Source organism: Heloderma suspectum, chromosome 12 (genome assembly GCF_057233095.1).
Source record: "Heloderma suspectum isolate Gila_16-S chromosome 12, 16-S_ref, whole genome shotgun sequence".
NCBI lineage: Eukaryota > Metazoa > Chordata > Lepidosauria > Squamata > Helodermatidae > Heloderma > Heloderma suspectum.
In genome coordinates this window covers 31,672,479-31,799,119 of record NC_139469.1, presented here as the reverse complement: position 1 = coordinate 31,799,119, position 126,641 = coordinate 31,672,479, and the positions used below count along the sequence as shown (strand labels likewise).

At 47.2% G+C, this 126,641-nt stretch overlaps 2 protein-coding genes across 2 annotated transcripts; both read right to left on the bottom strand.

The window, feature by feature from the left end:
* Positions 1-55,540: 55,540 nt before the first annotated feature.
* Positions 55,541-78,430, bottom strand: TEKT4 (tektin 4). The gene is made up of 6 exons (XM_084819223.1): positions 77,445-78,430; positions 74,245-74,315; positions 69,862-70,005; positions 66,246-66,468; positions 62,917-63,071; positions 55,541-55,949 (listed from the first exon to the last, which is right to left on the bottom strand). Exons 1-6 carry the CDS (start codon positions 77,976-77,978, stop codon positions 55,733-55,735), a joined length of 1,344 nt encoding a protein of 447 aa, XP_084675349.1. The 5' UTR covers positions 77,979-78,430; the 3' UTR covers positions 55,541-55,732.
* A 14,072-nt stretch (positions 78,431-92,502) lies between these two features.
* HAPSTR1 (HUWE1 associated protein modifying stress responses) lies at positions 92,503-122,608 on the bottom strand. The gene is made up of 4 exons (XM_084818924.1): positions 122,209-122,608; positions 120,973-121,053; positions 108,968-109,243; positions 92,503-96,131 (listed from the first exon to the last, which is right to left on the bottom strand). The coding sequence occupies exons 1-4, from the start codon at positions 122,456-122,458 to the stop codon at positions 95,887-95,889; spliced, it is 852 nt and encodes a 283-aa protein (XP_084675050.1). The 5' UTR covers positions 122,459-122,608; the 3' UTR covers positions 92,503-95,886.
* Positions 122,609-126,641: the final 4,033 nt, after the last annotated feature.

Sequence of the window (126,641 nt, the reverse complement as noted above, 5' to 3'; positions counted from 1 at the left end):
TGGGAGTTGGAGTGAATGTCATCTGACTGGCAGGGGCTGCTCAACCAATGAGAGAGGCTTCCTCCCCTTCCCCCCCTTTCTCCTTCCCCTGAAAGTCCAGCTGCACCTGCATTTCAGGAGCAAGCCTCATTGAGTACAATGGGAGTTACTTCTGAGTAGACACACATATGCTTGTGCTGGGAAGGGGTGGGGAGAACACAGGGGTGGGAAACCAGCCCCCTTTCTAACCCGATGCTGCCCAAGATCTCTATAATGAAGGTGTGAAGTAGTTACTTCCTAAGGCAATAAACCAAACAATGGAGAATCAGGATCGGAGCCTTGAGATCGTGCTTTACAGCACTTAGGGAATTTGGGCTTTGAACTGTGCCATGTCAGTTGTGGGGGATCTCTGCAAGTTCTGGTGTGGGCGTTTAGAGGGCAAGCCTCATTCTGCACAATGAGAGTTACTTTTGAGGGGACACGAATGGGTTTGTGCAGGGATGGGAAACACACAGGAAACACCCCTTGACCAGGGGTCACTGTGAAAGGCACATGTCCTGAGCAGGGCTAGCATACCCGAGGTCAATGCAGGGGTTGGGGCACACAGCAGCTTTACTGGGGAGAACCCAACTTAAGGAAAAGAACCGGACTTTAAGCAGTCTCAGGAAATCTGGTTTTTCCCTGATAAGCTCTGGGGTGGCTGCTGGATGGCCACGACATCATGTATCCCTAACAACCTCCAAACGCAGCCAGCTTGGAGTAAATTGCTGGTGGAAACACCCCTTTGGTCTCCAGCTGGAGCCAGGGGCACAGTAGTAGCTAGGAGTACGGTGAGATTCACTGTTGCCTACCTATCATTCCAAAATGCCTAGCCATCATTCCAAAATGGTGGCCAGAGCGAAATTGGTCCTCCCCCAAGACACCCCCTCCCCCTGCCAGCCCTTGGGCACTGAGTCCAAAAGCAACCATTGCAAAAATACGAAGCTGCAAAAATGTGCGAGAGTGTGATTAAATAAATGAAAACGCCTCTCTGTGCCTCTGTAACTGTGCAGCTGCAAAGGGACAGGGAGAGTAAAGGGGCGTCACAGAGTGACACAAGCACTATGCACGCCTACAACACGCCCACCACAAAATGTGAAGTCAGTTTGGGGAAGGGACAGATGGCTCACAACCACGGGGAAACCCGCAGCAAAGGAAAAACATCACAGCAAAACGCCCCCTTGGAAATCCGTATTTTCCGGGAGAAAACCATGGATGGCTGCGAAGTGGCAATTACGTTGTTTGTCCCAAAGGACCTCAACTCGCAGCCGCCCTGGAGTAAAAGGCTCATGTAGATGGGGCCACAGAATCCAGAGGGAAGATCTGCAAAGACAGTTTCCAACACAGTTTGCTGCTTGTTTGCTACTCCTTCTGTTCAGAAGCCCATAAGTGTGGGGTGGTGCAGTGCTTAAAATATCAGTCTAGGATTGGGAAGGCCCACTCAGTCATGAAGCTTACAAAGACCTTTGGCCATTCACATCTCTCAGCCTAGCCTACCGTCCGGGTTGTTGTAAGGACAAAACTGGGGGAGACATTATATTTCTCCATGAGCTTCTTGGAGGTAGGTGGGATATAAATGTAGCAATTAAATATTACGTTGCCAGAGGCAGGCGGTAAAGAGCTTTTGGTCTTGTTCTCTTTGCTGACCAACTGAACTGTTTCCTTTCTCAGGTATTGAATGGAAACTATATTGAATATATAGTTATTTGTTTTATCGCGTTTGGTGCATTGTATTTATTTTGGGGATACTGTTGTTAGCCTTTTGGAAGAAAAAGTCATGTAGAAATATTGAGATGAAATGAAACGTAATTCTGGTGCTTGTTCTGGGGAATAGACTATTTATGAAAAAAATTGAAATGTATTATTGAGTTTCTGGGGTTTCTCTGAAATGAACAAGATACATAATATTATAATCCTGCATATGAATAAAGCAACCACCTAGCCTAGTCCAAGATTCATAGTTCTAGTGCATGTTGCGCAAACAAATCGAGAAGTCATATAAGATATTCCGATCCCAGTTCCTGACAATGGACAGTCTAGTGAACTTGTCCTTTTGATTTCAGTAGGTTCACCCTAAGCATCGCAAAGTCATGGGATACAACTCTTAGGTTCTGCCTGGGGAGCTAAGGTCGTGGGGCTTGGGGAGGCTGGCAGAGGACTGGGAAGAGCAACTATTGGGAGCTGGAAGGCTGGGCAGACCAGTGTTTCCATGAAAACGGAAAGGTGAAGCAAACAGAGGAATACCGGACTTTTCATGGAATCGGCATGGCTCCTCACAGGGCTCCACTAACGAGTTCCCCACACTATTATAAGTCGGAAACATACTTATGGGTCGGGTGGGGCGACTGGAAGTGAATGTCATCAGACTGGCAGGGGCTGCTCAACCAACCAGAGAGGCTTCCCCCCAGGCTCCCCCCCCCCGACTCTCCTCTCCTTTTCTCCTGCCCCCTGAAGTGATTGAAACTGGCATTAATTACTCCCGAAAAGCCTTGACATCAGAGACGTGCAGCTTTCAAAATAGCACTTCACAGCCATTAGGGGAGTTCGTTTGCCTTTCACCCGATGAATACATGATGTATCCTGGGTCTGCTTAGTGCCCTACTTCCCCAACCTATGCTCGATTCCACCATTTTTTTTCCCTTTTCCTCAAAGCTCACACTACTGCATTAGCAGGAACCTCCGAATAAATGCGCTATCACGCAATAGCGCAAATGTGTGATAGTGCAGTTTGGGGAGCAAGCTTCAGCTGAGTACAACAGAAGTTAGTGAGAATCCCTGAACTAATGCGCTATCGTGCAATAGTGGAAATACGTGATAATGCAGTTTTGCGATAGAGTGATAGCAAAATACTGAGATAGGGGGTATGCATATTGATGGCAAAAATGTGCAGAACTGTTGTAATGAGATAGCAAGAGGGGGTAGAGGTGTTGCTGGAGAACTGGGGCTTTTTTTCACTGTGGAGTGATAGTGATGCCTTCTAAATGTGCAACTGAGGATTCAGCAGTAACTGCCTCTAGCTGTAGAATGGCGATCTGGCTGGGAACTTCGATATGTATGCCTCACCCCATGGCTCTTTTAGTAGTGTAAGCCTTAGTCCCTGATAGAGTAATGACTTTAAATGCCCAACATCGATACAGTTGGTGGCTGGTGAATGGGGAGTGCTTACTTCTCTGGTTCGTGACATAGCACTAAAGCGCTGTTTCCGTTTAATCCTTTACTTTTTGAAAAAGGAACTCTGGTAGCCAGCGGAGAAATGGTGGAAGCATCAGGGAAACGCAGGCGGGGAAAACACTGGGGAAACACCCCTTGACTGGGGTCACGGTGAAAGGCACACCCCTGGGCAGAGCTGGCATACCCGAGGTCAGTGGGGGGGAGCACACAGCAACTATACTGGGGAGAACCCGACTTGAGGAAAAGAACTGGACTTTAAGCAGTCTCAGGAAATCTGGTTTTTCCCTGATAAGCTCCAGGGTGGCTGCTGGATGGCGTGGCGTCGTCTATCCCTAACGACCTCAAAATGCAGCCGGCTCGGAGTAAATTGCTTGTGGAAACAGGCCCCAGCAGGGGAACGCAGAGGACCTGTGGTGGAGGATTGGAAGAGCAGCCAATTTCTGAGGCTAGGGTGCAGGGGAAAGGAGGTGTGACTGTGTGTAGATGTGTGTGTGATGGGTATATGGGGGGGGTTGCTTGTGTTTGAGAAAGAGAGAGAATTGGAAAATGGTGAAAAAAAGTTTGTGTGTATAGGCAGTGATCCAGGGGGAAAGAGGGAAAGAGGCAGTGGTAGGGAATTGCCTGGCAGAAAGAGGGCTGGAGAGAAACAGAAAGAAAGAGTTTGCCACCTGTAAAATGGGTGTGCTGTTGGAGTAGAAAACTGTGGGTTCAAAGGAGTGCTTACGTGTGTTGGAGCTCAAACCCCAGCTCTGCCTTGTAGTCAGGTTTGGGGGCAAGTTACTTGGCTTTTAGCCTCACCAGTTTGCTTTGTGTGAATTGTCTGTCTTAATTACTTTCCAAATAAGACTATGAATTCTTTAGGACAGGAACCTATGGGAGGGATTATCGCTTATTGAATAGAGCACATGAGGTTGATACAGAAGAACCTTTCACTTAAGGAATCTCAGGTAACAAGGGTGGGGGGGAGACCTTAGACAGCTGCTACCAGTCTGAGGGCCACTGAAATGGGGTTATTCTGGACGTTTTCTGGGTAATTACATCCCTCCCATATACTTCTGTGGAACTTGTAAATATGGTTGGTTTGGCTTGCTCGGACGTTGCTGTTCTGGGTTGTTTTGTAGAATGTGGACTTTTGCCAGAATGGCTACTGAAGCATGGTTTCTTTTGAAGTTTTGTAGCTTGTTATATCAATCCCATCTGTCCATGTGCGACTGGTGAGTTTGTTTGACTTGGCTCACTTGGAAGTTGCCATTCTAGGCCATTTTGGAATGGCTACTGAAATGTCGTTTCTGTGGACGTTTTGTAGCTTATTAAATTAACCCCATCGAGTCATGTGTGACGGCTGAATTTGGCTGATTTGGCGCACTTGGCAGTAGCCAAGTGATCTTGGAGTGAGGTTGATTTGGCCATTGCGTTCTGTTCAGATATGTTCTGGGCATTATAGCAATACAATATTGCAATGGTTTTAGTCCTAAAATATTGTTCTCAACTGTCTGTAACATGCGCCACTATTTTGGGCATGGTTTTCTTAAATCAAGGGGCCGTTCTGGCCTGTACCGTTACCCCATCCCAAACAAACTGACTTTTTTCCTTCGTTCTTAGTCCTCCCTCTGAGTAAGGACTCCAGCCCTAAGGAACTAAACCGCCCAGTCTATAGGGGTTACATTAACATCTTAAGACTTTTATTGAATTTTGTTTTTGACTGGGAGGCTAGGAAGGTTGCAAAGTGAAGTCCTGCCCTGCGGCGCCATCTTTATTTGGGTTCAAAAGAGAGATTTTGTGTTTCAGAGCTCAGCCCCCACCTCCACCTTGTACTTAGGGTTTTGTACACATGACTTTTCTTTTAGCCTCACCAGTTTGCCTCCTGAAAAAATGAGTGTTTTGTGACCATGCCCACCATGGCAGCCATTTTATGAATGGGCAGGCCCCCCCATGGTAGCCATTTTGTGAGAGCACCCAAGGCACTCTCAAAATTCCAAATGTGCCCATTGACCCAAAAAGGTTGGGGACCCCTGCTTTAGGGGATGGTGGAAATTGTAGTTCATCTAGAGGGCACCAGATTGGGGAGGGAAGGTGGTGAGGATGCCAAGGCATTGCAACTTGTGGAGACTTCCAGTCCTGTACCCTATAGAATTTATTAATTTTTTTAAAGCAAACAAATGATCTGTAAAGAGACAGTGTGTCTGAACCTGTCGTCCCTGCCACTGTGGCCTCCTCCAAGTGACTTCCAACAGGGGTGAAAGCTGAGCCTCATAAATCAACAGCACAGACTGAAACATTCTCCTTCCTTGAATGCAGTGATTATTTAAAGATTGCAGGTTTCTTTCCCAGCCGGCTGCAGCACGCCAGCACTGTTTAATTTGGAGGGTGAAGGTCTGATGGCAGACGCCAGTTGCTATGGTGTGTGTGTGTGTGTGTTTCTCCCCGTCTATTAGCTTTGGGGGGGGGAGGGGGTTCAAAATGAAACACTCAGTCTAGACAAACAGATGCGATGAGCACAAGTGACATGCACCAGAGACCCAAGGAAGGCAAATCCTGCCAAATGACTGGCTCGTTGGTTGGCTTGCTTACTAAGAGCCAAATCTGAGCAGAGTGCGGATGGAGAGATGGTGGTCACCTGGAATGTCTTCGGCCTCTTCAGCTGGAGCAGCACCTGCTGTACTGCCATTTCAAACCCACTCTCCTCAAGCAGGGCCGGCCAACTTCAGTCACTAGCTTTCTATGTACGGGGAAGTTGTTGTGTTTCCATGAGGACAGTGGAGGCTGGTGGCTTCGCGCCTTGGAGAGCTCCTTCAGAGTCCTGACTGGTTCTGACTGAAACCTGGAGCGGATTCACCGCTCTGACGTCGGAGCCACCAGCTTCCACTGGATGAGGAGGAAGATGCGATTATTATTTATTTATTCAAAGCATTTTTATCCCACTCTCCAGCTAAAAAGGCCCCCAAAGTGGCTCACAAAGATAAGAATTAAGAGAGTCCCTGCCCAGAAGCTTTCAATCTAAAAGGTACCACACCAAAGGAAAGGGGAGGGGGCGAAGCAAATTCAGGCGCTAGATTCTTAGCTGAATCTAGAACTGTTGAATATGCAGTCCCCCGGGTTCAGTTGGTAATGATGGCGCAGTCCCAGGAAATGAGCACAGAGTAATTTATCCGCATGTGTAGATCAGCTCTGTGATAGGAAAGAAACCTCACAAGTCTGCCCTGACCAAGCATGTGCACGCACGCACGCACCCCTCCCAAAAGCATTTGAAATGCCTCTCTGTGAGTCATTGCATAACCCTGCTCTTTAAAAGTGCATCATTATAATTTGGGTGGAAGTTTCCAGCTTTTTGCCAAGGAGCTGATGCTTGTACTGGTTCTTCCAAAACAGCTGGCTAAGCCATCAGTGCAGTATAAATATAGACACCAACCGCTGGACCCGCTGAAATGCCTGTTTTGTGAGCTGTTGACTCCCCATCAGAGCAAAAGAGGGAAACTGTGAGAATGGAGGCTCTGCCTCCCACTGCCCCATTTCAGGAACAGCCCCTCCTTTCTGTTACCTGTCTCAGGTAAATGTTGACCCTCTATTTGCCGTTTGGAGTGCCCTGTGAAAATATTGTCACTGAGATTACTAGAGTGGCCATTCTTCAGGGTAGGGTGACCACTTACACATCACCAGACGAGAGGGTGCAGATATGCATAACATTTATATGTGCTAATCTATATGTAAAGATGCACTTTGGGGAGGGATTAGTGGAGGCTGATAGCTTCACACCTTGGAGAGCTCCGTTAGAGTTCTGACTGGTTCTGACTGAAGCCCAGAGCAGATGGGACATTGGAGCCCCCAGCCTCCGCGGGAAAGAATGACTATACTTCAAATAGAAATTAAAAACTAAATTTAAATAGAAATTACTATGCTTTCAATAGAAATTCTATACGAAGCTCAATAGAAATTACTGTTACTAAGTTTACACATAAGGGGACGGCAGAGGATGAGATGGCTAGATAGCATCACCGATGCAATGCATATGAACTTGAGCACGCTCCGGGAGAGAGCGGAAGACAGGAAGGCCTGGCGTGCTATGGTCCACGGGGTCACGAAGAGTCGGACATGACTTAACGGCTGAACAACAACAAATACTTTAAATAGAAATAAATACTAAATATGAATAGAAATAACTATGCTTTGAATAGAAATTCTATACGAAACTCAATAGAAATTACTGTTACTAAGTTTACACATAAGGGGACGGCAAAGGATGAGATGGCTAGATAGCATCACTGATGCAATGCATATGAACTTGGGCACGCTCCGGGAGAGAGCAGAGGACAGGAAGGCCTGGCGTGCTACGGTCCACGGGGTCATGAAGAGTCAGACACGACTTAACGGCTGAACAACAACAAATACTTTAAATAGAAATAAATACTAAATTTGAATAGAAATTACTATACTTTGAATACAAATGTATATGTATAGATGCACATTTGGAAAGAATTACTGCACTTTAAATAGAAATGCAGTACATCTCACCGTAGTGAGGAAGATGGTGATCTATAGCCCTTCCCTGTCGGCTGTCCAGGGACTATCTGTGGATGAGCAGCTTCAAGGCCCCTGGGATCTCTCTTCTCAGGGGTCTTTATTTAAAAACACACTTTGACCTGACAGTCCTTCAAAGAGAGGACTGTCCTCTGTGGAGCAGGAGGCACAGCCACCCTGCCTCTAGGCTGCTCAGCATTCCTGCAGCTCAGACTCGTGTCAGGCCTGTGCACAGGAACCCTACAGCACAAAGTTGTGCCATTTCATAGCATGCATTTTGAACTCCTGATGAACTGAAAAACAATTGATGTTGCTCTAGAGCAGCGGTTCTCAACCTGTGGGTCACGACCCCTTTGGGGGTCGAACGACCCTTTCACAGGGGTCGCCTAAGACCATCGGAAAACACATATTTCCGATGGTCTTAGGAACCGAGACACCGCTCCTCTATCCGTCTCCAGGCAGGTCCACCCACATGCAGATACACCCGCATACGAGTACCCGGCGTGATGACATCATCACGCCAACCCCATCAAATACACCCCGTACTAGAGCATCTCTGACGAAAGCCCCAGCCACCGCCCCGCCTTTACAATCACCGCTATTGCAACGTAAATGAGGACCATATGCCGCCTTCAGTGCCTCGGGAGAAAAACTGGATGTAAATGTCAACTGTGCGTGAAAATAAATGTCACCGTGACGTACACACGAAACTAAAGTACGTGTGAAAAGGGAAATATGGGGTTCCTACCCTGCATGCTTCCTTTGCAATGGTCAGTCATGGGGGGTGGGGGTGGAGCACTTGCAGGGGAAGGTTGGTGGGATGGGAGGGGGCTGGGTGAACTCAGCTGAGCAAAAAGCAGCCTTGGGGAAAGGGGTCATGTGAAGGGAGGGAGAGCGCTGCCCCATCTCCCAGTAGGGTAGGCAGGGGCAAACAATGACCAAAGCAGGCGGCCCCACCCTTACGTCCACCTCAGCCTGAGCTCAGACCGTATACGACACCCCGGGGGCCAGAAATAAGAGTCCAAACTGGCACCTTTGGTTCAAGCTTTAGGCCTGAAACATTAAACTGTAGCAGTAACCGAACACACAGCGCTGGATTTAGGACAAAGGCGTACTTGGAAGGAAGCACATGTAACCCACTGGCATATTTCCCTTTGAGAATTCTGGAGGGGGGGGGGATATTCCTGCACATGCTCAGTAATGGAGTGAGATAAGGGGCAAGGGAGTGAGATAAGGGGCGGCCACCATTACGGGCAGTTCCCTCGATGCAGTTTGGAAGAAGCTTGCTTTCTCCTCTCTGTAAGGCCCTGAACCCTTGAGACGAGTTAGTACTGAGGTTTCCTTTAGCATTTTTGAAGAGTCATGATTTCCACAAACACGATGAGTTCCTTGTCTGTTTATGTTCTTTTATATTATATAAAGGGAGTCTGTAAAAAAATTGTCTGTAAAATTCGTTCCTGTGTTCCTGGACTCTGATCCACTTTGAGAAGACCACTGTGGAGCTGAGGTGAAATGAGAAGAGACTGTTTCCTGTCTTTGGCCAGCAGAAAAATCAAGCTTCAGGGAGAAGTTTTGGTTATATTTTTGTTGTGGACCCAGCCTGAAAGACAGAACTTTGGGAGGGCTGCGCTCTGTGTTATTGTTTTGTGATATGTGAATTGTTATTTACGTATGTAAAATTCTTATATGTGTATTATTATTGTTGATAATTAAGAAACTAAATGAGATATGTTAATTGTCCCTGTATAAGGCCTTTGCTGTGAGTCCCTTTAGAGACCCTGTAGAAAGTGTTACACGCACACAACTCCTGAGGTAGGTGTTAAGTTTATTTACACATGATTTATTTATTTATTTATTGCATTTATATCCCACCTTTTTTCCTCTTGCAAGGAACCCAAGGCAGCTTACATGATCCTCCTCCTCTCCCTTTTATCCTCACAACAACAACCCTGTGAGGTAGGTTGGGCTGAGAGTCTGTGACTGGCCCAAAGTCACCCAGTGAGCATCCATGGCTGAGTGGGGACTAGAACCCGGATCTCTGGGCTCCCAGTCCAACACTGTAGCCACTACGCCACACTGGCTCTTATCCTTATCCTTATCCACGCCTTATCCTAAGATAAGGCGAAAAGGGAATCAAAAGGCATACAACAACCAGAGTGACATTTGGAAACAATGCTTCAGGCAGAAAACAACAAAAGCTACCTACACCTGTCCTGATGTACCTAGGCACAGGTCTTCAATAGGACAGGGCCCCAAAAGGTGATGTTCCAAGACACAGACCAAAAGCAAGATGCAAGACAAAAGACGGCTTCAGCTCTGCTCTTTTTATACTCAGGCCCCTGACAACTCCAAGAAAACCTCTGTTGGCCAATCACAGGCTGGCTGGAACAGTGTTCCCAAACCAGGGGATGAGGTGGGGGCAACAGTTGCCACAGGACCGCAGCTGAGGTCATTCAGTCCAATTAACAAAGTCTTGCTCTGACCTTGGAGCTAGAGACACCTCGAGATAACCCACATGCAGGTGGTGGTACCATGATGTGCAACTTCAGCCTGGCCAAATGGAATCTTACAGACAGGCAGAACCTAAAAAGAAAATAGGGGCTCTTGACAGGTCATTTGCAGGTTAGAAGCAGCGGGTGCAAGGAGGGTTAAGCAACCTTCCCTCCTGCCTTCTGATTCTCCCACTCTCCCAATGCAGATAACATATCATTTTGCCATATATGTTAGGCCCAGCACTGCAATCCTAACCAAACTGGTGACCTTTCTTATGTGGAGGTGTTGTTACCTTTTTAAATAAATCATGACTAACCCAGGTACGTCTAGTCTGCATATTCCTCTCGCTGTTTTCAAAGCAGCCCTCCAGATGCTGCAAATGTTCCCTGCCTCCTGTAGCAAGGTCCTCTGAGGGCTGTGGGGCAGGTTTCCTCCTGTGGAGGCATTCAGTATTAACCTGTAGCTTTGCTCCTAGATTTTAGCCAAGGTGTGATTTAACATACACACACCCCCTCCCAGCAGGGGCAGCAGCCCTCAGCGTGTGCTCAGGGCAAAGCTGCAATTGTTTGTGATCCTTATATAACAAAACACACTTTGGAAATGTAGAGATACCACCGAGACTGCCATTACAACAACAACAACAACAACAACAAAACCTTGCAGCTAAGCAAATCCCCTTCCGCTATAGAGTTGGAAGGGACCAAAAGACCACGGAATCTAACTGAACTCTTCTCCCCAAGGGCACCCCACAATCCACCCACATGGTTGAGACCACAGCAGCCCACAAGCAGTGAAGGTAGACTTACATACAGAAAAGAGATCCGTAAGTCAGATGGCCAGGTGTCCTCTTTTACACAGGACTGTCTGCTGTTTGAAGGGCTGTCCTCTCCAATTCCAGTTCACAGATGAAGAACCTCAACAACAGTTCCCACCAGCAATTAACACCTGGGCAGCAGGATGAAGAGGCAGGCACAGAGCTCACCTGGCCACAGCCTTCCACACTACATTGAGATGTACTGTATTTCTATTTAAAATATAACAATGTTATGCAAATCACTGCCCTCTGTGTCCTTTTTGTGTGTGATATATTTCCTCTTTTTTTGGTGATTCCTAAGTAGCCACATTGGGCAGAATCCAATGGAGGGCGTCCACCCCCAACAATTCCCTTCTGCTCCACTGATTACCTCCCGCCAGCAGTTTGTTGTTGTTGTTCAGTCGTTCAGTCGTGTCCGACTCTTCGTGACCCCATGGACCATAGCACGCCAGGCCTTCCTGTCCTGCGCTCTCTCCCGGAGTGTGCTGAAGTCCATATTCATTGCATCGGTGATGCTATCTAGCCATCTCATCCTCTGCCGTCCCCTTCTCCTTTTGCCTTCAGTCTTTCCCAGCATCAGGGTCTTTTCCAGGTAGTTTTCTCTTCGCATTAGGTGGCCAAAATATTTCAGCTTCAGCATCTGTCCTTCCAAGGAGCACTCAGGGTTGATTTCCTTTAGGATTGACTGACTTGACCTCCTTGCAGTCCAGGGGACTCGTAAGAGTCTTCTCCAGCACCACAGTTCGAAGGCATCGATTCTTCGGCGCTCAGCCTTCCTTATAGTCCAGCTCTCACAGCCAAATACCTTCCACAAGCAGTGGGTCCCACCAATTCCATGCCACAAGCTGGACCCACCACTTATGCAAGGGAGATTTAGCACTTCCTAGGGAAATGCTCATTTCTGGAAGGAGGCAGGTTGGTGTTTCCATTCATTTTGGGTTGCCCCAGAAGTGCTAAATCGCCATTGGTGGGGGCCACTTGCGATACAGGATTGGCAGGGCGGAAGAGAGTCGGTGAAGTCATAAATGCCTGATTGGATTCTGCCCTCTGTCCATAACAGCATAAGAACTGTTCTGCTGGATCTGACGTTAAAGTCATCTAGTGACTTTAATTCCATTTTAATGTCATTCAGCAACCACCTAGGTGCCTCAGAACCCTCACAGGCAGGACCTAGAACCAATGGGCATCACCCTGTTTCCTTCGCACGGTATCCAGAGAGATACTGCCGCTGAGCATTCCACTTTGCTATCTGGGCTAATCCACGCTGACGGAGCTGTGCTCCATGTTATCACCCTCTGATCCCCCAGACCCATTTCTGCCAATTGCTATATTAAGGTTTGGCAGGGAGATGAGAAGTGGAGCAGGAGATTTTTCCACACCCCACAGTGACTTTCTAGGGGATGAGTCATTTCAAGCTCTTTGCTATGCTACCTTCTTTTCCTGCAATGCACCTGCTCTCTACTGGCTCTGGGTGGCATGCCCATCTGCAGGGGTGGGGGGCTGCCTGCTGGCTTCCTCGCCCATATTTGATTCAGTGGATGTTTCCAGCCTTTAGGGACATCGGGAGCTGCTTCATATCAGGGCGACTATTCGTCCACCTAACCCGGTAATGGCTGCCCTGACTGGCAGTGCCTCTATAGGATCTCAAGCAGAGAGAGATCTCTGCTATCGCTTCCTACCTGTTCCTTTTTTTTTTAAATCTGGAGATGCTGGCAATTGAACCCAGGACTTTCTGCATGCAAAACATGTGCTCTGCCATTGAGCCACAGCACTCCTGCCTTCTATAGCCTGTGGAAATGTGAAGAGCGTGTGGAGATTTTTGTGCAGGAATTCAGATGCGAGAGACTTCTTTGGCGAGGAGGACGAACTTTGGATCAGGTTATATTTTGAAAAGGTTATCTGGACCGACTAGATCTTTGTCTGCATGCTAAATGCTAGCTTCTACACTTGTTGCCTGCATCCTCGCTGGAGAGGCTGTCCCATTAAATTAAGCAGAAGCAAAACATCTATGCTTCCTGCTTTCTCCCTTTTCCCTTTTTTTTTTTTTTTTTTTAGAAGTCTCATTTCTGCTATTTACATTGACCTTTTACACACCCTCTTCATGTGTTTGTTGTTCAGCAGCTGCTTGGCGATTCTCTAATCGCATCAAGCACTATTTCCCATGAAGCAGTCAAGAGCCAGAGCAATTGGGAAAAAAAGCAGGGCGAGGAAGGGAGGCAATTAATAAAACAGACGATAATGCGCTTTTCAGTGTTTGCAGGTAACGTTTCCACAAAGCTGGGCAGCAGAACCAGGAGGCTTGAAGCAGAACCAGGCTGGAAAATGTTCTGTTTGTACTCATCGGTGGCTTGCAGACAAATCCGGTTGCCACAGTCAAAGAGAGATCATGAGTGCTGCCTTTTCCTGGAAGAAAAGGCTATCAATGGCTACCAGTCTTGATGGCTATGCGCTACCTCCAGTATCAGAAGCAGTGAGCCTGTGTACACCAGTTGCTGGGGAACATGGGCGGGAGGGTGCTGTTGCGCTCATGCCCTGCTTGTGGGTTCCCAGTCGACAGCTGGTTGGCCACTGTGTGAACAGAATGCTGGACTAGATGGACCCTCGGTCTGATCCAGCATCAGGGCTCTTGTGATATTCTTATGTTCAGTGCTGACTGCAGTTTTTCGAGGGCCCTTGGATAAGACACCCTTCCACAGGCAGAGAGAGCCACCGAGGAAGCAGGTCGCAGCATCTCCTGCTCCTCCTTCTCACCAGCCCCATTGTCTGGGCCGGAGCGAGAGGCGGGTGAACAAGCAGGCTGCAACAGAAAGGTGGAGGAGCAGCTCCAGGGGCTCTTGTCAGTGGGCCCCTGCTGGGATGTGGGGCCCTTTGCAGGAGTCCAACCACACCCATCCTTGGTGCTGACCTTGTTCATCTGAAGCAGCGGTCCCCAACCATTCTGGTCCCATGAGCACATCTGGAATTTTGAGGAAGTGCCGTGGTCGCTGGCAACCAGAGCTGCAACTCTTCTCCCGCATGCATGCGCACATTTCAGCAATGTGCTGGATCAATCAAAATATTAGCAGACGGCCCAAGCTTATGAATTAGCCTCAGCTGATTGCATGCAGACACTTGCTTTTATTAAAAATAATAGCAACATTATGCACCACTCTTAAAGATTTCCAGAGTGCCCAGTAAGATATTCAGTATCAACAATGAGAGATAAGAGGTTTTCAGGGCCTGGAGGAGAGGGAGAGGGGCCTGGGGGAAATGCTGGCAGGCTGGATCGAGACACCCCAGGCTGCAGGCCCAAGGTTGCCTATCCCTGGCTTAAGGCATAAAAGCATCAGATGAGCCCTGCTGCATCAGACCAAAGATCCATCTAATCCAGCATTCTGCTCCCAACGGTGGACAGCCAAGAGGGCTGCTGCTACACTAAGGGTCAGATCTATGGCACAAGGGCTTGTTTATTATGGTCAGCTGGCAACGTGAGATGATCAACAGCAGCCAAACTGCCATGCAGGGCCGGAGACCTGGAGCCAAGGTGGGAGAGGAACATCTGGTCTGTTGCCTGGCAAAGGAGACCCATGTCCTGGGCTCTTGGGAGACAGCAGTCACACATGAGCTGGGGACAAAGCAGCATTTAAGGCAGGGATGGGCAACGTCAGCAGATCCAGGGGGCAGTTTTGGCACACACACAGCCCATGGGCTGCACTCCTGCTGCCCCCGCCACCAAATTCATTGGGCGGAGGGGGGGCTGCATGTTGCCCACCCCCGATTTAAAGGCTAGAGAAGCCAGCCCAGGAAGGATTGCACTGGAGATCAAGCTGAGCCAGGGAAGAGGAGAAGGAAAGCTGGGTGGCACTTAACTCTCTTCCCTCTGCGTGAATCTGATGGTTCCGGGGGGGGCGGGGTGCCACAACCACAACCCACCACCATCCCACAAACAGAGACAAAATCAGGCTTCTGCTTGGCAATACGTTTCCCACCAGCTGGGGTTCTCGCAACAGAGACAGGAAATTCCAAGTTGCTCGAGGGAATCGATGTCTCTGCCCCCCCAGCTGAGTGCATCACCGCCGGGTGGTTATCCATTGCGTACTTGACAGGATCAGCTCTTGCCCGAGAAACATTGCAGCAGCTCCCTGCAGGGAGGGCCTGCCACGCTCAGCTTGCGTGTGCACGCTCACTGGGAAACATGGTGAACGCCTGAGGCAAGTGCCGAATCAGAGCCGGACAGGAGGCTGGACTCCAAGGGAGAGGAATGGAGGGTCGGAGGGGCCAAGGGCAGAAGCATCTCCCAAGCAATCCAGAAGCAGCAGTCGGAAAAAAGAAGAGGCTGAAGAGCAGACAGAGTCATCACGTTCCAGCCAAGTTGCCCAGACTGATGAGCTGACTCGGCTGCAGGGGCTTTATAGGGCCTGATCTATCCTCATTGGTTTGGCGAATCAGCTGACAGTATTTGAGCTGGGAGGTCAGCTGACCTCTTAAAGGGCACCCGTTCCCCTACGGCGAGGCAAGTCTGCCTGCCACCCTTGGCAACCCAGAGTACGTGTGGCACAGGAGGGGAAGAAAACCTCTGGAGATGACTGGCTAACAGAGGTCTTAGTTCAAGACCCCCCTCAGCACTGGCTTACACCCATGGAGACTGGTGTGGAGACCCGGGGAGGCTGGTGGCTCTGGTTTTGGTGGGGCTTCCATTCCATTCTGGGTTATAGTCAGAACCAGTAAGAACTCTAGAGGAGCATTCCAAGGTGCTGAACCATATCTCCAAAATAGGTTCAGCACCTTGGAGAACTCCTTCAGAGTTCTGGCTGAAGCCCAGAGCAGATTCACTGCCCCACTGACATCAGAGCCACCAGCCTCCAGTAGTCAGTGTTATTATTCCCACTCTGCAGATGGAGTTGACCAAGGATGAGAGATGGGCGGCCTAGGACTACCAAGCAAGGCCACTGCTGAGGCAGGATTTGAACCACAGATGTCCCAAACCCACCAACGCCACATGCTTTATTTATTGCATTAAATAAAATTAATTGCAAACAAGGACACTGAAAAGGGGAAGGGGGTATGGCAGAAGAGAGGAGGCTGCACTTTTAATGGGTGCAATCTTGTGCACACTTAGCTGGGAGTAAGACCCACTGAACATAATGGGACTTACTTCTGAATAAACCTGCACATGATACAGCTATAAGAGTGAGGACTCGATGTTTGAACTTGATTCAGAGGTCATTAGAGTGCTTTGAGCACTTAGGAAGACCATCTCTAGAACACTTTCACCGCATTATTTTACGGGTGTTGACTGCAGAAGTAACATGCTACTGAGTTCAATGGGACTTACTCTCCTGGCGATTGCAGTTTTCCAGCCCAGCCCAGCCCAGACCCCAAGCACACTCACCTCCCAAATGGGGCTGCAGCCTTGATGGGCAAAGAGCTTCAACAATCTCCATTTCAAGCTTCCTCATAGCAAGCGTGGAGGTCACAAGAATGCCCATTTCACAGATGGAGAACTAAGGTGGATAGTCAGTTGCAATGACCCCAAGGCCACCCAGTAAAACCATGATTGAGCTGGGATTTGAAAGTCTAACTCAGGGATTGGGATTCAACCTGTGCTGGATGGGGTCGTGTTCCTCCTGAAAGACCAGGGTCATCATTCAGAAGTGCTCCTGGATCCTATGTTGTCCCTGGATCATCAGGTGGTAGCAGTGGCAAGGAGTGTGTTTGCACAACTATATCTAGTGCAGCAGCTATTTCTGAGTCAATCTAGCATGGCAACAGTATCTGTGCCTTGGTTACATCAGAGTTAAATTACTGCAATGCACTCTACATGAGATGCAGAGATTTTGTACATCCCCCCTACCCTTAGGGATGTGCAGATTTTATAAATTCTGTTCTGCCTGCGTTTCACAGGTTGACCCGTGCCTTTCATTCTGTCATCCGCTCATTGGCAGAATTGGATTTTTTCCCATTTCTCACATTTGTGCAAATTTGCACTTGCAAAAATGCACAAATCCCCCCCAAATGTGCATGTTGTTGTTATTCAGTCGTTAAGTCGTGTCCGACTCTTCGTGACCCCATGGACCATAGCACGCCAGGCCTTTCTGTCCTCCGCTCTCTCCCGGAGCGTGCTCAAGTTCATATTCATTGCATCGGTGATGCTATCTAGCCATCTCATCCTCTGCCATCCCCTTCTCCTTTTGCCTTCAGTCTTTCCCAGCATTTTTCCAGTGAGTTTTCTCTTCACATTAGGTGGCCAAAATATTTGACCTTCAGTTTCAGTATCTGTCCTTCCAATGAGCAGTCAGGGTTGATTTCCTTTAGGATGGACTGATTTGACCTGCTTGCAGTCCAGGGGACTCATAAGAGTCTTCTCCAGCACCACAGTTTGAAAGCATCAATTCTTTGGCACTCAGCCTTCCTTATAGTCCAGCTCTCACAGCCATACATTACTACTGGGAAAACCATAGCTTTGATTAGATGGACCTTTGTCGTCAAGGTGATGTCTCTGCTTCTTACTATGCTGTCTAGGTTTGCCATAGCTTTCCTCCCAAGGAGCAAGCATCTTTTAATTTCATGGCTACAGTCACCATCTGCGGTGATCTTGGAGCCCAAGAAAATAAAATCTGTCACTGCTTCCATTTCTTCCCCTTCTATATGCCAGGAAGTGATGGGGCCAGATGCCGTGATCTTAGTTTTTTTAATGTTGAGTTTCAAACCAGCTTTTGCACTCTCCTCTTTCACCCTCAACAAGAGGCTCTTGAGATCCTCTTCGCTTTCTGCCATTAGGGTGGTATCGTCTGCATATCGGAGGTTGATGAGAATTCTCCTGGCAATCTTAATTCCGACCTGTGATTCATCCAACCCGGTGTTTCTCATGATGTACTCTGCATATAAGTTAAATAAGCAGGGCGGCAATTTGCAGCCTTGTCGTACTCCTTTCCCAATTTGGAACCAATCGGTTGTTCCATGTCTGGTTCTTACTGTTGCTTCTTGACCCTCGTACAGGTTTCTCAGGAGACAGGTAAGGTGGTCTGGTACTCCCATCTCTTTCAGAATTTGCCACAGTTTGTTGTGATCCACACAATCAAAGGCTTTAGCATAGTCAATGAAGCAGAAATAGACGTTTTTCTGGAATTCTCTTGCTTTCTCCATGATCTAGCGATTGTAGTTTCATGCTTTAGCCTATGGGGGAAATAAGCATTTTCAGCTGGTGTTTTTTAATTTTATGTATTTTTCTACTACTAAATTTGCATAAAACACTGGAAAGTAAAGAAACCAGTCCACAAGTCTGTGGAATCTGTGCTACTTGGGAAAAGTTGGTCTGCTGCGAAATCCTTGGGTAGGCTTCACAGAAATCTGAACTCATTTGATTCCATTGTGGATTTCTCTGACATCCCTACTGCTGAGAAGCTACTGGGCCAAGTTCAAGGTGCTTATGCTGAAATATAAAGCCCTATATGGTTTATGATGCAATCGGCTATCTAGGGCTTATTCCTGATGGAATAAGGAATATACACCTGATGGAATGCCTTCTCCCTTTTGTACCTGCCCAGATATTAAGATTGAGTGGAGAAGCCCTCTTGATGGTGCCGTATTTGCCTGGAGTTTAATACATGGCAACCCAAGAGAGGGCATTCTCAACACAGGCACCGCAACTGTGGAACTCTCTCCCACTACATATTTGGTAGTGCCAAGTCTTACGAGCTTTTGGTGCCAGCTATTGTAAACCTATTGGTTTACCTAAGCTTTTTGACTGACTTCTCCTCTCTTCTCTTCTGCTGCATCATCTAAACTGCTGTTTACCTGTTATTATGGCCCAGACCCTTGAAGAGCATCCAGAAGCATCAAGTGATGCGAAATGCAGCAGCAGCTAAACAGTGCGTGGTATCATGATCACATTACCCTGACGCTGTAAGTTCTGCATCAGTTGCAAATTGTTTTCTGGGCTCAATTCAAGGTGTTGGTTTAAGCTTTAAAAGCTCTGAATGGTTTCGGGACTGGCCATCTGAGGGACCACATCTTGGTATGGTTCAATTATTAACATCAACAGGAGAGGCCCTTTGGAAGGCACCATGGCTTTCAGAGGCCTGCTTGTCTCCTGTGATGTTCCCAAACTCTGGAATGCCCTCCCTGTAGGATTGGGACTGGTCCCCACTCTGTCCATGTTTGGGAAGGAAGTGCAAGCACATCTTTTTAACTTGGCTTTGAAACTATTGTTATGGCTTTAAAGGATGTTTTAAATGTTTTACTATGTTTTTATTTGATTATGGTTTGTGTTTTCTGATATTTTTGTAAACTGGCTTGGTTGGTTTCAGAAATATAGAAATGCAATAAATAAAGTTTCTGAGGCCCACCTCTAATATTATCTTTCTAACAATCTTCAGAGAGAGGCTGGCTCTGGCTCCTAGGGATGTCTGTTGCCAGGAAATCCAGTGCCCTTTTGGGGCTCGTCGGACTTCAGAAGTGTGCTGGACTCAGCTTGCTTTTGCAAGCTGTGCCACACGGTTTCCCCAAATTCTGAGGACTTTTTACTCTTCTTTCTTTTCTTTTCTTTTTTGTCTCAGCTGTAATTTGTGTAAATGGAGAGTTGCACAAATTCTGGTCGCAAATTGCCCACATTTGTGTAATTTGCATAAATTATGGCCATGATTTGCACAAACGGTGGCCATTATTTGTGCAAATTATGCAAATTTGCACAAATTGTGGCTGTGATTTATGCAAATTTGAAACCACTGAGAATCCACTAGCTGGCCTGAACTGCTGCAGGGTGAGTTGGGCCAGATAGCGGGAGACGAACAGAGTCCGGGGGGCTGAGGCAACAAAAGCTCATCAAGCTCCACCCCGCCACTGGATGCCTCCTATACCCCTACTGGCCCGCCAGGGTCTGTGGGTGCTCAGGCATCAGTGCCCTCTTCAGGCACAGAAGGGAGCAGCAGTGAGCAACATCCTCTGATTGGCAAGCCATTGAAGCCTCTGGATTAGCCATCAGTATAAGGTGGAGCCTGGGCTTCTTGCTCTTGCCTGTTGAGAAGAATGCTGCCTGGTTCCATTGCAGAGTCCAGCATCCATACTAGTTGTATTGTCCTGGCCATGGTCATTGACCTCTTAGGTTAGAGGTGCCAAGATAGTGATAAATCAGATCCAAGTTTACTGGTAAAGGAGTACTTTATTGGGTAACTTACAGCACACAGGCATACCCAATGATCAGACAGCTTCTCTGAAACCAGACCCATGGGGTACAATGGCTAAGTTATACAATACACATTAGCAATAAGGCAGCACAGCAGCAGCAAGGGCCCCTAGCGTGCATTCCCAGCATAGACTAACAGCACTAGGTTCTCAGCACAGCCAGCTGTATCTCGGCATAAATACATAGCTTCACTTCCCAGACACAGCTTGATAAGGCCTTCTAGCATTCTTTAGTATGGAATGTGCTGGGGCTGTTATCGGCCTTTTGACTCATCTGCACATGTTCAGAGGCTTACTAACAAGGGAACTGCACCAGTAATGAACTTAAGCAAGCATTGTGGATATCTAGGCCCCTCTAACACTATAAATGACTTGGCTATATTCCTGGGGCCAATACACTAGTCAATGACACAAGCAAGGGGACATGGGGTTGGGCAGCTGCAGCAGTCCCAGAGTAGAGCAGGTTCAGAACCATAGACAGAACTTCTGGTGCTGAAGGACTGTGGACTCAAATTCAGAGCCATGGAAAGCAACCCTGCAGCTGAGTAAGACAAGCTCCCCAGCACTGGCTTAGAGCAACTGACCGGGTTTTATAGCCAGGCCAGGAGAGTCCTTGTTTCAAAGGTCTGGTGCCTTTTCCCACAGTCTCTGGCTTTCCCTGGGCAGTGCAGGTCTGGGGAGCAGTGGAAGCTGGTGGCTCTGATGTCAGTGGGGCAGTGAATCCGCTCCAGGTTTCAGTCAGAACCGGTCAGAACTCTGGTTCTGCATCTTGGATAGCTGCGCCTCTGCTTCACATGCTGGATAGCACTTTCAGAGTTCTGGCTGGAGTGGATTCACCACCCCACTGACATTGGAGCCACTCCTCCACTGGCTCCACTGCTGGGGAATGTGGAGCTAGTTGGGGAAAGCTCCCTGGGGCCTCGCCTGTGCGCAGAGGAGGCCAAGGTCCACCCAACGGGTTGCAGCACCTCCTGGAGACTGAATGGAAGGTGCAGCATCGAAGGTGAAGAGCCCCACTGGCAAAGGACCAGGGACAGCTTTTGACCCCCCCCCCCCCTTGGAGCAACTGGAAACCTCAGTCTTGGAGGGCTCTCAGCTCTCAGTCCAGGGCCAGGACCAACGCTACCTTCTGCACTTCTGGCAAAGGCACCTGACCTTGGGGATCCTGGGTTGGAAAACATAATCTCCAGGTGTGCACATTATCTACCCAAGCCAAAGCCTTTGCTTGACAATCTGCTAGAAGAAGTTATGGTATGATTTCTGTATCTGTGAGCTTTATTATCCTGATCAGAATTTGTTTTATGCTCAGTTTGTTTCTCTCCCACTCCCCTCTCTCTGATTAAGGCTAAAAGCCTTTAAAAATATATTTTTTTAATGTTATAGGAAACTAAAGTAAGCCCCTGTCTCTCTAAATTATTTATTTTGAGGGGAAGAAAATAAATGGAGCACTGTATTTCTGCAACAGGATTATGATCATAAACGTCAGCAGAAGTTTACATACGGATTGAAAAATGAGCAAATAATTTCTCTGTCGTTTGCTCCCATTTCTTGACAGTGATTAGATCTGACTCAGCCAGGAGAAGCAGCCTGATACATGAACATCTGTGGAAAGAATGTATTCCACCTCCCTTGCCACTGCAGCTGTTCACCTTGTGCATATATGCCAGCTGGCCATACATTCTGCTTACTGTCCCTGGTACATCACGATCCCAAGTTTCACCTGTATTGGCCTGGAGGGTACACAGGTGTGGCCCTCCTCTCTCTGATCCAGGGATGCAGAACCTTTTTCAGCCCAAGGGTGAAATCCATTTCAGGCCAGCTTTGGGGGGGCCACATTCCAGTAGTGGGGAGGGGAGGGGAGAGGAGAGAGGCAAAAAGGGCAGGGCCAAAGACAGTGGAGGCTGGTGGCTCCGATTTTGGTGGGGCTGCGCTTCCGTTCTGGGTTTCAGTCAGAACCAGGCAGAACTCTAAAGGAGCTATCCAAAGTGCTGAACCGTGTCCCCAAAATGAGTTCAGGACCAGAATGGATTCACAGCCCCACCGAAATTGGAGCTGCCAGCCTCCACTGGACAAAAGTAAAAGGGCTGAGCCAAAAATGCCAGTGTATTTTAGCTGAAAGCTCTTACTGCCACAGTAACTAAGCCTAATGTCACAAAACAGCAAGCAGATATTGTTTCTCTCTCCTCTTTTCTTTCCCTTATTTTGCTGGAAAATGTCCTCTGCCAACCCGCCGATGCAAAGCTCTTTTGCTTCCAATGGCCTAGCACTTCTCCACCTGGTTTCCTGCGTCTTCTACCACTCTTTCCCTGGGCCCTTCCCTCGGATCACAGCAGCTCAGCCAATGGTCCAGAGGCCCCTTTGGAACAGCTAAGCAGCTCAGACAATCAGCATCACCAAATCCCTGTGGGCATTACAGTAGAATGCATCCAACAGCCACATTATAGCAATATTTATATTCAGACCAACCAAAATGTCACAGACTTGTAAGCAAGATGCCTAGACCTCCAGAACTCTTTCTGAAGTGGAGAGGAGGAGGACCACGTAAGCTGCCCTGGGTTCCTTGCCAGAGGAAAAAAGGCAGGATATAAATGTAATCATACATGTAATAACAACAATTTTAGAAATCAGACTGGATGCTAACCAAAACCAGGCAGGGAGAGAAAGCTGGACAGTCTGTGGTATATAACAAGATGGAGTAGAGGAGGCATTTTACACAGATGTAATTGGATTAGCCTCACTAGGTGTAAGACAGATAGCAGAATGCACTCAGGACTACTGGACAACAAAGTAATAATGGTTGTCTCCCCCCATTTAAAAACATATATAAAATCTAGTCGTTGCTTGGTTCTGTCTCCAGCCCTAATTGGGACACATGGGACCCTCGCAAAGCAGAGAGCAGAAATAAAGAGAAACAGGGTTACACTGGCAAACCGGAGATTGATTTTAGGTGGTGCACTTGATACAGACTCAATAGAATATAAATGGCAGACTTTGGGGCAAGAACAGAATATAAATGGTGACTTTGGGGCACCCAGCTTCCCCCTCCCCTCCCCCGCCTGCTTTTGTTTAACATTCGGCCTGATTGAGAAGTTCTGGAGAACTTGAAAGCCTGCTCATGAATCCTCATAAGGGTAGCAAGGAGAACCCACAAATGCACTTGCCAGCCTGCCACTGATGCATACATTTTTTGTTCTGGAGGCAGCCCAGAATCAGGAGAGCGTCTGCCCTTCTTCTGTGCCTGGAGGAGCGTGCGGACTCTCCATGATGCCCGGCTGACTTCAGAACCATGGGATTCTACACTGATCCCCAGAGTCACTTGGAGAGCTGCGAGATGTCTTGCTGCCTACTGAGTATCTGAAGACTGGGGCAATCAGGAAGAGCTCTCATCCTCTCCGTAGCTGTGGAGGGGGGCAGGCACTCAACCCCCACAGTTGTGCTGGGTCTTGAGGTCAGCGTAATGTCAGAAGATGAACTTGAGCACGCTCCGGGAGAGAGCGGAGGACAGGAAGGCCTGGCGTGCTGTGGTCCATGGGGTCACGAAGAGTCGGACACGACTGAATGACTGAACAATGTCAGAAGACCCTGTCTGCTCCCTCTGAAGAGGGGAAGGATCATGGTGAGAAAATATTTTGGCTGGCTACCAAAGCAAGCCAAGATTTGCTGACTCCTGGGACTTTTCTACATGAGACATTTATCATGCACTCATCATTCCCTACTCACAGTGGTTTACGGTTTCTTTAGATGATTCAAGACCCTCCAGTTTTGCTTCTGTGTCTAACCAGCACTTTCAGTGAGGTGTTGTTGTTTTTTTAGAGCAGGAAAAATGCAGTTGTCAGAGTCCCCCTTATGACCCAGACACCATGAGGAAGTCCTTAAGGATCTCTTGCCTCCTTAAGAGTCCCACCTTCCTTCTTTTACCTTCCCCTTTCCGGTAATGTGGCGTTTAGGCCATAGACGAGAGGTGATTGACACTCTAGACACTTTGGGTTTAACTACAACAGTTTACTGGTAAATTAAAGCAAGCAAATCCCAGCTAAAGGTATTTACACAATACAGCTGAGTGACAGAAAAGGCATAAAGAAAAAATAAAAGTTGCAAAACGCAAGTTCCTTCACCCTAGCTGTACTTAGATTTCTCTAGGCTGCTTCTTCAGGCTCTTTCTTCAGGCTCTGGTCTCCCCGACTCTGCTGTTACTGCTCTGATCTTTCTGACTCTCTTTTTCTCCTCCCTTAAAACCAAAGCATTGCTTCAAACCTGAAGAAATGAAACTTAACTGGGAAAATGAAACTACGCTTCTCAAGGATACCCCCCCAACAACAAAAAACTCCAGGCCTCTAGGCCTGACTTTTTCCTTTGCCTCTGTAGGCCTCAAACCTTCGCCTACTGAAAACAAACATTAAAAAAAGCAATTAAAACACCTGTTTGTCTACCCTGATTTTTTTTAATGTGCAGCTGAGTGATACAAAAGGCATTTAAAGAAAATAACAGTTGCAAATCACACATTCCTTTACCCTAGATGGACTTAGACTTCTCCAGGCTGCTTCTTCCTGCTCCCTCTTCAGCCTCTGGTCTCCCTGACTCTGCTCTTACTGTCTCTCTCACTCTCTTTTTATACCCTCCTCCCTCAGAACCAAAAGTACTGTTTCAAACCTGAAGAAAGGAAACTTAACTGAAGAAATGAAAATGAAACTTAACTGGGGAAATGAAACTCCTCCTCACAGGGATAGCCCCTCCCAACAAAAACAAACAAACCCAGGCCTCTAAGCCTGACCCCTTTTCCCCTTTGCCTCTGTAGGCCCCAAATCTTCATTGCATTTCATTTGGAAGTAAAAGAAAGTGTGATTTCCTCTTGTGTATTTACACTATTCTGCTATACCACAGTGCCACCTAGAGGTTATGAACTGGGAAAGCAGGAAAGGAAACACTTATCCTGTAGTGCTCAATTCTGTGACGAAACTGAAAGTCAACACAGTGGATTAACAGCCAGTTAACAACCTTGTGTTGAAAACCTCCTGGGCCTGATGGTACTGTGGCTTTGGGTTTTCTTCCAATGGACCAACATGGCTATCTACAGTTTAAATACAGACTATGAGTGGGTGGCAAAGCCTTCCATTTTGGAGAGAAAAGTGGCACCAGCTTGGTAGAAAGGAAAAACAGGGTTGAACAGAGCTTTCTAAGAGCCTTGTTTGAGTTCATTCTGACCTGGCAACCTGATTGTACTCAGACACTGAAGTTAGCCTGTGTAAGCAAGAGAACATGTGTGATTCTCCATTCATTCCTCCACTCCAGTTTGCTCACCTCCGATTTCAGCTCTTTGGCCTGCTCTCGGTGCAACCCTTTCTTCCGTAACTAAATCCCCCAGCACACAAGAGAGCCTTCTCCCGGTTCTGTCGCCTGTTTTGCATAATCCCCGTACAGCACAGAGTTGGGTGTGTTCTGTAGAGTGTATGTTCCAGCATTCTCGGAGCGTGCTTAACCTTTACCTAGCTGAAGTACAGCTGGGTTTGGTGTTATAATTTGGCAATTAACAACCCCGCATGAATAGCTGTATTAGGATTCTTCTCAGGCCAATCGGCGCTATTCTTGGATTCTGACCAGCTGACCACGCCACATTACGGCAGAGGGCAGACTAGAATCAGATAGTTTCCATCATCCAGGAAAGTTTTGTCACCCACTAGTTTGGCCTTCCCCAAGCTGGCACCCTCCAGATGGGTTGAACTACAACTCCTACAGCCCTCAGCCATGGACTTTCATGGAATTTGGCATGAAATGTCATGCAGCAGTTACAGGAGGTTGCTTTGGTCACCGTAATCACAATTCCCTGGTTTGTTTGTGACTTTGAACACCGAGGATACAATGACTCATCTAGAGTGGCTGGGTGACCAGCCAGATGGGTGATTAGTAAATTTAATAAATAAAAAGTAAATAAAATAAATAGCAACCACACAGCTGCTATAAACCTTTATCCATATAGTGATTCACCCCCAGCAGTCACTTCAGTCCAGAAAGGAGATAGCAATGAGCCAATTAGTCCAAAAGCTTTCCCATCTTTACTGGTGCTGTTAATTCCTGCACTAGTACTGTACCAAGGCAATGGCTTAATACAGGTATCTCATTTATTACCAAAACCAGACTTCGATCAAACTCAGCAAGTAGCTGGAAAGGATTTGGAAAGGATCTCGGATTCTTCTACAGGCAGTACGTTTCAGTTCAATCAAACCTGGCATGAATATACAATGCTCATTAAAGCCAGCAACACGCTGATCAAACATACTTAATCAGAGTTTTAAATGCAATTCATTCTCATTTTTTGAACCAGGCACACAGCAAGTTTAAATGCAGGTCACATTTGGAGGCAATTTACACAACCCACGTCGCATGGCAAGAAATGTGGCGAAGTGGTCCAGATTGCAATTGTGAAGAGCTGGTATTAGGGATGTACGAAAGGCACTTAGCTTTCGCGGATTATGTTTATGGTTGGGGGGGAGGCGTTCCATCCCTTCCCCCGGAATCGTGGCCGCAGGGATTCTGCGGAGCCGCCAGCTGGGTCCGCCAGCAGCTGGACATCCGGCCGCTGGCTAGCAGGGACGCAAATGGCAGTGGCCGTAGCCGCCGCCGTTTGCGTCCCTGCAGTCAGCCGTAATAGGCTACGTAAATGTTTACGTAGCCTATCATGTCTGACTTTAAAAAAAAACAAAAACGTGCGTACGCAAATGGTAGCGGCCATGGCCACCGCCATTTGCATACGCACGTTTTTGTTTTTGTTTTTAAAAGTCAGACATGATAGGCTATGTAAACATTTACATAGCCTATCACGGGTTTTTTTAAAAACCTAGCCGTGATAGGCTACGTAAATCTTTACGTAGCCTATCACGTTTTGTTTGTTTGTTTTTTAAACTGGAAATGGCGGTGGCGGCAGCCGGTCGGAAGACCGGCCGCCGCAGCTGCCGCCGCCGCCAAACCACCGCTGGAGCCGCCGCCGGAGCCGCCACCGCCACCACCAAGAAGATCCGCCCAAGGTAAGTCTTGTCCGGGGGGGGGGGGGGCAGGCCGTTTCGCCACCGATTTCAGGGGGCCGAATGCGCTGGCATTCAGCCTCCCTGAGATCCGTGGCGGAACATCCCTAGCTGGTATAGCACAGAGAGGCTGTGGGACAAATCAGGAAGTCTTCGGTTCAAATACCACCTCTGCTATGAATTCATTTGGCAGCTGTAGGGCAGAGGGGGCAAGCTCTGGCCACAAAGGTCGAACCTGGCCCGTGGGTTTCCCCATCCTGCCTGCTGGTCTGTGCTCCCAGGCACTGCCTCTTCCATGGCTCCCTTTTCTCCACTACTCACCTTTTCCCCACTGAGCAGCTGAGCAGCGTGCAGAGGATTGCAGGGAGGGGAGGTTTAAACCTCCACCTTCCCTCCCCACAATCTTCCCCCTCCCACATTGCTCAGCTGAGCAGCAGGAAGGAGGGCACTTGGCTGTGGAGTCCTACTCCTAAGCAGCAACTCCGCAGCTGCCTTTCTGCCCACCGCTCCTCGCACACGATCTCCCTTCTCATGCTGCTCTGGGCCAAAACAGACATGGCTTGGCTGCAGAGTCCCACTGCTGACACCTGCTAAAAGAAAAAAAGAAAAATCACCCACGTGGGTTTTAATACAGAGGCCAACATGGGGTACAAATAAGGAAACAAATGGGCCTCGGAACAATGCCCTGCTCACACATTTCCTTACGCACGTGCACAGGGGGAATGGGGCTGGAGCATCTGCTTGTTACATTAATGTATGTGCTTACATTATTCAGCACAGGCCAGGGAGGGTTAAAAGGGAGGGTTAAAAGAACGTTTGGGAGTGAGGGACCGGGAGGAGAGGATTGTCTGTGTGTGTGAGAGAGGATCCTGAGGCTATACAGGGAGAGAGCTGAGGAAGCTACATCCAGTGAGTGGGGGCTTGGAACCAGGATGTAGAAGGGCGAGAACAGGTAGAGGGCGAGAGCAGGTAGAGACCAACTCTAGATTCATTAACAATAGTATATATAACTCTTTTTGTGTCTAATAAGTGTTATTTGTTTGTTTTTAATGCAGAATCCCACGTGTTTCTTTGGGGTATTGCTCTACAGTTAGAAAATCTGTTTCCTTGTTCCTTCTCCGGTGTTGGGTAGAGGGAACCGATTAGGCATAATGAGGGTCTCTTTAACTCAGAGAGTAAAAGGGGCTGAAGCTGGGTGTGTCCGTGAGGACAACTGACCAAAGTGGTGGCCGGCGTCCTGAGGGTTGTTGTTTTTCCCCAGTTTCGACAGCTGGACGCTGGAAGAGGGTACAACCTGGGGCAGGAACGTCACAGGGGCCATGCCTGCTGTTCCTTCTTCCAGCAACCTCCATGCGCTGCTCTAAAAGCGTGAGGAAGCCTACGTGTCCATGAGATGCACTGCCTAGGCAGGCCTGATGTCAGAGGTCAGCATGGCTCATTCATTCGCTCATTATATTTCTATGCCACCCCATAACCGAAGCTGTCTGGGCGGGCCACAAAAATTAAGAAACCATTAAAATACATTATATAAAGAACAAAACCATTCATGTAATGATACAGAACAAACAACACACACAACAACAACAACAACATATATCTAAAACAATTTAAAACAATTAGTCATAGAGACTCCTTATTTGCTGCCAAATGCCTGAGAGAAGAGGGCCCTTGTAACCTGGTCCCAAAAAGATGACTATGTTGGCTCTGGGCAAGCTTCATCAGGGAGATTATTCCATAAATGGGGGGCCACCACCGAGAAGGCACCTGATTGGGCACCTGCCAAGGGCCATACCCCAGCAGGGGGCCCCTCGGCCAACTCCTGGTGCCCCCTGTCCCTGCTCCTCCACCTCCTTGATGCCTGATCACCTGTCGCTTCTAAGCAAGTGAGCAGGGATGTTAGCGAGGAGAAAGAGCGGCAGCTTCTACCTGTCTTGCCTTCTCCCTCCACGCAGCTGTGCAGAGGGTAAGCAAAGATCCAGCCCTGATAACAGTGGGGAGGAAGGGGGCCTGCTCTGGAAGGGGGCCCACTCAGGGCCTCTTGCCCAAGGGCCCGCCTCAAAACCTGGAGCTCGCACTACATGCAGGCTCTCTGTTTGTGATCAGAAACGCTTTACAAGGCAGACTCACGGATGCTACAGGAAGAGCCATTCATACCTTTGGCTGACCATGCACAGGATGAGGACAGAGCGTGATTCTGCTTCTCTTCTGCATGGACTCAGTGATTAGCGTCTGAGCAAGATTCATGCAGGCCAGTGTGAGCAGAAGGAAGATCTACTGGTAGATCTCCGGGTGTTTTGCAGTATTTGCAGTAACAAAAGCAATGATATTAGAAGAAGACCAGAATAAAATGTTTTCAAGGTCTTCCTGAAAGCCTGCACTGATAGAGAATGGTGGACCCCCAGTGGGAACTTATTCCAGAGGTGTGGGGCCACTGCAGAGAAGGGTCTGTCACGTGTGGTCACCCACCCAACTGCTCTCGGGGGTGGGCAGATGAGGAGGGCCTCTCTTTCTGCTCTTAAAGTGTGGGCAGGCTGATATGGGTGAAGGTGGGCCTTCAGATAATTTGGTCCCAAACCGTTTAAGGCTTTGAAGGTCAAAACCAGCATTTTAAATTGGTCTCAGAAACTCAGTGGTTCGGGGAGGGTTTCTGACTCTCAATTGTTTAACAGCAGCAGCCGCACCAGAACTGGAGTCTTTTGTGGTTGGGCTGTCGAGCTCCATCCAGTTCTGGCCCAACCCCCCAACCCCTAATTCCTGGGCTCAGAATTCTTTAATTTTACATATCTTTCTTTTGCACCAGACTCCAGGTTGCTGAATCTTGGAGTACTAGTAAAAATCAAAGTAGATCCCTGCAGGCCTAACGTCTGCTCACCCCAGGTTGTAAACTTCTCTGCCTCAGTAGGTTTTGCCCATTTTGCAAATGACACACGCAAAAGATTCAGGTGCTGCTGTAAACAGGCTTTACAAGAAGTTGCTATTCATTACAGTAGCCTGCCACTTCAAACGTTTGTGTTTTCTATTTCTTTGAAGAAATTCTGTCTGAAACCCTGTTACGCAGCAGGATAATTACAGTGTGACAGCATAAAAAAGCCATTCCCTTGTCCATCAACAACCCTCCGCAAATCTGTTCTCAAGGAGAATGTGCCTTTTGAACACTTCGCTGAAATTGTTTTGGGGGGTAAACACTACCGTGTGCAAAAGAATATTACATGGTTGTACACGGCAAAGCAGAGTGGTTTGGGATGCTCATAAGTAGAGCATGACACGGGCACATCTAAACCATTAACAGGCAAGATCCACCTGGCCATTTTGCACAAGCCCCATTGTTTAGAAAAAAGAAAAACTGCAGATGGGTTGGGGAAGATGAAAGTTTTTATGATCCTGGATGGTGTCTCTAGCCCTCAGAACATTAAAACCTGGGATCATGTACCCACGCATGTCGCAACTGTCCCTGTTTGTCCGAGTCAGATCCTTTTTCCTGGTTGGTGTTCCTGGTAAACCACTTTTTGGAGAGCTGTGTAGCCCACTTGGCTGGTGTCTCAGCTCCACTCTCTAAAGTTGGCCTGCCAACCCTCACTCTGCCATTTGGGGATGCTGTGCTAGTTTGAGCCGCTGAAGCTGCCATCCTTCAAGATACAACGCACACTTGAGCTTCTCCAGACAGGAAAGCAGGGGTGGGAAAATGCTGGCACACAGGCAAACTCTGGCCCTCCTGAGGTCTCCATCTGGCCCTTCAAAGTTCCCCAGATGCCCATGCCTCCTTTCCTTGGTCACACTCCTCTTTCCAGAGGCAGCTCTATATTTGGGACGAATGGGGCAGCGACCCTCTACCTCTCCCTGACCCATCTGTGGCAGAGCAATCCCACCACAACCAGGTACATTTGCGCCAATGCATGGCCTTGCCAGGCATGATCTTCTCCGGCCCTCCTCTGACATTCTCAGTAGAATGATGAGTGTCTGCCCTGCATGCCACTGCCTATCCCCTTGACCACCAGTCATTTGGTGGCTTTTCCGCTTTTGCATGGGTTTTTCTAAACGGTTGAAATGCCTTTTCTGAGGCTTAGTTACTGGCAGTAAGTTAATTATGCTGGAATTTTTGGTCCAATCTGTTAACGGACCAGAGTGAAGACATATTAGGGCTGAGCAAAGGCTGGGGTCTGAGGGCCTCCACTGTGGAATTTTCAAATGTGTACATGACCACCCCCACCCTCTCTCTCCGAAAAACGCAAGATTGGCAAGGTTTCAGAAGCAGTTTGCCTAACCAGCAGAAGTTTCTACGTGAGCAAGCCAGATGGGGAACTGCCTGTACGTCACCATGCTCCAGACAGACCAGCCAATGGTTTAAGAACCTGTGGTTACGCTACACTTCCTTTTGAGTCAACGAAGTGTGCTGTGCATGATCCAGTAGCTGTAATCAAGTTCCTAATAAAAAGCGAGTGGTGTCTAGCACGCTTTGAAGAGTTCTTGCACCCCGCAGAGGGTGAGCTCTTTCTGCTCAGCGTCGTTTCTCTCTCTCAATAAAGGGGTGTTGTACCTGAAAGTGTCTTCGAGTGTTGGGGCCAGGACAAACATGGTCAGTGGAACTGAAGTTAAGGAGAACAGACTCCCTGGGGGGAAACACTTCACAAGGGAACGGCTCCCAGACCTTCATTTTCAACAAAGCTTTGCTTGTAGTCCTACCTGTGGCTGCATCTTTCTTTTTGCCATATAAACACAATCCCTTTTGTCTTTGGCCCTGCCCTCGTTTGCCTTCGGCCCCGCCCACCACTGGAACATGGCCCCCAGAGAGCTTCTCCGAAATGGAATCCTGTCCGCAGGCTGAAAAGGTTCCCCACCCCTGAGTTGAACATTGGAGTGGGGAGCGCGGGCATTGCCTCTAGCATCCGGGCATGCACATGAACAGGAAGGCTCTATGGTGCACTGGAGATCCATTGGACTACAACTCCCATCATCACCAGCCATCATGGCCAATGCTCTTTAATGCTGTTTCTAGCTGCTTCTGATGTTTTACTGTTTTGATTAGTGCTGCGCCGAAAATTTCTCCCACATTTTTTTTTTGACCATTCTCGTTCAATTTGATAGAAAGATTGCTTTCAAAAAGAAACTCAAAGGAGGAGAAATTCTCATGGGCTGGGTTTGGGGTTCTTGGGCTTACCTTAGTTGCGAGATGGCTGAGGAGGGTGCATGAGTGTCCTGTCTGTCACTGTACTGTAATCTCTGTGGCAGCCTGCAGTCTCCTCAGCTTCCCACATTTCAGTTAAAGCCATCGTGAGGAAGCCATCATGAGGCAATTCCTCCCATGGGGCTTTTTCAGTTCAGGAGCAATGGAAGGATGTGTAACAGAGGGAGAAAACACACACAGCCCCCTCAGCCCCCTCGCCGTGATTAGGTAAGCTCAAAAATGCCACCAAAAGAAAACCAAATTCTGCCTCAGAATTGTGGAAGCCTCAGCACAGTTGATGCTGTTGCCACTTACAGAAGCAATGCAGTAAACCAAAATCCCTTAGGAAAAAAGAAAGAACCCTGTGCTTCGGCCCCTGCCAATGGGGAGCCCTCAGTGAGAAACTGTCGGAGAATTTCTCCTCCCCTACAGGAAATCCGGCAAAATGGTCACCCCAATTTCTCAGCCCACAAATCAGCTGGAGAATGTTGAGAAGCCATTTGCGCACAGCTCTAGTTCTGATACATTGCAACCCTGGCCAACAACTCGCTGCCTTTCAGGCCACTTTGAGAGGACGGCGTAGCCCACCTGGCTGGTGTCTGAACCCCACCCTCTACAGCTGGCCTGCCAGCAAGTTCGGTTGCTAGGGAAGCCCCTTTCTCCACACCTCTTTTGCCTTATTCATCCTTTACTGCAGACGTTGCCAAGCTGGTGCCCTCTGGATGAGTTGGATGGACTGCAACTCCCATAATGCAAAGGCCATGCTGGCTGGGAATTATGGGAGTTGCACTCCAGTAAGATGTGGGGGGCACCAGCTTGGTGAAGGCTGCTTTACTGTTTGACTGTTGTTTTGGCCTGTTTTTATGGAGCTATTTCTGTTTCTTTCTTTTTTACATTTCTATCCCGTCTTTCTGCCTAGACGCTCAAGTCAGTTCACACAGTTTTACCCATCCCCCCACCATTTTATCCTCACAGCAACCCTCTGAGGTAGGCCAGGCTGAGAGTCAGTGACAGCCCCAAGGTCACTCAATGAGCTTTGTGGCTAAGTGGTGGGATCTGAACCTGGGTCTCCCCTATACTAGACTGAGACTCTAACCACTCAATCACACTGGTTTTCAATATTGGTGATATTTTCTAGCTTTAATTGAATTGTAAGCTGCCTTGATGGTCATTATAGTACTGAAGTACGATAAAAGAAAATTCTTAAAAGATTAGATTGTTGGGTTTTGATTATATTGCACTTGTTCTTGCATTGATATGTACATTCAGAGTATTTTTATATAAATGATACCAATACATTTTTTAATGTAATTCTTCTGACATTTAACCTTCCATTATAACTTGTGCAATTTGCAAATTGTGAATGCAACACCATTTGCCCTAGGGACAGAGAGATCACAGACAATCTGGAGTTTGGTTTGTGGTCTGCTGAGCTTCCTGATCAAAACATTACTATGCACACACTCCATTAATGCTATAAGAGTTTCTGGTTTTTACCGTAAACCTCATTAACTCAATGGGAGAGGGAGATTGGCAACTGCATCCTGCTTCGTTTATTAAAAACAAAACAAATCCACAGACCTTTGCTAAAGGAGGCAATTATATCATTAACGTAGTAGCTCTTGCAACATTTGAAATACAAACCCAGCAAAAGACTAGTAATCACCTAACAGGCACGGTTCAAGGATCAAGCCACATATGGTCTCCGAGCATGAGGAACCCCAGTGATGAAGCGTCAGCCAACAAGCGAGTTAAGCAGCTGTGAGAGTTTAGCAACAGGGCGAGGAAGCCGAGGCAGTCAACTCTTTCCTCCCTATTCCGTACTCACAGTAAGTAACTGTAAATAAATAAGTACAAATAACTTCCTCACCTTCTTGTCGCAAAAGCTAAGTTTCCCAGGGAAAACACACCTACATAAAAAAACAGTTATGAAGGTAAAAAGCCAGCAAGGGGGTGTGTGGGCTATCCAGTGTATTGCACTGAGTGCCACATGTACAACTATCTACTTGCTGGACAGAAGTCGTGGGCGTGTGCTCGGTGTAATGAGCTCCTGGCTCTCAGGGAACAAGTGTGTTCCCTTGAGGCCAAGGTTGCTGACCTGGAGAAGCTCAGAGAGACAGAGGTGTTGGTGGATGAGACCTTCAGGGACCTATTAGTGGTGTCCCACTCCCAGGGTGACAGCTCCTCTGCTGTCACGGAGAATGCGGGTCTCGGGGAAGGAGGGCGTCATTCTGAGGAAGAGGGAAATGATCCCTTAGGAGGGACCCATTCCTCGGAAGATGAACAAATATCCTCTCGCACCGAGGATGTGCCTCTGGGGGGCGGGGGGCTTGTGGTAGTGGGAGATTCAATCATTAGACACATAGACAGCTGAGTTTGTGCTGGGTGTGTAGACCGCATGGTGAATTGCCTGCCTGGTGCAAAGGTTGTGGATATCACGCACCATCTAGATAGGCTGGTAGATGGTGCTGGGGTGGAGTCAGTGGTCATGGTCCATGTTGGTACCAATGATGTGGGGAAATGTAGTCGTGAGGTCCTGGAAGCCAAATTTCGGTTGCCAGGTAGGAGGTTGAAATCCAGGACTACCAAGGTGGCTTTCTCGGAAATGCTATCTTTTCCACACGCAGGGCCAGCTAAACAGGTGAAGCTAGGGAGTCTCCAAGCGTGGATGAGACGGTGATGCCGGGAGGAGGGGTTCAGATTTGTTAGGCACTGGGGAACGTTTTGGGACAAGCTGGGCCTGTACAAGAGGGACAGGCTCCACTTGAACCGAAAGGGAACCAGACTGCTGGCGCTAAACATAAAAAAGGTGGCAGAGCAGCTTTTAAACTAATCCCTGGGGGAAAGCCGACAGGAGCTGGGAAGCATCCGGTTCGGGTTAAATCATCCCAAAGGGATGAAGATGAAAATGCTGCCCAAATGTAGAAGGGGAGGAAATAAGCCAGGAGCACATGGTAGAACATAATAGCCAATCAAAGGGGCCAACGTCCCATAGTAAAAGATGCACACATCTGGGGAAGGATACTGTGTATAGGTGTTTCTATGAAAATGCTAGAAGCCTCCAGGCCAAAGTGGGAGATTTGGAGTGCTTGATTTTGAAGGGAAACCTGGATATAGTGGGCATGACGGAAACCTGGTGGAGCAGCAAGAACCAGTGGGATGCGGTCATCTCTGGATATAAAAACTCTATAGGAAGGATAGGGAAGAGCATACTGTGGGAGGGGCTGCCCCGTACGTCAAAGAGGGCATAGTGTCGAGCGGAATAGAATGCCTAAAAGTAATAGGCTCTTCCACAGAAGCTCTGTGGGTGACAATACCAGGCTCCAAACTAATTTAGTGCTAGGAACATGCTATTGTCCCCCAGACCAGAATGCGCAGAGTGACCTTGAGATGGAAAACGAAATCAGGGAGGCCTCCAAACTAGGAAGTGTTGTAATACTGGGTGAATTCAATTACCCCACATTGATTGGAAAAATGCATGTTCCAGCCACAAGAAAGAGGTTAAATTTCTAGATGCCCTAAATGATTGTGCCCTAGAACAGTTGGTCATGGAAACGACCAGAGGGGAGGCGACCCTGGCTTTAATCCTAAGTGGTGTTGCCCAGGACCTAGTAGGAGATGTAAATGTTGTTGAACCACTTGGAAACAGTGACCACAATGTGATCAGATTTAATATATATTGAAATGGAAAAATGCCCAGGAAGTCCAACACAGTCACATTTGTCTTCAAAAGAGGAAACTTCTCTAGAATGAGAGAACTGGTGAAAAGGAAGTTAAAAGGGGAGACAAGAGGATTAAACCCCTTCAAAATGCTTGGAGATTACTCAAAACCATAATAACAGAAGCCCCACTAAAATGTATACCACAGGTTAGGAAAGGTAGCACAAAGTCCAAGAGGTCATCGGCATGGTTAACAAGCAGCGTCAAGGAAACTATTAGGGAAAAGAGGGCTTCCTTCAGAAAATGGAAGTCTTGCCCAAAAACAAAACACAGCACAAATACAAGCTTGCACAAAGGCAATGCAAACAGGCACTAAGAGATGCAAAAAAGCATCTTGAAAAGCATATCGCTAACAACATCAAGGCCAACAATAAAGAATTCTTTAAATATATCAGAAGCAGGAAACCAGCTAGGGAGGCAGCTGGACCATGAGATGATAATGGGAGTTAAAGGAGGACTGAAGGAGGACAGGGAGATTGCAGAGAAGCTGAATAAATTATTTTCATCCATCTTTACTGCAGAAGATATAGGACAGATACCTGTGCCTGAACTGATGTCTTCAGGAAGGGAGTCTGAGGAACTGAGGCAAATAGTGGTGACAAAAGATGAAGTTCTCAACCTTATTGATAAGTTGAAAGCAAATAAATCACCAGGCCCTGATGGTATCCATCCTAGAGTTCTCAAAGAACTCAAATATGAAATTGCTGATCTTCTAACCAAACTATACAACATGTCCCTAAGATCAGCCTCTATACCAGAGGACTGGAAGATGGCCATTTTAACACCAATTTTTAAAAAGGGATCCAAGGGTGATCTGGGAAATTACAGGCCAGTTGGCTTAACAACTGTTCAGGGTAAATTGGTTGAAGGCATTATTAAAGATAAAATGAGTAAGCATAAAGAAGCCCTGCTGAAAAAGAATCAACATGGCTTCCGCAAAGGTAAGTCCTGTGTCACTAACCTTTTAGAGTTCTTTGAGAGTGTCAATAAACATGTAGACGGGGTGACCTGGTAGACATTGTTTACTTGGACTTCCAAAAGGCTTTTGACAGAGTCCCTCACCAAAGACTCCTGAGCAAACTTAGCAGTCATGGAATAACAGGACAGGTCCTCTTATGGATCAGGAACTGGTTAAAGATCAGAAAGCAGAGAGTAGGAATAAATGGTGAATTCTCCCAATGGAGGGAAGTAAATAGTGGGGTCCCACAGGGATCTGTATTAGGACCAATGCTTTTCAACCTGTTCATAAATGATCTGGAATTAGGAGTGAGCAGTGAAGTGGCCAATGACACCAAATTATTTAGGGTGGTTAAAAAAAAAAAAAAGGATTGTGAGGAGCTCCAAAAGGGTCTCTCCAAACTAGGAGAATGGGCATCTAAATGGCTAATGTGGTTCAATGTAAGCAAGTGTAAAGTGATGCAGACTGGGATCTGAGCTAGCAGTGATTGACCGGAAAAAGATCTTGCGGTTGTGGTGGACAGCTCGATGAACATGTCAACCCGGTGTGGCTGCTGTAAAAAAGGCAAACTCCATGTTAGGCATAATTAGAAAAGGAATTGAGAATAAAACTGCCAATATCATACTGTCCTAGGACAAATCTATGGTGTGGCCACACTTGGAATACTGTGTACAGCTCTGTTCACCACACGTTAAAAAAAGATTGTACAGCTGAAAAAAATGCAGAAAAGGGCAACTAAAATGATAAAAGGGCTGGAACATCTCCCCTTTGAGAGAAGGTTACAACAGCTGGGAGTATTTAACTTGGAAAGAAGGAGGGTAAGGGGAGACATGATAGAGGTCTACAGAATTATGCATGGTGTGGAGAATGTGGATAGGGAGACATTTTTCTTCCTCTCTCAAAATACTAGAAGCCATTGGGGTCATCCTATGAAGCTGATTGGTGGGAGATTTGGGACAGATAAAAGGAAGTACTTCTTGTTTCCCGCCTCCCAGCTGAGCAGAGCAGAGCAGAGCAGAGCAAGCTGCTCCAGCTGGTCCAGGGGCTACAGAAGCAAGCAAGCTCCCAGAGAGCGAGCGACCAGAGCGAGCGGACAGGGGGAGCAAACAGGAGTTGGCCAGGGGAGTTGCAGTGGTAGAAGAGACAAAGGAGACAAAGGAGACAGAGGCTAAGAGGTAAGTGGGCTGCAGGAAGCCCAGGGGGCTGCCCTTTATCCTTCAGAGTGGCTGTGAGCTCACCAGGGGCTTCTGAGAGCTCCAACTGGATTGTGGGGGTGTGGCCTGAGTACTCCCAGCAGCTGAGTGGGCAGGAAGCTTCAGTCTGTTTCCCGCCTCCCAGCTGAGCAGAGCAAGCTGCTCGGCTGGCCCAGGGACTACAGAAGCAAGCAAGCTCCCAGAGAGCGAGCGACCAGAGTGAGCGGACAGGGGGAGCAAACAGGAGTTGGCCAGGGGAGTTTGGCAGGGGAAGTCAAGGGGAAAGCCCCTAACATTTTTTTCATTTTTTCATTTTTTTATTTTATTTCTTAACTAACTTTTTTTCATTTATTTGTCTTATAACACACGCTTCCACACCAGTGGGACTCTGCTTTTAACCTCTACTGAGCAGGCACAGGCTAGTCTAGAACAATCACAAAGCTAGACACAAAAAGGGAAAAGAGGCAATGGAAGGACAGAACTCTCCAGTGGCGGTGACCTGCAAGGTGTGTGCAATGTTTGTTTTCTTTCCTGAGAACAACATGGCCTACACCTGCAACAAGTGCAAGTTGATCACGCTGCTGGAAGAAAAAGTAAGTGGACTGGAGAGGCGGCTGTCGACCCTCTGGGGAATAAGAGAACACGAAGAGTTCTTGGACAGAATTGGGGAACTACAGCAGCAAAGGGAAGAACTAGACGCCACTCTGCACCAGTGGAAGCAGTGGAGCTGTGGAACCGATCCCAGGTACTTGCGGATGAGACTGGAGGACAGCCTGCAGAGGAAGAATCACAGGGGAACCTACATGAGAGTGAGCAAGAGACTGAAGGTCAGTCAAATAGAGGCGATGAAACCCAGACCTACAACAACAACAAGAGAAGAGTGGTAGTAGTGGGAGACTCCTTGCTGCATGGGATTGAGACCCAAGTATGTCGCGAAGACCCATGGACTCGCCAGGTATGTTGTCTCCCAGGAGGACGGATTAGAGACATGACTGAAAGGTTGCCTGCACTCATAAAGCCCACTGACAGGTATCCCTTTCTTCTCATCCATATGGGAATAAATGATACCGCCAAGCAGAGCTACAAAGAAATCACGTCAGACTTTGAAGCTTTGGGAAGGAAACTCAAGAACTTTGAGGCCCAGATAGTTTTCTCATCCATCCTTCCAGTAGTTAAAAGAGGGATAGAAAGGGAACGAAAAATACTCCGGGTGAATGACTGGCTACGAAGGTGGTGCCGACGAGAGAGATTTGGATTCTGGGACCACGGGCTATACTTCCTGGAAGATGGGCTGTTGGCAAGGGACAGGTTGCACCTCACAAAGGCTGGGAAGAATGTGTTTGGCCACAGCATGAAGAACTTCATCAGGAGGGCTTTAAACTGAATCCTATGGGGAAGGGAGATGTAATGTTGGGGGTAACAATGGACGTAGGCGCATGCACTGCAACGGAGAGAACAGCTCTGATAGCGCCCAATAATAGTCTTCAGACATATGTAGGAAGAAAGCCAGACTATGAAGCACATGGTCTTCGATGTCTATATACTAATGCCCAGAGTATGGGAAACAAACAGAACGAACTTGAACTCCTAATACAGGAGGGAAATTATGACTTGATAGGTATAACTGAGACTTGGTGGGATGACTCTCATGACTGGAATACAGCAATGGAAGGATCAAAAACTTGTTCAAAAAGAACCGGAGGAACAGAAAGGGAGGTGGAGTTGCGCTGTATGTGAAAAATACATATCTCTGCACAGAAATACAGGAGGATGAGCTTGGTAGCCCCATCGAGAGCATCTGGATCAAAATAAATGGAGCAAAGAATAAAAGGAACCTGATGGTCGGAGTCTACTACCGGCCACCCAATCAAGGAGAAGACGAGGATGAAACTTTTGAAAAGCAAATAGCCATTGTTTTAAGGAGGCATGATGTAGTAGTAATGGGGGACTTCGATTTCCCTGATATTTGTTGGGAGACAAATTCTGCAAAACATGGCCCCTCCAGGAAATTCCTGACTTGTGTGGTGGATAACTTCCTCCTACAGAAAGTAGAGGAAGGAACTAGAGGATCGGCTATCCTTGACTTGATCCTAACCAACAGAGATGACTTAGTGGATAAAGTAGCAGTTACAGGAACTCTGGGGGAAAGCGACCATGTTGTACTTGAGTTCTTGGTTCTAAGGGAAGCAAAAGCCGAGTGTAGTCAAACGCATACCCTGGATTTTAGGAAAGCTGATTTTAATAAACTCAGAACAATGATCAGTCAGGTCCCATGGCAAGCGACGCTAATGAGAAAAGGAGTCCAAGATGGGTGGGAGCTTTTAAAAAGGAAATTCTCAAGGCACAATTACAAACAATTCCAACAAGAAGAAAAGGTGGGAGACAACAGAAGAAGCCAATGTGGCTTCACAAAAAGCTTAGGGATGACCTGAAAACAAAAAAGGACACATATAGGAAGTGGAGAGAAGGCCAAGTAACAAAGGAAGAGTACAGGCAGGTAGCACAGAATTGCAGGGATAGTGTCAGGAAGGCTAAAGCTGAGAACGAGCTGAGGTTAGCGAGGGATGCTAAAAACAACAAAAAGGCTTTCTTCAGCTACGTGCATAGTAAAAGGCAGAGGAAAGAAATGGTTGTTCAGCTATTAAATAAGGATGACAAAATGATAACAGATGACAAAGAAAAGGCAGAGGTGCTCAATTCCTACTTGGAATTGTTGTCGATCACAAGCTGAATATGAGCCAACAATGTGATGTGGCTGCAAAAAAGGCAAATGCTATTTTGGGCTGCATTAATAGAAGCATAACTTCCAAATTCCCGGAAGTACTAGTTCCCCTCTACTCAGCACTGGTTAGGCCTCATCTGGAGTACTGCGTCCAGTTCTGGGCACCACACTTTAAGAAGGATGCAGACAATCTGGAGAGGGTTCAGATGAGGGCAACAACGATAATCAGGGGACTGGAAACAAAGCCCTATGAAGAAAGACTGAAAGAACTGGGCATGTTTAGCCTTGAGAAGAGAAGACTGGGGGGAGATAGGATAGCGCTCTTTGAGTACTTGAAAGGTTGTCACAGAGAGGAAGGCCAGGATCTCTTCTCGATCATCCCAGAGTGCAGGACACGGAATAATGGGCTCAAGTGACAGGATGCCAGATTCTGGCTGAACATCAGGAAAAACTTCCCGGCTGTTAGAGCAATACGACAATGGAACCAATTCCCTAGGGAGGTGGCGGGCTCTCCCACACTGGAGGCCTTCAAGACGAGGCTGGACAGCCATCTGTCAGGGATGCTCTGACTTGGATTCCTGCATTGAGCAGGGGGTTGGACTCGATGGCCTTGTAGGCCCATTCCAACCCTACTATTCTATGATTCCATGATTCACACAGCACATAGTTAAACTATGGAACTCATTACCACAAGATGTAGTGATGGCCACCAATTCGGGTGGCTTTAAAAGGGGGTTGGACAAATTCCTGGAGGGAAAGGCTATCAATGGCTACTAGTCCTGATGGCTATGTGCTGCCTCCAGTACCAGAGGCAGTGAGCCTATGTACACCAGTTGCTGGGGAACATGGGTGGGAGGGTGCTGTTGTGCTCATGCCCTGCTTGTGGGTTCCCGGTTGACAGCTGGTTGGCCACTGTGTGAACGGAATGCTGGACTAGATGGACCCTTGGTCTGATCCAACATGGCTCTTCTTCTGTTCTTTTGTTACAGAGAAATTATACAGTCAGGGCCAGAAATATTGGAACAAGAATAACTGTTTTGGCAGTTGGCCTCTGTACACCACCACATTGAAGTTGAAAGGAAACACACCCAGATGGGAGTGAAGTCAGGACTTTCAGCTGTAATTCAAGGGGCTTGACAAAAGTGGGGCACTAACCATTCAGGAAGGACAGCCACTGGCATACACACACACCCATCATTGGTGGCCCATAAGTAATGGAACAAATGGCTGACAAGCAGCTGCATGGCCAGGTGTGGCCTGTTTCCTGGGTGCCCCATGACCAATCAAGCAGAGAAAAGGCCTGGAGGTGGTTCTGAGTGTTACATTTGCATTTGGTAGCTGTTCACTGGAACTCCGAACATGAGATCCAGAGAGGTGTCCATGCCAGTGAAGGAGGCCATCATTAGGCTGAGGAAACCACATAGACCCATCAGAGAGATAGCAAAAACATTGGGAGTGGCCAAGACGACAGTTTGGAACATCCTAAAAAAGAAGGAATTAACTGGCAAGCTCAGCAACAGCAAAGGGCCTGGAAGACCACGGAAGACAACTAAAGTGGATGACCGCAGAATTCTGCTCATGGTGAAGAGGAACCCTTTCACAACACCTAGCCAGGTCAAGAACACTCTTGAGGAGGTAGGCATGTCATTGTCAACATCTACAGTCAAGTCACGGCTTTATGAATGTAAATACAGAGGCTTCACAACAAGGTGCAAACCACTAGTAACGCTCAAGAACAGACAGGCCAGATTAGACTTTGCCAGCAAACACCTAAAAAAGCCTGCCCAGTTCTGGAATAAGATTCTTTGGACCGATGAAACCAAGATTAACTTGTGCCAGAATGATGGGAAGAGAAACGTATGGAGAAGGAAAGGAACAGCTCATGATCCAAAGCATACCACATCATCTGTCAAACATGGTGGAGGCAGCATTATGGCATGGGCATGTATGGCTGCCAATGGAACCGGGTCACTGGTGTTTATTGATGACCTGACTGCTGATTAAAGCAGCAGGATGAATTCTGAAGCGTATAGGGCTATACTTTCTGCTCAGATTCAGCTGAATGCCGCCAGACTGATAGGACGCCGCTTCATATTGCAGATGGATAATGACCCAAAACGTACAGCAAAAGCTACCCAAGAGTTTCTCCAGGCAAAGAAGTGGGATGTTCTTCAATGGCCAAGTCCGTCACCTGATCTCCACCCAATAGAGCATGCTTTTCACTTACTGAAGAGAGCACTGAGGGCAGAAAGACCCACAAACAAGCAGCAGCTGAAGGCAGCTGCAGTAAAGGCCCGGCAAAGCATCTCGAGGGAGGAAACTCAGCATTGGGTCATGTCCATGGGTTCCAGACTTCAGGCAGTCATTGACTGCAAAGGATTTTCATCCAGGTATTAAAGGCGACCCTTAAGTTTGAAATGATGTTGGTTTGTTCCATTACTTATGAGCCCCCAATGATGTGTGTGTGTGTATGTGTGTGTGTGTGTGTGCCACTGGCTGTCCTTCCTGAATGGTTAGTGCCCCACTTTTGCCAAACCCCTTGAACTACAGCTGAAAGTCCTGACTTCGCTCCCATCTGGGTGTGTTTCCTTTCAAATTCAATGTGGTGGTGTACAGAGGCCAACTGCCAAAACAGTTATCCTTGTTCCAATATTTCTGGCCCTGACTGTATATAAGCGGCCAGAAAGAAGATCAGACAAATCTTTGAATGATTCACAATGGATTGGGAAGAGTTCTTCCCAATTGCTTAACAATAGCAACAGCAAAATGAGGTTTTTTTCACCGAAATGTCTTCAAATATCAGAAAGCCTGTCGAGTGATCTTGTGAAGGACACAGCTCACATTTCTCTTCTCCTCTCCCCGCTACTCCATGCTTCATAACTGGTTCTACATTCCTGCTACGTTAGAGCAAACAAAACAAAAACTTGTTTGTCAACCCTGATTTAGCAAAAAAAAATAATCCTTTGAGTATGTACAGTTTTGCATTTTAAACTCACTTAGGTCATAGCAGTAAGTCATGGAACGAAAAACTGGACAAGATGCTGACCAGCCAAGGCTTTGTGCAAGGAAAAGCTGACTCCTGCCTCTACACATGGGAGCCTGTGTGATGTAGTGGCTAGAGTGCTGGACTGGGAATTGGGAGATCTGGGTTCTACTCCCCGCTCAGCCATGAAGCTCACGGGGTGACTTTGGGCCAGTCACAGACTCTCAGCCCAACCTACCTCACAGGGTTGTTGTGAGGCTAAAATGGAAAGGAGGATTCTGTACGCCGCCTTGGTTCCTTACAAGAGGAGAAAAGGCAGGATATAAATGTAATAATAATAACAACAACAACAACAACAGCAGCAGTATCATGACTACAGGAATAAAATGGAATTGGCTTCAGCTGCCCTGATCCAAAATACATGTATTTGCAAATTAGCACCATTTTGTTGTAGAAAACAAATTCCTCAGCTTGGAATGTTCTCAGAGGCACCCTGTTCCTTAATTCTATAATTATCCTTTTCTGTAACAAAATGGTACTTACTCCCAAGTAAATGATGAGCTTATTTAGTCATGATATATCCTGTTAGAAAGGGAATTAACAGAGAAAAACAGGCAAAACAGAATGAGCATTTACCAGTCCCACATGCACACAGGCTATCTTAGAAAAATGAAAGGAGACCGCACTTTTCTTTAATGAAGAAAAGTTTTACTCAAAAATATTCTTGCATACGCAATTCAGGTACAGCATAGAGTTTCAGATGAGTTTGTTCAGTCCGTTTTGTGTTCTACTACACCTCCAGGAGCAAGGCAGCGAACACATATGCTGCCAGCAATGGAGCAGGTTGGAGGCGGGGGCGGAAAAGGAAGAAATCACAAGAAACCACACTGTAGGCTAAAGGGATCCAAAGCCTAGCTGTGGTCAAAATTCCCATAAACTAACTGCAACACTGCCCCTTTCCAGTAACTTTCCAGCAGACAAGGTTGCAATATTCCCAACAGTAAATGTGTTTAGCATCAGGGCCACTGAAGCAAACTCCATTTTATTCCTGAAGTCATGACATGACTTCAGTGAGTTTAAAATGCAAAACTGCACATGCTCAGAGTATTTTAAATCAAGGTTGGCAAATAGTTGTCACCCATTTGTTTGTGGGCGGGTGGGAAAAGGAATAAAAGGTGAGTGCGGTGGGCAGGAAGGAAGCCGGGAAGGAGAAGAGAAGTGGCATGGGAAGGAAATCCCAAGCAGGGAGGAAGCCAGGAAAGAGAGAATCTGGGGTGGAGGGCAGATGCACCCCCAGGCCTGGGGAAAATAGACAAATTGATTGATTGATTGATTTGATTTATTAGCCGCCCATCTGGCCAGCTACCCGGCCACTTTAGGCGGCATACAATACTAATAACAAATTTACATAATCAACTGAACAACAAAAAAACATAAAACCACACTGCTCTAAAAAACCCGACCCCACCCAAATGCCCGCGGGAGCAGCAGAGCCCGGCGGAAGCTCATCAAATGCGCTTGCGGGCCCCAACAGGCCGCCTGCTCCTGCTCTGAGGAGGCATCGGCAGCAAGACCGTTCCGTGCTCCCAAGGAGCTTGCAGACTAAAGCAGCCGCGGGGAGCTGGAGGCAGAGCCGAGCCGAGGGAGGGCCGAAAGCCCGCAGATGGTGCAGAGCTGTGCCCAACCCGCCCATCGGCTGCCTGCCTCCCTTCCTCGGGTGCAGATTGGCTGGCTGGCTGGCTGGCTAAGGAGGGGGCCCTTTCGATGTGTAGAAAACCGGTGTGGTGTAGTGGCGACAGTCTTGGACTGGGACTCGGGAGGACCGAGTTTGAGTCCCCCCTCAGCCATGAAGCTCGTTGGGCAACTTTGGGCCAGTCACGGACTCTCAGCCTAACCTACCTCACAGGGTTGTTGTGAGGATAAAGCAGTGTGGTGTCGTGGCGAGAGTGTTGGACTGGGACTCAGGAGGTCCGAGTTCGAGTCTCCCCTAAGCCATGAAGCTCATTGGGCGACTTTGGGCCAGTCACAGACTCTCATCCTAACCTACCTCTCAGGGTTGTTGTGAAGATAAAAATGGAGAGGAGGGGGACCATGTATGCTGCCTTGGAAGAAAAAATGTATGTATGTATGTATGCTCCTTGGAGGAAAAAATAGGATATACATGTAATAAATGTAAATAATAATAATAATAGGAGGAGGAGGAGGAACTAGGTGGAGCCCTTCATACCAATCTTCTCAAACGTAGGCATCCCTAGCTGGGTACCCACTCACGGGAAGGGCTCTTGTGTGCTGCATGAAATACAAGTCTAGAGAACTACCCTGAGGAGGGTCTCGATCCAGCAGCTGCCCATTTCCTTTGGGTCATCATTTGGCTGGGAAGGCTGCAGCCCACCCAAGTCGGGGGGGGGGCGGGGGAGGAGGGGGAGGGAGGGAGAGAATTCTGGGCAAGCCCAGCGTAGCCTCGGCTAAGGGTTTCTCATTAGAAAAATGCTTTCATGCGTTACTATAGAAACCACAGCAGACATCAACCTCTGAATGAACAAATGGAATTTACCAGTTTTGTCATGGAGATGTCACTTCTCCACTCTGGGCACAGGCTGGTGCCAAGGCTGATTGCTTGGATTCAGTGGGGAGGGCATGAAGCTCATTAGCTCATGGAAATTGGTTTCTTGTTCATCAGCAACTGGAATATTCAGTTTTTAGTTTAGTTTACTGCCGCAGGGGTGCGCATCTGTGATTGACGTGCCACGGGCGTTTCGCCACTGGCTTATTGACAGAACGGCTACCAGACGGAAGAGCTGAACTGAGCTGAGCTGAGCTCGGATGTGCGTCATGATGTACTGCCCTTGTTGTTGTAGGGACATCTTCTCCAACCCAGTGCCCTCCAGAAGTGTTGGACTTCAGCTCCCATAATTTCCAGACAATGGCCATGTTGGCTGGGAATTATGGGAGTTACAGTCCAACACTTCTGGAGGACGCCATGTTGGGAAGGCCACCGTAGGGTTTTCAAGGGTGATGCAGCACAGACAGTGTAGCAAATAGTGCATTTGGCCTGGGATGTTGAGATCTGGGGCAATACCCCTGCTCAGACATGAATCTCCCAGGGCTGATAACTCCCTCTCAGTCTAATCTCCCCCTCCTTCAGGGTACCTGTGGGTTGTCCCTCCATGGTGACTTCCAGGGCTGGGGTTGCAGCTCGGGGACCTGCGGTGAATTGCTACCACCAGGGCAACACCAACCGGGGGGGGGGGCTTTCCCCTCAGGGTATCAACATGTTGGGAACAGTCCAAGAGCATTCCTCCATGTGGCCTTTCAGTAGAAGTAGGGAATTGTTCATTGAGGGAGGCACCTCCTGCCCCGGTGGCAGGAGATTATTGTGGGAGGTGCTTGAAGGTTTATTGCAGGGGAGGGACCCAGAGCTAAATCCATCCTGCCTTGGTTCCCCAGAGGACCACTAGAATGTGGCCCTCAACAGCTTCTCCCTTGGTGTATTGGTTTGCCAATGGAGTTTCTCCAGAAACTGCAAGTACCTTACTGGGGTTTGTACTCTGCTTTTTATTTGCTGGGATTGTAAGGCCTCCTTCACATGGAGCCTTTATCCTGCTATTGAGATCACTCACTCATGGAGGTTTATTACGTTGTCAACCTCCAGGCCACATCCAGAGGTATTTCCTGGTTATTCCATCTCAAAAAGATCTGGAACTAATGAATTATTTAAGTCGGAATGTTACGCAATTAAATCAGCCACTAGATGGTGCTGTTTCATTGAGTTCTATGGAACCTTGAATATTAAAAGCTTCCCCTCTCAGCAATCAGGTGGTTGCCATCTGGGGGCCCGCTGTTAATATGGAAAGGCTCCACAACAGGATGACTGCGGGTTTTTACTTTAATGTAAAGGCAGCCTAAGTCTCTCCAACACCACCAGTGAATTGAGAGGACTGTAGATTTCTGTTTGTGCTTCATTCATTCTCCTTTAAGATCTGGCATTTTGGAGGCTGTGCCCATTTTAAGTTGCTTCGATTTTATTGAGAGTACATCATGTGCCTGGAGAATTGGTTTGGTGGGACGGGAGGATGGAGCGCTCTCATTACAGAAGTCATGGGCAGAGGGAGATCGGATGCAGAGGGTTGGATAAGCTGGATGAGGGGCAAGTATTGAGGCAGGTGCTTCCCTCGTGTTAATTCAGTCATCTAATCTGAGTTCGAATCTGCACCTTTGCAAGCCAGTGGGTCAGAAGGTAAAGTATGACCAGTGCAGAGGACCACAGCCTCAAGCTTTTAATTGAAACAACTTTGTTGGTTTATTGATATACGCCGGAAAGTACTGTGATCTTCTTATAGAAGATAATTTGTATTACTGTGAATAGTCAGACAACAGCATAAGGAGGCAATAAGGCAGCAAAGCGATATAAATAATTTGAATGGCACTGAAACTGGAGGGTCATTCACAAAGCCATCAAAGCAATTTGAAGAGTAACTCTAGGCCAACATCTCCCTGCAGCCTGTAACTTGGCTATTTTTAGACTATTCCACTATGATAGGAATTTTTGCCTATCTACCCATCGCGTACAGTGGGTCACAGATCCTTCGAACTTTGAAGGAAATGGGGAACCTCCAAAAGTATCCCAGAGAAGAAGGGAGGAGTAGAAATTGAAGCCCATGTGTGTCCAGAACACCATTTTATATTGATCAGTAACCGGAGCAGAATTGCCCCGCTCCCATCATTTTTGTCCATTTCCTCATTGCATGAACCTATGCAAGGCATAGGGGAAATGTAACTAGAGCCTTGTTTTGCTACAACTTTTTGCACAGGTCAATGTGACATACAACACATTGGCACATATTTTGAGCAAACTTTCCAAATATACCAATGATCTCATGATCCCACTTCCTCTGAGAGCCTGTTGTGGCTTTTGCTGTTAGTATCTTATTAGATATGATGCTCTCTCCTCATCAGGTTGTTGTTGTGAATAGTCAGAAAACAGCATAAGGAAGCAGTAAAGCAAGAAAGCAATGGAAATGGTCTAAGAATGGCACTGAAATTGGAATGTCATTAACAAAGCAACCAAAGCAATGTGAAGAGTAAGCCTAGGCCTTGGATCCAACCCTCACGTGAGTGGAAGTCCATTTCTGCAGTGGGACTTCCCTTTCCTCTCTTCTACCCCGCAGTCCCCCATGCGTGCTGCAAATCTGTTCTGGAATAGGGAACTCTGTTCTGCCTGGGGTTTCTTCCCAACGGTGGAACAACACCATTGGATACAACCCTGAGATGCCAAGCTCTCATATTGACACTTAAGAGTCAGCTGAAGTCCACACAGCTTGCATGGATTTTTCCACATTAAGATGGGCATCCATCTTAATCCATCATGGCTGATCTAGAATCTGCAGAATCCAGTGGGTCCTTGTGCCTAGCAGGGCCAAATCGACACCCTGTTCTGGCTCTTACCCCAGCCAAAGGATTTGGGGTTGCTCCGTCAACTCACCCTCTGGCCCCTCAGTGCTGCAAGCTGAATGCCAGTCGGTCCATAAAAAGACAGCCGTCATCCGCGATTACCAAGAGGGTGGAGCTGCTATGTATAACAGCCCCGCAGGGTGGATGAACTGGGAGGAGCCAATCTGTCCCATCTTTGTCCCCATGGGTATGTGGTCCAGCACCAACATAGGCTAGAGCAGGGTTGGGGAACTTGTGCCCCCAACTCCCACCATCCCCAGTGAACATGGCCAGTGTTCAAGGCTGATGGGAGTTGTAGTCCAACAACATCTGGAGGGCTACATGTTCCCCAGCCCTGGGCAGGAGGGCCACGGAGAGGTGTTGCTGCCACGCATAAAGGATCCATCTCCCGCACCAGGAGATCAGTTCATTCAAGTGCTGGGTTCGAGTATTCGTATGTGGTGTTGGGCCAGAAAGAAAGAGCAGGAATTCTGCTGGTGTACCAGCAACCCCACTGCCTATCAGTCTCCCAGCCTGAGCTGGCTGGAGTCTCTCAAGCATGGTGGCTCTGGAAAACGCCAGGATGCAGAGCGGAGTGTGGTTCACTCTATACATTTTCAGGTCTGATTTTTTTGCCCACATCGTTCAGATACCTTAATAAAAGTAGATATTGAATCCTATGGTACTGGATAGCTCATTATTTCAAAAAGGCATGGCTGACACAGATCTGTCAATACTTTTTTTGTCCTGGATCCAAGTGCACCAGACACGGACAGAATCCACTCTTGATGCCCTCTGTCACCTGTGCTGAATTGCCAAATGTGTGTTTCTGTAGAGCCTCCAAAGGTGCAGAAAAAGGCAACTCAAATTATCCAGGGGCAGGAGCATCTCCCCTATGATGGAAGGTTACAACAGCTGGGATTGTTTAGCTCAGAAAAAAGGAGAGTAAGGGGAGACATGATAGAGGGTACGAAAGTATGCTTGGTGTGGAGAGTGTGGATAGGGAGACATTTTTCTCTTTCTCCCATAGTACTAGGGTGGGGTCATCCCATGAACCAGATTGGTGGGAGATTCAGGACAGATAAAGGGAATACTTCCACACACAGCACAGAGTCAAACTATGGAATTCGCTACTGCAAGACACAGTGATGGCCACCAATTTGGATGGCTTTAAAAGGGAGTTCAATAAATACCTGGAGAGGGCTATCAATGGCTGCTAGTCCTGATGGTTATATGCTCCAGTGTCAGAGGCAGCATGCCTCTGGACATCAGTTGCTGGGGAACATGGGTGGGAGGGTGTTGTTGCATTCATGTCCTACTTGTGGGTTTCCCATCAACAGCTACTGTGTGAAGGGAATGATGGACTAGATGGACCCTTGATCTGATCCAGCAGGGCTCTTCTTATGTTCTTATGACTTAAAAAAAAATAAAAAAATCTTGAACTACCTACTTTTAGAACCCTGCTTTTTTAACTACTTCTACCCTAGTACTGCTGGGGTATGCGTGCGCAGGGTGGGGAACTTTGTCTAATGTTCAGATTCTGCTGAATTTCAAATTCATACACACTTGTTGTGCATTCCTATACATGTAAGCCACATTGAATTCAGTGGGGTTTACTGCAGGTAAGTGTGCATAGGACTGCAGCCATCATTTCAACTCTAGTGCACAATTGTGAGGCACACTCCTTTATACCTTGTTTCAAGACCTGCACGTTTATCATGTTTGTTTCACTCCATCCAGTTTTCCTCATGATGTTGATACTAAGCTTCAGTTATTTCCACACAGATAGGCTTCCTCATCCCAGAACTGCAGTTATATGTTAATTTAAGAGAATTAATACATGCTGAACTGATATGAAGTGATACCCATACACATCTACACACACTGAGACATTTAGAATTCTGAAAAAGAACAGAAAAAAGTCCATTTACAAAGGGGGATGGTATGAGACCATGGATGGAGACGTTGTACGATTTCTGCGCAGACCAAACGTATACAAGGAATTGCATGAAACGATTGAGCTACAGTATAGCAGCATCTGATTCTATTTGTTTAGGATTCAATAAAGACCAGGGTTTCTTCTCCCACTATGCATGATAAATAGAACAGCAAAGCCAGGAAGACGGTGTTCTCACCAGTTACTGCTGCTATGCCTAGTCACTGTACTCATCTTTTATGCATTTGAGCTTTGCATAGAAATGTCAGAGACCAACTGGATCTATTACATTTCATTGCCCTTTGGCCCCATTGTTTACTGAGTGTGGGGGGGTGCTCTTTATAGCTGTATGTGTGCTATACATTTAGAATTCTGATAAAGAACAGGAAAAGTCCATTTACAAAGGGGGATGGTATGAGACCATGGAAGGAGACATCGTACGATTTCTGTGCAGACCAAACGTATACAAGGAATTGCATGAAACGATCGAGCTACACACACACGAACAAGTCACAATGTGTTACTGCATGTCCTCGATCAAAGGTGTACATAAACTTGCACTTGTCTACATGTATTGTGAAGACACAGAAATATTAGGATCTGTTGGAGAGGGGGGGCACGCAAAGGGTGGCCTGCATGCTAAACTTAGACCAAGTGAAGTAATGAGCTCAACACTGACGAAGCTCAAGGGTGAAAAATGCACTTTTTAATTTTACCACGAGGATTTGCAGAAGGGGAAGATTGCTAGAGCAGGTCTATTAATCAGTGACCAGTGAAGCATCCTCTTATGATTCCTAATAGCAGTGATACAGGCAGCATTTGGAGGTCTGACGGGTTCTGACTGAAGCCCGGAACAGATTTACTGCCCCACTGACATTGGAGCCACCAGCCTCCACTGTCCTAGAGGTTGCCCATCCCTGCACTAGGGTGATGGCTGCAAAAATAACGGATCGATGCCATCACGACTGAACCTCTCCATAACACATGCCAAGGGTTGGTCATGGCCAGGGCAAACCAAATCTCCTCATGGGATACTGGGCGGGCTGTGCAAGCTTTCTATAGAGCTTTCTGGAGAGATGGCACCCTCCAGGTCTCTCGCGGAAGGGCAATTTCCCCTCCTCACATGCCTGGGAGTAAGTCCCACTGAACTCAACAGGAGTTACTTTTAAGTCAATATCCATCAGACTGTGCTGCACGATCCATTCTACCTTTTAAAAGACACCCTAGGTGGCTAACGATCCATGTAACCCGCAGCAGTGCAAGACGTCCCACCCCCTGAGGCAAGGGGACACAGGCTGCTATTTCCCCCACTGTTGCTGGCCCCTGCACCCCCTCCCCCAGAGCAAGAGATCAAGTGGGCAAATTCTCTGGAGAGCTGCCCAGGCTCGACTGCTGTGCTTTAACGGATAACTCCTTAAAGCACAGCATTTGGGCCCGGGAAGCTCTCCAAAGAGGTTGCCTACCTGATCTCTCCTTCTGAGAATGAGAAATTGGGGGTGCAAGCTCTCCAGGCATGCTGCCCGCCCGCCCACCCAACCCATCGCTCCGAGAGAGTCCTTAGAATGAGATTTCGGGTGGGTGGCCTCTCCAGAGAGCCTTGTCAGCCACTTTGTGCAGCTGACGCAGCTCTCGAGAGATGCTGCCCCCCTGATCTCTAACTGTGGGGGAGTCCTCAAAGTGAGAGCGGGTAGTGTCTTAGGAGGTAGATAGTGTCTTAAGGAAGAACATATCAGAAGGTCTCAGATGATGACCTGAGCAATCAAGCATTTGTTAGGGGTGGGGGAGATGTAATTACTAGGTATTTATAAACCATGCTAAAGGTTATTTCTTTTGGTGATGATTCACAATATCCTCCAGATAGATATTTCTGGATGCCATTTTATCAACCAAGTGTCAACCGAACTAAGCATCTACCCTGCAATTACTCAGCATTATTTTTTCCACACACAAAAACAAAAAGCAAAGTTTATAAATGCTTTAAACTCCCAGCAGGCTACTTTGGCAATTAAACCAGAAAATGGCCTCCAACGGAATTTCAACGTTTAATTGACATTGCCTTCAGGTCGCACTTGAAATGCAAGAGCCTAAACAGCCTCTGGGCTTACTGTTTCCCTGGCATGGACCAGAAAATAGAAGATCAATACTTGCGAAGATGCTATTTTGAGCTCATTGGGGGGCTACGAAAAGATACAGAGTGGAAACTTCCAATCCAACTCTCTTTGAGCCTGGCCTTTCAATAAAAAAGAGCTAGATCCTGGCATTTGAATTCCCAGCTGTGTCCTTTTTTTTCCTCTCCTGTCTCACAGTGTATTCCACTTCTTCGTAATGACTTGTTTACAAGTATTTATCAAGCCTCTCAGAAAATATTAAAGGACGCAAAACACTGACATCTTATTTACTGTGTGCGGAAAGTGTCTGTACAGGCTTTGGGAAGCCCTGAAATTCGATCTCTGTTCATGAGCAAGTTCTGCCCAACCTCATGACTTCCAGATGGGTGAGACTACAACTCCCAGAATCCCCCAGCCAACATGGGGAGCCTGACAAGCTGAAGTTCCATGACCGACCCTGGGAGCAGAGGTGTCTTTGCTCCCAGACCCCACTGCTCATTGCTACTCATTAGCCTCCAAGACAGGAAGCCAGTCCCATCACAAGAGCCACCAGCTGACGACCCCAACTGTAGGAGGTCTCTTGAATGAGACCGGGGGGCATGGGTGTGGAGGAGACCGTGACAACACTGCTATTTTCCATTTCTGCTCTTTTCAAGTCTTTCTCTTTTGACAGCTTTGAGTCACAGGAAGTGTCTCAAACTCCTTACGGTCAAGAACTCCTTCTAAATTTCCTCTGCCCACCCTGCCCCCCTCGGCACCATCCTTCCCTTGCACAGGTCACTGTGCAGAGATCCTTGTATGCAGCTGTGAAGGTTTCAAGCCTACAGAGGCAAAGGGAAAAAAGGTCAGGCTTAGAGGCCTGGAGTTTTCTGTTGCGAGGGGGTATCCCTGAGAGGGGTACTTTCATTTCCCCGGTTAAGTCTCAGCTTCATTTCCCCAGTTAAGTTTCATTTCTTCAGGTTTGAAACAGTACTTTCAGTTTTGAGAGTGGAGGGTATATAAAGAGAGCAAGAGAGCCAGTAAGAGCAGAGCTGAGGAGACCAGACCTGTAGAGGAAGCAGGAAGAAGCAGCCTGGAGAAGTCTAAGTACAGCTAGGGTAAAGGCACTTGTATTGCAAGGTTTATTTTCTTTTAATGCCTTTTGTATCATTCAGCTCTATTGTGTACATGCCTTTAGTTGTAATTTGTTTGCTTTAAATTTACTAGTCACCAGTTGTGGTTAAACTCTGTGTCTAGACTGTCAGTCACCCCATGTGTACACCCTAAACCCCACATTACTGGGAAGGGGAAGTTTAAAAGAAGGAAGGTGGGACTCTTCCTTAATGGATTGCTCAGGGGGTCCAGGTTATAAGGCGAACCTTGACAACAGGTGTCACCTGCTGCTGCATATAAAGATCTGTGGATTGGGATCATAATCCAGCTCCAAGGATCAGACAGGGCATCCCGGGCCTCACAGAGAAATATCATTGGAATAAAACTGCTGCTCTCCCTGAGCTCAGCCTGTTTCCAGACCCGGAAGGGGTAGGAAGCTTATGGCACTACAGCTCCCATCATCCCTCACCATTGGCTATGCTGGCTAGGGCTGATGAGAGTTGTAGGCCAAAAAAAGTGGGAGGACATCAAGTTGTCCACCTCTGAGATGACAAATCCAAGATGGTTCAGGCAGGGTCATCTGGCAGGGTCTTCAACCCACCCAGGTCTTTGCTGGGGGAAAAGGTCTGGTCTCCATCTGCCTCAGGGTCCTATATCTCCCTGGAACTTAAAAAAAAAATAATTAATTGTTGTTGTCGTCGCTATTTTATTGTTTTCATGTTTTTAGCACTTTTAATATTTTAACTGTTTTTATGTATTTCACTGCTGTCAGCCGCCTTGCGAGGGCTTCTGCCCTGAAAGGTGGCCAAATAATGTTATAAATAAATAAAACTGTGTAAACGTCACACCCATCCACCCACCCTGCCTGCCCCACAAAGAAACCAGTGCTACAGCTTGAGACCCCCAGATTTAAGGCCACCTGGTCATTTGTGGCCGAGGAGAGATTCGAACTCTGGACTTATCAGCTTACACTGCATTTTGAGGACCCCCTGAGCCAGCATTTTTCACACATCACAGGTAAAAGGATGCAGCCTGCAGCAGACAACATCCAACAATGCTTCTGCATTTTATTTCAACCAAAACCAAAGAAATTGTGGTGGAGGGAGGGGACAGGAAGCTTAAATTCCTATGAAAATGCATTCCTCGTTGCACTGGACACAGTGAGGGTTCTCTTGTGTGCTAAGGGTTCTAAGACAAAAGTGAGTTACTTGCTTGCGTGCCTCTCGCTGGGGCAGCATTCCTATTGATAGCCTGCCAGTTTGAGGATAGTTGGGTACCGCGTACGATGGGCCATGCACTTCTGCCGGTCAATAAAAATACTGTTGGCCTTCACGGCAATCTCCTTCTCCAGACCCATCCGCGTGTCTTCCAGGTTCGTGAGCGCCTGTTCCGAGTCCAGAAGCTTCTTCTTGAGAGCCTCAATGGACTCTGTCAGTTCTTCCACTTCGCTGATGAGCCTGGATGCAACGGAACAGAGCAACGGCCATCAGAAGGGAGGGATTTGAAAAATTAAAAACAGATTGGAGGGCCGGGGGGCAGGGACGCAAGATCTCCGTCACCCACACACAGAGCCTTGGAGATGTTAATGCAGACTGGTCACTTAAGGGCGCAATCTTTTGCACGTTTAGACAGAAAAAAAAAGTCCTACAATTCACAGCATGCCCCAGCCAGCAGGGTTGAAGCTTTTGCTAACTTATACAGCAGCCTCCTCCCCACTCTGGTGCCCTCCAGATGTTTTGGACTACAATCCCCAGCATTCCTGACCATGAGCCATGCTGGCTGGGGCTGATAGGAGTTGAAGTCCAAAATATCTGGAGGGCACCAGGTCAGGGAAGGCAGAGCCAGATCATTCATCCATCTAGTCCAGGATGAAAAGACGACCGCTCTCCAAGGTCTCTGGGTGGGGCTCTTTTCCAGCCTTGCTACCTGGTGAGAGACTAAAAGAAATGGCACTTGCCAAGAGTCGAAGTCCAAGGGAAAGGTGGGGTCTGAACTCCAACACACAAAAACTCCCTCTGGAGCCCAAATACTGATGGTGCTGGGGGGCAGCCCTTGACAGCCACCCAGTTTTTTAAAAATAGTAATAGTTTGAAAGATCTGAAGAAATAAAATAAAGACCAGAAGAGGCAAGGAGACTGGCAGGCTCCAAGAAAGACTTCTGCAGGCACATTGGATCTTCTGGGCACCACATTGGAAACCCTGTCTTCAGTAACGTTCAGAATTATCATAGAATCATAAAACAGTAGGGTTGGAAGGGGCCTCTAAGACCATTGAGTCCAACCCCCTGCTCAGTGCAGGAATCCAAGTCGGAGCATCCCTGACAGGTGGCTGTCCAGCCTCGTCTTGAATGCCTCTAGTGCAGGACAGCTCACCACCTCCCTAGTTAATTAGCGGTTACTAATCTGTTTCGAAGCACAGTTCGAAGCGCTAGATTTAAACCTTGAAAGTCTGAAGCGATCTGAGGCCAGGCTATGTTAAGGACCACCTCCACAGCAATCGACCTCGGAGGGGCTTTTTCACGTTCCCCTCCTGTCTGAACTATTCATTCATTCATTCATTCATTCATTCAATTTCTGTACCACCCAATAGCCGAAGCTCTCTGAGTCGTTCACAAGAATAAAAACCACAAGTAGAGCATAAAAACAAAATAAAATATAAAAGCATGAAAACTACAGTATCAAAGCACAACCAGCATAAAACCTAGCAGGAATGCAGAGATTTAAAATACAGTGACAAATTTAAAACAGCAGAACTAAAAGACTAGAATACTAAAAGGATCAAATACCTGGGAAAATAAAAAGGTCTTCACCTGGTGCCAGATAGAGTGGAGTACAATATAGGCGCCAGGCAAACTGCTCTAGGGAGTTTATTCCACAGCCAGGGTGCCACAGCAGAAAAGGCCCTCTTCCTGGTAGCCACCCGCCTCATTTCCTTTTTTTTTTATTATTGCAGTTATATCCCACCTTTCTTCCATCATGGAACTCAAGGTGGCTACATGTGGTTCCCAAGTGGTCTCCCCTCCAAGGACTGACCAGACCCAGACCTGCTTAGCTTCAGCTAGGTCTCCTGTGCCTTCAGACCATGTCCTTCCTTTGCCAGGGGCTCCCGGAGAAGGACACCTGAAGGTGATCTTAGGGTCCAGGCAGGTATATCTGGGAGGAGACAATCCTTCAGATAATCTGGCCCCAAGCTGTTTAGGGCTCTGAATGTTAATACCAGCACTTTGAATTGGGCCTGGACATGGACCGGCACCCAGTGCAGCTGGGAAAGTACTGCCATGATACGATCACAGTCGCCGGTCCCTGTTAACAATCTTACTGCCCTGGTTTGGACCAGCTGAAGTTTCTGAACCGTTTTCAAAGGCAGCCCCACAAATAATGCATTGCAGTATTCCAGGCAAGAGGTTATCAGAGCGGGGATGACTGTAGCTAGGCTATCTCTGTCCAGATAAGGGCATAGTTAACGTATCAGCCTAAGCTGATGAAAGGTGCTCTGTGCCTGAAGTGACAGCTCTGGGTTCAGGAGCACCCCCAGACTACAAACCTGATCCTTTGGGGGAGTGCAACCCCCTCCAGAACAGGTTGAACATCACCTGGCCGAGCAGATGAACCACCCAGTAACAGTACCTCCGTCTTGTCTGGATTGAGTCTCAGCTTACTGGCCCTCATCCAGTCTGTTACCATGCCAAAGCATGGATTCAGAACAGCCACTGCCTCACCCGGGTTTGACGAAAAAGAGAGGTAGAGCTGGGTGTCATCCGCATATTGATGGCACCTCAGCCCACACCTCCGGATAACCTCCCCAAGCGGTTTCATGTGGATGTTGAACAGCATAGGGGATAAAATAGACCCCTGTGGAACCCCATGGCGTAGTTGCCACAGCACAGAGCAATAATCCCCCAGCACCACCTTCTGGAATTGGCGTCCAAGTAGGAGCGGAACCACTGCAAGGCAGTGCCTCCCAGCCCAGACAACCTATCCAGAAGGATACCATGGTTGATGGTATCGAAAGTTGCTGAGAGCTCCGAGAGAACCAATAGGATCACACTCCCCCTCACCCTCAGCCAGCAAAGGTCATCCCACAGGGCGGCCAAGGCAGTTTCCATTCCAAAGCCAGGCCGGAAGCCCGGTTGAAATGGATCTAGATAATCCGTTTCATTCAAGGGTGCCTGGAGTTGTCCTGCAACCACGATGGTAGGCAGGTATGCGGGAGGGGACCTTTGCATATTGGTGATGGCCTTCTGCCATACTATTACAATCTGGCTTTTTTGCAAAGCACTTGGCAGGGGCCTGGTTGGATAATGACGGATCTGTCGTCGTTTTGTCATTGATATGCCTTGTATTGTGTATTGATTTGCTGCAACATTTTACCAGTTTTGTTAGCTGCCTCGGAAGTTGTTCAGAAAGGTGGGTATGGATATCCCTTATTCATGAAGACAACAGAGATACACGACTGTTAGAGAGACCAGGGAAAGTCAGGTTCAAATCCCAGGAGAAGCCAGGATGCTGAAGAATTCCAGTTTAGCGTTTCGTGCAAACACATCTAGCGCCTCTCAGCCCAAGCTACCTCGAGGATTGTTGAGACACTAAAGCAGGGGTGGGGGTGCTGTGGCCAGGGCCGGCCCACCCATGGAGCAAGGTGAGGAACCCACATCAGGCAGCGGAGTAACAAATTGTGCTGCCCCTGCCAGGAAGGCCCACCTCCATCTCCAGCGAGTGCTTTGGAGAACCCCATCAGCTCTCTCAACGTGGCATTTGCTGCAGCGAGAGAGCAGCCAGCGGGGCTCTCTAGAGCAGCCGCCCGCCCGCTCTCTGCCCCATTGTGTGGCCGGAAGAAGCAGCTCATGAGAGCCTCTGTCTCTTCTTTCCACCGCATGGCTGTCTACACAGCTGACACAGCAGCAGCAGCAGCTCAGACGGCGAGAGATCTCATGCGGGACTGCCTGTCACCCTCCAGATGCCTTTGGACTAGAACTCCCATCACCCTTGAGAATTGGCCATGCTGGATGGGGCTGATAGGGCTTGGACTCCAACAACATCTAGTGGGCCGCAGGCTCCCCAGCACTGGGCTAAAGGGAGGACCCCATGTATGTTGCCCTGAGGTTTTTGGAAAGGCTAGATTAAAAAAATCTGACAGGTAGAGAGAAATGGATCAGCTGCTTTATGAAAGATGGAATTGGGAGAGCAAGATAATAACTTTTGAAGCTGTGCACTTCATTGCACTAATAAAATATATCATTGCAGGTGGAATATTAGAAAATGTTGGATATTATTTATTTTATTGATACTACATTTATACCACTTAGTATCCTAAAATCTCTAAGCGGTTCACAATAAATATAGAATATAGTATGAAACTAATGTAAAAACAGCATACAAACACAATGTATTAATTAAGAAAACCAGAGACCTGTGATGATCATGGATCATGGCCCTTCTCTCAGGTGAATTGTTCCACAAAGAATTCCCTTGTCTGGACTTTTAAGAGTAAGAGAACATGCCTGTTTCCGTTTAGGAATATATAGTTTAGTGAGTGGCCCGTTTCACACATACTGACAATTCCTGGGTTGCTTAACCCAAGAATTGTCAGGGCCAAGCAGCAGTGAAGGAGCAGCTGCCTCCTGCGTGCGCATCGCTTCAGTCAACAACCCAGGAACAAACCATGGGCGATCGCTAGGTTAACTCTGGGTTGTTTGACCCTTAAACAACCCAGAGTTTCCGGGTTCAGATGTCGCAATAACGACCCAGGAACAATGAGTCCCTGGGCTGCTGACTGAAAGGGGAATTGATTGGATGATTTGCTCTGCTTACATTCGTTTTGTGCACGTTCCTAATTCCATGGCACTGTGGACGAGTGGCAAGCGATCACGCAGCCAGCCAGCTATTTCAGCCTTTTCTTCTCCTTCGTTTTGTGTTTGTTTGTACAAATATGTTGGTGATGGGAGTTCTGTGCTGACAATTTCCCCCATGTGCGTTTTGCAGAGCACTAGATGTCTGCTTCATTACTTCTGCATCAGTAGAACTCAGAGTTGATAACCTTTTGCTTGTAATGACAGGCAGCAATTTGAAATATCGCACTAAGTAGATCTTCGGGCTTTTGGGGGTACATTTTAAAGGATGGTTTAATAGGATGTTGTGACTTGGAATCAATTTGTTCTGTACCATTTTCTACCCCAGGTGCAGTGTAGAATTTTTCCCGTCCCTTTGCTGCATATTAAAAGAAGCAATCAGAGCTGGCCTGAACTGAACAGGAACAGCTTCAAACACATGTCTAGCCACCCAGAAGGGAACCTCTTTCAGGGCTGAGGGCTGAATTCAGTTTTGGAGCTCTCGGGGGCCACATTCCAGGGGTGGGTAGGGACAAAGACAAACAGGGCAGGGCCAAAAATACCACCAAATATCAGCATTTCTTAGCTTAATGCCCTTACTGCCAGTAAGTAACAAAGCCTTAGGAGAGGCATTGTTCTTAGATCAAACTGCATGAAAACTCGGGAACCATCAAATGATTGGCAGTTGAGGGAAAGAGGGCGGAGCCAGTGGAAGGAGGCGTGACAATCTGGGCACCCCAGAGGCCTGGACTGGGACCCGAGGGGGGGTGAATCAGAACCCCAGGAGGGTCAGATTTGGGCCCCAGGCCTGACGTTCCCCACTCCTGCACTACAGTGAAGTTCTGTGACTGGAACGCCCCACATATCTTCCTTCTCCAAAAAACAGCCGTGGGGTGGCCCAACTTCTATCAGGGCTACAGTGTGAGGGGAAGAGTGTCCAACCCTCCCCTCCTCCCCCGCCATGCCACTGCTCCAATTCAAATCCTCACCCACTTCAGAGCCGTTATGAGTCATGGAGGGGAAAACATACAGACACAGTTTTGAACAGTAAGAGTTGTGGAGGTTGCTATTCCCCTCACTCTACACCTCAGCCTCTATCCAGAACGGGCCTCCACAGTTGTGAAGAAGGAAATTACACTGCAGCCCATCATGGAACTCCAGCATAATGCAGGATTCGGTCCTTAACTTGGACACTGGAGAGTAGAATGCATTTGGCTGCTACATATTTGACTATTATTATCTGCTTGTAGCTTGTTTTGTGCATTCATTATAAGTAACATCAAGACATTATAACGCAAAGTCTTGCATTTATTGCTTGCTTTGCTCACACGTCTGTTTGCTTCTGGGGAGCCCTTGGGACACAAGTCAAACATGTCAAGTCCTATTGATTTGGATGGGGATAAGGACAACCATAATTCTATTCTGTTCCATTTCTGAATTCAACTGCATTTTTAAAAAAAAAAAATCCTCTCAAAATACATATTTAAATGCATGCATTCTTCTTAAGGTGACATCTCCTATCAGAGGTTAGCGATCATGACAGCTATTTTTGTTTTTGACGCTGCTGCTCTGAACAGAATTGGAGCAGTGGCATGGCAGGGGAGGAGGGGAGGGTTGGACACTTGAGAAGTACAGCTGAACCCTTCCCTCAGATTCTTCAACCATGATGTTCATCTTCTTCCCACTGATCTTTTCCCTTGTATAATAAGTAGGACTATGGCATATGTTTTGCCTCGGATAATATGACCAAGGTACTTTCTTCTCTTGATGGTCTTTACCAATTCTGTTTGTTTGCTTACTTTGCAAAGTACGTTCTCATGTGTTACTCGATCAGTCCACGGTATTTTCAGCATGTGTCGGTATATCCACATTTCGAAGGATTCAATGGTGTTATCTTTCCTCAAAATACGTATTGCGTATTTTCTCAACACGTCTTTAAATGCATACCTTGGTACAGCTCAAGTGCCACGAATGCCATTACAAAGTTTGAAGAAGTGTGAAATCCAACTGATAGCTGAGTTCTGATCAGCATATCAGTCCAAGAAATGTGGATTAGGTAGTATCATCTAGGAAGATCTTCCCCAACCTGGAGCCCTCCAGATGTTTTGGGCTACAACTCCCAGGATGCCTGAGCACTGGCCATGATGGTGGGAGCTGATGGAAGCTGAAGTCCAAAACCTCTGAAGAGCACCAGGTTGGGGAAGGCTGATCTATTATTATTTATTACATTTATATCCCACCTTTTTCTCTCCTAAGGAACCCAAGGCAGCGTACACAATCCTCTTCCTCTCCATTTTATCCTCACAACAACAACCCTGTGAGGTAGGTTGGGCTGAGAGTCTGCGACTGGCCCAAAGTCACCCAGTGAGCTTCCATGGCTGAGTGGGGACTAGAACCCAAATCTCCTGACTCCCAGTCCAACACTCAAGCCACTACACCACACTGGCTCTCATCTAGGAATTAGCAACAAATTCCTCAAGCATCCGAGCTCTTGCCTTACTCTCAACTGCATGGGATCCAGGTTTGACTACACGCAACTTGAATCCACCCAGTCCAAGGCTGCACACCTGTCCTTTATTTAAACAACTCTGGCTTACCTGAACTGGGCAGCATCTCTGCAGAGATCTACGTTGGGCCTGAATGAACGATCATACAGCCTCGTCTGAGCTACTTTGAGTGGCGTTTCTTTGTCTTTAATCGCCTGCTTGAGGGCAGCGATGTTGTGCTCTTGTTCTCCAATCTCCTTGAGAGTCTGTTGAAAAAGATTATTGGGGCAGCGGGAGTAGTTTAGAAATACAGCAGAGCTTGGTTGGAAAGGCACAGGGGTGTGTGTATCTTTTGTCTATCAAGTACATCGACTTTCAAGACCTTGTTAAGCAAGGGATGATATCTGTTTGCAAGCAATATAAAAGCTAGTTGCTTTTTTAAAAGACTTAAACATTTCAATTACGAAAGCTATTCTGAAAGCTGTGCTGCAACACTTCAAATGGAAAATAACTTGCAGGTGTAAAGGGCACCGCCTGGGGCTTTGTCAGTGATGCTGATTCCCTGTCCAGGTATTTGATGTAGTGGGCCCCAGTCCATGAAAGCTTGCCTTATGCCGTAATAAATTTGTTAGTCTTTAAGATGCTACAAGGCTGCGGTTTTTGCCGCAACGGGCAGCGAAACAGCTCTGGAAGCTTTTACAGTTTGGAAGTGATCGATTAGAGTAGTAAAATAGACACTTTGCTCATTCCGAGTTTGAAAACAAATGGATCTTGTCTAAATCAATCCTTCCTTTTCCTATTGTGCCACCTGAGCCTTTAGAATGTGCATACTGTATAGAGGTGCTGGGATGGTGCCCAAGTGAGGTGATGATTTCACAGTTTTGTTCAGAACACCTTCCTCACTGCCAAGATGGCCGGGGGGGCGGGGTGGGAGAGACATGGCTAAGCCTTCAAGGGCTGCCATTGATTTGTGGCTTCCACTGAGCCCATCACAGCTGGGAGGCAAGGGCCCGTCCCCATGTCTTACCCCAAAGCACCCAGGATATGGCACCCACAGGCCACCCCTCGCCTATGGTGGGCTGAGCCTTGTTGGGTTCGGCAGCGGCCTAGAGAACAGGACTGTGGGTTTGGATCCAGGAGGAGCCCAGCTCAGAGCCAATGCGCTTGTGTTCCTGGGCCTCTCCTCCATCAAGCTACAAAAGCCTAACTCCCTGACACCAACGGTCATCCTCTGAGGCCCTCCTCCAGGGACCACTTCTGCATCGCCCAAAGACAAGGTCAAAGAAGGTCCCAGATTTGCACGTGTCGATTCATATCTGCGGATGCGAATTTAGAAAAATGGATTGCAGTCGAAATAGAAATACAATACCCCTCACCCTAGTGGGAAGACTGGCCTAATGCCTGCTCAACCCAGGTGCCTACCTGTCGATGGACAACTTCAAGGCCCCACGTTCTCCCTCCTTAGGGTTCTTTATCTTTACAGCAGGCTTATTTATTTCTGTACTGCCCAATAGCCAAAGCTCTCTGGGCGGTTCACAAAAATGAAAACCACGAAGTGCAGCAGCATAGAGCGATGTAAAATATGAGAGCTTAAAACGACAATATAACACTACAGGCAGAATAAAACCTAGCACCAACCAAGAGATTTAAAACGGACCGGACAGCCCTTCAAATAGAGAATTGCCTTCTGAGAAGTAGGACCCGTGGCCTCCTACCAGAGAGGCTCCCCAGGTGCCCACGTTATGGTCTTTCTGGCGCCAGGTGGAGACCTTTGTAGCCTCCCAGGGATTTTAAGGAACCTTTTAGCGCTTTTACATCTTGGCGCTCTTGTTTTGCAGCTGGTTTTCCACCGCTTTTGTGTGCTGTAGTGCTTTTACTCTTTGCTGCTGGCTCTGCCTTGGTCTGACTATGTGCTGTTGTCGTTCATCTTTTGTATTTTATGCTTTTCATGTATTGTATACCGCCCAGAGAACGTGGCTCGTGGGGTGGTTTAAAAGTGCAATAAATAAACGAGAGGAGGGGGATGCGGGAGGCCCTGAGATGAAGGAGCTAAGACAGCCCCCTAAAGCAGGGGCAGGAAGCATGTGCCCACAGACGCCATGTGGCTCCTGCCACTCTTCCAAATTCAGCCCCCCCCCCCCAAAATTGAAATATATCGGGGGGGCAAACAATATAGCATCCAGAACTTCTGGGGAGCACCAAGGGAGTCAACGTCTGCTTGTGTGCCTGCTCGGGGTGCTGTTCCTGTGCTCCCTGTTGATGGGCAACTTCAAGACTCCCGTTGCTCTCCTGTCTTATGGTTCTTTGTCTTTAAACCGGACTCGGACAGGAGTCAGGAAAGCCCTTCAAATAAAGCAGGGGTGGAGAACCAATTTCAATCCGAGGGCCAAATTCAGCTTCGGAAAAGCTTGTGGGGGCTGATGGGAGAGGAGGTGGGGCCAAAACAAGTAATTCCCAGCATACTGTCGCTTAAAACTCTTACTGCCTGCACCAAAGTCTTAGGAGAGGCACTCCAGTCTTTGAGAATGGGGGAAAGGCTGCACAAAAGCTAAAGGGACCTACGGCCCTGTTGGAGTCCACCTAGAGAAGAGCCTTCTGTGTGGTGGCTCCCTTTCTGTGGAACTCCCTGCCTCTGGAAGTCAGGCGGGCACCAACATTGTGGGCTCCTTCGCACAGAACTTTTACCCCGCTACTGGGATTGCTCACTCACGGAGGTTTGCGGCCCCTTTACATGACGTTGTGAACCTCCAGGGCATCTCCTGTGCTAAATGACCTTTATTCCATTTTAAAATAGATCTTGTGTTCTGCTTGAGTTCGTGAGAAAGGAAAAGCTGCAGGAAGAGGAGCTAGACAAATGAAACATATGGAAGACTCGGATAAGGGGGAGAAGGAGCAGGAAAGGGGAGGGGGGAAAGGAAGGGCAGATAAAGGGAGTCCATTGTGATCCTGCATTTAGAACGGAAGCGGAAAGCCCCCTTTTAAATGTGTGATTTTAGGCTGGAGTAGAGATACTCTGTGTTGTTTTCGGTGCCTGCTGAAGATGTCTTCATTTCAACAAGCCTTCCTCAGTTGACAAGCCACGTTTTTTATCGGTATTCTGTTTTTTAAAAAGTTTTAATATGGTGCTTTATTCCTTTTATCTTTTATTGTTCACTGCTCCAGAATTAGTTTAGATGTGGAGTGGGATATAAACATTGTAGGTAGCGATAGGTAGACAGACAGACAGATAAATAAATAAACAATTGCTGGTTGGGGAAAAGGGGGTGAGGCCAGAGGAAGGGGGTCGGTCTGTGTGAGGAACCCTGGAGGGCGGGGTTGGGGCCCCAAGCCTGAGGTTCCTTAGCCATGAAATACAAGATGGTGCCTCTGGCAGCCCTTTGAACAGAGAACTGCCTTGGGTCGAAGAGGCAACATGGCCTCAGGAGATCCGGGGAGCGTACCTTCTGCAAATGGTGTTCCAGCTTGTGCTTGGCGTCTTCCATCTCCTCGCAGCGCTCAGCGAAGGCCTGGTTCACCCGGTCACACTGCATGCGCAGGTCCTCGGTCGTGTCGTGGAGGATGTTGTCGATGAGGGCGCGGAGGTTGATGGAGGCCAGCTTCTCCCGCTCAGCCCGATAGATGTTGTCGTGGCTGTACTTGGCCCAGGTCTCTGGCGTGGACGCACTGTGGCACGGACACGGTCATGGCGGGGGAAGGAGGAAATAAAAGGGTGAGCGTGCATGTGGGACAGTTCTGCTCCCCAGTCTCAGAAGGAACGGGGCCAGTGTGGAAGAGTGGTTACAGCGTTCGACTTTGGGAAGAGCAGGGTTCAAATCCCCACTTTGTCTTGAAGCTCTCTAAGTGATCTTGAGCCAGTGATTCTCTCTCAGCCTAACCTACCTCACAGGGTTGTTGTGATTTTAAAATGAAAGGGGGGGGGGGAGACCTTGTGCACTGCCTAAAGCTCCCTGGAAGAAAGGCAAGCTATTTTTTTTAAGCTAACCTTTATTCTTACAGATTCCAGGGTGCTATACAAAGGGCATGGCTAAACTAATGATACCATCACCACCAGCAACTATTTCAGCAGTAAGTAACAGAGGGAGATGAGAAAGAAATCAGGGCCATTCCAACTACTGAAAGATTTAACTTTTTCCCCTTCTTCCCTCTGCATCCCTTTTTCCTTGTGTGTCGTGTCTTTCTAGATTGTAAGCCTGCAGGCGGGACTGTCTTGGGGGTTTTATCTTCCATTATTGTTGCTGATACTTGTATTATTTTATTTTTTATTCGATAATAAATAATTATTATTTTATTTTTACTCCTCCATTTCAGATTTGGAGGAGGAACACACAGAAACGGGTGTCCAGACTGGAGAACCTGCCCTATGAATAAAGGTTACACGGTCTGGGTCCCTTGCATAGAAAAAAAGATGAGTAAGGTCTGTGTTGGGGAGTGGGGGGGAGGGGGATGAATGCAAATTGTGCAGAAGGAGTAAATTAGGGGGAAAATTACCCTCCAAGACACAATACCAGAACTGGGGGTCACCTGAGGATGTTGATGCAGGAGAGAGAAAAGGGAGTACGTCACACAACACTTGCAATACAGCCCTATGTATGTCTATTCAGAAGAAAGCCTGAATGAGTTCAGTGGGACTTACTTCCAGGTAAGCGTGGATACAATGCTGGATTTAGGAACAAGCCAAGTAAGCTATGGCTTAGGGCCTCATATTATGAGGGGCCTCTAAATACGTTGGCGATAACTAAGAGGTATTATAATTGAAATCGCTTCAGCTTAAATGTGTTGGAAAGTCTTGTGTGACTTACAGCAGAGTTGCCTTATATAGAGAAAGCATGGCAACACAGCATTTAGTATTGGAGGCAATAAGCGCAGACTAGAGCCAGTTTAAAAGAAGTTCAGATCAACTTAGGGCGCTATCCTATGCATGTTTAGCCAGAAAAAAAGTTCTACAACTCCCAGCATGCTGGGAATTGTAGGACCTTTTTCTGTCTAAACATGCATAGGATTGCACCCTTACTTTATTAGTACTCTTATACACATCTTCAGAGAAGCCTATCTTACACTGCTTAACTACAAGGACCCCCTAATTCTGGGTGGCTCCCTTTCATCACCCTTCCTATTATAATGTAATGCACTTTTTTCTCTCTATGTTTACGGTATGGGGCCATCCAGCCCTGTGTGGATAAGATGGGAGTCATACTTAACTTAGGGTTGCAATCCTATGCATGTTTAGCCAGAAAAAAGACCTACAATTCCCAGCACTCCCCAGCCAGCCATGCATAGGATTGCATCCATAAGGATTTCATTACCAGAAAATGTGGTGATGGTCACTAACTTAGATGGCTGGTTTTTAAAACAAAGGGTAGATAAAATCTATGAATGGATACAGGCCATGTCACACCTCCGTGACGAGAGACAGCAGAATACCTCTGGGTGTTGGGAGTTAACAAGATGTGGCTATTCCTTTATATTTCCAGAGGTGTCTGGCTGGCTACTCTCAGAAACAGGGAGCTGAGTCAGATGATCCAGCAAGGCAACTCTAACCTTCTAAGGTCCAATAAGCATAAGAACAATATATCTCAGTGTCAAATCAAATCTGTGAATGGTGTCACTTAAGGGTGGCTGCAACAGATTCATCATATATATCAGGGCTGTTTTTACATGAGGCATTTGTAGTGCACTCATCACGGGCCACCCACGGAAGCTTGCGGGTCCTTTACATGATGCCATCGCCATCCAGGGCCCCTCCTGCGCTAACCCTGGCAAAAAGCATAGTTTAAAAAAAACAGCTGAAATGAGGTATTTAAATACTATGGGATGCACTGCCATTTTTCAGCCACTAGATGGAGCTGTTTTGCACTGAAATATATATAGGGGCTGCTGGGAAAGGACATTTGGTCACGTCTTTCGTCTAATGAGCCAATTCACATTGTGCCACGGAGATGGCAGAAAATGCTCCAGGGGGCTCCCGGATTTTCCGTTAATGTAGAGATGTCCCAGGAATGAGCAACCTGTGAGAGCTTCGGCTATTGGGCACTACAGAAATGCAATAAACCTGCAGCCCTCAGATGCCTTGTAGCCCTCAGACTAATTTCAAAAGCACTCTGTATGTGATCAGTTCAAATCTCTGGCAAGAGCAACCTGTCTGTCAGGCAGGAAGGACGAAGGGGAGAGAGAAAACGGGGTGGCAGAAACATAAAAGGGGAGGAGCCATCCACTTCGAGCCCTGCCCACCATTGGCTTCAGCTCCGCCCACCACCAACATACAGCCCCCGAAAGATTATCCACAAGGGAATGTGACCCTCGACAGAAAAGCGGTTGTCTATCCAATTATAAAAGGTAAAGGTGTCCCCAACCAGTCGTGTCCGACTCTAGGGTGCGGTGCTCATCCCCGTTTCTACGCCGAAGAGCCAGCGCTGTCCGAAGACGCTTCCGTGGTTATGTGGCCGGCATGACTGAACACCGAGGTGCACGGAACGCTGTTACCTTTCCTGCCGAGGCGGTACCTATTTATCTACTTGCAATTTCTTGCTTTTGAGCTGCTAGGTTGGCAGGAGCTGGGACTGAAGACGGGAGCTCACTCCGTCACGCAGCACTCGGGTCTCGAACTGCTGACCTGCCAACCTTCCAGTCTGTAGTTCAGCGTCTTAACCACTAAGCCACCACGGCCCCACTATCCAATTATATATACTACATATCTGCCCCAATTCTCCACATGCTGGTCCTTCTGCAACCCCCACAGCACAAAGCATGCGCAAGAGCATGAATCTGCAGGTGTGGAGGAAACCCAAGATTTGCAGAAGTACAAAGCACCTTCCAAGGGGGAACTCTCAGTCATGGGAGACCTCCAAAACAACCTAGTGAGGACTGAGCATGCTCAGTGAGCATGAATTGCCGACTGACTGTTGTGGGGAGAACAGAAAATCAGGGGCGGAGGGGTGAACGGAGTATCTGGGATTCTGAACAGAAACACGTCACGCTGCAACATTTTGTTGCAGGTTCCAGGTGCCCTTACTGCTCACACCCTTTCTGAACTGGTGCAGGTAATCCAGGGGTGCTCACCTGTCCTCAAACTTCGATGAGCTCGGGTGGAACTGGATGTTGGTGCTCTGATTACTGTACCTCCCGCATTTCTCATCGATGTTGTACGTTTCGATCTTATCCGACCAGTCCATTTCACAGATCTGTTTGTGATCTCGATTTAACCTGAAGAATAAAGGTGCCCCAAACCTCAGAACCAAAAGTCACATTCAAGACACAGTCACTTGCATTGTTCACTTTGATTTCATAGGCAAAGTACAGTCTTACAAACCCAAGTTCCGTCAGCCCAAGAAAACATTCTGAAATCTGATTCCTCAGAGACGTGTCGTTTCAGAGTGAGAATGGGTACAGTTTTTGACCCATCGGAACACACTTTGGGGTAGCGGTTTTTGAACACCGAATAACATGGAAATTAGCAACATGGAAATCCTAAACATCTCTACTCAGATTAGTTCAATGGGTCTTACTCTCAGAAAAGTATGCTTTGGACTGCAGCCTAGGTTTGCCTTCATAGTACAGATTAATTCACAACCAGAAATGTTCAGGATCCAGAAACCCAGTTCCAGGAACCAACCTCTGAGTTAATTTTCATGGGCAAGTTGGATGCCACTGATAGATTTCACTTTTGGAAACCACCCCCCCTTCTCTCCCCCGCCCCTAAGAATTCAAAGAGAGGGAATATACTTTTCTTCCTCCTGACACCTAGTGGCAATTTAAAATAAAGGAATAAGAAAGCCTGAGCGTTATATAATGCAATGCTGAGAACATCTCAGATTTAAATCACTCATCCAAAAGTAGAATCTACCCTTGACACATACTTTAACAAGTGCAATTAAAATCAATTAGAATATAATTTGAGAAAGGTAGCTCTCAAGTAATTCAAAGAACATCAAGATCCCATTTTAAGTAAGAATTGTATTTTGCCAAGAATTTTGGAAATACTAACAAGCATATGGATATAGACAGACTATGTAAAATCAGGCTTGAAAATAGCCATTTGCTTGGTTGCCTAAGGTGAATTTTTATTACGTAGATGTGGAAAGGGCACACGCACACCCAGGGGCACGTGGCTGCGTTATGGGATGCAGGCATCACGGAGTTCAAGATGAACAGGAGGCACTTTTGTGACTCACGCTTCCAGTTCACACTGATCCAGAGCAAGAGAGCTACTCTGTTTGCACGTGGTGTATTTCGGGGCAGCGGGGAACACAGGTTCCACCTGGGGCGTCACGATCAATCATGGACAACAGCAGGTTTCAATCACGTACACATCTGCCCCAGCAGGTCATCTATAAAAGAGGGTGTCTGTCCGTCCACCTGACAGCTCCATAGTGCCAAGACTAAAACCTAGACACCTGAAACTTGGCATGTTTACCAAGTGGACCCTAAAGGCGTGCCCCTCTTGTGTGTGTTCAAAGCATTAATTAATTTTAACGTGTCCATGTGGTCGAAGCCTGCGGTAACATCATCAGCCGCTGGGGGCAGACGTCCCTCACTGGCACATAACTTTCCAGTTTATCCAGTCTGAAGCCAGAGGAGATTGGTGGGCCAAACAGCCGAGTTACATGCCTGCCCCCTCCCTGCTGCTGTGGGGCGGCCCCCCTTGGGGGAATGGAGTGGACAGACCCCTCCCTCAGAGGGCTGTAGGGGTGCACCCAAGCAGGGGCTGTGCCTAGGGAGGCCAGCAGCACTTTGCTTGAAGCCTTCAGGCATCGGACTAAGGGCTACTGCAACCTGTGCAAAGCTGCTTCGCCAGGGTTCAACTTCAATCACATCCGAAGGTGCGCTGAAGCCCCAGGTATTCTGGCTTCTGAGGTAATACCACCACCTGGTGGCGACAACTGGCAAAACCCCGCGGTTTTTTTTGAACGGTATTAATAGAAAAGAAACCTTAAAATAAAGATTCCCCCCCCCCCGTCTCTCCCCAGGACCATTCAAGGCATTACTGAAAACACAGAAGCGTGGGGAGCATTTCCCAAACACGGGAGGAGCGTCAGGTCGCACGGGTCTGTGTACGTCCGCTCTCTGGGAGAACACTGCTCTGCTCGCTGAGTCCACGCTACTGGGTAGACTACAGGAGGAATCAGGGTTGCTTCACACGTCCTGGTTGCTTTTAGGTGTACAGCTAAACATGTAGATGGTGACCGAGACAATCACATCTTTGGAAACAAGCAGATTGTATGGGGCTGTTCATCAGTGCCCTGCAGGAAGAGTGTGAAATGAAGAACCTGTGTGCATGTCTTAGTGATGCTTTTAAAAAAGCTTCCCCAAGAGGCAAAAGGAGAGACCTTTCAGAGACAGGTGCCAGAGAACAGCGTGAGTGTCCCTGGTAAAGACAGGTAATTGGAGATGATAGGAGCAATCCTATGGCTGCTAGCCAGCGGCTAGATGGCCATAGGATACGTCGGTTTCCGGGAACCTACCTTCCCCCCTTCCTGCACTGCCTCGTAGGCAGCGTAGAATGGCCCTACACTCCACACTCAGAAGAGAAGCGCAGAGTGGCGTAAAAGGGGCGTTCCCGGGGACTGGGCAGGGAGGGCGGAAATGCCAGTACGACACATCCTATGTGTCATCCAGCCACTGCCACCCCCGCTCTGACAGCCAAAATCGACTGTCTAGCCGTGAATGCAGGGCAGGAGAAGTGTGGAGGAGACAAGCCCCTCCATGCTTCTCCTGCCCTGCATTGGATAGGCGGTCGCCTCCGAGTTCAGAGACAGCCACCTATCCCCATAGGATTGTGCCCTATATTAATGGACGGGAGGACCGGAATGAACAGTGCATTTTGTGGCCGGGAAAAAGTCCCATGTGCAATCCATTGTTTCAGAATTTGGACAAATTGAGAGAGAAATCTAATGCTAAGGTGGGACACTTCCCCACGCTGTAGCTCTTTGTCCTCCATTCCGATTAACCTCCCACTCGTCATCGTCACTCCATCAAGTCTTGCTACCTACTTGCTTGATGAAATTTCTGGTCCCCCCTTCTTCCAAACGTACCTTTTCCAATGGGGAATTTGGCTTAGGCTGCCAAGCCAAACGGAACTGAAACCTGTTTACCTGCAGGGGCTCAGATTCATCCCCTTTTACCCGTGCCCCTCCCTGTGTCTCCAGCCCACCCCATCAAAGCAGAAATGTTAAGCTTCCTGGGGCGGGGGGGGGGGGTGTGCAGACCTGTATGTGTGGTTGCATCCCTCTGAAAAGCACCATGTCAACTGATGCAACCAAGTCAGCCAGCCGTCTCCTACGACTGGGGGATCCTGTGTAGATCGCTTTGCCCCTTACTGCAATGGGCAACTATATTTGTTGTTACAACCATCATAACCAGTATGGGGCAAAACTACCCACACATTTGTTGCCAGGCTGGGGAACCTCAGGCTCGAGGGCCAAACTCAGCCCCCATGGAGCCCCAGGTCCACAGACAGCCTCCTTCCCCTGGCCTCAGCCCCTTTCCCCAACCACTCATCATTTGGCGGTTTCACGGCTTTTGTGCAGTTTTTTCACCCACTCTAAAAGGTCAAAATGCTTAGTTCCTGGCAGTCAGAGTTTTAGGGTGCAATCCTATGGGGATAGTCAGCCACCTCTGAACTCGGACTATCCAATGCAGGGTGGGCAGACCGCAGAGGGGATCCTCTCCTCCCTGCTCCGGCCGCCCTGCATTTGCAGCTAGGCAGCCAATTTCAGCTGTCTAGCTGGGGCAGCTTGGAGCAGGGTATGGGGAGGCCGGACGGTGCATAGGAAGTCGTGAACGCATTTCCCACCTCCCCGCCCCCAGGAACGCCCCCTTTTCCCCTGCTCCATGCTGCTCTTCCAAGCGCGGAGCTGGGGACAAACCACACTGCCTACAAAGGGACAGGGGAGGGGGCAGGGAGGCAGTTTTCTGGGAACCAACCTCGGAGCACAGGCTCCAAGGTCGGATCCCGGAAAGTGAAAAATCCTATGGCCATCGAGCCGCTGTCTAGCAGAAATCGGATTGTGCCCTTAAGCTACAATAGGCTGGTTTGGGGGGGGGAGGTAATTTGGGGCCTTTGCCTTTGTCCCCACCCATCCTGAGAGCTTCTCCAAAATTGAGTACGTTTCCCCACAGCCACTTTATTGAGTGTACTATCCCAACTTTCTTGTACTGTAGAACTTGGTATGCATGGAGAAGGTGGGTTCCCAAGGGGCCCCCCATCCTGGCACTGACCCAGGCTAGACCTGCGTAGCTTCAGCAACATGGCTGCGTTCTTGCCTCCAAGCCTATGTCCCGGGACACAGGACACCCACGTTGCAGGAGACCATTTCGCGTACAATTCTCTACAGATCTCAGCACTTCACTTAGTTCTAGCGGTCCTGTGTTACACCTGGACCAGGCTTAGTGTTACATAGATCGCTGGTAATGCAACCTGCGAACAGGGAAAAGGGCTCTTACTGCATCTGATTAACAGCTTGCTTCACAGTTCTTTTCAGGAGCTCTTGGATATTTCTGATGAGCTCAGCTTCCTAGATGAGAGCAGGAGAGACATTAGTAGCAGGAACTGCAAGCCAGATGAGGCAGAGGGATGCCTTTTATGACAGCCGATGTGCATACCGTTTCTGGCTCGGCGTGCATGCTGTGATTTTGAGAAAGTAGAGGAAAGCTTCAGAATACGATATGGCCACAGAATTCAAACTTCCTAAGAATATCAGCTTTTAAAAAAATAAGAATAAAAATCAAGTTTCTAGCTCTTATGCTTCATTGCCAGCATTTGAAAGCATGCAGGCAATGAATTCCTGCTAAAATCACAGAAGCTAGATGGGTGACTGAAAAAGATATCCAGTGGTCAGAGGCAGGGAGGCTTCCATGCCTTACATAGCTCCTTGACCCACCCCATGACTGCAAATCTAGAATAATTGATGCAAAAAAGCAAACACTGCAAAATAAAAAATGCAGACCAGATCTACACCTTGTGTCATATCACAGAATCATAGAATAGTAGGCTTGGAAGGGGCCTACAAGGCCATCAAGTCCAACCCCCTGCTGAATGCAGGAATCCAAGTCAGAGCATCCCTGACAGATGGCTGTCCAGCCTCGTCTTGAACGCCTACAGTGTGGGAGAGCCCAGCACCTCTCTAGGCAATTGGTTCCACTGTCATATTGCTCTAACAGCCAGGAAGTTTTTCCTGATGTTCAGCCGGAATCTGGCTTCCTGTCCCTTGAGCTCATGATTCCGTGTCCTGCACTCTGGGATGATCGAGGAGAGATCCTGGCCTTCCTCCCTGTGACAACCTTTCAAGTACTTGAAGAGCGCCATCCTCTCTCCCCTCAGTCTTCTCAAGGCTGAACATGCCCAATAAACATCAATACCATCCCATCATGGTGATGCTATATCCTTCTTGTGCATTTATACCTCATAGCACGCACAGTGACATCTGTTGTGGTATTTTGGATAATATGGAATAAAAATCAGGAAATAACACTAGAAAAGAGGTATATGGAATACATAACGCGCCCCAGTGGTTATCAGCACATGTCAATACCGCTAAAAAGCGCTAGTCTAGATCTAGCCCAAGGGTGATATGCATATTTTGTGCAGATCACAGAATCTGACCTGTTTTGTCACAGCGGGGACCATCTCCATCTCTCCTCACTCCCGGCTGCACCTTCCTTTTGAAAATCTGTCTCCTTCCCATATTGATTAGGCCTCTGTGCTCAACTGACTTTCAGAGGCTTTGCACTGGCATCATAAACATGAGCTGAGCGCATGACAAAAGGCATCGCGTGCGCGGCGATTGAAAGGAAAAGTCCTGCAAAATTTATTGGCCATGGTTTCCATTTTCCTTGTACAATGAACCACATTTGGGGTTTGTGTTGGGAGAGGAAGGGAAAGGAGATTGGAATGTTAACATGAGTGGAAGTGGGAGGGAACATGGAATTACACGTGGGGGGCAGAGGGGGGAAGAGATTTGGCCAATTGACAGTGGGAAGAAGAAATGAACTGGGTGGGAGTTTACTAGTCCTAACTGCACTCAGCCCCAACTTCAGTTTAGTCTGCATGCGTTTTCATTGTTCCTCCAAATAAGCCCTCTGTGGCTTTCCTGGGTAATTGTCAGTGAAACCCATGCTTAAAGGGTTTGAACACCTACAGACACCTACAGCCAACCTGGCGCCCTCCAGGTGTGTTGGACGCCAGCTTAGGGAAGGATGACTTACAATGGAGCTGATAGTACAGTCAGACCGATGGAATTAATTTAGTCCATTTGTGGCAGTTGCGGGGAAGGCACGGAGTTGTGAAGGGCACCCCCTGCACCCCCGGAATGACCACTCCGCTATGCGCCAAATCCTGTACATTTCCAAAAGGACATCAGAAGAGCCCTGCTGGATCAGACCACAGGCTTCCCCAGTCCAGCACTCTGGGTGCACAGCTGCCAGCAAAATGCCCCAAATGGGAAGCCCAAAGCCAAAAGAGTTTATTGTATCTTAGCAATTTGCCGTTATACACAGTTACAGCGGGGGAAAGATCATTATACAATTTTAAACTCTACTAACAGACCCTCAAAAATTGAATAAATTTCCTTATAGCATTTAAGCTTTGTAACACGCATCTGTAAAACATGGACAAGTAAAACATGGACGTATATTTGTCAGCATTAGACCATAGAAAGCAAACATTTACAAGAGATGGCCATCCTTTCAACAATTTTAACAGATGAATATATTTGGCTCTGAGATCATTATAGACAGAGCATTCTAGAAGTACATAAATGATATGTACTTTCCTGCATTGAGCAGGGGGTTGGACTCAATGGCCTTGTAGGCCCCTCCAACCCTACTATTCTATGATTCTATGATATCTTCAACTGATACAGAATTACAACCACACACTCTGTCCTTCTTAGGAACCCCTTTATGCCGCCCCACCCAATCTGCCAAGGAAACCCTCCATAAATTGGTCCAATCCCCTTTTAAAGCCATCCACGTTGGCAGCCATCTCTACATCCTGTGGTAGCAAATTCCGTGGTTGAACTCTGCGCTGTGTGAAGAAGGACTTCATATCTGTCCCGAATCTGCCACCCATCAGCTTCATGGGACGGCCCCACTGGATTCTAGTATTATGGGAGAGGGAGTTCTCTCCCTCTCTCGACGCCATGCATCATTTTGTACACCTCTATCATGTCTCCCCGTGCTCACTTTTCTCCTAAGTTAACTGCCCCATATGTTACCATCTTTCCTCAAACTGCTCCACTCCACCCCACCCACATTGCTAAATTTCCCAATGTGGTGAAGGGCATAATCCTGTGCATGTTTAGACAGAAAAAAAGTCCTGCATCTCCCAGCATTCCCCAGCCAGCCATGCTGGGGAATGCTAGGAAGTGTAGGGCTTTTTTCTGTCTAAACAAGCACAGGATTGAGCCCTAAGTGCACTGGTTCTGAGACAGAAGCAGCCACAGAGAAGTTCAGAAATCAACATGGGAACTTAAGACTGAGACAGACAGACTGTTGGTCCATCTAGTGCGACAACGACACTGACTAGCATCAGCTGTCCACGCAAGGCGTGCTCTCTGCCACTCACCTACAGACCCAACACAAACGAGGCCAGAACAATGTTGCGCCCTGGGAGCACGCAAGCAACCACAAGCCGATCGCCCTACCTTGAGCAATTCTGCCTCCACCTGGTCCCGGACCAGATCGGGGGGCTGCCTGCGCTCGCGGCACTGCAGGTTGTCCGTGGCAATGCTGTAGGGGACCTCGGTGGCGTCCAAGGCCCGCTCCAGCCGCACCTTCTGGGCCGCCAGCCGGTCGGTCTCGGCCGCCAGGTCCTCAATCTCCCTCTGGAGCTCGGACTTCCAGAAGTGGATGTCCTGCAGGCGCTCGCCCACCTTGGCCGTGGAGTCCTCCTGCGTGCGCTGGGCCAGCTCAGCCGTGTAAGCCGCCAGGTTCTTGGACTCGAGGCGGCACCGCTCGGAGTGGTCGCGGTCGGCAAAGGCCTCGTGGTACTGGGTGTAGTTGTGCTGGTGCCATTCCTCGGGCAAGTACTTGGCCGTGCGGAAGCCGGCCGTCGCTAAGCCGCAGGAGGAGTCTGGGCCGGTGTTCAGGGCCGGCTCGTAAACCTTCATGGGCAGCTCCGAAACCGGGATGCTCTGTGGAGCCGGCTCCTTGGTCAGAAGCACCCCGGGGTGAGACATGGTTCCTGCCACTGACGGGCCCGACCGCTGAGCCAAGCAAGCTGCCCGAGGGGTTTTCCTCACCAAGAAAGCCTCAGGCTCACTCAGAGGCCTGCAGGATGCTCCCCGGCCACAGAACCTGCACTGCTCAGCGTCCTCCCGTTGCTACGGGCAACCTCCTGGGCCTATGAGCAAGCAGGTTCAGGCTGTATGGAGCCGGGAACTGTTGCTGGCAGTTAGTGTCCTCCCGTTGCCCCGGGTGATGCCGGAAGCCAGCGGGGCCGGTGTGGAAATGGGCTGGATGCCGGCCCTCCCGTTGCCCGGGGAGATGGAGGTGACACACGGGGCCCAGGGATGGAAGTGTTCGTGCGAAAGGGGGAGAGGAAGGAAGAGGCGTTTCGGGGTCTCGAGGCCTAACAGCAGCTGAGCATTTGTCAACGCCATGAAAAACAGAGGGAGAGCACCGGCACGGAATTAAGCACTGGCCTGCCCAATACGAACATGGTGCCGCAAAGCGAGAGGATGTTACAGTATGCCAACACAGTGACATTTAGATATTTATTTTGCGTTACCTTCCGTTTTATTCCATTTCATTTTATTCCACTCCTGTACCACCCAGTAGCTGAAGCTCTGCGATATTGAGGGTTCTATGATTAAAAGGAACAAAACGCATCTTCTCCTTATCATCATTACGATGTTACGTCTATTAGCATTTTTCCCTAAAAACTCGTGCTGAATATTTTAAATCAGTATTTATTTCAATATCGTATATTGCCTCCTTCATCAGCGATTCCCAGGTTGGTCAAAACTATAAAACTCCACCATAAAACACAATAAATGCCCTGGGAGGCTGCGGCCTCTGCCTCCGAGAAAAAACATTATGGCAAGGGGGAGTCCAACCTGCAGCAGCTTTTTCACCCTTCCCTGCCAGAAAAAGCCCCTATGAGAACATTGAAATGAAGAATTGGTGCTTGAAGTTTGCTTTTTTCCTCCTCCCTCTCAATCCCTTTTCCTTTTGTGCCATGTCTTTTCAATACTAAGCCTGAGGGCAGGGGCTGCCTTACTGTTAATCTTTGTAAGCTGCTCTGGGAGCCTTTTATATGGCTAAAGAATGGGGTAAAAATGCAGTTAATTAATTTATTAAATAGTTAATACAATCATCAGTAGAAAAACAAAGTTACGGTGGAAGAACATGGGAGTCTCAGAAGTACGAAAATACAGAAAAGGTCAGGGAGAATTTTAAAAATGTGCTTGCCTGGAGACTACGAGACAGTGACGTAGGAGCCCTGAAGGCTACCTGGTAGGGCAGGGATTGCCACAGATAGGACAACACAGCCAAAAGTTCTTTTCGCAGTGCGAGCTAATCCTAACCACCCTATTGCCGATGGGCTGGGTGACCACCCCTCCATTAGAGGCCAGTGTCTCCGATGCCAGTGAGGCGGTTCCAGTTAGAACCAGTCTGAACTCTAAAGGAGCTCTCCAACGTGCCACCAGCCTCCACTTCACCCTTCTCTCGCCCTCCTTCACATGGAAGAGGTCTGCCCACACACATCAACAGGCGTGCACAGTCTTTTCTCATGCACACCAGGCTGCAGGAGGGTGGGGAGGGGGCGATAGCCCAAGTAGACCCACCCCCAGAATGCCCTCACTCATTCTTTGAAGCGTGAGGTGGGGGCATCTGATCACCCCCTCCTGAGATATCATTTCAAAAAGTAAACTCAGAATTCTCGCAACTGTATCCTGTACTCATTGCAGTTTCCAGGCGGTCTTCAAGGGCAGCCCCGCATAGAACACACTTGCAGTAGTCTAAATAGGAGCATTCCAGAGCGCAGCTAACCACAGCCAGGCCCCTTCTGTCCAGGAAAGGGTGCAACTGATGCACCAGCCACCAACTCCATGCCACCACAGCCGCTCCTTGGGCTTCCAAAGCTTGAAATCTGGGACATCTGGAAGGGGTCAGCTTGGGGAAAGCTGACAAAGTGTCTAAGGGTGCAATCCTATGCATGTTTAGACAGAAAAAAGCCCTATAACTCCCAGCATTCTCCAGCCAGCTGTGGCTGGCTGGAGAATGCTGGGAGTTATAGGGCTTTTTCCTGTCTAAACATGCATAGGATTGCACCCGAAAGCAGTCTTTGGACCATATGGCCATGTTAGCTGGGGTTGATGGGAGTTGTATTCCAACATATCTTGAAGGAAGGCTGGTACACAGTATTATAAAAATGCTAAGTATTAATAATTGATCGTGTTTTTAATCCTGCCCTTTCTCAAGGGACACCAGGGTGGCATATATATGGTCCTTTCCTTGCTGCCATTTTTTATTCCCACAACAACCCTGTAAGGTAGGTTAGGCTGACAGTGAGGGGAATCTAAGGTCACATGGTAAAATTTTTGGGTGGGTGATAAGAACCAGGGCTTCTCCAGTCCTGTTCCAGTAGTCCAACCCCGCCTTTACCAACCTGGTGCCCTCCAGATGTGCTCCAAAGCTGCCCCAGTCAGCCTGCGGTAGACCAACAAATCTCGAGGGCACCAGGTTGGGGAGGGATGCTCTGACCACTATGTCAGACTGGCTCTTATTCTGTGTGCATTTAAGGTGCATTCTTATTTCATTCATTTCCGCACTGTTGATAGCTGTAACTCCCATCAAGTGCAAGCTAGTTTGGCATTGCTCACCTTCCCACTTGGCCACTTGTATGCAGACATATTCAGTCCCGCTAGCATGATGTTATGCCAGCCTGACTTAAAGATGGCTATTTGAAAAAAAGCTGGGTGTACCCAATGCACGCAGCACTGGAAATTCACATAATCTGTCGAGTGCAGCATTCAGCTTTCATTTTAAAAAGCAAGTTCCTAGCCCTTAAGATGTTTGGCAAAAAAGTGTGCGAGAAGCTGGCCAGAGTGAGACATGGGATGCAATCCTCTGCACGTGTACTGTGATGCGAGTCTTTACATGTGTACTCAGAAACAGAGAGGTTCGCCTGGTGCCTACGTCGTATTCTTTCGGGCACCAGACAAAGACCTTTTTATTTTCCCAGGCATTTGTAGCATTCCAGGTTTTTTTTTAGCTCTGCTGTCTTAAATCTGCTATTACATTTTAAATATCTTCACTGCTACTAGGTTTTACACTGGTTGTGTTTTTATTCTGTAGTTTTAATCTACTATATTTTATATTGTATTTTCTGTGGTTTTTCTGTGGTTTTAATTTTGCAAACCACCCAGAGATCTTCGGCTATTGGGCGGTATAAAAATTAAGCAAGCAACCAACCAACCAAGCAAGCGAGCGAGCGAGCGAGCGAATGAATGAATGAGTCTCCGCTGTGTACAATAGGGCTTAACTCCCCTGGGTGATCAGGACTGGTCCTGGAAGGACGGGGCCTTTGCAGCTCAGAAATAGTCCGTTTTCCTTCCCATGACTATTTGAGGCAGTTATTCAAAACAAGCAAATATATACTAATTTAGCTTTGTTTAATCAAAAAAATGCAGCAACACAGGAAGTTGCATTATACCAGGTTAAGGCCACTGGTCCACCTAATTCAGTACTGTCTACCGAACTGACTGGCAGGGGCTCTCCAGGGTTTCAGTCAGGGGTGTTTCCTAGCCCTACCTGGAAATGCTGGGGATTGAACCTGGCGCCTTCTGCATGCAAAGCAGGGGCTCTACCACCAAGCTATGCCCTTCCCCAAGGAAAAGCCAGTGTGTGTAGTGGCTAGAGTGCTGAACTGGGAGCCAGGAGATCCGGGTTCTAGTCCCCACTCAGCCATGGAAGCTCACTGGGTGACTGGCCAGTCACAGACTCTCAGCCCAACCCACCTCACAGGGTTGTTGTTGTGAGGATAAACTGGAGGAGGAGGCCTATGTACGCCGCCTTGGGTTCCTTAAGGTGGAAAAAAGGTGGGATATAAATGCAATAAATAAAAGGTTTGTTGTTTTGTTTTAACGCAGAGGCTTCTTGCTTGTTTTGTCAACCCGCAGCTCCATCTGATTTGCTGCCCACACAGCGAGGCGATACCTTGCCCTGAACCAACGAATCGGAGCCCCTGGAGAACCGCCAGCTAACACGCACAGAATTTCATCCGGACTCTGATCCGTTCATGCATTCCGGCGGCTTGCCACAAGGAGGCGCTTGCGGAAGAGCAAACCCCGTCAAGGTAAATACTTGCTTGCTTCCTGCGGAGGGGAGTTGCACTCACAGCAGACCTCAGGCATTATTTTAAGCCGCCTGGTGTGCAACTATTGGATGAGCCAATAATCCGTATCGTCCTGTCAAGAAGACCACACTGCTATGTGGCCTATAAGGGGAAAACATACAGGATAGCCACCGTCACAGCTAGTGAGCTGCATCCGTCATTACATGACGCAAACCAGCTTACCATTACAGCATTTCATCTCCTGCAGAAATTTGCTAGTCCTTTAGGGACACAGGCAGCTTCTACCAAATCAGACCACTGCCTACATCAGATTTCCCCAAGCTGCTGCCCTTCAAAGGCAAGGAGCCCAAGGCAGCTTACATGGTCCCCCTCCTCTCCATTTTTTATCCTCACAACAACCCTGTGAGGTAGGTTAGGCCTACCAATGGCTGGCTCAAAGTAATTCAGTGAGCTTTATGGCTGAGTGGGGACTAGAACCCTGGTCCCAGTCCAACACTCTTACCACTACACCACACTGGCTCTTGTTTGGACTGATTGGACTACAACTCACATCATCCCCAGCCAGCATGGCTGGTATACACCAACTGGCAGTAGCTCTCCAGGATTCCAGACGGGCAATTCCCTGACTTACCTGGAGACCGGCCTGTATGCAAAGCAGTGAACTACAGCCCCATCCCATGCTTTGCCACTTCAGGCACAAAAGTTTCTGCTTCTATTTTGGCAAGGTTCCACAGTTATGTTTGGGTCAACTTCTTGAAACCTCACCCTAAGCTTTGGGTTTCATGGTTGGCACAGTGGGAAAAAGGATCGAGGAGGATGGGAAAGGAAAGAAAGTTCATTTCACTTCGTTGAACTTCAAAACGTGCCCCATTCGCATCCCGGAACATGAGTGCATTTGGGGGGCAAACCTCACATATTCCAGAGCTTGTGATTGCATCAGAAAAATGCACACTTCAAAAATGCACTGGGGAAGGAATATGCATTTTCATGCTTTAATCCATCAACTTTTTAAAAATGTGCACCGAAATGCACACTTTTCCTGTTTGAACAAAAGGAGCTCACATTTGGGAACCAGAATGAGGTGGACCAAGCATCGAGGTGGAACTCAGAAAACCTCAGCGACTCCAGCCTCGTTGATTCTCCTGTCCCTAGTTGGGGCCGAGACCCACTGCAAGATTCTGTTGCCATTCCACATTTGTCCACGCTAACCCCAACAGCCCCCAACCCACCCCCCTCAAAGAAAGGTAGCAGTTTCTGCATATGAGGGTCCCATCCGAGAACATGCAGAGGCATATTGTTTTGCAAAGCAAAAAAAGGAAAGAAAATGGACCAGTAAGGACCAACTTTCAGTTGCTTCCAGGATGTTGAGGGTTTCAGTTACACTGAAAAGAGGAAGGGGAATTCCTCATGCTGGCAGCAAGTAGAAGTCCAAAGCATCTGGAGGACCCCCAGTTGGGGAAGGCTGCTCTAAGCATTTATGATACCCAGGGTCAGGAGAAGTTAAAACTCCCTCCCATGCATTATATGGGGATGATTCAGGAGGGAGAAGAAGAGGGCAACCAAAGGACACTTTTTTGCTTCCCACTTTCCAGACACCCCCACCCCTCAAGTACCCAGAGACAGACAGACCAACCATATTTAGAGCTGGAAGCCACTTCCGAGCCAGTCCCTTTAGCATTTCATAGCACTGTGCACATGTATCGGGGTGGCAGGATGGAATGGAGAAAAAAGATGTCCCCCCGAACCTTCCCTGAAAAGCCCTTAACAGCACTAGGAAGTCTCCTGTTGCTGGCAGGCAGGAGCCCAGCAAAAGAACACTCACACAGGCTAGGAATAAACTGCAACATTTTATTGCGGTTTATTCCATTTTATTGCAGACCCACACTTGTATTCCAGTCACTGCAATGTGAAATAGTGTGTATATCTATATCTTTATATCACACACTCACCGGTACCATTAACCTTGGCCTTGCAGCCACCACCCCACCTCCTTTAACCATGCCAGACACCCTCTCCTGTTTTTGGCCATGGCCTCTCTTTAAGGAGATAGATATAACCAAGTGAGCATGTACAAAGTGCCTTCCCCTCTCACCATTATACAACTACAAGCAAGGGACCCCCCGCACCACAGGCCAAGTCCAGAGGTTCCCCAGATGGCCACACACCCTTCTCTTGGCCACACCCCTTTCCCCCAGCTGCCAATCACAACTTTTGCATGTCTTTTCCCATTCCAAAAGGATGAGATGCCTCTCCTAAAGTTTAGTGACAGGCAGTGACTTTAAGCTAAAATACACTGGTATTTTTGGTACTTTGGCCCTAACCTTTTCGCGTTGGGCCTTGCCCACTGCTGGAATGCAACCCCCCTGCCCAGTGCTTCACCAAAATGTAATTCAGCCCTCAAGTTGAAAGAGGTTCAACTCCTCTGAACTCCAGCCTTGCCTCTGCCACACATACAGAATTAAAAGCAGGGATATGGCAGGGCCCCACTAAAGACTGAAGGCCCAGCATGTCCCTTGGTAGAAATTAAACATCATCAACCACACCATCAGCTACAGATTAAAACTCCATCATGAGGAAGAGTACAGTCCCAGGGTGCTGTTAAGGGTGGGACCCGTTGGCAGAGGGCCTGTAACTCAAGAGCAGGGTTGGGGAACAGGTGGCCCCCAGATATCATTGGACTGCAAGTCCCATCATCCCTCACCACTGGCTATGCTGCAGTCCAACATCTAGAGGACCACCCATTCCCCTTTCCTGCTCAAGAGACAGCCTATGGCCCAAGTCACAACCACAGAGTCTGCCCTTTCCCACTGCTGCTGCCACCGCCAGGAATGCCACCCCAAACGGTTCCATTCTGACATTGTATTCCCCCGTTTCTTTCCAACAGTGACCAGGCGGATGCTTCCTGGAACCATCCCAAGCAGTGGATAGAAACAACAGGCCATGGTAGATTGCTTCTGAACATGGAGGTTTCATCCCGCTGTCCTGGCTGAGAGCACTCTCTCTTCCAATTACACCCATGGGCATTAGTATAACTGCTCATTCAGTAGTGATCTAATTTGTACCTTTGCAACCCATTGGGTGAGAGGACAAAGCATGACCAATGTGAAAGCCCATGGATTTTAATTGAATCCAATCAATTGCTTTATTGATACACAATGCCCAAGAATATTATCTTCATAAAGGAAATACTAACTTGAAGACATAGTAATATTAGTATTTAGAAAAGATTATAAATGCACAGAGGTCTTCTTCTGCTTCCCCTTCCTCTTCTGGGATATTTTTGGATATTTCCCATTTCTTCTCCCTCTGCTATGGCTTGACTGGAGACAACTAGAACCTCGTCCTCACTGCACTGACTCAGCTCCGATGGAGTTCGAAGGATCCGTGACCCACTGTACTCATTGGGTAGATAGGCAAAAATTCCTATCATAGTGGAATAGTCTAAAAATAGCCAAGTTACAGGCTGGAGGGAGATGTTGGCCTAGAGTTACTCTTCAAATTGCTTTGATGGCTTTGTGAATGACCCTCCAGTTTCAGTGCCATTCAAATTATTTATATCGCTTTGCTGCTTTACTGCTTCCTTATGCTATTTGCTGACTATTCACAATAACACGCATTTATATTCTTGAGCACACTCCAGGAGAGAGCGGAGGACAGGAAGGCCTGGCGTGCTATGGTCCATGGGGTCACGAAGAGTCGGACATGACTGAACGGCTGAACAACAACAACATATGAAGATCACAGTATTTTCAGGCCATTGCGTATCAATAACCCAACAGAGTAGTTTCAATTAAAAGCTTGAGTCTGTGATCTTCCACACTCTCTTACTTTACCCTCTGACCCACTGGCTTACAAAGGTGCAGATTCAAACTCAGATTAGACCACCGAATTAACAACAAGCGTAACAGCTATGCTCTTGGAGCACCAGAAGGAAACGCCAGTTCGTGGGCCCAATTGATACCACAAGGTAGCAGCCTTTTGAGGCCTAGAGATCCTGCTTTATACGAATCTTATAAACACGAATAAAAACAAAGTTCCAGAATTTAAACGAGTGACTCAGCACGTGAAGTAGACTCCAAAGAGAGTTCCAATTGTTGTTGTTGTTGTTGTTCAGTCGTTCAGTCGTGTCCGACTCTTCATGACCCCATGGACCATAGCACACCAGGCCTTCCTGTCCTGCGCTCTCTCCCGGAGTGTGCTCAAGTTCATATTCATTGCATCGGTGATGCTATCTAGCCATCTCATCCTCTGCCGTCCCCTTCTCCTTTTGCCTTCAGTCTTTCCCAGCATCAGGGTCTTTTCCAGGGAGTTTTCTCTTCGCATTAGGTGGCCAAAATACTGGAGCTTCAGCTTCATTATCTGTCCTTCCAATGAGCACTCAGGGTTGATTTCCTTTAGGATGGACTGATTTGACCTCCTTGCAGTCCAGGGGACTTGTAAGAGTCTTCTCCAGCACCACAGTTTGAAAGCATCAATTCTTCGGCGCTCAGCCTTCCTTATAGTCCAGCTCTCACAGCCATACATTACTACTGGGAAAACCATAGCTTTGATTAGACGGACCTTTGTCGGCAAGGTGATGTCTCTGCTTCTTACTATGCTGTCTAGGTTGGCCATAGCTTTCCTCCCAAGGAGCAAGCGTCTTTTAATTTCATGGCTACAGTCACCGTCTGCGGTGATCTTGGAGCCCAAGAAAGTAAAATCTGTCACTGCTTCCATTTCTTCCCCTTCTATATGCCAGGAAGTGATGGGGCCAGATGCCATGATCTTAGTTTTTTTAATGTTGAGTTTCAAATCAGCTTTTGCACTCTCCTCTTTCACCCTCAACAAGAGGCTCTTTAGATCCAGATGCCTACAAATCACATCAGTATTTATTGATCTTGCATCATGTTCTTCAGTCAAGAGTGCCAGGAAAACATGGTTGGGATGTAATGTCTTAAAGTGAAGATGCATATCCATCTGTCAAATCTGTTTTGAGCTCTTATTATACCCAGACTCCAAGTTCCCTTCCTTCCTAAGGGGGCAACGGACCATGCAGCAATCGAGGCTGACCTTTGCTGAACTCTGCCCACTATTCTGAAGCTGATCAGACCAGTCAATTTCACATGCAAATGCCTATAAATCAGGGGCACGGAGCCACACGCCCACGGGCTAAATCCAGCCAGCCTGGGTTAACCAGATGGGCACCAGTTGGGGAAGGCCGATCTATTGTGTTAGTAGAGCAGCAGGACTCTAGAAAAAATTATGGGGCAAAAAGATCACATTAGGGTATTGAGTCATCACCCAGAGTTTCCAATCTGCCCATCCCAGGGCCCCATCTACACTGGGCTTTTACTCCGGGGTGGGTGCAAGTCGTGGTCCCTTGTGATAGATGACAGTCGCGACTTCGCAGCCATCCGTGGTTTTCGCCTGGAAAATGCAAGGTTCCAAGGAGTCGTTTTACTGCAATTGGGGGGGGGGTTGCGGGTTTCCCCACGGTTGCGGGCCGTCTGCTCCTTCCCCAAACCGACTTCGCATTTTGCAGCGGGTGTGTTGTAGGCATGCATAGTGCCTGCATCACTCTCTGACACCCCTTTACTCCCCTTGTCCCTTCGCAGCTGCGCAGTTACAGACGCAGAGGGGCGTTTTCATATTTAATCACACTATCACACATTTTTGCAGCTTCATATCTTCGCAACGGTTACTTTTGGACTCGGTACCCAAGGGCTGGGGGGAGGTCTGGGGGGAGAACCAGCATTGCTCCGGCCACCATTTCAGAGCAATGGCTAGGCACGTACTGCTCATACTTGTTAGTGCAGTACATCGCGAGTGTATCGCAGGGCATGCTGACTCCAAGCTGCATTGCTGCGCAGTTGTGACGGGGTGGGGGGGTCAAAGCAGTGCCATATCGATGTGGCCCTGGTCAACAGTCTGGGTAGTAACTTGGCTGAGAAGGCCAACTCAACACCCCCTTCTCTCCCCCCACCCCAACCACCAATCATTTGATGGTTTCCTGGCTTTCGCATGGTTTTCCCCCCCATTCTTCTAGGGTTTAGTTACTATCAGCAACAGTGTTACACTGAACTATGTGCTGGCATTTTTAGCATCCCTCCCCCCAAGAATGTCTCCCCCCCCCCCCAGCTTCTCCAAATTTGGATTTGGTCCTCAGGCTGAAAGTTTCACAAGCCCTGCTACAAATGCACAATGCTGACTCCCCTGGCAAGCCTATTCAAAGATTTCCTAGCAATGGCCCCTGACACCCATGCTGTTCACTGGGCAGCTGAGAGAGGTGTTTGATTCCCAGATCAACTATTGCCTCTTACAATTGATCTTCTGTAGCACACGGAATTACCTACCTGTTCTACAAACTAGGGCAAGCTTAGAAGTCTTAGGAAGTTACAAACCATACTTTGTCTTGATGCTCTCCATATTGCAATGAATTAAACCTAATGCTTTGCTTAAAATAATCTGGTGTATTCTGAATAATAGCAATGACTCAATACCCTAATGAGATCTCTTCATCCCATCATCTCTTATGGAGTCCCACTGCTCTACTAACACAGTTGTTACAAAGAGTGAACAGTACCAACTCCATTTTGAGACACAGCCACAAAGCCAGGCGTCTTCATCCCCAGCCTCTGCAAAGGTGGGAGAAAGGCACAGGAATGGGGTTGAGAGCAACATGCAAGACTAGATCAGGCCATTCAGTTTCTAATATACTTCTTAAAATGCTTTCCCCAAAGACAAAGGTGGGGGTCAAAATTCAGGAAAACATGAATGTGCTGGAGAGCTAGAGTGATATCTGGTAAGTTACCTAGTCAACCACCTGCAATATGCTCCTATTGTTGAACTCCAGCCTTGACACCTGTCATTAGGACAGTCATTAAGATGCAAGGCCATCTTTTGTTAAAAGAGTAAAAGATAGCAAGTAGGACTCTTGTGTCCGCAAGTCTGCATCATCCCCAAGCACCCTCTTTTGTGATACGGGATGGGAGGCCAACTCAGTCTTTCTCCCACAGCAAGTAGCACCATTTCCAGGGCCTCTGAGCAGTGTCTGGCTCATCAGAGTGGTGATGCCACTGCCTTTCTCTGAACTGCATAAGACGCCTCAGGTTGGGGCAGTCCCGAGTCCCTCTCTTCCCAGAGGTGGGGGGCCATGCTGCTGAAATCACTAGGTGCCTCACCCCTGCAGGGGTATGGTGCCACACTGCTGCTGAACTCACTCAGTCTCCCCTCCAAGAGGAAAGGCTCCATGCTGAAATCACTGAAATTGCTAAGCTCCTTGCTCGCCAGAGCAAAGTACCAACAGTGGGTGCTTTGCCTCCCCTAGCCAAGGCTCTCTGCTTTCCTTCCTCTTCACGAGAGAGCAGGGATTGCAACACACACTAGTTCCTGTCTGCAGGAAAGGGCTTCAGCCCAAGGAAAGGTGTAATTGTTTTTAGGTCTTACGAGAAATTGTAGCTTCCACCCCCTTTCCCTTCTGTCTCTGCGCGTGCGCGCTTCAAGCCTCAGAAAGACTCCTTCTCACTATCTTGAAAGCTACTTTTAAGCCTGTAGCTCAGCTTCACCAAGAATGCAGCTAATTTCCCCACCACAGCACAACTTGGTGAAGTCTGGCGCATCCCCAGTTGGTCCTAAGCGTTAAATCCATTTGCTCAGCTAATTCCCCCAAGACCAGCTTGCGTATTTGCATCTTGCCTCAATAAATGTGCCATTGTGGCGTTATCTCTGACAGTGTCCGAGTGTGAACCTCTTTGGGGGGGAATTGCCTTCTTAGCCATAGATGCTCTATTGCCAATGTCTAAAGATTCCTTGTAAGCGGGTGCATGAGTCTCGTTAGAACACGTGCAAGTTTGTACACATAGAGCACATCATGTAACACAATAGATCAGCCTTCCCCAACCTGGTGCCCATCATTCGCAGGCACCACGACCATTGACCACGCTGACTAACCACGACGGGAGCTGCAGTCGAAAATATTTGGAAGGCACCAGGTTGAGGAAGGCTACAATAGGTGATAGCAGCAACTAAATCACTTAGATTTCCAGTGGACTGTTGATTTCCAGTGGTAAAACTGGGGCAGCTCAACCATTTGATTTGGCTTTCCTAATGACCCCCTAAGGTATCCAAAACAGAACCCAGGGTACATCACATGCAGGTATCCCACTGTTGCCTTTGTAGGATAGGTGAAGAGTACATGCATTCCATACATGTAGCTAAGACACCTGACATATCATTCACCCCGTGGGTGGGGGGTGGGGAAGGAACTTGGTAGAAAAGGGAGAGTGAGTTGGGACTCTCCACAGGCTTTGAGAAAGGGCTGTAGCTCACTGGTTGAGCACATCCGTTGTATGCAAAAAGGCATGGGTTCAACTCCAGCAACACCAGGTGGGGCTGGGAAAGATGCGCATCTTGAAATCCTAGAGGGTTGCTGCTAGTTAGCATAGGCTAAATGGACCAACCATCTGACTTGGCACAAGGCAGCTTCTTGTTTTACTGCCAAAAAAGGAAAAAGAGGGAGTCAAGCATCATGCATAGGGCTGCATCACAACAGTCACAGGCTGTCGGGACAATCTGTGGGGATCTTCCCTCTTGTATGCACCCACATCGTATCATGAGTCAGTAAGGTTACAACAGGTTGCTGGCCTAGAGCAGCCTCCCCGCAACCTGGGGCCCTCCAGATGTGTTGACAACTCCCCACACATCTGGAGGGTGCCGGGTTGCGGGGAGGCAGGCCTCGAGAGTAATTCCTTTACAGATGTATTTTAAGAGCCACACTTTTGGGCTCTACACAAGGCTGTATGCATTCCATGATTTGCCCAGGAACACAGACTGTGTTATTGAGTGCAGAACCAGCTCCCCAGGAGCCGAAACTCCTTAGAAGGTGTTTCTAGCCTTCAGGTTGCAAAGGTGTGCTTAATTAAGCACATACAGCCAATGGCTGAGTAAGACTGGCAAAGGCTTAGAGGGCATGGCTTGAACACGCTCATCACTGCCAGGGGTAACACAACAGTACCTTCATTCAAAATGCAGAATCCTTTCTACACAGCTTTGCATTTGGTCAGCCCAACGTTAATCTCCACTAGGTGCAATTCTGTGCCAGGACCATTCTGAGTTCTGCACTAATGTACAATGCCATGAGTTGTATAGTGAATGCCGGGTTCAAATTCCCAGCCATGAAGCTTACTCGGTGGCCTTTGGCAAGTCAACACACTCACCCTAATCTCATCGCAGCCACTACATGCCCTGTCCTGGGCTCAGGTAGAACAAGGGACACGAAGATGAGCAAGAATGCCTATAATCAAGAATCTAGTGTTGGGAGGCCTAGAAGTTCAGGTTCTCTGTTCTGTTTTGGAAGCAGTTCTGCCCAGGATAAAATTAACCAAGGTAAGATGACTCTGTCTTTCCCCTCCCTTTCTCTACCACCATCTATGGCTCAGGCAAATGGCACTGCCTTACACTTCATGAATGCACTCTCTCACATACACCTCTTCCACGCAGCATACAGGTCTCAATGACTTCAGATGACCAGTGGAAAATCAATTGTGCCTCCCATAGGTGGGGTGAACAAAATATTTTAGGCCAGGGGTGGGCAAACTTCCAGCTTGCGGGATCTTTGTTTACTAGAACCTCAAGATCCACAAACTGCAGCCTGGTGCAAAAGACATGCACGCGCACACAGAACTAAAAAATTCTGAGCCCAAGGATTTGTTTTACAGAACTGAACGGAGATCACAGTCCTTCTGCATAAGAATCCATTCCCCAAGCGTTCTTCATTTCAGCAATAAAATTGGGGTGAGGGAAGTGAGGAGACATTTTGTTGCGGGTATTAATCAGGGCTAGAAATCCTTGCTAATCTACTGCAAATCCCCCAGAGATCTACCAAGAGATCCAGATCTATTGTCTGCCCACCATTGTATCAGGCCATCTTTCTAGCAGAGTTTTTATTCGTTACGTATGATTTCTGCTACTTCTGCCAACCATGGACAAAGGGCAGTTACACAGCACTTAAACGCTGGTCTCCAAGTGGGCAGCTTCAGGAAAGCTAGAACATTCAGTTTCAATACATCCACTCACCCGCAATAGGCAATACTGCCCTCACCCCCCTAGGATGTTTTAAAGGATGACTGCAGTCACACTTGTGAAGCATTGTTTGAACAGTAATGTTTTACACAAGTCTCAATAATGGAAGTATAGATCTATTAACATATCCCAACACAAATCAGGTCTCCCTGAGACCCAGACTAAGAAATTAATCATTTCCCCATCTTTGCTTAAAAGATGGATCGGTCTACTATGTATGTGAGATTTTAAACAAGCTATGTTTGCCTTTATATGAATGTTCACATACCTTCCCGCTTTTCTGGCTGCATAAAAGAAGCTAGGAAAAAGTAGGGGGGAAAAAACCAAACAAGTAAGCAAGGTTCGTTTATTTTATTTTATTAGGGTTTTAAAAAGGTATCTATTTCTCCAGCAGGGTAAGTCACATTTGAGGATTGCGGGAGTTCAGTTTCAGACAAAGGAAGAAAAAAAAATCAGCTTTGCATTACTTCACTATAGCTCAAGTGTTTTAATATTCAAATTGAATTTTAGTAATATGCAAGCCAAGCTCAGCTTCAATGCAGGATACACTATATGTAAAATCTGCCCCACATTCATGTTAAGTTTGGTTTACATGGGGAAAGAGATGAGACAAATATCACCAGAAGGCATTCAATTGAGTCAGATAAAAAAGCTGAACTGCAATAGACTCCCACCCCATTCCCAAGCATTAAACATGCCCATGTCGGTTTTACAATAGATAGCCTTGTTCTTCCAGAAGTCACAACCCGTGGGTGACCCATCGGAATACTCCACATCTGAGCTTTAAAGAAATCTACTACACATCCATTTCCCAGATGAGGCCATCATGCAATCTAGATGGATTTTGGGAGGAGGATGAACATTTTGACAGCAAATATGGGGGTTTAAAAAAGCAGTAAAATGAAATTTGTTGATGACTTACAAGCACACACTATTAGTGCAGCTAGATTATCAAAGCCTGTTTTCCTCTTTACCGAAACAAAAAAATGGCACCAAAAATATAAAAATGCTTGACAAATTTTGTTCAGAGGAGCTAGACTGAAAGCAAACAGAGGAATTATATTCTGTTTGGGAGGGACTGGGGGAGAAAAACGCCACACATCAAGATCTACATATTTCCTTCTTTTTTGAATTAAGCCATGAAGCAAACTTATCCCAATCCATCTAGCATTATGGGTTGGGCCCCCTTTAACTACTTTGGAGTAAACATACCTTCGATCAAAAAACCCCCAGTGCTTAGTGAATTTCCATAAAACCATATCCTACTAAATCTGTACATCTATGAACTAAATCAAGGAGTGAGGGGTTGGGGGGCACAGCAGAGGCAGAAGTTATTATGCGGCTATTTGTCCATTCCAGGCAGATTTCTACCAAAAAATACAAGCTATTCTGCCCACCATTTCAGTTTCTCAGTTAAGACATCCTCCTGCTATGCTTCTGAAGTACCACCTTTTTGGCAGAATATACTTTTATTTTTTTGCGCTACCGTCTTAGTCACTACTGCACATACCAGCCTTAAGTGCAAGTTCTCAAGAGATAGAAACTAGTTCTAGATCATATGCAAAGAAACTACAATGTCACACAGAAGCCCTATGGTGCTTTTGTTAGGTCAACAGTACTTGGCTAGTTGTACCTACATTGGCAATCTGTAGAAAGTGTGTCTGAGAGACTAAATGACAAGACTTAAGGTTGGGCTTGTTTTAAAAAAATCCCAGAGTTTCATGAACTGTTAACTTCTAGCCACAGCACCACGTGGCTGATTTAGAAACTCCCAAAAGCTGTTTTTAGCCATTACTTTGAAGAGCTCTACAAAGCAAGAAAAGCAGCATGTTTCTTGCAATGCACATTCATGGCCTCCAAAGTTGGATGAGCACCCTGTGTGTCACATCAAATGAGGACATTTATGCTAAGAGGAGAACACACTCAGTTGCGACTCGCGATGCCACACGAGCTAGCCACGCATGCTCTGTATCCCACAATCCAACCTTTTCCCTGCAGCAGCTGCTTTCCAAATGCAGAGCTTCTCTCCCTGCCCCCACCTCTTCAATGAAGTGGAGAAACCATAGTAGTGGTTGATCTGGGTCTGCATCTGAATTCTGGTGTATACAGAGGGTCTGAACATGGGTCCTGGTGTTTAGCTGGTCAGGCCAAGCTGTGTTCAAATTGAATCACCTTCATGTGAAGCCATTTAAAAAGTAGTTAGAAGATTATCTAAAGACACACTAAGAAGTAGGTGAGGTATCAGCCTGTGCACCAGCACTTGATTAAAACAGGACAGATCTCAAGAACCAGGTGGGGCTGAGACCTTCTGCACCAACGACTGTCACCCGTTTCTTTTGATGCAGGCGGAGACGTGTAGCCCTTATGTCCCGGTATTCTCTAAGCCTCCCTCTAACAAACATTCTCCAAGGCTCATTCAAACGATAGCTGTGTCCTCTCCGACTTTGAGAGAATATGGTATGTTCAGAAGACTGCTTTTACCAAGAGCACCATAGGTGGCCAGGCCAGGAGAATTTTGCCATTTCTTCTCATTCTATACCAGGCCAGCTGAACTCCAAGACTTCGGTTATCGACTAGTTTCCCTTTGCAGTACCTTGTATTGAAGCCACCCGAGATGCAACTTCCGGGGTTTCCCCATGAAGCTTCTCTCATGGGACTTCAGTGGTCCCGCTTCTCACCCCAATAGCACAAGAAAACTACACCAGATGCATTAGGTGGTTCAGGTGACGTTTCCTTAAGCAGCTCAGAAATCACACACCATCATGGAAAGACACAACATCCAATATCTTCTTTAAAAACTGCTCCACCCACCCATTTTCCCGCCACTCATTCTGCACAGATTAGTTTCTTCACAGGAAGCGTACAATACATACCTGTAGTACCTAAATCATGTGCTCTCCAGTTACAGAACATGTTCCTCTCTGGCAATTAATGTAAAATTCTTGTGTTTGCTTACAAGGGAATACTCAAATTATAACAAGCAATCAACTGAAAATCTTCCAATTAAAGGACATGGGGGAAGGATTCAGGCAGCTACGTCAGGAGTTCACACACACAAAGCAAACCCAACGAAGAGCCTTTTAGTATTGATTTAGTATCCATTGCATAACCATCATAGAATCTCTTCACATTACCACACAGCCACCATCAACTGCTCTGGAAACTTAAAAAGGGTACAGGCCAATACTTATAACTTGCACACTTACTATATAGAAATTATGTGCCCAGTAGAGCTTTAAAAAGAAAAAAATATATATTCAAAAGGAAGCCTGCAGGTCTTACATGCCAAGTCATGTTTTTGACGCTGTTGTCAAAGTGGCAATACTGTTGAAGCAAATATTTAAACACGGCAAGAAATAAAGGACAAAAGAGCATTTCTATAACCAAATAAACGTCTGATATTTCCTTTTTCCCTTTAAGAATACAAGTAAGGTCACTTTTAGCCTTGGAACGGATGCATGTTCTGCCTGCGATGAGCTTGCTAGCTACTACACAACATTGGAAGTCCTCTGCTAAAGAATCTAATTTGAAGAAAGCTGTAGTTACAAGAAGAATCTACTGTCAGTATGTAAGCTTTCCTTTATGGCAATTATTGATTTTGTATGACTCGGGAGGAGAGAGCCTCAGGTTTGTTTTCCCAGCAGGATGCTGAGCATCAAGTGGCTTTCAAGCAGCATGGCGGGGGGCGGGGATGAGGAGGAGAGAGGGCCAAAAGGTTTTGCCATTTAGATCATACGATTGCGTTTATGGGTCGGGGAGTCCGTAATGCCATCACCACACTGGGCTGAGGTACGCTTTCTAGTTCCACCATTGTCCAAGTGGAGTGCCATTTCTTCGGATATGAAAGTGTTCAAGTCAACATCATGGAGTCCATTTCTCCTTCGACTACCATTGGAGCCACTGCTCACGTGAGTGGGCGAGCCCGGGGTACTTGAGCGAACACTTATACTAGCCATTGCACCACTAAGACCTAGAGGAGGAAAAGAAAGCAACAATTAGAAAAAAGCCATATACAGGAAAGTCACATGCCACTCAAAGGTTACACGATGTGTTCAGAGATGTGAAGGGCGAGAAAACATCTGTCCATTCCACCCCCAGGCCTTTACATCTTTACATGCATCTAAGAACTGTTCTGGACCTTCCTGGGTGCTGATCAGCTCACATTTGAAGTTGCAGGCTCTCTCCTTGCAAAAGACGGGTTGAGCATGACTGGTTGAGTAAGAAAACACAAACCAGACAAGTCAATACACTGACCTGGATCACACACAACGGCAGCAATTCCTGGATTGTTGAACACAGGAACTGCAAAGAATGAGCGCCATGTGTGAACCATTTCCAATTTCAATTAACAGCCCAGAAACACTGTTCCTGGGATTTTCTGTGACATGCAAACCCAGAAACTCTGGGTCGTTTATGGGTTAAACAACCTAGAGTTAACCCCCAAAAATAAAGCACGGGGAATAGATGGTTAACTCTGGATTGTTTCTGGGTTCCATCTTCATGAAACTGGAAGTCACTCACACACAGCACTCATTCTCAGCACTTCCCAGGTTAAACAACCCAGAAATTGCTGCCACTACACGCAAACCGGGTCACTGTGTTTCCATTTATTACTTGAAGCCTTGGGGCTTTCAGGAACTTCATGACTTTTGAGCCTCTCCAGAGGGCAATTAAGGAGAGGAGGATGGTCCACCATACTTTCCACATGCCAGAATTTCAGAATAGAGATAGGAAAAAAAATATGTAAGGCAAGACTATTTCCTCCAAGGCCCATTAAGAAGGGCCCCCTCTCACCACAAGATCAAGGTCCCCTTCTTCCTCGAACCAGTGCAAAGATACCTACGACCAATGCCCTGGGCCTTTAATGCAAACAGGCCATGCATGGGTATGTTTCACTGGAGGTACTTTTTGCATTCCCATTTAGAGAGCCACTCAGGCAACAAGTCAGGCTCTTTGTTGCCTTGGTGACCCATGATGTTATGCAAGGGGCTGGGAATTTAAAATATTTTCCAGCTCTTGTGTTTTGGTCACTTGCTTAAGCCACCTGGACTGTTTTTTTCTTATACAAACTGTGCAAGCATATCTGAAGGGGGGCAGGGGGCATACTGCGATTTTCATGCTAGTTAACTGGGAGAATGCTAGTGGCAGGTACAATGCCCAATGCTTGATAATCTGAATAGGCTTAAGAGGTTCCTGAACATGGATCATGGGCTACAGGAGAGGAGAACTTGTCATCTACACAATAGTTGTGCAGTCCAGAAACTTCAGCTGGTCCAAAATAAGGCAGCAAGACTGTTAACAGGGCCAGGCCAATGAGATCACATTACGCCAATACTTTTCCAGCTGCACTGGCTGCCAGTCCATTTCTGGGCCCAATTCAAAATGCTGGTATTAACATTCAAAACCCTTAACGGCTTGTGGCCAGGTTATCTGAAAGATCCCTGCCTGGACCCTAAGATCATCCTCAGCAGCCCTCCTCCGTGAGCCCCTTCCAAAGGAAGTGAGGCAGGTGGCTACCAGGAAGAGGGCCTTTTCTGCTGTGGCATCCCAGCTGTGGAATGAGCTCCATAGAGAGGTTCACCTGGCACCTACATTGTAGTCCTTCCGGGGCCAGGTGAATACCTTATTATCCCAGTATTTTAGCATTTTAGTTTCCTAGTCTTTTAGCTTTGGTGTTTTAAATCTGTATTTTAAATCTCTGCATTGCTGCTAGGGTTTATTCTGACTGTATTGTTATATTGTGGTTTTAATGCTTTTATATTTTAGATTGTTTTATCCTGCGTTTTTTGGTTTTAATTTCTGTGAATTGCCCAGAGAGCTTCGGCTATTGGGTGGTATAGAAACGAAATGAAAATGAAATAAATAAATATGAATTTAAGTGCATGACAGCTGAAGCATGGCCACCAAGGTTATAAAGGCTGCCTTTCCTGAAGAAATAGAGTTGCCAACTCCTGAGCTGGCCAGAAAAGTTTAGCAAAGATGTACAAATAAAGCCAGATGAACAGATGAACCACTTTTCAAACCGTGGTGTGCATCTCCGAGATGGAAGTCAAACTACCACAGGGAGAGAAGCCAAGAATTCCATTGTCTGACCAGCACAAAAAGACCTCCAACCCTTTTGGGCCGCTGGGCACATCTGGAATTTTGAGTGCTCTGGCCAGTCTGATAAAATGGTTGCTATGGGGGTTAACCATTTACAAAACGGCTGCCATAGCAGGCACAAAACACCTATTTCCCAAAGGCAAACTGGTGAGGCTAAAAGAAAAGTGACATGCCCAAGAAGCTAAGTGCAAGGCAGAGGTGGGTTCTGAGCTCCAAGACACAAAGCCACCATTCTGAGCCCCAGTTTTCTGCTCTTATACCCACTCTAAACCAGGCAAAACACACACCACACCAAAGCAAGCAAACAAGCCAGTTCACTCACACACACACACACACACACACACACTCCACCACCACCACCCCCTGACAAAACACACACAGCACAGGTAAAAATGCCCTTCGCTCCCTGCCATTCCTTCTGACCCTGCCCCCCAGATGCTGCACCCCCCCCAGATGCTACCCATCACCTTCAGCCTACCTTTTCCTTTATGGGTGCTTGGACATGCTCCCCCCAACCCACCAGAGGCATCCCTGGAAATAAACATGATGCTCAACATCAGCACTTTGCTTTGCAATACACCAGTCTCCCAGTTGAAAAAATAATTTCTGAATTGTAAAAAAATCAAAGGGGGCCAAGGAGCCTGTAGGATACCATGAGAGGTCTCCACAGGCAGCAGAACCTAACAGAACCTCTCCACTGATTTTGCAAAAGCAAGAACATAACTGGAATGGGACACCCCTTTTTAAGGAGCACTGAGGCAATCTGTGGACATAGCTTGCATAACTAGCTGGTGGCCTTGCTGCCTAGACAAAGGCTACGTGTCTTCCTAGAGAGTCCTACTGTGCCAAGGCCACTTAGTGCTAAAGCTCCTTCCTCCATAATCTCTAACTTCCTGTAAAGTTTTAGGGATCTGACTGACCTGCTGCAGCGCTGCCTACCTTCCTAGCAAGGTAGCCTGCCAATGTTTACAAACTGAGGACAACAGTTTGAGGAGGGGGAGATGATTCCTCTCTTGCCAAATAGCTGGGAAGGAGGTAGAAGACTGGAGTGGCTCTGGGTGACTAGGAATGGACTGTGTGCCAGTAATACAGAATGCTGTCAAGACACAGGACTCTGCTTTCTCAAGTGACTATAGTACTGAATAGCCCATACAGTCTAAGGCCTGCCCAAGACCTGTCACCTCCATGGTTGTACATTCAGGCAGAAATTATGTGGACTGAGTTCATGTACCGCAGAACAGGTTTAGGGCAAAGTTTTTCTCCTACACTGGCACACAGCTCAAGTCCCATAACCACAGTCACCAGGATCCGTCGAGAGACTGTGGCTCAGCCCTGCACTACGCACTGGGATTTTAATGGATCATCAGCCCAGTGATCCTCAGCAAGCTATTCCAACGTTCTTCCCAAACTGTAAAACTTGGCAAGAGCCATTAGAGAACTATGCCCACCCCTTGCTCAACATACCGTTTCAGAACTTAAGCAGCAAAAATGGAGCTTCATAAAATCAGATTACAGCAATCTTTCAAGATATACATGTGAAGAAAGATTAACATCTACCTTGAATACGTTCAAGATACAATACAGTATTAGCACACTAGCACAGCGGACATAGTCCTAGTCTAAATGTTGCGGTCAAGCTATGGATGGTCCAGATTCATGCAAGCCCTCCAAATTTCCTTCCTGCTTCACAGAACTGGTTTATAGTTTTATCCCAATGCAAACTAGAGCAATTGCAAATCAGAATGGGATGTCATGGCTTAAGGCCAACTATGGTGTACAGCAAATATAAGCATGAAGCAGCAAGCTAGGGAAGGAATTTGAGTACATTAGAGGAAGCAGACTCATCCAAGGCACAGCCCCAACATGGTTTGGCAACAATCTCCGAACCAGGCCAAGCACCCCTTTGATGGCCACACACCCCATAAGAACACATAACCGTGAGAAATGCCATTATAGCCAAGGAGTAGTTTCAAACCCAAGCTAGAGATGCATAAACCTCTGAACCATTTAAATAATTCAGCTGATCAACTGATTAGAAGGCAAGTGATCAATCAGATTTAAATAAGTTTGCATAGTACCAAAGTCTCGGTGCCTGTGGGGTAGCCAAATGATAAGGCCTTGCAATTTAATAAGAGCTATAATGCATGGATAGATGCAATGGCCATCTAATATTTTATTCCTACCAAACCCTAAAGAATAGTGTTCTTAACACCGCCCATTAAAATTGACGCTCGCTTTTAAAAGTTTGATTTACCCCACAAGTTAAAGTCATACCTCTACTTTGGAGTAGCCATTGTGTATCTTTTTCTTACTTACGTGTTAATAAAACGATAGTCGAGTCACACTGAAACAACTTTCCTCCCATTTTAATTTCTGTAAATGGATGGCTCTGAGCATCATAAATATGAGGTCTTACCAAGTAATTGGATCTCATTACTCTGCTTCAAGGTTTTATATTTTGGCATTTTAACTAAGATACCATTCTCCAAAGTTGTACTAAAATGATGGGATTAATCCTGGAGAGCACGAGTTTTGACAACTTTATCTCGAAAAAGTCAACAGTACTCCTCGTCCAAGAACACTGGGCTGAAATTACATTGCGTCAACATATACTGTGGGCCTCGGCAAGGCTTGTTTACTGAGACAGTTGAATTGTTATGGCTAACGGCTAACACAATAAAACTGAACATATGTCAACAGTATCTGGTTTAGACGGCACCTGCAAGCCAGCAATCAAGCCAACAGACTAAGGCAATCGACAACCCACTGAACACCATTGCATCAGAATCCAGAAGGGTAGCAATCTTGTGACAAAGAACTCTGTGCCACTTTTTAAAAAGGTGTACCAGATGCATCTGCATACAGATGCCTTTGCTACAAAGTTAGGAAGGTGCCATGGACTCTTGTGTTTGCGGTTATTCACTTCCAGATCTGACAACTACAGGATATGATTGCACTTACCTGCAACTAGAGATCTAAAGGCATGGGAAAATTTGGAGGAAAATGGCCCCCATAGAGGTTTTTTCAATTTTTCAAACAGAAAAATCAGAAATTTGAAAGAGCAGTGAAACGTTCTTAGGGAATTCGTGAAATGGTTTCCAAGACAAACTTTCACTCCTTCAAAATTTATAATATGCTTTAAGACAAACTACAGCATTAAGAGAAAAGACATGTACAACAAATCCATGATGCATTTTTGTTCCTAGAGTTCAATATTTTCAGTGTTTAACTTATTAGCCAAATATGCTGCTAACCCTTAAGACTGACCATATGAAACTTGTTTCTATCTAAATACACTCTTGTTTATTACAACTTTTGTGGTTTCTGTTATCAACTTCCACCCTGCTTTACTTCTCAGATGGCAAAAAGATACATGTGCTTAGAGGCATATGGGTGCAGCAGTTTGTAGCTCTCTCACTATTCACAATTTTGCTTGTGCTGACATTTATACTTTTGAGATTGCAATCCCATGCGCACTTATCCAACAGTAAGCTCTGCTGAACAATGAGTGTTCTTCTGTGAACATGTACAGGATTGCTCTACAAATTTCATAAATGGCAAATAGTACCATTTTATAAGCTACAAATGATGCATTTTGTGTTGTTAGAGCCATAAAATAAGTTTAGATTTTATAAGAAAGTATTAGGTTTGATGGGGAGGGCAGTTTTCCATGATTTTTTCAAAACTTCCAGAAAATTTGTATTTCTACCAGCAACCCAATAATCAGCCACAATCAAATATGAGAAACATGCCTCTTGGCTCATCTCCTACTCTGGAAATGCTTCTAAGTGGTTTCAATTTAGTCAAGGGACAGTGCCCTTCCCTGCAGGAGTTCTGAAGCACTACCATATGTGCAAGAAATACCAGCCTCTCAACTTCTGTCCTGGGCCTCGACCAGAGCCAACGCACATGCACGCAAATAAGGAATACCTCCCCAATGCAACATTCAGTAATAAGCTCTGCTATATAACAGATTCCTAGAGAAAGAGCGTGCAAACATGTCTCCACGCACAGGAGACTAGCAAACATGTTTCCTTGAAGTTTGCCTCCATTATGTGTTTCATGAATTTACACAAGTACTGGGCAAGTTTGCCTATTCAATTAAACCAATGGCTTAAAATTCCATGGCATCTTCTGAAGACTCTGATCTTGGATGCAATGAAAACACTCCCAGAGGTTCACCATTTCAGTCATCAATGATGATCATTCCTCTCCCTTGAACAGCCACCTTCAACCTAGGATTGCCTAGCAGAATGTTCCCCTCCACTCCTCAAGTTTACAGGAAACTCAAAAAGGGAGGGGATCTTTGTGTTGGACGCAGACCAACCCATCCTCTCCCTTCCAAACCTCAAAAGTTTACAGGAGGGACAAGGTCAGGTTCACACAGTACTGCCTACACCTCAGTGCAGTAAGTCACTTTCCCTCTCTCACGTTCTCTACATAAGAAGACACCTCAGGGAGAAGTGGACCTGTGATCAGAAGAATCATCTCTCTCTACCATGAAAGCTATACTGTCAATACTAAAATGATAGAAGGCTCAAGTCCACAGCTAACGAAACCCAAGTGTAGGTCATAAAGAGTGAAACAGAGACCCTTCCAAAGGAGTGAAACAGGGGTGGGCAACCTGTTGCCCTTGCTTGTTCGTAACAGCTCTCACCCTAGTTATGCAAGTGCACAACAATGAATGGTAAACCAAAGGGAATGCATATACGCATCCTTAAAGAAGCTACATCAACACAGAAGTTAACCTTAGTTTTGATACTATTTCAGGAAACATGATATACAGGACATGCAGAGGTACCTTAAGGATGTGCTCTGAAGGCTCACCCCAAGTTCTCAAATAAGGAACTTGTCATAAGTCAGACACTTGCACCAAATCTGCAACCCCTCCTACTGATTATAGACTGCATAAAGCAGCCAGGACAGAGTCCTGTGCCACACCACTAATCTGAGCTTAAGAAATGTGCAATGTTGGCTGCTGCCAAACTGTCACTAGGAAAACAAGACTCCCAGTTGGTCACAAGAGCACTGGATACAACAGCAGGGATCCGATTACCTGCAGAGCTAGTTCTGTGCACCCGAGGTAGGTTCTTTCCAGCAGCAGTTCCTTCCTGCCCCATAGCAATCCACTCTGAGAAAGGGACGTTCAAGAGCAGATTGCAATACAGGAGGAAGATCTACTGTTCAAAGTCAAGGGCAGAAATGCAACAGGGCATGCCCAAAGCAGCACTTTCCCTTACAGCCACTGTTAACATGCTGAAATACATGCTACACAGTGCACTTTTATTTCATAAGGCAAAGCCAAGAACTTTCAGAGAGTCTGCAATGTTTTCTAAGAGGACTGAATAGCACACAAGGTGTTCTTGGTATAAATAAAAACAGCTGGCCTTTAAGCCAATTTACACATCAACCTGAGTCATAAGGGAACCAATTCTCCAATGATGCTGCCATCAAGAGGCTGCCCTCTCAGCCCAAGTCAAGAGCCATGACCGGGGGGGGGGGGTGTGTGCAGAAAAATGAACTTTTAAACTGAATCACTGTCATTCCTCTACTGACAGAGCACTGAGTTCATCAAGCCAGTATGGTGTAGCAGTTAGACTGCTGAACTGGGAAGAGACTCAGGTTCAAGTCCCCACTCAGCCATGAAGCTCACTGGGTGATTTTGGACCAGTCACGGACTCTCAGCCTAACCAACCTCACATGGTTATTGTGAGAGGAGAGGAGATCACATATGCCACCCTCGGTACCTTGGAGTAAAAGGTAGGATATAAATGTAACAATAAGTATTTTGACAAAAATACTAACCACAGCGGGATGGCCCCAGAAAGATGCAGGCGGTAGTACGGTGGATCCTAGAGGGGGATCTCTGATCGTAACTGTATTGCAATCAAATCAAGAATATAAATTTCCTTGCCATGAGACATTCCTAGGACTCCTCCCACACTAGTGTTAAATACCAGTTGTGAATCCAGATCAGACTCTGAATCCAGCAAGTCTGCTACTGAAGCGGTTTGTCAAACCACTTCAAGCAGAAAGCACGGATTGTCTAGCAATGGGTTTAACAGATTTGCACAACATGAAGCAAAGCAGGGACAGGGTTCACCATGATCAGGAAGGAACTTGAGAAATGTATTTACCAAAGCGGGTCTGCAACACTGAGGTTTTCAACAGAAACTGTACTTTCATTTAGGTTTCCTGACTCAAGCTCAGGAGCACCATTGATGACAAGCTGCCATGACCAACCTGATGTTTGCAGACACCCCCATCACACACACACACACACACACACACACTTACATCCTGGACTACATTATTTAATGGGGGATTCAGACACATCTTGTCCACCCATTCTAAACGTTGACTAGACAAGTTGTGGCCATCTATATGTTCTTGGACAGCAACTGCCACCAGTTCTAGCCAGTATAGCCAATAGTGAGGGATGATGGGAGTTGCAGTCCACCCCGGTCTAAAACTTAACATTTTAAAATAGACTATGAACTGAGCAAAGTATGCCACCTTTGTAACGCATTTAATTCCCCATATAGCTGAAATGTTTGAGTACAGTCCTTAGAAACACATCTCAAGTAGCCTGCACACACCACCTTGCAGTCTCAAAATCGCACCGCTAAATAACCAAACCCCAAGATTCCACAGGCCTCCTTTTCTAGCATTACGTGTGCGAGTGTTATGTTGGGCATTATTTCTAATGGTGTCCCTTTAGCAAAGACTTCGGTGTAGAAACCTGCCAACTACCAAAAATTCAAAGGAAGACATCGATTGTACAGTAGCTGTGACAGAAGTATCCAGGAACGTCACCGTACCGGATGTCAAATTAAAAGCATTAGGCTCACTTATAAGAAGCCTTTCAGATGACTCACTCCCACCTTCTCCAATGAGATAGAGATAAACCTGTTTAGATTGTTAAATTGTGGATATGTAGAATACTGTGAGAATCAACCCAGGGACAAAACTTATCAGATACACACACATTCATGTCTGAAAAATATAACCTGTAGTCAGATTGGCTATTTATTATTTATTTATTTTATTCATAATACTTTTATACTGCTTAATATAGTAAGAGAGCAATAGTATGACTAGACACTGTCTAGAAGGCCCTAGGATTTTTTGGTTTCCTGGCTCCGAGCTCAGAGCCAGGAAATCACGTCTCTGCCTTCCACCCCGCCCCACATAGCCTGTGCAGAGAGAACCGCAGCAGCTGCCACCCGTGCTCATAAAGCAGAACAGGGCGAGGGCGAAAAAGGAGCATTCCTGGGGGGCAAGGTGAGTAGAGTGCGGAAGCCCCTTTACACAGCTTCCTATGGGGTTTCCAAACCTGTCCCCGCCCCCCTCTCCAACGACCCAGCCAGACACGCAAAATCACAAATCTAACCAAGAATACAGAGCACAGAAGAAAGGATCCCCTCAAGCCTCCACCTGACATGCATAGGATAGTCGCCAGCCTATGACTTTGGAGGCTGGCCACTATCTCGATAGGATCGCGCCCTTAAATCTCTATGTGGTTCACATTACTTCTGTGATGTAAACTTACAGCAAATTTCACTAAGTGTAAATCCTTACATAGACAAAATGGCATCATCTATGTAAAAGAGGGAAGCATCAGCAGGCTTGTGGGAATCCCACATTTTGCAGAAGCATACGAATGTTACACACACACTCCCAAGGCAGCAAAAAATCAAGAGTCCAATGAGGAGTGAGCATGCTCTATGGACACAGCTCTATGCTAACTTCTGGAGAGCAAAACATCAGGGTCGAGAGAGAATGGACTATCCTGAAAGAGGAGGGCTGGCTGGCAGCCCCCCTAAACAGGAGGACTTCACATACAATGTTTGTTTCTGGTTCCACTTGTGTCAATCTTGTACACAAACCTACAGTGACCTAAAGTAACATTCTACTCTAAAGCCACAGAAAGGCAGAGATTTCTGTTACAGCCATGCAGGCCTGACATCTCTCTAGTTACTGCCTCCAGTAATGAAGAAAAAAAAACAATACACCCCAAGTAACCTTAAATGGCCTCTGGTTTGTGCCCATTTTAAAGGAAGCACTGCCGCAGGAACAAAGTGATTCATGGGAAACCTGCAGTCACACCCAGAACTCAAAACCAAGAGGACGCAGTTCCACTGCAGGCTTTACTGGCACTTCCAGAATGAAACTGAACTGGCTGCTCCTACAATTGCCCACGTCCCACATATGGGGCTTTCACCCAGATTTTAATGTCTACAGCGATGCCCCTCTCTTCACCCAGATTCTAGCCGATGACAGCTGAGGTTGTTGCTGCAGGCTTATTATTGCTCAAAACCCAAGCAGCAAGACAAACCTGCAAAACATGAAGCCAGAACAGCATGACCTTATTCTGAGTCATGCCACTGCTGTACAACTACCTAGCCCAGTACTGTCTACTCTGACTGGCAGCAGCTTCCTGGAGTCTGAGCCCTGTTCAGAGATCCTTTAACTGGAGGTGCGGGGAGCTGAATTTTATGCATGCCAAGACTGCTCTACTGTTGAGCTACTGGTCACACACTCTCCCCACCCCTACACACACACACACACACGTCCCCCACAATAGAAACAGATGCCCCAACATGTACAGAGCAGAAATCTTGAGGAAGACAATGCCTTCAGCAATTTTGGCTGTTTTAATGGGATGGAAGTATTCATGTTGGTTAGTGGATATTCCTTGCAACCATAACCTATGTTGCTATTGGGCCAGAAGAACAGCCCACCATTGCAGCCAGTGGTAGGGTTCAGCTTTGCAATCCTAAGAAGCAACATTTCCCATTCTCATCATACCAGGAGAAATCTAGCAGGGGAAAAAAAGAGGCTTTGCGACAGATATGCCATTCTAACACTAATTCCAGGCGTACACCAAGCTAGAGGTTTAAATCAATAACAAATGATAAATTGTATTCAACTGCAATTCAGGTTATTCTCTTCTCATTCCATTATTTATTAGGCTACTGAGTTGGGGTTTGAAACCAAGAACACGCTGACAGTTATGAAAGAAACCACTAATGCAGATTTAGAGTCACCACTTCACAAGCAGGTACTGAAAGCTTGATTCTGCTTCACTTTTAGAGGAGGGGGTGGGGGGAAAGAGATGCTAGCTGAAGTGATCTCATCTAAAGTATGCAGCCCAGGTCACACAAAACATAAAACATTCTGCAGTGCTAATTGAACTTTAAAAGCAAGTTTATTAGAACTGTGCCCCTTCATTCCTAAGACTCAAGAGCAGAAAGACTTAAATGTTCATGATTACACCAAATGACTTAAATAAAATCTTGCACTACTGTGTTTGTCCAAGTCTGGACATTTTGTAAAGGTATTCCAGCTCTTGCCTCTTAAGACATTAGATTTGTGCAACTTCTTCTAAACAGAATGGTTCTTTGGCACAATGAACCACTTAATCCTATAGCATCCATAAAGCTAAGGAGATGTAGACTTGATTAGTACCTGGATGGGAAGCCACTTGGAAGCCCCAAGTAAACTACTCTGAACATCCCAGAGAAAGAGCATGACTACTTCTTCCAAAAGAACCACGTGTGCATTCAAATGCACACCTTGAAACACTAGGAACACTCACAAATATGACCTCTACACCCCTCCCAAAAAAATTAAGTTCTGAGGGGTAATTTATAGAAGAAGGTCTGCAATCGTTCTAGATAAGCATTTGACAAAAAAAAAAAAGTATCATTCCCCTTATGCCCAACAAATGCAAGGGACTTTCACTGGTTTTCTATTTCAGTTGCACTTAGCCTGCACTTCCAATTTGGGCATTGGGATCGTTTCATAATGAGCAAGAAAAAAAGTTTAGTATTTAGGAACAAGCAGAGAATGGCATTTCAGAGGGAAGTAGCTTTTTTCTTAAAAATAATGAAACTGAAGAATCCCGGACAAGTTAGTACAGGGTTTCCATTTCTCGATCACCAGAAAGGCTTTCAAGGCATAAGTATGAATTCATTTGACTGCCAGCCAGCTGCAGATTCCAAATTCACGCAACCTTAGCCACAAAGAATCATGCATCACATTAACAGAGCATGGATAAGAGCCTCATCTCATGCTATGCAAGATATCTGCCACTGCAGTCAAGTGAAAAGTCTGGAAGCCGGAGCTATTTGCCTGGAAGTTACACTTAAGAGTTCACCCGAAAATCACATTACTCTTGTGTGAGTACCCTGTGAAAGACAAAGGAAAATGGCTGAAAGCCTGGCTTAAATTAAAGAGTCACCTGAGCAAGGCTGTCATGACAACCTGAATGCCAAATTCTGTATTTTTGGAGATGCCCAGTTTTCTTTCTGGCATGGGTGGTGGTGGTGGTAGAGAAATCATGACAAACTCCTTTTCTTTCCTAGTCTATCATATTTCATAAGCCCTACACAGTTGATAACAAGAAAGTCTGCAGACCAAAGAGGAAGGAACACCAGTTTTGAGCTGCAGCACTCCTTAGGTATCAATGCTGAATCGTAACTGCAGAAAACTAGGTGCATACACAAGCAGCAACACACCCCTGTACAGATAGATGCTGCTGTACACAATACAAATGTAACACCAGCATACTGAGGACCAGTCCATCGACTGCCTTTACTCTTGACATTAGTAGCCATAACATCTCATAGCTATAGTGTACAAGCATGCACTTTTCGACACCCATCCCTACAAAAATATTGAAAAGGGCAGGACTATTACCATGGAGAGCTATGGCTTCTCGGAAGGGCTGCAAGTCTGTCTCTACAGAGGAGCTAGTTTCTGTTGAAGTAGCTCGGTTAGGGGATACTACAGTCAGTCTTGGGGGAGCTCTAGAGTTTCGTGGAGGAGGAGCTTTCCCACACAGGAAGCTGATTAAGTCTTCTCTGCGAATAGTTCTTCTGCGCTTTTTAACCCAAGCCAACACATCCTTATTACGACGCTGATAGCCAATATGGATTCCTACATCGAAACTCCGCTGATGGGCATCCACGCTTTCTGGAAGAAGAGAGACAACAGTATTAGGAGCCAATAATCACATGTATCAAATACAGTCACATTCTAACCTTCCTGTGCTTCCTGTGAAGAGCAGTGCTCTATGTACAATGCATTTTTAGGTTTCCCTTCACCCATTTTTCACCAAGTTGCAAGCATTTGAGAAACATTTTTTAAAAAACCCTCTCCTCCCTGTATGAAGTGCATCTTTTTGCTCACTGGTGCAATTTTAAAGTTAGAAAATTGTGCTACCATGTTCTGGCCTCCCTGCTGCAACAACTCTGGTTTGCAAAGCTGGGGGAGAGGTACAAAAGAAGATATCGCAAATTCAGTCAAGGAAAGTGGGTTCCCTAACATTGGCTTTGCCTTCCTGAAGATGTTATCTCCTGAGGGAGGAGGGCATAAAGGCAAATGGGAACCTTGTTTTCTTTTGTACTTATGATTATGTAACTGGAAACACTTGTCTGCTCCTGAATCCTTCTCCTTCCTGCTTTACTCCACAGTCCAAATCCCTTTAAACTTCAGTCTGCTTAAAAGATTGTATATACACACCACATACTTAATAATTGCATAGTAATTGTGGAATGCAGAGTATTATTTTGATTTTAAAAATGGATAAGGCATTGCCTCAGAAACATTGACAAAGAGTTCTTGCCACATTACAAGGTGACTGCTTTGCATTGTTAGGGCAGGCAATGTGGAAAGGCAGAGTCACACACTACTACTGGGTTGCACCCAAGCCTTGTTGCATAGCAGTATGGGCCAGCTTGTGAAGAAGTGTCTTTTCCCACATTCCCAAGACCTAGTAACATTTAAAGCAAAGAAAGTATAACTTCTGAGTGGTAGTAATGCTCATTAACTTGAAGCAGGGGAAGATTCAGCACTTTAAAATGCACATGATATCAGCCCAAGAGCTCTGTAATATCCCACAGCTGAGCTGGCTCTTGACATGAGATGGAGCCATTCACAAGCTCAAGAGGCAAGTACAAAACTTTATTAAACCACAAAACGGTTACCACCTACATTGGGATCTGGCAGGCTACTCATACAGGAGAAGCAAGTCATTAATTTCTAGGAGGAGTAAAACCTATGAAATCTTGGAAGAGAGGTCATTTATATAGAAATACTCAAGTATCCTACCAAAAACTAGTCTCGGTTTTCCAGCCACTTCTCAAGACACGCCACTCATTTTACAGAAAGGGAAGTCAGGCTGAGAGAAAGGGGAAATCACATGACTTGCCCAGGCCAATGCAGAGAATCTGACACTGGTTGACTCATACAAGCCAAGTATCATCCATGGCACCATTCTAGCTCTTGCATCATTACTGAGCCAGTTCACACATTCACGAGTATCACTTGATGAGAGAAGCACACCCAGATGATTTGCATGTATGAACAAACTACCCTAGATCAAGTTTCCATATCACTTCAGCTCAAACAAGATTATTTTTCAACCAAGTTAGTTCACACATTCAGCTGTGAGAGACACTGAGTGTTGAGTTATCACATAATATAAGAGGATGAACCAGACCTTGAGAAGAAGTCAAGGCTTCCAAACATGATACACTGAAGAATTCCCAGTAGAATGCTATGGGGCTTCAGCACTGCAATTTTGAGTAAAACCAGTAACTGCTGCAGTTTCTCAAATGAATTAGAATAGCCACAAACTACAATAAAATTGTTTCAGCAGTTAACTGTACATGCATCATCCAAATAATTTTAGCAACTGTTCCTTTCTTCCAGTTCAAAAGAAAACCAGATAAGCTGAACGATGTGAAAGTTTTGCAAGAAAAACAGCACCTTTAAGATTGAGGTGTGGTGGTTACTTAAATAAATCCTTTAACGAAGCATGTTTTCCATGTTGGATACCCCTGGAATATCCTTACTTATCAAAACAGCATTTAGCATATTACACCAAGCCACACATACAAAATGCCTAAATCTTGTCATGGAGCTCTAGAATAGCTATTCAATTTTTACAGTGTGACTGTATGAACACTAATATGGCACTTCCACTTGTAAATATCCTTTGGAAAAATCAGCCAGAGCCAGCAGTTCAGGATGTCCAGAGTTATATCAATAGGTTACCAAGATGCGTAGCTGTTTACATGGGGCATACAATGTTCTGTACTTAACTGTACTTTTTCTGCTGCTGACCTAGCAGCTTCTAACAGAGCAGTACAAGCAAATAATACATCTTTGGACAAAGGAGGGAGGAGAGTTGGAAGCAGCGTTTTCAGCCACTCTTGCCAAGCAGCTCCATAGGCGATTGCCATAACCCACACTGGCATGCCAGATGACATGCTAACCCACCATAGGTAAAACAACCACTACTGTAGACCATGGATTGTTTGAGGGAAACAAGCTAGAGTGGGTGGAAAAAACAGCACACAGACACACGAACCCATCGCTGCTTGTTCCAGAAAACAACCCATTGTGGGTTAGCATGTCGTGTGAACCCAGTCGGTGAAAGAATCAAGTGCAATTGGCCAGTCACCTGTATGTTTGGGGAGCAGGATGGAGGATGAAGACTTTTTTTGATCCAAGCAAACACCACACTGTGCCTGCTCTACCAACTATGGGACACCTGAACCTTCATTTTAAACATGTATTTATTTAGTGCCATGTACCTGGTTTATATGTAAGAGCTTAGTCTAAATCAGATGTAGCGAAACAGAAGGGTGAACGGAGGCATGGATGTTCATTAGCGGGGGAAGAATACGCAATTACTTCTTTTATACATACTTTCGCTTAGTTACAATAAGGTCCAGGGGGCAGAACCTCTTTCAGCCTAAGGGTCAAATACCATTTCAGAAAAGCTCTAGGGAACAAAAGGGATAGGGCCAAAATACCAAAAACATCAGCATATTTTAGTTTAAAGCTCTTACTGCTAGTAACTCAGGCTGAAGAGAGGCCTTTCAACATTTCAGAATGGGAAAAAACTGCATGAAAGCCAAGAAACTGAACAATCGGTGGTCGGGGAAGGGAAGGGGTGGGGCCTGGGGAAGAGGCATAGCCCTCTGAGGAATCCCAGACAACCAGACTTGGACTACGGAGGGCTGAATTTGGCCATGGGAGGCAGTTGCAGGGTAAGGGGCAGCAAGGGAAAATGGGCAGAGTCATTTGAGGGAGCAGGAAACCTTTGGAAAGTGGCAGATGGCGAAAATGGACAAGCAAATGTCACATGAAGGGATGAATTGGGATGTAAGTACAGTAAAATAAAGAGGGGCAGGGACATGGAGGATTTTGAAGGTAAGGACAAGAAGATTCTGCAGGATCCAAGAGTGGACAGGAAGCCAATGATAGTCAGAACGATGAGAGGTGAATACCCCTGGCAGCAGAGTGCTAGATGGATGTGAACGGATGAAGGTAAGACAATAGAAGAGCAGACAGAAGATTGCAGTAGTCAAGGTGAGAGATAACCAGGGCATGGACAAGAATTTACGCTAAAGAGACAGATGAAGGGCCACGAAGTGAGAGAATTAGCCATGGACTGAATTTGGGGGACAAAGGAGAAGAACGAAGGAGAAAACCAAAGGTTCATGCCTGATCAACAAGGTGGATGGTGATGCTGTCAATGGGAGTGAACAAGGAGTTGAGGGCTTTGGAGAAGAGGAAAAGTTTGATCTTGGACATACGAATTTGAAACAATGATGAAGCATCCAAACAGAGAGAAGCAGCTGGAGGTATGGGATTGGATGGAAGGCAAAAGATCTGGGGCAGAAAAGCAGAGCTGGGTGTCATACTCATCAATGTATAGGTGGTACTGAAAGCTATAGGAAGTGATAAGGCTACCTGAGGACAAAGTATAGAAAGGGAACAGTAGAGAATCAAGTACAGAACCCTAAGGGGCTTCAACAGACAGCAAAAGCAGAAGACGACACTGAAACAGTAACTGGATGTGTAAGAAGAGAGCCAGCTGAGGATGTAACCACAAAGACCTACGGCATGAAGGGAATCAAGTAGGATAGAGTGATAAACTTATCAAAGGTGGCAAAAAAGTCAAGGAGGATGAAGACCGAGTAGGGGACTTTGGATTCAGCAGTGAAGTCAGTGATTTTCATGACAGCAGTTTCAATGTAGTGAAGGGGGCAAAAACCAGATTGTTTTAACACCCCACCCCACGCCAAGTTAGATGAAAGACCACTGAGAAGCAAGCAGCACACTTCAAGAATCTGGAGATAAAGGGAAGAGGAGAAATTGGGCAGTAAATGGAGAGGGAGAACAGGGAGGGAGATGTTTAAAAATAAATAGGAGAAACAGTGGTATGTTTGAATGCTGAATGAGCCGGAGATCCTGGGTGGGGAGGAAGGTTCATAATATAGTAGAGATGGGATATTGGCTGAGGAGATGGCAACTAGAAGTTGGGAAGGGTTAAATGAGGATAATAATCAAGTCATCAAATGTAAAGGGGAAAAAGAGAGGAGGTGCGGAGGGAGAGGTAGAAGAGCAGGGAAGAAGAGAAAGCTAGAGAGGTCAGAGTGGCCAGACAACATGGAAGGACGTGGCAAACTCTTGAGCAGAAATTGAGGATGAAGGAGGCCTTGGCAAGGCATCCAAGGTAAAGAAGCAACACTTTGAATTCCTCAAGTTGGTGTGGATCACCGAAGTGAAGTAGTGCTATTTAGCCTGGATGATAGCAGAAAAAAGGATGATTTTATAGTGGATGGTTGACTATCCACTATATATGACATTTATGGCTATACCAACTTTATTTTCCAATATTATATTGATATTTATGCCTACCAAGAGGGTCATCTTGCTGAGATCAATGCTTTAGGGCAGGCATCCCCAACCTGTTACCCTCTAGGTGTTTTGGACCACAATTCCCATCAGTCCCAGCCAGCATGGGCAAATGGTCAGTGATAATGACAGTTGTAGTCCAAAACACCTGGAGGGCACCAGGAGAGGGGAGGCTGCTTTAAAGGAATAGTCCATATAGTTACACACATTTGCCTCCAATATGAAGAGAAGCAAAGGAACTGACCCATCAAATCCAACCAAGACAAGGGTCTTCTCACATCTTTACTATGTATATGACTCCATTGTTTATCTTAAAGATGCCCCCACAACACCACCCAGTAATTGGCTGAGAAGTAACAGCCTATTCCTCTGTCATCCTGCCGTTAGCTTTATATTACAGTTATTTGTGTTGGACATCAATACACTAAGCAGCTTTTCAGCAACAGAAACAGCTGCTAAGGATCAGACAAAGCAGGACTTGCAGAAGCTACCCAACTCAATTAACTTGTTGAAGTCATACTTCCTATGACTGCACACCAAAGAATGATCTGTGCTTTATGCACCCACCCACAAAGGAACCTCAGCTGTCTGATGTGAGAGAAAGCTAGCTTCCAGAATAACCACGCTCAAAGAGTCGACACCACATTCCTAATGACAAGGAAAGCTTATGCTCTTTACGCTAGCCAAGTAGTCACATGTCATTTCAAGCTGAAGGCACAAAAAACAAGCCTTCAACGTCATTTTGAACAGGCCCTGTTGGGAGATTTCAACACACGAGCATGCTGCACTACCAAGAAATGAGGTAACAATGTCTTCCTTTGACTGGGCATACTCAGCCACTAGTAAACTAGCTAATTTGACATCTGCTTCAAGCAACACTGGGCCTATATATCAGAAACATTCCTGTAACTGGTCTATTTTGTAGCGTTTCCCAGCAGGTGGAAGTGGGTGCTCATGATTCTGCAAGTTTGGCCAGGTATACTCCGGACTTTTAGCTTTGGATCCATATGTGCATCCCACTTTTTTCCTGTCAAGTTTATAAAGTACAACAGCATTGACTGACAGCAATACATCAAAGAGAGAAGCTACACTGATGTTATTAAACTGACATCTCTTGCATATACACATCTTGCTATTCTGACTGGCGCCGTAATAATGCCAAACATTATGGCTCATGATGCAGACAATTCTCTCAATACAGATTACTAGACCAACCTCTCATTGAGCAACTGGAACTCATTATGGGAGTCATCTCAGCACTTGTGGAACCTAAGCTCATCCAAGAAGCCAATCTGTCTAACTTGAAAGGCTCCAGCCAGTTCAGTTGCTGTCCATTTTCACTGTATAGAGTGCACTGAGCTTATTGTAATACATAAAAGTTGGCAATGTTTGTACACTGACTATGCATTGTGTATACATGCAGTGTATCAGTTATCTGTGTGGTAATTCATGTTTTCAGGCAAGGGGGGCATACAAACCTGGCATTAAAATACTAAGGGCACTTAACTGGAAACTTTTTACTTTAATTCGTACAACATTCAGAACATGGATCGTTACCTGACTGTACCAGTTTTGGTGAAATTAAAATAGATTGATCACCCTGTTCCTAGGCTTTCTTTGAAGTTCCACTGAAATCAAGCGGGAATAAAGCTGCCATTTGAGACAGTAAACACAGATCCAGCCTCTGATACTGACATGACAAACAGCAGATCTGTTTGCAAGTCAATCGCATTCCATAGCAAAAACCAAGCTGTTGCCTCTGCCTTAAGCAAGTAAGCCACATTTATTATCGAGAGTTAGTGTAGTTCAATGGTTACTGCATCATACAAGGACTGGGGAGCCCTGGGTTCAAATCCCCACTGGACGACCTTAGCCTAGTCCCAGGTTGTGCAATCTGTGACCTTCCAGATGCTGTTGGACTCAAACTCCCATCATCTCTCACCATTGGCTATGCTGGCTAGAACAGATGGGAGTTGCAGTCCAACAGCATCTGGAGGGTCACAAGTTGCAATGCCCTGGTCTAGTCACTAATTCTTTCAGAGTTACTGAGAGAATAAAGCTGGGGTGAGGGGGGCTGATGGCATATGCCACCCTGATATCCTTATAGCAAGGGCAGAACAGACACAAATACTTAGAACTTATGTAGCCCTTTTGTTTACATAATGTCATCAATTCTTACAAAAAACAAATGTAAAGAGAGGTCAGTTTTAACTTCAGTTACAGACAGAGGGCTAAGAGAGTGGTTTGCATAAGGCAGCCTTCCCCAATCTGGTGCCCTCAACCGTTTTGCCAGCATTCCTGATCATGGGGCATGCTAGCTGGGGCTGATGGGAGTTAAAGTCCAACAAGATCTGAAGGACAGGGAAGGCTGGTATAAGGCCTCTTAGCAAGTTAATAGCCAGGACAAAATTTGTCCTAGGAACTTCCCAGCTCAACCTCTTTGCCCCCACATGAGCTCCTTTACTTACTCAAGGCAGCACTAGACAAGCCAATGAAACAGGCACAGACTTTAGTAGGATCTTCCATACCAGCCTGACCCTGAAGATGCCTGCTAGAGAACCAACACTGATATCAGCACTTGAACTGGCACAAGAATGCAAGAGCCATGCTAGATCAGACCAAAGGTTTATCTGCTCCAGCATTCTGTTCCCACAATGGCCAACCAGATGCCTGTGGGAAGCCCACAAGCAGGACATCAGCACAAGAGCACCCTCCTCCTCATGCTTCCCAGCAAGTGGGACACTGCCTCTGATACTGGAGGTAATATATAACGTGAGATGAACCATGCTGAATCAGACCAAAGTGCTATCTAGGAGGAGGGCCATACAAGCCACCTTGGGTTGCATGGGAAAAAGGCAGGATATACATGCAAAAAGGGGTGCAATCCTATGGGGATAGGCGACCACCTCTGAATGCGGAGGCGACCACCTATCCAACTCAGGGCAGGAGAAGTACGGAGGGGATCGCAGGCTCCGAGGTCAGTTCCCGGAAAACAAGATATCCTATGGCCGTCTAGCTGCTGACTAGCAGCCACAGGATTGCTCTCTAAATAAATAAAATATAGCCATCATGACAAATAGCCATTAATAGCTTGATCCTCCATGATTTTGTCTAATTCCCATCTAAACCTGTCTAAGTTGGTGGCCATTACTACATCTTGTGTTATCTATCCTGCATCTCCCACCATTCAGTTTCACGCAAGGACTCCGGGTTCTAGTATTATGACAGATGGGAAAAACCCTAGTCTGAGTGGGCTATGAACATTGCTAAACATCTTTCTCCAGTTCCATCTGCAGTGAACTTGTCGACAACTTTGGATGATGTACTTCCACTGTTCAAAGCTGCACTGTAGTATTCAGCAGTGCACCAGGACCAGAGACCATCCATCTGTTCCCACCCACTTTCTGCCTTGCATGGCTGTCGCAGGATGGAGCTGCAAGACTATTCCAGTACAAGGGCATTGTGACCCTGCACGGCTAATCACAAGTTCACGCTTTACAACCCAATTCCATGTTTTTATCAAGAGGCACATACATGAGCTGTTTGCAGCCAAGTCTTTGCTTTTGCACAGTCTTGCCTTGCCAAGCGATAAGCAAGCAAAATGGCAGCTTCACTAATGAGGAAAACAGCACTGACTAATACTATTGGCTGAGCTGGCAAATACCTCCCCTGATGACTAACTGCTTGCTGTTTTCAGTCCTGCATTCCATTCCAACCACTACACACTGGAAGCGACATTCATGTAATTATACTTATAGCTCTACAGTAAGTAACTCACATGACTACATGAAAGGTTAACTCCAACAAAAATATTGTTACCTCAGCTTATTGGTCCTCTTGTTATCACCAAGGTAACCTATGCTCCATTTGTCAGATGACTATGAAGTACAGAATGTTCATGGCCAAGCCAGTAACATGTATTTATGTCTTCAGGTATCCACCATGAGTAGAGGGTACCTCTGAGCATCTCAGCCACTTTTAGGGAACACGAACCAGACATTATCACGCCAACGTGAGTATACTCTTGTGAAGACTCCTCTACCATGATCTCCAGACTATCTAGAGAAAAAAATCTCTTCCTAGCCTACAGAAAACCTTAGAGGGGCATTCCTTCCTCTTTTCTTTAAGTAAAAAGGCAACCACAAAATGATCCATTGAAGTCTAGCAGAACACCACAACACCATAAACTCAAGAACAAGTTCTGATAGACTTATTTACTCTGGTCTGTCTAGCACTGGGTCTGTTGTCATTCCTGCACTTCTAGGAAAAACTAGATGCTTTGTCATCTACATTCTGGATACCAACTGCTTTGTCATTCACTGGGAGTCTCTAAGATCTAAGTTTATTTAGAAGTCAATATAAATAGCACCAGGCTACCACCAGATTCAGTTCTCTCCAATGTCAGCCACTGCATAGCCAAACCATCAAGACCTAGAGACCACTTTGCTCTCTAGGAAACTAAAGCACCCTATTCCCACCGGAAGCTAGGCTAAGATGTCAAGCTAGACGCCATCCTAGAGGGTCAATGTTTCCAATTTTAGGCACCCTGAAATACCCTGTTTCTATCCTAAAAGTTGCAAATGTGTCTACTTCTAGACTACTTCCTTGTAGTCTGGAAATTCCCCTTCCAAGGGCACTAATCAACTTTTTGAAAGTTCCTGGAAAAATGGAAACCCTATGGCAATGAACCACAAAGCAACTTGTTAATAACATCTCAGACCACTTCAGCTGACTCAATTCCCTAGACTCAAAATATTCAGGAATTAACCTGAAGCACATACCTATATTACTTAAATGAACATCACCTGAACTCAATCCCAGACTCAAACACAATAGGAGACAAAGAAGCAAAATGTCAATTTGACAGATGGAGACACAAGTATCTAAGGGCTCTACAACCTATAAAGCTTTTAGTCATCCCCATGAGAGAGGGATTTGAGGAAATAAGGGAAAGACCCTGGGGACATCTTGGGGTAGAACAATGTCCTCCTATTCTGGGGGTGGGTAACGTGGTGCCCTCCACGTTTTGGATTACAGTTCCCATAAGCTCCATCCAGCATTGCCATCGTCATGGATTATGGGAATTGTAACACAAAACAAATGGAGGGCACTAGGTTACCTATGCCCGCTCTATTCTATCACAGTTGGATCTCAAGACATGCACACACCCAACAATTCCATGCACTATTTGAAGTACCCACCAAGAAAAGATCTGTTCAGGTTCCCTGCCTGGCTCACCCACAAGTATTCAGCCAGCATGCAAGACGAAAGTCCTCCAATTTCCCCCCATTCCTCATCCTGTCCCCTCTTAACATCCAAGGGGCATTTGGCAGAACACTACTTGGGAAATCTTTCCATAATAAATGACTCTATTATTTCAGAGCAACAGTTCTTAAACAGTGCTTGGACTTAGGTGGATTTTGCAAACTGCTGGCAATGGAGGTTGCAGCACAAAGATGGCAGGCACTAAAGGCAGAGATTGGGACAGACAGGTAGGTCCTGAACACTGGGGCAGTTTTACTGATTCAGTCCCTCTTCAAGAACTTTGGGAATGCCTATGTCCAGACCCAGTGTTCTTTATTGCTAGAACTTGCACCTGGCACTCTTCAGGTACCATGGAGGAGAGATTAAAGTGCCACCATGCTCCCAGCACCACTCAAGGTTTGCGGTGCATCTCCCAGAATCAGCGAACATATAAATCAGTAACTTATGTCCATATGAAAGCAAAAGGTACCAGATAATTCTGTAAAGGTTATTTAGGTGTATGTACCTGAAGTGTTCACATATGGTAGTGAATATCCTCTTGAAGATAACGATCAGCACCACATTCAGTAAACTCACTGTACCATATTCCAGAACTGTTATTTTCTAAAGCTGAAGTACAGTTCCATGGAAGCCTGGAAAAAGCCTTATGGTACACCACTGGCATCAATTCCCAGACCCTAAAATTATTGATTTGAAGTATTTTTATCCCACTTCCCAGCCAAAAAATTATAATCAATCAGTAAAGTAAGTCAGTCCCTGCCCCTAGACTTCTAATCTAAGAAGACATGACACACAAGAAAAAGGGGATAAAGAGGGAAAAGGGAAAAAAATAAATTTTCAACAGGGCTGCGGGGGGGGGGGGGGAGGCAGTCCGAATGGAGCAGGCCCTGATGTTCCCTCACACTGCTCCTGTCTCCCTTGCTTCTTCTTGCCCACAGGGCAGTTGATGTCAGTTATCTGGGGGGGGGGGGCAGTCCAAATGGAGCAGGCTCTGACATTCCCTCGTTCTGCTCCTGTTTCCCCACTCCTCCTTCAGTTTCTCATTTATGCATCTGTCCTCTCCGCTCAAAGCATGGTCACCAGTCAGATCACAACTCAGCTGTGCACTGTGAACTCTTAAAAGAAGTATAACCCTACTACTACTACCTCCTCACCACACCACACCCACAAGTCCATACCCTCTTATTTACACTAAGCCCTCTGTAAAGACCCTCCACCTAAATCCATAGTTAGCATGAATATATGACTAGATTGCCCAGGTGATTGTAAGAGGGGAGAGTGAGAAGAAGTCGCCAACCTGATTTTGTCAATGACAAGCTACTCTGAAAACTTCTGAAACAGCTGACGAGCATCAAAGATTTATCAAACTGAAGAACTGTGGAACCACTGGTTGTGTAGTATAAAAGAAAAGGAGCTGAGAAGTGCAATAAATGCATAGGTATATTAACACATAACACCCACCCAGGTGACTGCCCAAGGGAAGAACACCTGCCAGAAACCACTAAGCATTTATTACCAGCATGTTAATTTGACTATGGTTTAGAATAGGGGAACTCTTCCCCCATCCCTGGAAACAAAAAAGCACCAGCAAATGGACAGTTCCTCCTCTTCGTTTTGGAAACCCTCTTTCAGAGCTTAATCCTAGGCTGTCTTCTCCCTGACCCATCCAACCCGCTCTCCCCCTCCACCGTTTTGTTTCCACCCGTGGACCCGAAATCTCTCACCTTTGTAAAGGTTGGTGACGGCAGTGGCAGCATTCTGGAATGGAACCCAGAGGGAGAGGCCTGGCTGCTGACACACACGATCTGTGCAAAAAAAAGAAAAAAGGGGGGGAGAAAAAAATTAATTAAAAACGTAAATCTTTCTCTCTCTCTCTCTCTCAGGCTGCTGCTTCGAATCTGTCATTCAGCCCGTCTCCCTCGGCCATGTTGGGCTTCGCCATTTTGTTCAGCCGCCGCCGGGACGGAAGAGGGAGGGGGCAGGAGGAGGAAATGGGAGACTTCATGGGGGGGGGAAGAAGAGGGGGGGAAGCAGGATGTGAAGCAGCCTGGAAGCAACCAAGTCTCAAGGGGGGGGGGCACACAAGAGATTACTGGAAGCACCCACGTGCCCATTCATATAGGGGGGTAGCAAGTACACTGCCTGGCCTCCTAAGGGGGGGGGAGAGGAGAAGACTCGCCATTAAAAAAAAAAAACACATACAAGCCCCTGCTTTTGCGTGCCCCCTCCCTCTGAACACCCCCCTCGCCACCCTGTCGCTCAAACCTGCCCCCCCTCCGCTCTCCCCTCGCCATTTTGTCGGTGGGTAGGGCCGACGGGAAGCCGAAGGGAGGGGCCGAATGGACCGGGACGACCCCACCTTCCAACAACGGGGGGGGGCGTGCGAACGAGAGAGGGCGAAACCAATGCCTGCGCTCCCCCCACCGCGGTTCCCGCCCGCCCGCCCGCTTTTGTGTAATCGGGGGGGGGGGGGCGGGAGGCCGCGCGAGGCGAGGCGAGGCGGAATCCTCCTCACGCCATTTTGTGCGCGCCCGCCGAGCCGCGCGTCTGCGTGCCGCGGAGGCCGGGGCGGGCGGGCCTCGGGGGCGGGCGGCCGGCCGGCCGCACAGCGCCTCCCCGGGGCCGCCACTCGGCCCCTTCCTGCCACGCCCCTCACGCCCCTTCCCTCACACGTCCGCCCCCCGCTGTCCCCTCCGCCGCCCGCCCCCCTTCGAGGCGAGGGGGAGCCGCGGGAGAAGCGCCCCCCGCCACAGGCTCCCCCGAGGGCGCGGAGCGTCGCGCGTCCCCCGGCCCGCACGTCGGGAGCGGCGGCTGCGCGCCCGCCCCGGGCACGCGTGTCACGTACGCAGGCGGCGAGCGCAGGCACGCGGGGCCCGGCCCCCGCCCCGGCGCCCGGCAGGCCCGGCGGCGCCCGCGCTCCCCCGGGGCCGCCCGCCCGCCCGCCCGCCCCGGCCGCTCACCCTTGTAGAGCTGCGCCACGGCCGTGGCCGAGTTCTGGAAGAGGTGCCAGAGCTTCTGCTGCTTGTGCTCGGGCTGCGGCGCGGCGGCGGCGGCGGCCTCGTCGTCGTCCTGCAGCTCCGGCGGCAGCGCCCCGTCGTCCTGCTCGGCCTCGGCCAGGCACTGCCGCTCCCACTTGCTGAACCAGTGCTCGGGCCCGTGCAGCTCCTGGATCTCCGCCTCGCCCTCCTCCTTGGCCGCCTTGTCCTCCATCGCGCCGCCCGGGCGCGCTCGGCTCGGCAGGCCCGGCTACCTCCGCCCGGCGCCTCCCGCCGGGGCCGCCGACGCCGCCGCCGCGAGCCGCCGCATCACAACAATCGGCCCGCCGGAGCGCCCGGCCCCTCCGCCGCCTCCGACCACACTGAGCCGGAGACGCCGCCCCGAGCGCACCAAAGAGGCCTCACCCGAACGTGCTGGCTGGCTGGCCGGCTGGGGCCAAAAGAGGGTGGAGGGGGGGAAGAAAACCAAGCCCCGCCTTCCTTTTCCTCGGCGCGCCACTGCCGATCGCCCCTTCGGACGCTCCCGCGCGCCCATTGGGCCCTTGACGTGCCCATCAATGTCACAAAAGAGGCGGAGACGAGACGCTGCTTTTTTAAAAAAAAAAAAACCTCGGTGACGAAGGTTGGTTGCGCGGTCAAAATGGAAGGGAGGAAGAGGGAGAGAACAGGGGGGAAGGGGAGGGGAAGGGACGGTCTGCGCAAGCGCGCCTCGCGCGGGCGGGGTGTGCGCGTGTATCGGTGCGGTATGCCCGCGCGCATGCGCAGGTGCTTCCCTTCTCTCGCCAGCTGCTGGTTTCTCGTGCCGGAGGGTCCTTGGCGCCCCAGGCGCTGCGGGGAGACGCGGGCGTCGGTGATGTGGGCAGGGTCGTCGCGGGGGGACCTGAGATGATAGCTGCGAGGGAAGGAGACGGAATAGCCTCGTTTTCTTACTCCTTCCTCCCCCCCCGCAACAAAACAGTGACCAACCTAAGATGCCAATTGCTGTATTATTATTATTATTATTATTATTAATAATAATACATAAAATAATACACAACATAGCCATATATAACATAATGCACACACTCAAGTACTGTCGGTCCAAGAAATATTAACTACTCAATATTATTATTGGAGTAAATTTTCCTCCCGCTCCTCAGTATCAGTGGTTTCATAAATCATGGGACGTAGTACTAATGACTAAAAGTTGCATATAATATACAGGTTTGACCAGGACATAGCATGCAAAATAACTTTTGTCTGGAAATGGGCTATGTCTGCAAGGTTCTGAAACGATAAATAGATCATGATGATATTTGGCCCATGCACGAGTCCCCTGGACTGCAAGGAGGTCAAATCAGTCCATCCTAAAGGAAATCAACCCTGAGTGCTCATTGGAAGGACAGAGACTGAAGCTGAAGCTGAAATATTCTGGCCACCAAATGCGAAGAGAAAAGTCACTGGAAAAGACCCTGATGCTGGGAAAGACTGAAGGCAAAAGGAGAAGGGGACGGCAGAGGATGAGATGGCTGGATAGCATCACCGATGCAATGAATACGGACTTGAGCACACTCCGGGAGAGAGCGCAGGACAGGAAGGCCTGGCGTGCTATGGTCCACGGGGTCACGAAGAGTCGGACATGACTTAACGGCTGAACAATAACAACAACATTTGTCATTGATCTGAACTATCTTTCCCTCCCGTGTTGATAATTTTGCATGCCCTTTATCCATCGTATTATATCACTTTTCCCCATGTGTCTTTTTTATGACTATGTCTTTAATACAAAGTTTATGGGACTAGTATTGTATTGGATCTATCTGTAAGTTTAATAAATTCTGAGACTTTCCTGAAAACTCTAGCTGTTGTCCTGATTATGCAACTGTGCATACCATATTTGCACAATTGAGGATAATCCTGATCCTTATTATATACAATATCCGCAAATGCTGTGTGTCCATCGCACTAAAGCAAGGGGCTTCATACGCAGGCAAAGGGTAAACTGGGTAGGTTGCCACATGTCTCTTATTTAGAGGGGACACGTGCAAGAGAGGACCAAGTTCCATTTATTCCTATAAATGGCCACAGGATTGCAACCTTAAAGCATAATCTTAAAATGCACTTTGCTGTTCAGTCGTTAAGTCGTGTCCGACTCTTCGTGACCCCGTGGACCAAAGCACGCCAGGCCTTCCTGACCTCCGCTCTCTCCTGGAGTGTGCTCAAGTTCATGTTCTTTGCATCGGTGATGCTATCCAGCCATCTCATCCTCTGCCGTCCCCTTCTCCTGTTGCCTTCAATCTTTCCCAGCATCAGGGTCTTTTCCAGAGAGTTTTCTCTTCGCATTAGGTGGCCAGAATATTTGAGCTTCAGCTTCAGTATCTGTCCTTCCAATGAGCACTCAGGGTTGATTTCCTTTAGGATGGACTGATTTGACCTCCTTGCAGTCCAGGGGACTCGTAAGAGTCTTCTCCAGCACCACAGTTCTAACGCATCAATTCTTCGGCGCTCAGCCTTCCTTATAGTCCAGCTCTCACAGCCATACGTTGCTACCGGGAAAACCATAGCTTTGATTGTACGAACCTTTGTCGGCAAGGTGATGTCTCTGCTTCTTACTATGAAAACGCACTTACTAGGAAGTAAACTTGATTGAAGAGTTGGAAAGCTGCTTTAGAGTTCTGACTGGTTTTGATTGAAACCTGGAGCGGATTCACCACCCCACTGACATCGGAGCCACCAGCCTCCACAGGATATAGATGGTCTGATCCAGTGCTTGTTTGTTTTTTTGTCTGTTTATATGTGTGTATGTTCTGGGGGGAGGAGAAGAAGAAAGTCCCTCTGAATGGAACTTGCTTTTTTGTAGGAGAGCATCAAACTGCAGCTTTGATGGTTCTATCTGACTGATGGAATGGGTAGGGATGAGGAAAGAGGGCCTCACTGGCTTCTTTCAATGAGTTAAAAGGATGTGAGAAGGAAGGAGAACAATTGCCCAAGACAGGACACTGAAGACAGGGCCCAAATCAATGGTGTTGTAATGAGGAAGGCAGATGGTTGGGCAATTCTATGGTTCTGCTGTCCTGGCCGTAATCCTATGGTGGTGCTATATTGGTTGCCACAACATTGGTGTAAACCCTGCCAGTGTGCCATACGCTCCCAGCAGAAAAGTTGAGACCAACCCCCCCCCCCCCCGAGCTCCACAAAGCACAGAACAGGGCAACACCACCAGCCATGCCCACAACGCAGGGTTGCCATATTGCCTGGGCTTTACCTGAGTTCTAGGAATGCCACCCAGTGTTCATTTGCAATATTAGCTGGCCTGGATTCCCAGCTTTTCTTTTCTTTTTTTAAAGCAGCAATCTCTCTAGCCTTTGCAGAACCAGAGACATGAGGCAAAGTGTGCAAGCACTAACTATGCCCAATTATTTTGTGAGGAACAAGCCCACTTCTGCCGTTTTTAGCCAATAAGTAAAATCACAGTTATGACTGATATTTCAGAGAGCAGTGCTAGCCATAGAGATAAGTGTAGAGTGACACACCCATTGTTTGGAGAAGGACTTGATGCTTCCTTTGAACTCATTTTGTTGTTGTTAGTGGAGAACTGATTGCTGCCCATGGGGGTAGATTGGGAGGTAGAAATGAAGAAATGCCAGAATTTTACAGCTCAGTCCTCTACATGTCTATTGAGAAACAAGTCCCATTGAGACTTGCTTTCAGGTTAGTGTGTAGAGGATTGCAGCCTTAGTACAGAACAAAAGGTAGCAAAGGCAGGAAGGAGTTCATGCAAAAATGTTAATTCCCCTCCCCTGACTTGGGAAACATTAAAAAAATTATCCTGCCATGCAAAAAGAGAAAAGAAAAAGGTTCTCCATTACTATTCCCGTAATTGGGGGGAGGGGGACTGTGACCCACAAAAGTGTGGCTTACGTCACCCTTGCAAAGTAGCCCGTTGTTGGGAGTTGTTGGGAGTGGGGGGGAGGGGGTGGCTAAGAAAGTATGACAGTGTGGCCCAGGCAGTGTTGTTATCCAGTTTGGGCACGTTGGGTTTTTTAGGGAAATTGAGGTGGGGTGTGTGTGAAAATGATTGTAGCAGTGGTCTGGACAGGGAAAGGATGATTAATTGTTTTCCCACTCATGGTGGGAAATGGAACCTTGTGAGTGGAGGGATTTTGATTGCAAAAAAAGCCCAAAGAGAAAGTGGGTTGCTTCAGCCTTGAAAAGTAGCACAGTCTTGTTATATCCATATTGCTGGGTGGGAGCTAAAAGAGTACTGTATGACAACCCCCTGGTGTTGTTTTCCAGTTTGCTGGGGTGTTGCATTTTTCTAGGCGGGGGGGTGGGGGGCTGATGTAGCAGCAGTACTGGGAGGGTGACAAATTCCCCCCACCCATGGAGTGAAAAGGGGCGATTCTTGGGGGTAGGTA

Bases quoted from the DNA above. Each gene is read 5' to 3' on its own strand.
- TEKT4 (XM_084819223.1), bottom strand. From the start codon at position 77,978: ATGTCTCACCCCGGGGTGCTTCTGACCAAGGAGCCGGCTCCACAGAGC. The intron at 63,072-66,245 runs GTACGCTCCCCG...CTTTTTCAACAG, and splicing joins TGGAACACCATTTGCAGAAG to ACTCTCAAGGAGATTGGAGA. The intron at 55,950-62,916 runs GTAAGCCAGAGT...CGTTGCATCCAG, and splicing joins AGAGATGCTGCCCAGTTCAG to GCTCATCAGCGAAGTGGAAG.
- HAPSTR1 (XM_084818924.1), bottom strand. From the start codon at position 122,458: ATGGAGGACAAGGCGGCCAAGGAGGAGGGCGAGGCGGAGATCCAGGAG. The intron at 121,054-122,208 runs GTGAGCGGCCGG...TTTTTTGCACAG, and splicing joins CGTGGCGCAGCTCTACAAGG to ATCGTGTGTGTCAGCAGCCA. The intron at 96,132-108,967 runs GTAATAGTCCTG...TTCCTCCTCTAG, and splicing joins AGAAGCCATAGCTCTCCATG to GTCTTAGTGGTGCAATGGCT.